General features: G+C 42.4%; 2 protein-coding genes across 4 annotated transcripts; one reads left to right on the forward strand and one right to left on the reverse strand.

The window, feature by feature from the left end:
• Positions 1-15,846: 15,846 nt before the first annotated feature.
• On the forward strand, positions 15,847-16,965 carry KCNJ1 (potassium inwardly rectifying channel subfamily J member 1; the record flags this gene model as incomplete). The annotated part of the gene is made up of 1 exon (XM_081333613.1): positions 15,847-16,965. The coding sequence occupies one exon, from the start codon at positions 15,847-15,849 to the stop codon at positions 16,963-16,965; it is 1,119 nt and encodes a 372-aa protein (XP_081189739.1).
• An 8,573-nt stretch (positions 16,966-25,538) lies between these two features.
• Positions 25,539-116,618, reverse strand: FLI1 (Fli-1 proto-oncogene, ETS transcription factor). Of its 3 annotated transcripts, none has more exons than XM_081333691.1 (9): positions 116,542-116,618; positions 59,420-59,631; positions 52,849-53,006; positions 48,117-48,320; positions 40,980-41,048; positions 29,937-30,002; positions 28,786-28,848; positions 28,208-28,255; positions 25,539-27,856 (listed from the first exon to the last, which is right to left on the reverse strand). In XM_081333691.1, exons 1-9 carry the CDS (start codon positions 116,578-116,580, stop codon positions 27,327-27,329), a joined length of 1,389 nt encoding a protein of 462 aa, XP_081189817.1. In that variant the 5' UTR covers positions 116,581-116,618; the 3' UTR covers positions 25,539-27,326. The 3 variants fall into 3 exon arrangements, with proteins under 3 accessions (XP_081189817.1, XP_081189816.1, XP_081189818.1); XM_081333690.1 differs by having other exon boundaries at positions 116,515-116,616; XM_081333692.1 differs by lacking the exon at positions 116,542-116,618 and adding an exon at positions 92,681-92,859.
• Positions 116,619-144,179: the final 27,561 nt, after the last annotated feature.

Below are 144,179 nucleotides of genomic sequence, written 5' to 3' on the forward strand. Positions count from 1 at the left end.
CTTTCTTCTGTGAGACTCTGCAGGGGAGAGACAGGTCTAGAATTAGAATAGAATAGAGCTGGAAGGGACCTTGGAGGCCTTCTAGTCCAGCCCCCTGGTCAAGCCGGGGAACCTATACCATCTCAGAGAAGCGACTGTCTAGCCTCTTCTTAAAAACCTCCAGTGATGGAGCGCCCACGATTTCTGGAGGCAAGCGGTTCCACTGGTTAATTGACCTCACTGTCAGGAAGTTTCTCCTTAATTCCAGGTTGCTTCTCTAGTATTTAGCCTAGTCGTCTAGTATTCGTGTGTTTGATGCTGAACCAAATGGCGTGAATTTCAGGTTACTCGAAGTCTACTCTAAACCCTTATGAGATCAGCAATTCCACCATGCTTATTCATGGCTCCAGAAGTCAGATTTTTGCCACCATCCTCTACTTGGATAAATTGTGCCAAAGCAGTTCCATTTGACTAGATGTCTTGGGAGGTACATACTGTATATCCGTATGTTTTGGTGCCAATTACCAGCTCATGTTCCTATCAAGATGGGCAGTATGATGGTGACGCCAGAAAGTTGACCTTTGCTGCTGCCATAACCAAAGCCACACCTTTCTCCTTCTAACAGCTGTCCATAGCACATGCAGTAAGCCATATTGTAGCAGCCTGAAGGTATGTTCATTGGACTGTTCCAAATATTTCAAATCAGTCATGCCTAACAAACGATTGAATTCTGGTGCACAGCTTGAGAAGCTGAGAATGCTTCCAGGATGTCCTTGGTCCGTCCTTTAGAAAGTGCTGTTCTATGCCTTGACTAAAGTTGTGTGCCTTGGTTTATAGAAGGCAGGAATGCTTTCCCTGCCTTTGCTATCAGTTCTCAATAAGACTTTAATCCCAGAGGCCGTGAGGTCTAGGTCTCCAAAAGAGCAAGAGGATATAGCAAGTGTACTTTTGATTTTGCTGACCACGGACCTTTTTGCCATAAGGGTGACTCAAGACATGTGGTATCTGTATCTTTCAATACTTGGGACAACATCCTTCACCAGGCAAAGCTGGTGAGGTGAGTTGGTGTGGAGAGGTTAGATACATTCCTAGTTTCTGTCAGAGAGCAATGGTTGGTTGCAGATTCAGGAGCAATGTGCTAGAATTACCATTTTTCTGACATTTGTTATTTGAGGCAGTTGACTCACTTGGCCTAATGGCAGAGTTGCCTGTGCTTCTTACTTACCCTTTCTAAAGGCCATATTAAGAGATCCATTGTTGGAATGGGTGAATTGTGATCCTCAGCTTACATTGCTTTTTCTTGAAAGGAGAAGCAAATGAGACATATTAGGGAGATGCATAAATCTGAACAGATGACAATGTTTCCTACTGTCTCAGCAATTAAGCCATCTAACCAGAATCTTTATCCATTTGAGGAAATTCTCCAAGGATTCTTTTTTTTCCTTCTGTTCAATTGGGTCTGATTTTTGGAACTGCCTGGACATGTCCCTATAGTTTTCTGGGCAGTTTTTCAGAAGTGGGTTACCATTGCCTCCTTTCCAGGGCTGAGAAAGAGTGGCTGGCCCAAAGTCACCCAACTTGCCTTTATGTCTAAGGAGGGGCTAGAACTCACAATCTCCTGGTTTCTAGCTTGATGCCTTAATTACCACACCAAACTGGCTCAGCAAAGCATTGTAAGTATTGCTAAAACTCAAGTCTCCTCTGAATGTATGGAACCCGGCAAGGAATTGACACTGTGATGTTTTAAGACACAAAGCATATGTGCTACCCCTGTTCTGAAGCCCTTCTTTAAATGCTGATTTATGGGAGCACAATAAACACACCTGCATGCATGTGCAGACTATTTTCAATGGTTATAATTTTAGAGATGTGCTTACAAGGTCAGGAACATGCTAGAATCTAGAACAGTGATGGTGAACCTTTTAGAGACCAACTGCCCAAACTGCAACCCCAAACCCACTTATGTATCATCGGGTGCCCGGTGGGCATGGCCCATTGGCTGTGTGGGGCCAATTGGGTGAGCCTGGCCCATTGGGTGGGCGTGGCCCATTGAGTGGGCATGGCCCATTGGGTGGGCGTGGCTGCGGTGGTAATGGCAAACTGGGTGGGACCAATTGGGTGAGCCTGGCCCATTGGGTGGGCGTGGCCCATTGAGTGGGCATGGCCCATTGGGTGGGCGTGGCTGCGGTGGTAATGGCAAACTGGGTGGGACTAAAAAATTCAATCAATCAATTCCAACTTTGCAAGATCTTTTTTTCCCGTGAGAAGTTGAAATTGATTGATTGAACCTTTTTTTTTTCCACATGGTGGCGGAGGCCTAAAGCGAAAAGGTTTAATAAAACCCAGCTGAAGACCTAGGATTGGGGCGACAACGCGTGTGCCCACAGAGAGGGCTCTGCATGCCACCTGTGGCAGGTGTGCCATAGGTTCACCACCACAGTGCTAGATCATCAAGAACAAAATGTGCGTGTTTCTTTACTAACCATTCCCCCCCCCCTTTGCTGCTCATTGAGCAACTGCAGAACACAGCCAGTGTGGGGTTGTCCAGGAGAAAGTAGGTCAGCAAAACCCACCTCCCACCAATGGAACGGTTATTTCTGATTTCTGGATGACATAGCTGGATCCAATCCATTAGGTTTTGATCCTCTAATGGAACATTTTAAATCAGCTGTCAATAATTACACATTCCCTCCATCAATATTTCCTTTTTAGAGATTAGGCTCGGAGTATTTCAGCATGGAAGAATATTCTCCACCTCCTAGATTAAACAAGGACAATCAGAACTAAGGTCAATGGATCTCCAGCAAGGCTGGGTTGTGGATAAGCCTGGGCCAATGCAATGAAATTAAAGTAACATGTATTGTTAGGGCATTGTATGGAAAAGTTACAAATATTGCTTCTTAAAAGCGCCATGCAAAGTAGATTTTTGCATCTCGTTTGCTCAGGTGCAGCCGAATATGTTGGTTCTATAACTCACTCAACATAGCTTGAAATCAATTTCAAGCAACCTTTTGCAAATCAATTATGCTGAAGGAAGAAATTATTGCTTTAACCATTCAGTCGTGTCTGACTCTTGAAGACTGTATAGGCATGGGCTCTCCATGTCACTCTGACAAGCTTCTTTCAATTGTTGGATGTTCATCTTTGTATCAGCTTTGATGGCATTCAGCCAGCGATTTCTTTTCTTGTTCCTTCTTCTTGATCCACTAACTGTTCCTAGCATCATTGCCTTCTCCAATGAATTTTGCATACATGACATGGCCAAAGTAAACCAAATATAGTCTTGTGACTTTTGGCTTCCAGTGATATGTCTGGTTTTGTATGATTCAGCACCTCTGTGTCAGTTGCTCTGGCTGTCTATGGTATACACAATCATTTAGGGCAGCACCACAGTTCAAAGGCATCAATTCTTCTTCCATCAGCTGTTCTCAGTGTCCAGAGGCACTAACTCAATAACTCAACAGGACTTAGAGAAGAAATCAGAAATACAAATTAGGTGTTTTTAAGTGGAGGTTATCAGTAAGGAAAGGAACAAGATGCACATGCTAAATATGATTTAAGTCATGCTGCGTTGTGAGAAGCTTTGTGCAGCCATTACAAAAAAGTAGCAAAATGATGTGCTGGAACATCTCCTTTGGTTCAGTAGCTCTGTGGCATCGTTTCCAAAGAGGCATCCCTTCACGTAGAAAGTTAAAAAGCTCTTTGCAAGTTCGCTGGTTTCTGTTGTGATTCAGGGTCAGCCTGTGGGTTCGGCAGTTGGGTTGGACGACTCAGAGGAGGAGGGGGGTGTTGAAGACCTTGCTGAGGGGGTTGAAGATCTTGCTGATGAGAGCCCTCAGCCAGGCCCCTCCCACTTGGTCACCACGGAGACCCAGCTGTGTGAGCCTGACAGTGTGGATGAAGATGACCCACAGCTGGCCCTGTTCAAGGACGCCCGACGCAGGAGGCAGTCAATTAGGAGTAAACAGAGGAAGGCAATGGGGCTCCTCGGAAGGAGGCAGAGAGAAGCCACGCCCTGAACTCTATATAAGGGGAATGTGTGGGAGGGCTGGTTTGCTGAAGGCAACCGCTTGGATAGTTCATGTTTCTTAAAGCTCCTGTTTCTTGGTTTGTATTGTTCCGTTTTTTTTGTGGTAATAAATTTGGCAGGCGTAATTCCAGCCTCTTGCCTTCTTGTAAAAGGGGTTGTCCCTGCCTTTTCTGCAGGGCCGGTAGCAGGCTGGTACAGAACAGTTTCTGCGTGATCACATATTTTGATATCTGCTTTACCACTCTATCTGCAACCCTCTAATTTCCCTGAAATTAAGTAAGGGCATTCTTTGTGCCTCTAGCATATAGCCATGTTGGCACATGACCATGGAAAATGTCTTCAGCCAAGAAACGTAGATGACCACCATTCCCTAGAGCAGGGGTCCCCAACCCCCGGTCCGTGGACTGGCACAGGGCTGTGGCATGCCAGAAACCAGTTTGTGCAACAAGCAAAGCCCCAGCCACGGGATACAGGCAGTACATGCCCCCTCCGGTCCACAGAAAAACAACTCTCCACGTAACCGGTCCCTGGTGCCCAAAAGGTTGGGGACCTCTGCCCTAGAGTCAGACACACATGGACATGGAAACCTTTACCTTTACCTTAATGACTGCTTAAAAATAACAACAACAACAACAACAACAACAAAGGTAATAACCCATGGCACGCTGGGGCACAAAATTAGATGAATAGCACCAGGGTAGGAACTGAGAGACAGTGAGTTCTAGTCCTGCCTTTGGCATGAAAGCTGGCAGGATGGCTTTGGGCCAATCATTTTCTCTCAGCCCAACCCACCTCACAGGGTTGTTGTTGTGGGGAAAATAGGAGAAGGAATGCATATTAGATATGTTTGCCACTTGGAGTTATTTATAAAAACAACAATAAAGGAGTGATAATAAATAATAATGCTAAATGCTGGTAATGACCTATAAAGCCGTAAATGGCTTGGGTCCGGACTATCTAAGGGAACACCTGCTGCCGGCATCATCTTCCCATCGTCCTGTGCGCCCCCACAGGGAGGGCCTTCTCAGGGTACCGCCGGTTAATGAATGCCGGCGGGTTATTCCCAGGGGAAGGGCCTTCTCTGTGGGTGCGCCTGCCCTATGGAACCAACTACCCACAGAACTTAGGACTGCCCCCGACCTTCGCTCATTTCGCCGGGACCTGAAAACTTGGCTCTTCGATCTGTTTGGTCCAGACTGTGGGGTTGTTAATTTAACTGGATTTTAGATTTACTCTTGGGGCTTGAATTTAATTTAATTGTTTTATTTGTTTTTAATTTTTTGTATTCATGGTTTTAACTGCCCTGTAAACCGCCCTGAGTCCTACGGGAATAGGGCGATATACAAATCCAATAAAATAAAATAAAATAAATAAATAAAATAAAATAAAATAAAATAAAAGAGTCATCCTTTAAGTATCCCCCCATAACTGCAATTTAACCCATAGCCTAACAATTCTCTTATGAAGCTCCAAATTCAACCGTTGGTGAAGCCTCCTATCAGCCAGAACAAGAACGTTCCTAAAAATCTTCCAGTGATCAGTTGAGTGTATTCTTCTTTTTAGGTCCCTGCTGTCCTCTTTTAAGCCACAACTGATTTCAGGAAACATTGTAATCACCAGAACACTGAATAACAGGTTAGTTCTGCCAAGAAAATGGTGCCTCAAGAAATTTGGTGATAAAACATTGGAGAGATCGTGGGGTTTTTTTTGTTTTCTATTCGCATAGTATAATACTGGCTCGTGAATTTATAAGATAGTGGAATGGAAAATTACAGACATGTAAAGAAGGAAAGAGGTTGTTCTTCATTCTTTCTCTGGGTCAGTAATCTGTATCTCTTTACAAGCCGTTGATTCATGGAAGAAGAATATATCGGAGGAGAATGTGGTTTCATTGTGGTACTGATGCATCTACTCTTAACAATGAAGGGAATTCAGAGTCTGGATCTGCCGTGAGGAGGAGTGATTCATGAAATTAATCCTGCATTTCCCCAAGAATTAACCAGAGAAAAAAAGGTGACTTACAGTAGTCTTGCAATTCATAGCTGGACTTGCAGAGATGTGTGCTGTGAACCTATCACACATTCAGAGGAGAAGAAGGAGGAGGAGGAGAAGGAGAAGGAAAAAAGCAGTGAGGAAGACAAGGCAGTCAACAATCTCTCACATGATTCTAAATTCATTGAGTCCTTTTTGGCTTTTTAATCATTAACCCCAAATGCTGGTAGTCCACTGCTAAGAATTCTGTCTTCTGCCTTTACGAGTGAGTCTTGAATGAGACATGGACATTATAATACGTGACCTGCTGAGTTTTTCGTTTCCATATTTCCGTTCTGTCTCATGCTTGGTTATAAATTATGACTGACGTGAACATTCCAAAATCAGATCTAAGCATATCTCCTTTATTATTTGGTTTTTGAAAAGATGGAAAGACTGAGGGAGGAAAAAAACAAACACCCCGGGATTCTGGTATTATTTGCCTCTTTCTGAGGCTGAAAGTCAGCACAATGAACCGGTGGCTTAATTGCTCAGAGTGTTTGAGCCCAGATCTGATTGTGAACTGGCCGTGGTTATCATCATGCCCTGAATTTTAACTTTTCTACATGCTTGGAAAATTCTGAGCCATGAAAAATTAATTAGAATATTTTAGTTTGCCACCTCAGCATGCTTTCAAGAGGAAACTCTCTGGAACCTCCTCCACGATTGTGCAGCCAAACGTTTCTGGCAAAGCAGCAAATTTGGATGGCTTTTTCTTTTGGCCTAACTTCTAAAATAAGTATTATTATTTTTTTACCCAACAGACATAGCTGAGTTATTTCAATAAAATGCAGCTTCCCAGAAAAAAAAGTCTGAAAAATCTCTCGTCTTCAAAGTTTTCACTGTGTTATTATTGTGCCCTATAAAACCTGACAGCTAAAACAGTGATGAAAACAACAGTCTCCAAAACTGTAGAATGTTTCTGATCTAAGCAGCTTTAATATTTTTTTTTATCTTTAGCATGGCTTTGAAAATGTGATTGGAACCAAGCTAAATGAAGAAATAAACCCAGTTTGGCCTAGTGGTGAAAGTGTTGGCCTAGGAACCAGGAGACTGTGAGTTCTAGTTCCACCTTAGGCATGAAAGCCAGCTGGGTGAGTCAGGGTCAATCACCAGGAGACTGTGAGTTCTACTTCCACCTTATTCATGAAAGCTAGCGGGGTGATAGAGCCACGTTTATTTAAAGCAGCTGCGTTTCTTTCAGAATTGTGCAGCTGCTTTAATGAGTCACTGACAGGTGCTCCATCTTTTTGGAAGTTAATCTGAAGCATTCAAGAGCACTAAATGAATAACAGTAGGCTGGTTCTTCTCTAAGGGGAAATCTCTTCTACTGAGATACCTCCATACTTCAAAGATACTTCGCTTGTTAATGAAAGCCATTTAGTTAGTCATTACATCCTTGCTAGTTTCCTTGAACAAACATTTACTTTTTTTTATCTAAGCAAAAGCAAATCTTTAGTTATGTGTTAGGTGTGTTAACAGCTCCCTTACTTCCTTAAGAATTGTCCTACAAGAGACAAGATAGAACGCGCCAATGTCGACAGAACAGCATCAGTGAGTATCATTGTACCACGGATCCTCCACTTTAATTAAAATAGATATTAATTAAAATAAATAGGCAACTGCTGTTGGAAGTCCAGTTTTGGTGGAATTCTCATGGATTCTTTCTGCCTTTCTCAATAGTTGCAAAGTGATCTTTGGGGTATTGATTGATCAGCAGAGTCACCCTATGAGGCCATGATATAGAGATAAAAGGTAAAGGTGCTAGTCGTTTCCGACTCTAGGGGCCGGTGCTCATCTCCGTTTCAAAGCCGAAGAGCCAGCGCTTGTCCGAGGACGTCTCCGTGGTCATGTGGCCGGCATGACTAGACGCCAAAGGCGCACGGAACACCGTAGTGGTCCCTATTTTTCTACTTGCATTTTTATGTGCTTTCAAACTGCTAGGTTGGCAGAAGCTGGGATGAGTAACAGGTGCTCACTCTGTTACGCGGCACTCGGGATTCGACCCGCCAAACTGCCGACCTTCAGATCGACAAGCTCCAATTCACCACCAGCATCATCATCCTCGCCATTGTCTATCCACTGCAGGAGGAAGGCCTCTTCTGCATGTCTCCAACCAATACAATCCTGAGATTTCTTTTGCCAGTTGGGCCTGCAATACTTGGTGATGTCATCGCTCCATCTTGTTTGAAGTCTCTTTTGTGGAGGATCAAGGGGGATCCATTCTATGACTGCCTCGATCCATCTGCCATCGGTCCTTCTTGCTATGTGACCAGCCCATTTCCATTTCCATTCTTTTACTCTTTGGATGGCATCATATATTTTTGTTTGTTCTATAATCCAGGGGTCCCCAGCCCCCGGTCCCTGGACCAGTACCAGGCCGCGGCAGGCCAGCAACCGGTCTGCACAAACAAGCAAAGCCCCATCGGCGGGATGCAGGCAGCACACGAAACCACGCCTCCTCCGGTCCATGGAAAAATCTTTCTCCACGGAACTGGTCCCTGGTGCCCCAAAGGTTGGGGAACTCTGCTCTAATCCATGCGCAGGTCTTTCTATCTTGTCTTGTGTTGCTGAGGCCGCCTCTTTCTTCATGGCTCTTTGTGCCACTCGTAGCTTTGGTATCGATTGTGAGGTTAGCGGCTGGAGGATTAAACTCACGCATATGTGCAAATGGATCAACGCATTCTGCCTTTGGCAGAAATTAGGAAAGGGTGAACTGTGCCTGAAGGTGATCGGTAGATACATCGCTACCACGGAGGTATACAGATAGTCCTTGACTTGCTGCCAGACACTTAGTGACCATTTGAAGTTATGACAGATCTACTTGGGATGTTCTTACAACCCAGATTCGAAGTTCCAATCCCCCCGCCCCTCCCCCCCGATCACGTGACTGCACTTCAGGTATTCGGCAACCGGGCTGCATTTACAGCATCCTAAAGTCACACGACCGTGACGTTTTTGCAGAAAGCCAGCATTTATTTCACACCCTACACCCAAATGGTGTAGCTTCTCCCTGCTTGAGCGGGGGTGGTGGTGGACTAGATGACCTCGAGGGTCCCTTCCAGCTGTAGTCTAGTTTATTCTATTCATAATGAACCCATAATAACGATTGTGGATTCACCTTAACGAGGGTAGTGATTTGCTTAAGGACCGTTGCAAAAAAAAAAAAAAGCCACTGCAGCCACGCCAAGTTGCAACCGTGATGGGCAGCCTCCTTTACCGCCATAACTTGACGACTACCTGAAGGTTGTGGACTGGATCCCCGTGGCATGGGTTGGTATTGAATAAACATCTGAGAAGGCTGATGTTCTCCAACTCTGAAGAAGCGACCGCGGAGAAATTGCATCTGGATTTAAAGTCTGAAAGTGCCATTTCATTTCATAGCTCTCTCCCAGTGGCGTCCTTTGCCCAGCTGTTTTCACCAATCCGGGCCCTGCAGTTTTACTGGGCTTCTCATTACCTCTTCCCAGCATGCCATAGCTTGCTTTGTGACACTGCCAAATTAAACAGCTGCCTCATTATGCTTTGCAGTGGTGCCAGCTCTGAGCCTTATTTGCAGAACAGCATTTTCACAGGAATCTTTAAGCCGAGAATATTTGACAGTTGCTTTGAGTTCAGAGGGTCCTGGACTCAAAACACAGACCCGAAAAGAAATTCTGGAAAGCTCCTGACACTATAAAGCAGGAATCAACAATCTAGCTCTGAAGCGTGCCACTTTTTCACTCCCAAGAAACAGACTTGCCACTCCCCGAAGTAATGAGTGGGGAGGGATAAACAAATGATTTTTTTTCTTAAAAAAAATAATCCGCTTTTAAATCCACAGTTTAAATATACATAGCATGGTTTCTCTCCGACTGTGCATTTAGTAGGCCTATGCAAAGCTTCAAAAGTTTGCACACAAGCTTGAAAATGTTTCTGACAAAAGTGTTGAAGCCTTCCACCTCATGCCCCAGAAAATCAACTGTTTCATTAGAAGCCTCTTCTGGTTACTTGATGCCCTGAATGAGTCATGAGAATGATTTTAGGAGGACGATAAAAGCGTTCCTACAGTGTACAAGACTTTGCTGAGCCAACAGTGGCTCCTTGCTAAGTACTGTATTTAATAATATCCTTTTATCACATTAAATAGGACAATCTGATTGCAACGTCTAGAGGTCTTTGGGAAATTGCATCCAATCCTTCAAGGGTCCCTAGGCAGTAAATCTTTGGTAGGTAGATAACTAAGCTGAATGCTGGTCTTATAACAGAATAACAGATTTGGAAGGGACCTTAGAGGTCTTCTAGCCCAACCCCCTATTCAAGCAGGAGACCCTATACCATTTCAGGCAAATGTTCACTACTGTAATCTGTATTTAAAAACCTCCAGTGTTGGAGCATCCATAATTTCTGGAAGCCAGTCTTTCTACTGGTTAATTATTCTCACTGTCGGGGAAATTTCTCCTTAGTTCTAGGTTGCTTTTTTCCTTGATTAGTTTCCATCCGTTGCTTCTTGTCCTGCCTTCAGGCGCTTTGGAGAATAGGTTGACCCCCCTCTTCTTAGATATTGGGGCTTGGACAGATAAAGGGACGTCCTGTATTCCTACGGTAATTGTTTTATGTGAAGTCCTTTTTAGTTCTCACCACTTCTCTCTCATGCTGCAGGACAAGTGCAGCGCAAACAATTTTATCTCTAAAGTGGTAATGAATGGCATTTGGGTTTTGCATTCCTCCAAAGAATTAAGTTGAGACATTTCCGCAGTTTAAAATTAGACATCTGCAGTGTTTGTTACTTCTGCTCAACCAATCAATATCTACTCTGGTAAATTAGATGGGGATGACAGGAGGGGCTGGTTTTTTGCTGATTTAATTCTCTCACTGTGAGAATTCTTTGTTATACAACAATAGGCTATATATCTTTTTCTTCAAAGGGGGATTAAGAGCTATGTCCTTCCTGAACCAGACCAGATTGGTTCAGATTCCTACGGATTTAAGCCAGACGTCTTTTATAACCGCTTATTGTTATACAACACACATTGTTTTTCTAAAAAGGTACCTTTTATTCTTTTAAAGGAAGACTAAGAACAATGCTCAGGTCTTGATTAGATTGTAATGATTAACCCCAGACAGGGACCTGCATTGACATTCTATTGCACGAAATATTTTTTTAATGAAAAGATGAGATCCAAATTTAGTCACTTAATTTGTACTCTATGCCATTTGCATGGTACTTCTTCAAAGTGCTTCAAACTTCTTGCATTGTTTTAAATGTAGAACTCCTTGCAAGTAGCAACTAAGGAAGTAGATTGGCTTGGACACATCTCTTTCTTTCTCTGTGCTCATTTTGGTTGTTGTTGTTGTTGTTTTCACACCAGAAGAAGATTCGAAATTGTGGTTCTCAGTCATGGTCCACGTTGTATTTTACCACGTGGTCCCAAAGGTGCTTTTTCAAAAGACAGTTGGAGTTTGGTTTTCCTTGAAGACGTTTCGCTTCTCACCCAAGAAGCTTCTTCAGTTCTGACTGAGCTGGGGAGGATGGAAGGATTTATATTCCTGCAAATATCCTCCACCACTCAGTCAGAACTGAAGAAGCTTCTTGGATGACAAGTGAAATGTTTTCAAAGGAAAAAAAAACCCAAGGAAGTCTAATTGCCTTTTGAAAAAGGATCTTGGGGACAGCTATGACTTGGATGACTGAGAATCTCCATAGACATTCTACCCACATTGTTACATGACCCCACGCACATTGTGGCTTAGAAAGACCCTTCCTTCTTCCTTACATTTGAAAGCATTGAATTTCGTGGTCAGTTATTTGGAGGAAAAAAAGGGAGAGAAACACAATCGCGAAAGTTTGTTTTCCTTGCCCTCTGCTTTAACATTTCTGCTCCCTTGAGGGTTGCAAAGAGGGGATGGATGTCCATGCAATAAAAGCCATAAAACAGGACTTGTGATGGTGCAGCAGAAGTGATGCAAAGGAGAATGTGAAAGGTTTCACCTCTGAGTCTTGAACAACCGGAAAGCAATAAGGAGAAATGAGAACTTCAACCCTGGAAAATTACTACAAACGGTGCATGAAATCCAGAGCTTTTCTTTGGGTCTCTGGTTGTGTGTGTATGTGTGTGTGTGTGTGTGTGTTTTCGAGGCAAACAGATTAAGAGAATGTAAGAAGGCAAAATTGAGGAGAAATGACCTCGTGTCCTTTCTTGGGAGCCTGCTTAAAGTTTAACTGGACTCTCGCCGTTGACCATCAGCAGCAGAATAAGTCAGGACATGAATGCCTATAGGGCCTTTTGCAGCTAACTGCAGACACGGAAATCTGCGCTGTTGTGTAGCTAGCGTGTATTTCCTGTGCGTTGCCCAATAATAAACGTTGGGTGCATTTTCTCTTGTGACTTTCAGGGTCATGTTCAAAGTTGTTGCTGAAAGATTAGAGGGAAAGACGGGATGGGATGGAATAGGGTACAGTAAAAAAAACACCACTTTCTGGTATCTGCTATCTTTTCATGTTCCTAACAGCGACTCCAACACATAAAGGCCAAAAAAAAAAAAAAACCCCAGAACAGTGAAAAATGAGGAAGGATTAGCAGAGGTTTGTTAGAAGTGCCCTCTACCACTAACCCTAACCCTAACCCTAACCCCCCCCCGCCCCTGGATTCTTTAGAAGTAAGCAAATTTGGAAGGCCACCTCACCTTCCTCCGGGGTTATAAGGACTGAGCCTGCTCAGTAGCGTCAGAATGGGGAATTTCTGTTGGGAAAGAAAGTAAGATGACAGCACTTTCTGGAGTAGAATCCCTGCTTTGAAGGGAAGCCACGCCTGGAGCTGATGTTAGGAAGAAGGAGATAAGCAACATGGCTGTGATGGGATCTCAGAAGGTCCAATCTTGTTCAAACGCCTTGGTGATAAGATGTCACACTGCATATTTCACTACCCCATTTCTGCAAGTTGTTAAGCGAAAGGGGAGGGAGGGCATCAAATCACTACCCACAATACATCTTCTAGAGATTATAAATGGAAGTCACTGTTTCTCTCCCCTCCCTTCTCCCTCCCTCCCTCCTTCCCTCCTTCCTTCCTTCCTTCCTTCCTTCCTTCCTTCCTTCCTTCCCTTTTACAAGGGTTCTGGCACAATACTTTAACCACTGTTTGTTGAATTTGCGGATGGTCTAAGATCATCTTAGTGTAGGATCATCTCTGCCATGGCCTTCCAACAGGAATCTCTGAAGTAGGAACGCTGAAGCCGTCCTCTCCTAAACACTGGGAGATGCCAGTCTCCTATCCTTCTCCCCGTTGCCTCCAGTCCAAAATTTGAGATAAAGTTAGCAGTTTAGAGTTATAAGGGAATAGCTGAGAGTGGGCTCTTGATGCAGTAGTAGAACCTGAATATCAGTGGTGGGATTCAGCCAGTTTGTACCACTTCGGCAGAACCAGTAGCCAATTTTTTTGTTGCCCAGGCCCAGAATGGACTTCCAGAAGGGGAATCCACACAGGGAACTGGTTGTTCACCTATTTGAATTCTACCACTGCTTAGTATGTATAACTGCCCAGAGTCTTTGAGAGTGTTTGATCATTGTAAATACGAATGAATGAATGAATGAATGAATGAATGAATGAATGAATGAGGTGACCAACAATTCCCAGGCTTGCCTCACATGCATATCATGTGGTCAAGATACTGAACTTGCCTCTGGGAATCCTGAGTTGTTCTTTCACCATGACCCCCACTCAACAGGCTTAAGCAAGCTACTCTTTCTCAATACCACCCCTGAAAAACTGGAAGGCAACCATCCTGATGGATGTGGTTTGCCTGAAGAAAAAAAAATTGTATCCTGATAATACAAGTGAGAGGGACGCGGTAGCTCAGTGGGTTGGGACGCTGAGCTTGTCGATCAGACGGTTGGCAGTTTGGCGGGTCGAACCCCGAGTGCCGCGTAACAGAGTGAGCGCCTGTTACTCGTCCCAGCTTCTGCCAACCTAGCAGTTCGAAAGCACGTCAAAATGCAAGTAGAAAAATAGGGACCACTCCGGTGGGAAGGTAACAGCATTCCGTGCGCCTTTGGCGTCTAGTCATGCCGGCCACATGACCACGGAGACGTCCTCAGACAAGCGCTGGCTCTTCGGCTTTGAAACGGAGATGAGCACCGGCCCCTAGAGTCGGAAATGAGTAGCACGCACGTGCAGAGGAACCTTTACCTTTACTAATACAAGTGAGAGCCAGTTTGGGATAGTGGAGAAGACACCAAGCTAGAAACCGGGAGATTAGGCCTGCCTTGGACATGAAGCCAGCTGAGTTGACCTTGGGCAAGTCCTTCTCTCTCAACCCTAGGAAGAAGAAAGCAAGGGCGAAGCACTTCTCACACCAAGAAAACTGCGGGGATTTGTCCTGGCAGTCACCAGGAGTCAACACTGACTGGTAGGCATCAAAAAGGGGAAAAAATAAAACAAGCAAGTGAAGAGTTTTGAACAAATTTCTTGTTTTTATTAGAAATGTTGCAGTAAATGTACCTGGATAGCTGCCCTGTTTTGCAATTGTATATTCTTTTCTTCTGCAAAAAACAAGTTCTGGTAGTTGGTGGTGTTTTTTTTTTACCCCTAATCCAATACCAACGAAAATTAAAACCCAGGCAAAATAGAAATATGTTCTGAATAAAAGCAACCTAATTTGTCCTTTGTGGTGAGTGGCAAATGGAAGAGATTCCTTTCCTGTATTGCCTAGGCAACAACACTATTCCCTCCTTGTGAATGGAAGCGCTCCAGGATCGTATGTCTTGGGCGCTGTGGTGTGTGTGTGTGTGTGTGTCTGAATGCTGCATGCCACTCTCATAATCAAGGTCTTCCAAACCGTAGGAAGACATAAGGCGGACCTCTGTCTCCCCAGCCCCTAAAAAGCAGTTTCTTGCTCTGCACCATGACTTATAGCATTGTGTGTGAGAAAAGAAATAGGTTTCATCTTCTACGTCCAGGTAGGACAACGTTCCAGAGGGCTTGCTGGAGGAATGTTCAGCCCCAAAGGAACCATGGGCTTGGGGTCACCTTCAAGAGTAACACATGTGGATGCTGCATTTCTTCAAATGGCAGGGGATACTTGGTGCCTTCAACTTGGAGAAGAGACCTCCAGTTCTGTTTTCATGCCCTCGTGACAATGTCATGTTTTGTGGTTTCAAAGTCCATGGTTGTTCCAAACATTCCAAACCTTCCCCATATGTCTCTAAAGCAGAACCCTGACAGGGTTTGGGCTTATCACTTGCTTGAGTCACAAAGCTCTAAGCAGAACATTTGCAGAAAGCTCCAGCATGATGGCAGCGTCACTGAGCCCTGATCTGTACATCTGCATTCCTCCCTTGGCCCTTGGCCCACCATCCCGTGACATTTTGCATCCCGAAATAGGTCATAATGCACCACAGGTTAAATTTCTCTGTCATTTCTCATGCCGCGAGCGGTTTTTTTTTTCTTTTCTGCAGAGTTAATTCATGCATTTACACACAGTCACTGCGGTCAAATCTACACTGAGCAATCACAAACGAAGTACTTATCAACTCGCTAGTGGTAACTGTGCTACTGTAAGAGCTTCTTGTAACTTTTATTGGTTCCGGCACGAAAGTGGAGAAAATACATGGCTAGCTGCTCTGAAGAACAGTCATGTGGTAAAATTTAAGCCATTAGTTTTACCTACCAGGGTTAAGTACCACTTTGGAATGCATCCTTAGGCTGTCCCCTAACTCAGAGTCGCCTGGAATCTTTTCCACACGGATAAATTCACTAAGAAAAAAAAATGCTTACCAGAAATTGCAATAATTCTCCTGTTTCTCCTTTAATCCAGAGTGACTGCTGGGAATGTTTGAATACTTCCAGAAACATTTCACACAACACTGGACTGAATGCAAGAGACGAAGGTCACGTCTGGTGTCCAAAGATGGAAGGTGTAACATAGAATTTGGGAATGTTGAAGAACAGTCAAGATTTATTTGCTTGATCGACATCTGGACCACCATCCTGGATCTCAGGTGGAGGTACAAAATGACCATCTTTATTTCAGCTTTCTTGGGCAGCTGGTTCCTTTTCGGTCTTCTTTGGTATATGGTGGCCTATATCCATAAAGATCTGCCAGAGTTCAGCCCTTCGACAAACCACACACCCTGTGTAGATAATATCAATGGCTTGACCTCAGCTTTCCTCTTCTCCCTGGAGACCCAGGTCACGATTGGCTATGGGTTCAGGTGTGTTACGGAACAGTGCGCCACGGCTATTTTTCTTCTCATCTTCCAATCTATCCTAGGAGTTATCATCAACTCCTTCATGTGTGGGGCCATTTTGGCCAAAATCTCCAGACCTAAAAAGAGAGCAAAAACGATCACCTTTAGCAAAAATGCTGTGATTAGTAAACGAGGTGGGAAACTGTGTCTTCTCATCCGGGTGGCCAACCTCAGGAAAAGCCTGCTGATTGGAAGTCATATCTATGGCAAACTCTTGAAAACCACCATCACCCCGGAAGGGGAGACGATCATCTTGGATCAAGTCAACATCAATTTCATGGTGGATGCTGGCAACGAGAACCTCTTCTTCATCTCCCCCTTGACAATTTACCACGTCATTGACAAGCACAGTCCCTTCTTCCACATGTCAGCGGACACTCTCCTTCAACATGACTTTGAGCTGGTGGTGTTTCTAGACGGGACCGTAGAATCCACCAGTGCAACTTGCCAAGTCCGGACGTCTTACATTGCCGAAGAGGTCCTGTGGGGCTATCGTTTTGCCCCCATTGTTTCTAAGACCAAAGAAGGGAAATACAGGGTGGACTTTCACAACTTCAGCAAAACGGTAGAAGTGGAAACACCACATTGTGCCTTTTGCTTCTACAATGAAAAGGATGCTAAAGCCAAGGCAAAGATGGGATATGACAATCCCGCCTTTGTGTCCCACGAAGTTAGTGAATCCAGTGAGACAAAAATGTGACTTTGTTGTCCTCTGGGACTCGCGTGTGCTTACTTTTTGATGTGCCTGGGAAGTGCCAAGAATACCTAGTTATTTTCTGTTTGGGGAAAAAAAATGAACTGGTTTGTTTGTTGATCATAGCAATCGTAATCCAATCAGAAAAGACTACGAAGTAGCAATTCCCCAAATATCATATAATGTGTCGATAGGACTTACGCTGTAATATTTATTACCGAGGAAAAGATTCTATGTCTTGAGTAATGGGGAGAAAGTGGAAAATTTATTGTTGGCTGCTGGATAAATAAGTGAATTCAGAATTAAATAATTATCATGACAGCACTACTGCGTAAACGTAAATGTTTCCTTATGTGGAAAACTATATTCAGGATGCAGTCACAGTGGATCTTAGCCAATTTTGACTAATTTTTAAAAAATGGAAAGCAGCTCTAGACTTGGTTAGTTCTTGGCTGTGAAATGACAAGAAATGTTCTGGGTTAGATTAAGAAGTTAAAAAAAAATCCGAAGAGGATGGCAATAGCAAATTAATAAAACTACACGGCTGTCTCCTTGAAATCACCAAGAGAAATTCAAGTAAGATTTTACTTTATGATACAAACATACAGAATTTCAAGTGCCCCATATTAAACAGGAGAAAGCAGAGGCTACAGGAAAGGGGAACCTAGGATTAAAATATGGTTTACTTGTATTTCTGGTAAAATGAGCTTAAAGGATTTGGGTCCTTGTCGGTGAGACAAGTGACTCAACAATGATAATTGTAAGACTGGCTCTGATCCTCCTCCTCCTCCTCCTCCTTTTCCTCCTCCTCCTCCTCCTCCTCCTCCTCCTCCTCCTCCTCCTCCTCCTCCTCCTCCTCCCTTCAAATCAGGGTCAATTCCTAGTATATGCCTGGATGCCTGGACAAGTTCTTATATTTTTCTTAGCAAGATTTCAGTAACCACTTTCCATTGCCCACTTCCTAGGGCAGGAAAGAGAGAGAAGAGAGAAAGAAGAGACTGTTATATATGGGGCTTTTAAGAGTTACATTAAGCCGCAGCATAGCTGATACCACCAGGTGGCGCTGTACCAAAACTGCTGAAGCTGCAGCATAGCCGATACCACCAGGTGGTGCTGTACCGAAACTGCTGTGGCCGGTTAGCTTTCAGCAGGAAACTAAGGTTTGAACTGATTGGCTGAGAGCGTACCTGGCCAGGTATATAAAGGTACAGGTAGTCCTATTTCCCCCAGTACAGTTTTCACCCACCATAAAGAGCTGCTCGCTGTACTCCTCGGTCTGGCGTCCTTCCTGCGTTCCTGAACTCACAACACAACAGAGACAGAAGAAAGAGAGAGAGGGGTGGGGTGGGGGTGGGGCTTGCCAAAGTCCAAGCCAGAATTCACAGCCTCCCAGTATCTGGGTGCTTTAACTACTACACCGGACTGTCTCTCTCTTCTTCTATATAATGTCCTGTAATCTGTTTTTCCCTTCCTCCCACGAGGTGACTGATAGATTTGGCCTTCTGAGATTTGGTCAGGATGTAGAAAACAGAGAGACAGGTGTATTCAAAGAAGTGTGGGAAGTGAACAGGATGCAAATGTTCAGAAGGAAGTCAGGAGCTCCCAGGCTGCAACCTGATCTCTGCTACTGACTTTAGTTTTGCGTATTTAATCCACATGTTGCAAAACAACTGGAAAGGCAGCATTCGTTTTGTCTCCTGTGGGTGTTTGCTGCAGCCTTACCGATTAGACTCGTAAATGCCAGTTAAACCCTTTAAAAGAGGATTGAACAAGAAGAAATTTTAACTGACTTTTCTCTATCTATCTATCTATCTATCTATCTATCTATCTATCTATCTATCTATCTATCTATCTATCATCTATTATCTCTATCCATCTCTCTCTCTCTCTCTCTCTCTCTCTCATCTACACACACACACAGAAATGCACAGGTTTTGCAAGTAATCTGCAAATAAAAATAACACAATTTCTCCACTCCCAGACCAAGACAGGAAGAGTGATGGGTATACAGCAATTTAATAAACTCCATCAAAAGAGAGGTTAGTGGTTAATATTTCATACTTGTTTATAATACCACCTTGCAAGATTGAATTGTAGGTTTAATATGTATAGCAACTAGATAGGGGGCACGTGTTCCTCCATTTTTCATGCCTCATGGAAAATATTCCAGGTATCCAAATACACAGTTTCCACCTACAATTTAAGGGCAGTTCAAGTGAATCTACAAACCAAATAGGATTTCTAAAAGAAATCAGCCCATCAAACTAAAGTGCAGAATCAAGTGGGATGCACAATTTAAACAATTTCTCTCTGTGAACATGAACGTCTCTTTCCAAATGGAGTCAGTTGGGATTGTGAAATTGTCCAGGCTTTGTCTGATCTCCACACTCTTGGCTAATATCTCTAAAAGAGTTGTTCTGTGCCATTTATCAATGGTTATTGCTAGTTTCAATATTTAACTGCTAGCACCACCTGGAGGAACATTGTCCATAGGGTCGCGATGGGTCGGACACGACTTCGCAACTAACAACAACAACAAACCACTGAACAAGAAAAGCAGCTTGAAAATATTGCAAAGAATATTTGCAGGCTGACAAAATTAGTCTCTTCTTGCAAGGATCAACTAGAGAGTTTCCTGGCAGAGACTGCCCTCTTCAGGCCCAAACCATAATTTATTCTAACCCCAACTCTAATTTATCTAAATTATGGTAATTTCCTCACTAAACTGTAATAATTTCCTGGACAAAGTATATTAATTTGGGAATAAAATTATAATACATTACAATTTGGGTAATTTTAATAAAATATGATTCCCTGTGATAATTTTGGCAATTATAACAAATGGCGATTATTTCCTGGATAAATTATAATGGATTATGAGGATTTATTGCAAACATTTAGAGGTTAAGTGATAAGAATTTCTTGCACAGATTATTTTATTTATTTTATTTTTATTTTAATCCCATTTATATCCCGCCCTTCTCCGAAGACTCAGGGCGGCTTACAATTTAAGCACAAACCAATGTGCTTAGCAATAGCCTTCATTCTATGTATATGCCTGCTTATTAGGGCTTTCGCCCCCCCCCCCAGCGGCATTATTACAAAGTCAGCTTAATTGCCCCCCACAATCTGGGTCCTCATTTTATCTACCTCGGAAGGATGGAAGGCTGAGTCAACCTTGAGCCTGGTGGGATGCGAACCTGCACTAATTGCAGGCAGCTGGTGTTACTTAAGATTATAGTAGATTGTGAGTCTTTAGCCACTGAAATATCTTTTCCTGTCTTGTCTATGGAGATTCTCAGTCATCCAGATTGTGATTGTCCCAAAGGTGCTTTTTTCAGGAGGCAACTGGACTTTTTTGTTTTTCTCTGAAGACATTTCGCTTCTTATCCAAGAAGCTTCTTCAGCTCTGACTGGATGGTGGGGAATGGAAGGATTTATACTCCTTGCAGACAGCTGGTCATTTGCCTTCTTTTAAAGCAGGGTTCTTCAAACATGGCCCTTTTATGACTTGTGGAATTCAACTCCCAGAATTCCTCAGCCAGGCACTCTGGCTGAGGAATTCTGGGAGTTGAAGTCCACAAGTCATAAAAGGGCCAAGTTTGAAGACTGCTGTTTTAGAGAGTCCTTGAAGCCATTTGGAGGTTTACCCATGTCCTCGGGGACACGTTTGAGACGTGCAAATGTGTATGGGGCCTTCTTGGCTTCAGGATGTTTTCTGCCTTGGGTTCATTCGCTGTGAAGACAGGTGCAGGCTGTTGGCTTTCCCAGTCTTCTTCTGGTATTTCAACTTTCAGAAACTACACTCAACTTTTTCCTTAATTGGTGAGATTTAGATACTTTCCTCCCCTGTCCACCCAGTTAAGGCACCATGGCTGGAAATACACTTCTTCATATGCCAAGCTGTGAACTTTGGCTGTCCACTTCATGCCTGTCTTATTTTAGTCACTTGACTCGTAACGATGCAGTACTGCTTTGAGCTGATTAGAAACCCCAAGAGCTAACTTGAGATCTAAGAATAAACCCAGGATATTTCCATGGAGTTTCTACTGATTGCCATAGCAGGAAGTGCCTGTCAATCCAAAGATGATCTTGGTGGACCAGGATGGGGGAAGATAAGCCTTTACCGAGAAATTCAACATCTCAAGAACTATGAATGGAGCTTCTTTTTTGTAGAGTGGAGGCTGTTTCTGAGCAGAAAGATACCAGTCCCCACTCAGGGCAGAAAAGCTATCAAGGAAATGCAGGATCCATTTAGAAAAGGTCCTGTAGAAAATCTATTTCTGGGCTTGACACCCAAAGCCACGAAGCAAAAGTTCAGTTAGGAGGACAGGAATAAATGTAATCTTCTGAAACAGGCAACCATGCAGTTGCAAGCAACTGCTTCATCCTTCCTTTTGGCTAGAGTATTGCTTTGGGAAGGAGGGGGCAGTAATACTGCCCCCCCTACACAGAGGGGATTAATCTCAAATAAAGTTTAGTATTTAAAAGAATTCAGGGAAAAATCGATATTTTATTTTAAGGAAGTAAAGAGAAAGGTCCTCCTCCTCCTCTCCTCCTCCTCCTCCTCCTCCTCCTCCTCCCCCTGCTCCTCCTCCACCCCACTCCCTCTAGCTGCTGCTTCTTCTTCTTCTTCTTCTTCTTCTTCTTCTTCTTCTTCTTCTTCTTCTTCTTCTTCTTCTTCTTCTTCTTCTTCTTCTTCTTCTTCTTCTTCTTCTTCTTCTTCTTCTTCTCCTCCTCCTCCTCCTCCTCCTCCTCCTCCTCCTCCCAATCCTACTGGGAAGGGAGGAGTGTGGATTTCCCATACCAATCTTGAAATTTAATGGAAGTGTCAAAAGTCAAGAGGCTGTTGAACCAATGTGGTCGCTCTAAGCCAACCTTCAAAAGAAGCAACCAAATAGTATACCCATTTGACTGAAGTTAAGAAATCAATAATTTACCTCAGGTCAGCATGTCACAATTGTTCTTACTTTTCCTTTCGCTACAGGTTACTACAAAACCTTTACTGATTTATTCTGAGACAAGCTTGTATATTCTGATTTATCTTGCTGGCTTCCCAACTTTCAAGGTTTCAGATGAAGTTCTCTCCAAACCAAACCTCCACAAGACTTTGAACTGCAGATCTTAAAGACTTGATGCATGCAAAGCACAGAAAGATATGGGGATCTTGCAAGTGAAAGAAAGAGATGGCTTAATTTTTTTTTACTTGTGATTATTACATTTACTTCTATAGGAACTCTTCAGCTCCACAACCTCACCTATTGTTGAACTGTTTCCCTCAAGATTTAGTGAAGGGAGAGACAATACAAAGGTAAATGAAAGAGACCACAATGGAGTTGAATAGAGGGGAACTCAAGAAATAACGTTTAAAGATATAGAAATCATTTGTTTTCAAATGACCACATGGGGGCGCTCTTGGGTAAAAGAAAGAATGTTAATAGGTTTGTTTCCATGATGAATTGGCCACCAGAGGGAGTTTTACTTTCTTTTAGGAGACAAACTAATAGCATTCCGTGTGTCTGCAAGAGGAATACTAGACCATTCCTGTTTTCAAGAAAGCTTCTCTTTGTTTCAAAAAAGTGGACTATCTCAAATGTAGAACGGCTGCAAACTAGAAAGAACCAATCAGGCACTCTTCTCCCTCTGTCTGCTAAAGAAACAAGGACATAAGCTACTATTTTGATAATACAAATAAACATCCCCGAAGCTGGGGAAAAATGATAGCCCATTCATTCTATTCTGAGAGAGTGGTTGAGAGCATTTCCACACCACCGGTTCTCTCTCTCTCTCTCTCTCTCTCTCTCTCTCTCTCTCTCTCTCTCTCTCTCTCTCTCTCTCTCTCTCTCCTTTCTCTCTCTCTCTCTCTCTCTCTCTCTCTCCTTTCTCTCTCTCTCTCTCTCTCTCTCTCTCTCTCCTTTCTCTCTCTCTCTCTCTCTCTCTCTCTCTTCTTTCTCACTCTTTCTCTCTTCTCTCTCCTCTCTCTCTCTCACTTTCTTCTCACTCTTATCTCCCTCTCTCACTCTTTCTCTTCTTTCTATTTTTCTCTCACTCAATCTTTCTCTTCTCTCTCTTCTTTCTCACTCTTTCTCTCCTCTCCTCTCTCTCTTTCTTCTCACTCTTCTCTCTCTCTCTTCTCTCTCCTCTCTCTCTTTCTCTCTCACTCTCTCCTTTCTATTTGTCATTCACTCACTCTTTCTCTCTTCTTTCTCTTTCTCACTCTTCTCTCTCTCTCTCTCTCTCTCTCTCTCTCTCTCTCTCTCTCTCTCTCTCTCTCTCTCTCTCTCTCTCTCTCTCTCTCTCTCTCTCTCTCTCTCTCTCTCTCTCTCTCTCTCTCTCTCTCTCGCTATCATTCCACTTCAAGGATCAGCAGTTCAGGAAAGAGGAGAAAGATGAAGAAGAGGCCAGATAGTACAACCCCTAAAAAAAAAATCCCACCTTTCTAACTTGAGAAAACTTTCCTCTACAGTCAGAAATCAATTACACCAATTTTCCAACTTTGCTAGTAACAGCACAAGTTTATAATGTCTGTCTGGTTGTCATCTGTCCTAGGCCCGTTGGATGCAGGGTAAACTTTTCTATTGCTACTACAGGTGGAAGAATTGCAGACAAAAGGAAGATCTGCTCAAAGCTATGCAGTGGTTCTATAGCAAGAAGAAGGCATAGAATTGAGTCTAAGATGGAATAAATAGGAAGAAGAAATCAAGAGCTGGGGACCATAGAGAGGCATCCATGAACTGAGTATGCGTGGAAGGTATTTGTTATTGTTTGAGTTTCTTCAACCACATTGACCTAGAACAGTGTTTATGCAACCCTGGCTACTTTCAGCTGGCTGGGGAATTCTGGGAATTGAAGTCCACACATCTCAAAGTTGCTAAGGTTGAGAAACACTGATCTAGACCAAGGGTCTTCAAACTTGGCCTTTTTATGACTTGTGGACTTCAACTCCCAGAATTCCTCAGCCAGAGTGCCTGGCTGAGGAATTCTGGGAGTTGAAGTCTAAAGTCATAAAAGGGCCAAGTTTGAAGACCCCTGGTCTAGGCGATCCTTCTGGTTGGAGAATTAACTTGGGATATTCTGCAGAGGATGGCCCATTTTTTTTTTAAAAAAATACCCTACTAAGTTACAATTAATTAAGAAAGCCTTAATTTTTATACAATATGCTGAGCCATCCTTTCCAAACCATGCCATGATTTTCAAACAAAATGGTGTCAATCAAGTGCATTGTGTGAACTCAGCCGATAGGAAGAAATAAGTGCAATTTATACACTGCACTGTTCCATAATGAAATCTTTTGACTTGGTATGATGTACGAAACCAACCACTGTGTTTCCCATCTCTAGTCACAAATACTTCTGTATCTTTTCGAGTAGCATCACGAATGCAATTAAGTAGCATCCAGGAAGGAGGAAAAAAAAAGCTTGCAAAAAGAAGAAGCCCAACCTGGATGTTTTCCCCATCCGGTTGGCATTCCTGCCAGAATTGTTCAAAGCAGTTAAAGAGGACAAGATAGATCTAATATTTCCTTTCCTGTTCTCTCCTATCTTCATGGGAAGAAGCGTTAAGAACAGCCTTTACATTTCAAAATCCCACAACGGTTAGGATGTTCCTAGCCAGAACTGAGACAGCAGTGGAAAACAATTCCACAGCCCATAAAGATTAGACTACAAACACCACAGGGTCTTGCTGTGGTGTTTGGAAGGGTGAGTGGAAGCCCCCCCCCAAAAAAAGTGCATTGCTTCAAGCATATTCCTTTGATCGGCTGCTGTACTGTAGCTATGGGTTGCGGGAACTTTCTGCCCTGTGTTAAGGAGTAGAGTGGAATTTGCAGCTTTGCTATTGTGAATTGCTCTCCTCCCTTTGTTCTTAGTAATTTTCAATCTTCTAACTTCCCTCCAAGGACAGGGGTGTTAAAGACTTACAGACTGTACATACCTTTATGCATTTACACATGGGAAAAAACCCAGTGAAGTTTATCCGTATGCATAAAATAAAATCCCTGTATGAATTCTTCACTTTAATCAAGGAAAAAACCATTTAGTTCATTATTTTTCACATTATAATTCAGCATAGACTTCAGCTGAACAGGACACTTTAAGGGAAGCAGCTCTTGAAATTTATTCTATCAACTATCTCCTTCCTTCCTTCCTTCCTTCCTTCCTTCCTTCCTTCCTTCCTTCCTCCCTCCCTCCCTCCCTCCCTCCCTCTATTATCTATCTATCTATCTATCTATCTATCTATCTATCTATCTATCTATCTATCTATCTATCTATCTATCTATCTATCTATCTATCATCTATCTATCTATCCGTCCATCTTCTCTCTTTCTATCTCCATCTCTGTCATCTGTGATCTATTATCTCCATCCATCCATTGTATAAATATGAAAGCCATGGAAAAATACCGATAGGAAACTTTTTTTTTAAACAGCTTTATAAATGCCTTGCTTATTTTTCATCAACAGCTATACATTGCAGGAAGTGTTTGAGACAATGTATTTAGCATTATGAAACTTTTATTGCTATTGTGTTAGTTCTTCTTTTTAAAATTACACAGCCAGATTATAAGGTACCACTTGATAACCCTTTGGGAAAGATTTAGCATACTGTGATTACATGTGGAATCAGCATATTGAAGATTTTAATTATGACTGCTGTAAAGACTAATTTTCTTCCCCATCTCAGTTGGGGATCCCCAAACACTCTTATTTCCCCCCCCCCTTGTCAGGTGTATTTATTTATGGACCATAACAGATCATGGCAGATCTTCAAAGAAATTTCCTGCAATTTAAGATTCTGAGAGCATTTTAGAGTCCACAAAGCATCTAATGCTAAGAGCCTCTCTTAGGCTTCGTCCTACTCAACATTTTTTTTCCTTCTTTTGCATATTTTTGGGTTTATTCTCAAATTTAGGTGATAAATATCAATTAAATTAATTGAAAAGGAAACCAAGGTGATATTTTGATTACCTGGAGTAACATGACTATACTGTAGACTTAAGTGGTTCAATTAAGCATTTATTTTCTTCCAGAGAAGTTTGAAAACAGAACTTGGATAGGGTTCAAAATACAAATTTGACCCCTCTTCTCAACGATCATAACCAGATTTCTTTGAGGGTACCTGTGTCAGTTAATCAGTATAGAACCAATAGAGGTTTGTAGTAGATCTTTATTCCAAATTTCTGGATGTAACCATTAGTTCGTTTCCAAATGGTGTCATTAGTTTTCCAACATACACATTGCATGTGTTTCTTTGTTTTTAAGTTTATTTTTTTAGCAAAACAAAAAAACATAATAACAAAACAAAGCTGCAACCCAAATGTACAGATTAAAAAGATGTACAAAGAATTTTTTTTTAAAAAAATGGATTCGATAGTAAAAGAAACAACAACCACAAAACAGCTTTTGTGACCGAGGTCAACTCGTTTTCATTAATACTGTGAGATATTAGGTTAAAAACATAACTTTGCATAATTTATACAGTAAGTTGCCCTCTGACTTTGTTGACCTCTTTGGTAGTGGACTGACAAACGCACAGCGTTTGTGAATCGGTAATGTTTATTTGCAATTCCCCAAACTTTGTTGAAGCTGGTGGAGTTGCTGTCATTTTATATTAGTTCCATTTTGCATTCTTAAGAATATCTGTCCTCAATGCATTATAACTTCCTGTTTTTTTTTCCTGGTGCCTTATGCTTCCAGAGTTAAAGACAAAACCATGTAACTTAATGTACAGTCCTTTCAATGCCCTTAGTTGCTTTAAAATATACATATTTATTTATATTTCATTCTCTTTTTTTTCCAGTTGAGTGAAAAAAGCAAACAACCCAAGCCTTCATTGGCCTTAAAGCAAAAATTCCAGTTGATATCTGCAAAGCAGGTCCTCAAATTTGTGAATTTTCTTCAGCACATCTCAAAACTGGAAAAAAAACACACACGCCGCCCCCACCATGATTTCCCATTAGTTTGGAACAAACATTTCTGTTCTAAGATTCAGAGGTTCTGATCTTTCTTTCTTTTTTCCAAAAAGCTTTTGACTTGACAATGCTTTGTCTACAGTCTTGAGTGATAACCACTGCACAAATGTAATGTAAAGCTGGTCCTATAAATGAGAAAAGCCTTTGAACTAAAATGAAAGGCAGTATACTGGCCCACTGGAGAACTCATTTGCCCTTCTGAGGCAGAAGAAGCAGAGTTAGAAAAATAAAAGGTTTATTCCGATAAAAATTACAATAAAAATAACAATATTAATATCCAGGTGTTTTTTTAAAAAAAGCTTTCTGCCCAACAGTATCAAAAAAAAAGTCCAGAGATTTTCAGGAATGGAAGAAAACAACCAATCAAAACAAGAAAGTTCATCGAAGATAGAAAGCATTTAGTAGTAGCTGCCTAGATGGGAGGGCATGTGAGAATTAGCGTGGCGTGGTACGTTGGGATTTGGATAAATACTTCCAGCAGGAGAAGTCCAGTAGGGTGATGCCGCGCCAAAGAAACTAGAGGAAGTGACAGGCATTGAGGAGGGATGGGGAGGGACGAAGTTCATTTTCTGCTGGTGTGCATGGTACGAAGGCATGTAAGAGAGATCCGAAGGATATTTATACATTGACGATTCAGTAGGGTGAGGCTGAAGTGCTTGAGCGATGCCGTGAAAATCAAATTTGTAAGCATATCGCTTGCCGTGCACTTTGGTCATAATGTTCTTGTCATAGTAATATCGGAGGGCTCGACTCAACTTGTCGTAATTCATGTTGGGTTTGCTTTTGCGTTCTCCCCAGCGCCTGGCCACTTCATCAGGGTCGGTCATCTTGAATTCCCCATTGGTGCCTTCCCACGTGATACAGCTCGCGTTGGAACTGTCTGACAGCAGTTCAAGGAGGAATTGCCATAGTTGAATCTGTCCACTCCCTATGAGAAGAGAGAGAGAGAGAGAGAGAGGGAATCAACTATACCCTTCTCTTCTTGCTGTTACGTCAAAAAGTTATGTCTAACTGGTTAGAGACTGGTTATGTTAGAGACATAGCCTTCACAGTGGTGGCTCCAGAGCTCAATAAAAAGAAGTAAATGCTAAAAAAAAAATTTTAGTTTCTGTTTCACTTATGATGTTGCTATAGCTTATAACCGCCTTCTTTTTTGAATAAATGATAATGCATTTCATTATTGAAAAAAAAAAAATTACACATTTAGTGACCTTATACCGACAGTGAGATAAATGAATTATCTCATGGGGTGGGCTAGGTTTGATTCAGGCGGACTTACCTGGATTGGCTAAACGGCTGCTGGTGGGCCCTAAGATCTGATATGGATCTAAATTGAGAAAGGGACAGAGGTTAGATGTTGGTGAATGTACAGCACAGAGACAGACTAGCCATAAATGCATTTCTAGCTTGAATATTGGGTTACTCCCATTTTCTATATCAGAATTTGTGCTATTATTCCTCAAGCAGAATGGAGAGGGTCAAGGATGAACCTCAACTTTTCTGTACTAGGAACGTGGGAATCTGCTACCCAGACCTTGGGATCTAAAGGGTGGTACTTATAACAGTAGAGTGGTTAGTTTATACTTTAAAATATTCTCAAACCTAGCGAACGAGATAACCCGTATAGATCTATGAAGGAGCATGAAGTCAATTTCTGAGAATGACCAATCTCAAGAATTGTTTGGTTATAGTTTTTTGCAGCTAAAGCTAGTTTTACCAGGTAGTCCTTGAACTGAACTAAAGTGAAATTCTAATAGAAAGAATTGGTAACTGCTCTATTCAGATAACGGTCACAAAGCAATGTGCTCTTCCCCCCCCCTAAAAACAGTAAAATTGTGTACATTCCAGCACTATTACCTGGCTGTGGTCTCTGTTGTTCTCCATTTTTGCTTACATTTTGTGTCCCACCTAGAGGAGGACCTAGCAAAGCAAAGAAGAAAGATTAGGTTAGGAAAAAGAAGGAGCAAGGTACAATAGACACCAAAATAATACGTATGTCCTTTAAATTCAACAATATATATTCCTTCATTCTAAAATGATGTGAAGTTCACTTGAACTCTTACTGCTTTTTCACAATCTCTGTTTTCCAACACATACACACATTATCCTTCAATTGGCATAGAATATGAAACTGGAATCTTTCCAATGTCCAAACTGCAGCAGCAAAAAGTGTCTGTGTGTCTGTGTCTATCTATGTGAATGTGTATATGTGAATAGCAATAGCACTAGCAGTAGCACTTAGATTTATATACCGCTTCATAGTGCTTTACAACACTCTCTGAGTGGTTTACAGAGTCAGCCTATTTCCCCCAACAATCTGGGTCCTCATTTTACCGACCTCGGAAGGATGGAAGGATTGAGTCAACCTTGAACCAATCAGGATTGAACTCCTGGAAGTGGGCAGAGTCAGCCTGCAATACTGCATTCTAACCACTGCGCCACCACAGCTCCATGTTGGAGAGTGGAAGGTAAACCATCAAAGCTTCATGTCATACTGTTAGCAAAGTCTATAATTCTCAAGGTCACTTAGATGATCCCGACCCCTGATGTTGAGAAAAAGTGACAGAAATACTGCAACAACTATGGCAAGTGAGATCGCAGGACTCTCTTTATAGATCTCTAGTGAACTTTTCCATTCTTGAGACAAGTCACAAAACATCCAGAAAAAGAATGAAGTGTCAGTGGAAAGATCTCTATTGCCATTTGATTTTTCCATCAAGACTCGTGTAGACCAGTGTTTTTCTGCCTTGGCAGAAAATGTGTGAACTTCAGATGTGTGAACTTCAACTTCCAGCATTCCATGCTGGCTGAGGAATTCTGGGAATTGAAGTCCATAAAATTGTTGTGGTTGAGAAACCCTGGTGTAGAAGATTAAATTAGCGTGGGGCAATAGAATGAGAACACAATCATTGATACCAACTTCATAACGTTTTCAATTTCAGAACATAACTTCTCCTGAAAACCATCTATTAACCTATCAAGGCAACAAATGTACCACAGTGACTCACTTTTATTGTGGCTGGAATTCAGATTATTACCCCATCCTGATCTTCGAACAGCATCATAGGAGTTATCTAATCATAACCAAAAACAACAAAAGAGAATAATGGTTAATTGGAAATCATGACATTTGATGCTTAACAATAACTGAGAACAACCTATAGGCCAAATGCTATACTTTTGTTAGAAAATCTATAGCAATCTATTTCATACGCCGTTGTTGCCTAGAATTCTGGTAGTTGGTATTGGAGGCATCAAATTGAGGAAAACTGTCATACAGAATGAGGTAACTTAAATATTCATGATGGATTTGGGAATCTTGTACAAATGTGACACAAACTAGAAGATAAAGAGCCTTGGTGGAGCAGTGGGCTGATGCCTCCTTAAGTAACACCAGCTGCCTGCAATTAGTGCAGGTTCGCATCCCACCAGGCTCAAGGTTGACTCAGCCTTCCATCCTTCCAAGGTAGGTAAAATGAGGACCCAGATTGTTGGGGGCAATTAAGCTGACTTTGTAATAATGTCGCTTGGGGGAGTGTGTGAAAGCCCTAACAAGCAGGCATATACATAGAATGAAGGCTACTGCTAAGCTTGTAAGCCGCCCTGAGTCTTCCGAGAAGGGCGGGATATAAATGGAATAAAAATAAATAAATAAATAAATAAACTAGACGACAAGAAGCAGTGGGTGGAAACTGATCAAGGAGAGATCCAACTTAGAACTAAAGAGGAATTTCCTGGCACTTAGAACAATTAATCAGTGGAACAACTTGCCTCCAGCAATTGTGGGTGCTCCAACAATGGAGGTTTTTGAGAAGAGACTGGACAACCGTTTGTCTGAAATGGTAGAGGGCTTCCTGCCTATGAAGTGGGGTGGGCTAGAAGACCTCCAAGGTCCCTTCCAACTCTGTTATGCTGTTTTATTCTGTTAACTCTTGGCAGTAGATGATAGTGAATAGGCTGATGGAGCATATTATTCCAACTTTTCAAAATCATGGAGACAGTGCCAAGTATGATGGTAAGATGACAGATCTTTCAAAAAAAAAAAATAACGTGTCCCAGCAGTTGTTGCTAGCAACAGAAGTACAAGACAGCCATTGTCCTTATGGCTTGCCTGGAGGGTTTTCATTCTTATTTATTTATATTATACACAGCTACCCAATTCAAACATTATGACTTTTGGCAACATGCAAGAAAGACCATGCCTAACAAACGCAACCTAAAAAGTACAACAGAGCTTTAAAAATCAACTACAAGAAATATCAACCAGATTCAACTATACTGCAAGTCATTTGATTGGGAGTTCTTTCAACCTGACTTAAAGGATTAGGGAAAGAATCAATTTTTGATTGCTTTTCTAAAGGCCCTTCTTAGGAGTGCATAATTGGTGTTTTTTTTGAGAATGTTCTAGATTGACATGTGGTTTGATCCATGAAGATTCTCCTCCTGATGTTTTTACCTACATGCGGACCCAATGGTTTTTGAGTACCTCCAAACTAACGATTGAATACATAATTGAATCCAAACAAGAACTCTCTCTCTTTCTCTCTCTCACACACAATTTGTCCATTAAAATCATCATTTTTATCCCCAGATCAGCATTTCTCAACCTTAGCAACCTTAAGAATATGTGGACTTCATTTCCCAGAATTCTGGAAATTGAAGTTGTCACGGTGGAGAAACGCTGCTCTAGACAGCAGATCCAAAGCGTCTTCCTCTAAAATCAATAGCTATTCTGGAATTTATTTTTTATATTACAGAAGATAAGTCCCAAAGAAAATAGGTGAACTAACAGTTTGCTCAGTAGGAAACTTTTTTTTTTTAAAAAGTCAACATTTTCCATAAGCAGACAGCTTAAAGATAGCATTGTATGTGCTGTTTAAGATTAAGCCTCCTCCAGATACATTTGGAGGTTTGGAAGAAAGTCATTTCAATCTCACAAATGGATTGAAGCCAAAAGATTCTATTGTCTTCCCTTTGGGAAAATGACAGAAAATCTTCAGGAAATCCCATGTGTATTTGTGAATTCCATTTGGCCCTGGGGAAAAAAAAATCCCATGTTGTTTTTCTGCTATTAAAGGTTAAACAAAATACAGAGTAAAATCTTCGATGAAATGCCCAGATTAAAAAAAAGGAGAATAGGAGTTCATTTTCTCAATGTACATGCTGAGCTTTTTTTAATTTTTATTTGTTAAAAGTTTCATTTCCTTGGAACTTGAAGAAAAAACATAAAATCTCTACTACAATGAGTTGAGAATTGATGGCATTATTGTAAATATGTAAATAATACATTTGTAAAATCTGGGAAGCTATGTAATATTTGAAGTATAAAGTTGAAGAAAAGAAACCAAGGCACTGGCTGATGTTAGCAATAATGTAAGAATAGATGATAGAACTCCAGAATTTCCAAGCCAACATGATTAGCTGAGGAATTTTGAGAGTTGAAATCCAGGCATCTTAAAATTGCCACAGTTGCGAAATCCTGGAATGGAGAGAGAGAGAGAGAGAGAGAGAGAGAGAGAGAGAGAGAGAGAGAGAGAGAGAGAGGGGGAGGGGTGGGTGTATGGATGGATGATAGATAGATAGATAGATAGATAGATAGATAGATAGATAGATAGATAGATAGATAGATAGATAGATAGATAGATAATGACAGATAGACAGAGGTTTTGCAAGGACACATCTAATCCAGCCTTAGTGAGACACAGTGGTCAAACATATGCACTTAGGATATTGAGAAGCATGGATAGATAGATTATTGCTTGCTCCCTCATGTATGATATTTAAGATCTGCTGCCTATAATTCCAAAAATAACAATTAGCCATGAAGCTTAGTAGCCATTGACAGCTTGAAGCTCCTTTGAAAAACCATCTAGACTGCTGCCATATCTGTGAGAGAATCCCCTGGAATTCACAACAGGTGTGAATTCTATCATTTCTCCAATGGAAACTATGGAATGGAATATGATTATTCACATTGCTCCGTGAGTGAACAAGAAATAACACCTAAAATGTATATCCAAATGAAATTAAAGAGGATTCCGTAAATAGAAATGGTACAATACTCTGCCTAAAATACAGTTCAGATTGATGATGGTGGCCTGCTGTAAGGAGTTGTGCTTTGGATTAGGACTTTTTTTTTTAAAAAAAAGGACATCTGGAAAATGCACTTTGCTGGTGCATCTTTCCAAAAACATCAACAATAGCTGCTCAGATGAGCCAAGAACTTGCTTCCTTGCTATCTCTCCCCTCCACTGCAAATGAATGCAATGTGTACAGCGGTACTACCGAAAACCTCCCATCCTCACTCTTGCACAATTGCACTTGAAACACAATGAGAAAATCTGAGCCAAGGAAACCCATCCATAGACTTGGCATTCATTTAAGTTGCTTGATTTGCAGGAAAAATAAATAAGAATAAGGCTGTGCTCATGACTTGGTCCTCAGCAGTTCCAAGAAGGCTTTCCATCTTCCTAGTCTACCCTAGGAAGCGAGACAAAGCTATCAGACACCTTAAATTTCAACCCGCCTTGCAAAATGTTGCTTTAAGCTATGAGATCTATGCTATGAGTCACAAGGAAAAAAAAGATTTGTTCTTGAATGGCAGTTACTATTATTCCGTCTGAACAGAATAACAGAGTTGGTAGGGACCTTAGAGGTCTTTTAGTCCTACCTCCTGCTCAGGCAGGAAACCCTATACCATTCCAGGCAAGGGGCTGTCCAATCTCTTCTTAAAAGCCCCCAGTGATGGTGCACTCACAACGTCTGCAAACAAGGAGCTCTGTTGGTTAATTGTTCTCATTGTTAGGAAATTTCTCCTTAGTTCTAGGTTGCTTCTCTCTTTGTTTAATTCCCATGCATCGTTTCTTGTCTTGCCTTCTGAAAAATAGGTTGACTCCCTCTCAAATATTGGAACCCTGCTGTCATGTCACCCCTGGTCCTTCTATTCATTATAGCAGACATACCCAATTCCTGCAACTGTTCTTCATATGTTCTAGCCTTCGGCCCCTTAATCATCTTTGTTGCTCTTCTCTGCACTCTTTCCAGGGTCTCAACATCTTTTTGATGTTTACTAAGGCTTCAGCAGAAATTGGAATCTTTGTGGCGGCTCCTGTGATAATTGTGTTTTTAGCTGTGACCTTCTAGGAGCAGGCTTTGTGGTATATGGAGCAGAATAACTAGATTCTGTACTAGTTTTGTACCAACCTTGTTAACTCTCAAGACTCTTTTTTCCGCTATGTATTAAAAATGGGCTGCGATTTTATAGAATATCTTTATTGTCATTGTGTAACTCGCAATGAAATTAAGTGTTAATGAAATGAAATATATATGTGTGTATGTATACAGTATATGTTATTGTGAATGTATATGCATGGATGTGTGCATATAAGATAAGATAGATAAGATAATCTTTATTGTAATTTTTTACTGTGGGCACAATGGCAGACATCAAAAATGAAATTTAGTTGCCCGCTCTCAAAGTGAAACACATACATGACACACACCTAAAACATACTATATACAATGCATGTATAGACCCACACCCCTACATATACATAACAATAAAATATTAAATACTGTGCATCTTGAATATACAACAGAAGGAGGAAGCCTGAGAATTCACAAGGTTAATGCTGTATGGAATGAAATTATATACATATACATATACATATACATATACATATACATATACATATACATATACATATACATATACATATACATATACATATACATATACATATACATTCAGTATATATTTTCTTTTGGGATTGGACATCGGAATTTCATTTTAATGGGTGCCAGTGCGTACGCAGAAAAGTGACAATAAAAGTTATCTATTTTATCCTAGTTCCCAAAAGATTGCTCACTAACTGCTGCTGGCCATCACCTTTTAGGCCTGCACATCAGTGGTGGGATTCAGCCGGTTCGCACCACTTTGGCAGAACCAGTAGCTACTTTTTGTTGCCCAGGCCCAGAATGGACTTCTGGAAGCGGCATCCACACAAAGAACCGGTCGTTCACCTATCTGAATCCCACCACTGCTGCAAATGTATGGTCTCGATAGACTCCTGCACAAGACCCTTGGCGTTGTAGGTAACGCAAGCAACCCGTAGCATCCAACTGCTATGGGGGAGAAAGAAACCAGCCATCTGGAAACACGTTTGCTGCATGGCTGTGTGGAAACTGCTCCGCTTGCTCTTGAGACCTTTTGGAAGGAGCAAACTTACAAGCGAGGCAGCTCATAACTCTGCACATGTGCCATAAGGCAGAGGTGGGAGGTGGGAGTAAGGGGGAAGCCCTCTTATTTTGCTAGGGAAAAAGGAAACATAATGGTGACTTAGAAAGTGGCCCAGACATGCTGTCAGGTTCAATTCGAAGGACTGGAGCCTGGTCCTAGGGCAACACTCGCTGGTTGTCATCCCCTTGTGAGTATGGGTTTCCTGCCTGCCGCAGCTCAGAGACAAGGAATCTTTGTTATAACAGAGCCTTTTTTTTTCTTTTCTTTTTTTTAAAAAAAAATTATCCTCTTTTGGGGGGGAAGGGGGGGTGAGAAAACATACGGCCACTTCTGAAGAGGATCAGCAGGAAACCAGACACAACATTAAGTCCGGAATTTCGAAGGAAAACATTTTTTAAAGAATCCATAAGAGCAAGCTACTGTCTTTCCTGGAATCACAAACTCCCATTTTGGACTGCAGAATCATAATAAAAACAAGCAGAAAGGGAAAAGGAAAAACAAAAACCCGCAGTCGGTGTGCGATTTTTCCCCCCCTTGCAAAAATATTATAAAATAGAGGCAGGCTATATTGTTATTAGAAGAAAGTTAAGATGCATATTAGCATACTGGAAATAGCTTACATGTAAGGACATGTATGTTCTTTAATCAGTAGACATTCTTCCTGATCAGAGGGCCTAAATTTTAAATACACAACATATCATTGGAATTATTGTTTTTTTTTCTTCTTCTTCAGATGAACAAATGCGTTTAGGAATGGTCCTTCCTAAATTAAATACAAAGGCATGTCATTTCCATTTTCTACATTTCAAGGAGCTGTGGTTGAAACTCATCAGCATGGTCTTAAGACAGCCATTATTTATAGCCAAAGTTCCTTCTATAAAATGGGAATATCCATTACACCTTTCATACGTTGGTCGGTGGAATAAGATAGAAATAAGAACCAAACCGTTATTCGTTAATCTCTAACAGTCAAGGCTTTATCTTCTTCCACATCTAATCAAGGGAAGATAGGCAGAAAACACTTTTATGGGACAGTTGAAAATGCAGAACACAAAGTCATCTATTTTCTCTTCAAAAGTCCCTTTCAGCAAAGATCTTAGCACAAAAGACACAACTTGGAACTTTAGAATGCAAAGGCTGGAAATGGTAATCAATGCGTCCCACCACCCAGCACCAGAATCACAAACCAGAATGCTAGATAACTTGCATTTCTGTAGGACACGATTTTGCAAAAGTACAAGATAAAGATTGGGCAACTTGAAGCAAGGTGGCATTTGGGGGGGTCCTCCCTGCAACTGCATCGCTGTGGCTGCAAAGGTTTCCTGCCGTGGTGGGATAGGAAATGCAAAAACTACAGGAAAAAAAAGCCCTGAATATGTTTATCATTTTAAAACAAAAACAGCAAAGATCCTACCCTGCAAAAAAAAAAAAACAACCTGAGAAAGAAATGGAGCGTTATTGTTTTGCCCCTCGGTGTGATGCAAAAGCTTTCTCATAGCTTGAATGCTCACGAGGGCATTCAAACCTTAAGAAAAGTAGATCGATAAAGGAGAATATTCGTAGCGCGGGGTTGAAGTGAGAATTCTCTGAGCTTTGTTGGTTTCTTGCAGACATTTCATTACTCAAACTAGGCTAACGTTGTCAGTAAGAAGTGGAATTTGCTCTCCATTTATATTCTAGCGCAGGGGTGGGGAACCTTGGCTCTTTTATGACTTGTGGACTTTTAACTCCCAGAATTCCTGAGCCAGCATAAAAGAGCCAAGGTTCCCCACCCCTGTTCTAGTAGCTTGTCCTATCAGTGTTGTTGGGAGTGGTCTTGGGGATTTTTTTTGTATTATTGTTAACTGCCAAACAAGCTAATAGTAAACAGTCCAACTAAAGAATCTCCAAGACCAACATTGACAGGGCAAGCCACTAGAATATAAATCAGCCTATTCACTATCATCTACTGCCAATAGTTTACAGAATAAAACAGAATATAGAGTTGGAAGGGACCTTGGAGGTCTTCTAGTCCAGCTCCCCCCAACTCAGGCAGGAAACTCTATACCATTTCAGACAAGTGGTTGCCCAATCTCTTCTTTAAAATGTCCAGTGTTGAAGCATCCACAACTTCTAGAGGCAAGTTGTTCCCTTGATGAATTGTTCTAACTGTCAGGAAATTCCTTCTTAGTTCTAGGTTGCTTCTCTCTTGATTAGTTCCCATCCGTTGCTTCTGGTCCTGCCATCAGGTGTGTTGGAGAATAGCTTGACTCCCTCTTCTTTAGGGCAGCCCCTGAGATCTTGGAAGACTGCTATCATGTCACCCCTAGTCAATCTAAATTGAGAACAAACCCCGCTCCTTAGCGCTGATGATGTTACCTAGTTGGGTAATGGAACATCTGCAAGAAAACAACCAAGCTCAGAGAACACCAAGAAACCCTCAAAAAGTATCCCATGGACTCATCCCTACACTAAATCATAGTCCTACCTGCAATAGCCATGTACTATGGGACGCCTCACCTCCTGAATCTCGATATGCTTCCCAGATCTGCAATACTATCACTGAACTGCCAAATTCTGTAGACTGAAGCAGACTTATTCCCGTTAAAACAAACTCAGCAGATAGCTCCAGCCATTCTACTCAGAGCCTGAGCAGTCTCCTCTCATTTACGAGAAAATTGTTTCTCGGCCAAAGAAAACTGGATGATCCTCATTAGAACAATCCAGGTCTCCAAAACAGATGAAGCAAATTTGGACCAAGGTGCCCTGCACTGGAAAACTATAAGGGTATTTATTTGTTGGCGTGGAATCTTGGCCAATCTCCAAGGAGGTTGGGCTTGAGTCCAAAGGAACCTGTTGCAGGAACTTTGACTCAGATTAATGTGAGGGAAGGCAGAGACTTCCTAAGCATGTCCCTGAGTAAAACCACAACTGTTAGGACTAAGGCCAGGTTCTGGCCTGTTTAGTGAATAGAATGCTAACTAATGGGACGTGGTGGCTCAGTGGGTTAGGACACTGAGCTTGTCGATCAGAAGGTCGGCAGTTTGGCGGGTCGAATCCCAAGTGCTGCGTAACAGAGTGAGTGCCTGTTACCTGTCCCAGCTTCTGCCAACCTAGCAGTTCGAAAGCACGTAAAAATGCAAGTAGAAAAATAGGGACCACTACGGTGGGAAGGTAACAGCGTTCCGTGTGCCTTTGGCGTCTAGTTATGCCGGCCACATGACCACGGAGACGTCCTCGGACAAGCGCTGGCTCTTCGGCTTTGAAACGGAGATGAGCACCGGCCCCTAGAGTCGGAAACGACTAGCACGCATGTGCGGGGGAACCTTTACCTTATTTATATTATGGTAGTCTTAATTTGGGGCAAAGTTGCTCTAAAGTGATAGCCGAGGCCTGTTTTCCGTGCCTCTTGCATGGAGCCTAGGCTTCCACAGTCCCTGCTGTTTGTCATCTCAGAATTTTTCTTTATTTTATTACATTTTGAGGTTGTCCAAGAACCACAGCTCCCTGGCCTCTCTGCAAACTCATTAAAATGTACAATGCAAAACAATAATGAAGTGGGATAGAAAAATTACTATATTGGGGAAAATTGGGGAACTTGGCAGTTTGAGCAAATATAAGGTCCTAATTTGCTAAGCTGTGGAAGTCTTGGTTGTAGAGCTGAATACCAAGTTATTCTTATTTTAAGTACAAAAGTATTCTGCTTTTGATTTAATACAGGTGCTGACGTGTGTATGGAAGAAAGAAGATACCAATGCCTAATTCGTTCAAGTATTGGAAACTTATATGAGTATAAGAGAGAGAAAGCAAATTGGAAAGCTTTTTTTTTTTAAAAAACAAACCTACGATTAAACTTTCTGTAGGAAGCTCGTTTTCCCATCACTTTTTATTAGAGGTGTGGAAATCTGGAATATTTTACTGTTTGACAGCAATGCGTAATCTACTGCATTTAATAATGGGAAGGGAAGGGAAGGGACGAAGGGAGGAAGGAAGGAAGGAAGGAAGGAAGGAAGGAAGGAAGGAAGGAAGGAAGGAAGGAAAAGAAGAGGAAAAAGGGGGAGCGGGGGGGGAAGAGGGAGGGAGGAGACGGGACAAGGAGAAGAAAAAGGAGAAGGCTTAGCACTCTGTTGCAAGCCAGGCCGTGTGGCACACTTTTTTCTTATCATCTTTTTCATTGTTTTAACCGAACATTTCAAAATGGGAAGGAGAAGGAGAAGCTAAGCTATATTCACTTTTGTCCTGGAGAGCACTACATGAAAAACAATGCAAAGCCAGAAGTATTATCTTTATCCCATGAGTTTCCCCCCCCTCTTGGCTTGCCTACTTCTATTTAGAAGGGTAACACCTGCCCAGCTCCAGGAGGCACTCAGGCGAGCTTTATCCCTTGCAGACCGAAGCGCTGTGCTTTTCACTTTGTTCAAACAACCCTTGATGATGAACAGGAGAGGCAGTTGCACAGGGGTAGACTCCAAACAGCTTCACGGCTACCTTGCTTTCCCCCCCCCCCTTGCTCCTGAAATCTGGGCCTGCTCTAAGTGGCAAGAGGGAGCCGGCTGCTCAAGTGGGCACTTGCTTTTGCAAACAAAAGCAACACCTGCAACGAGCAACAGTGATCCCGGGCGGCTTTGCGCACATACGAGTTTCTCTCTGTCTCTGAAGCAGATGGCTCGAGGGGCAGGGTGGAATCTGACGGCACCCTCAACTGAGGCTGAGCTGACTGCCTTCTAGGAAGCATGAAGATGCGGCTGTTTCCCCACCCCCACCCCCACCAGCATCATGTTACGTTGGGTCCTCGCTTCACTCACTTCCCCACCCCATTGACTGACCTGCCAAGGGGCATCATTGCACGCAGTGCCTTCTTATCTCTACCCTCAACTCCACTGGCAGCAGTCAAATAAACTCACCTCATGTCATCTGGTCCAAAGGGAGATCTCTTTCATTGGCTGAGATTTGATGCTCCTTTTAACCAAAAATGGTCAGCCTATACAAAAGTGGCCCCCGAGCTTCTTTCTTTGGGATGCATGGAGCTTGCTTTCACAACATCATTGAATGTCCTGTCCTGTCCTGTCCTGTCTGTCTGTCTGTCTAATCAGCCAGCCGGCAGCCAGCCAGCCAGCTGTCCATCTGTTTGTCCGTCCGTCCATCCATCCATCCATCCATCCATCCATCCATCCATCCATCCATCCATCCAATCATCTATCTATCTATCTATCTATCTATCTATCTATCTATCTATCTATCTATCTATCTATCTATCTATCTATCTATCTATCTATCATTAACCAGAAGGAAAGAACAATGCCCATTCTGATAAAGTAATAGAGTCATAATCTTCAAACCCACATATTATCTGCCATGCTGAATAAGAATACATAGATTCACTTAATGGCTACTGTGTTCACTTAACGACTGCCATAAAAAAATTAGTAAAATCAGGTCTGGTCCCTGGATGCCTGTACCTGTGACCATCATGACATAGGATGGAAATGTTGGTCTCAATTACAGTTGTAAGGTGAGGGCCACCTGTATGTAGCTGTCACATTAGCATATATTTTTGTCCACATTTTCATCATGGAAAGACATATTTGCATGCAATTTTCTCTTTTATACTCCTTTATATTAAAGCAGTCCAATATTCTTCAATATTTACAGATCACCTCTGCTGAATTATGCATCCATCCTCTTCCATGATGGATTCCTTATTTCCTTCTTTTTGGCCATGGATTTTACACACAGCTACTTTGAACCACTTTCTTTGGGATTGTTTCCCAAATCAGATCACTTTTCATGAAAGACAAACCATGATTACTATGAACAAATGTCAAGAACTCACCTTCTTTGGTACTGACGCGAGGTGATGGATCTGTGTGAGTTGGTGTGTTGTAAGACAGCAAGGAACTACCTGTAAAGAACAAACAGAGTGAATTTTGCCTGCACAGATTACATCCTTCTCTGGACCAAGAGTCTTTCCTCATGATCACTCATGCTTTGGTTTCCTCACATGTGAATTACTGCCATGTGTTCCATAGACCACTCAGATGACACAGCCGGTACAGAAGACACTAATAGAAGCAATTATGGTTGCATTTTGATACGCTCATATAAAACCGCTCTTAAGACAACTGGACAGGTTACCAGTGACCTCCCAGATGCAATCCAAGGAGCTGTTTATAGCCATAAAGTTTTCCATGGCACAGCACCTTGAAAAACTGCCTCTATCCAGGGGTGGGATTCAAATACATGAACAACTGGTTCTCTGTGTGGATGCCGCTTCCAGAAGTCCGTTCTAGGCCTGGGCAACAAAAAATTAGCTAACGGTTCTGCTAAAGTGGTGCGAACAGGCTGAATCCCACCACTGCCTCTATCCCATTATTTCTGCCCACCCTTTAAGATCTATGAAGCAATATCGTCTGATAGTGGCAGCAGTTGTAACTTCTAGGATAGATTGTAAGTAGCTTTTTTGAAAGTCCTTTGTAAGTCCAAAAGTTCATTAAACATGGCCATCAGCTGAGGACTATTTTGTGTATTTTATAGAACTGAAGACATCACACAGGTCCTTTGTGTTCCAGATGAAACTCATTAGGACCAATTCTGGAAGACAAGGTAGTTAGGGACCCTTGGTGTCAATGTGTACATGAGCATAGTTCTTCTGGGGCTGTAGCACTGCAAATTGTAAGCTCACTAAGATGAATGCCACTATACAAAAGGAAAATGCCTTGATTATGTAAAGCCACCATTGAAGAAGAAGGCTTGGCATCCTCCTCAAATTCCCCGTCCAAAATCCTAGGGCGATATGGCAACATGGTGCTTCAATCACGGGACTTTACAGAACATGCAAATAGGCTCTGAATCCACCAACTGAAACATCTCAAATGGAATTCAGGCCACCTTAAAACATTAATACCTTCATTATTTGGATTATGTATATTATCCAGAGCTTGGAAAATGTACCATAGACCAGAGGTCCCCAATCGCCTGTCCATGGACTGGTACCGGGCCACGGCATGCCAGAAACCGGACTGCACAAACAAGCAAAGCCCCATCCACAGGATGCAGGCAGCACACAAAACCACACATTCTCCAGTCCACGGAAAAACCTCTCTCCATGGAACCAGTCCCTGGTGCCCAAAAGGTTGGGGGCCTCTGTCATAGACTTTTTTGGTTCAAGGGGTAAAAGAAACAACAATACGATGCCCAGTGCAGTATACAGCCACGGTTGATAGCAAGGATAGGCAATTTTGAAAGCCCATCACAAACATAAAACACTTCCTGGGAGGCTTGGCCAGATTGTTCCACCGATTAATTGTTCCAATTGTCACAAAATTTCTCCTTAGTTCTAGGTTGCTTCTCTCTTTGGTTAGTTTCCATCCGTTGCTTCTTGTCCTGCCTTAAGGTGCTTTGGAGAATAGCTTGACTCCCTCTTCTTTGTGGCAGCCCCTGAGACATTGGAACACGGCTATCATGTCCCCCCTCGTCCTTCTCTTCATTAGACTAGACACACCCAATTCCAGTAACCGTTCTGTATAACTATAAGATTTTTTTAAAAAAAATGATGCCAGGTGGTGCGGGAATCTGGGCAAGAAGCCTTAATAGGCATCACAAATGGTCTATGAAACTGGGCAAAATATAAGGGTAATGTCTACAGAGACTTTCTGAACCTGTATCCCTGGAGTTTTGTACATTATTTTTTTTTTTGTTCTCAAATAACAGTGAGAAAGCAACTTTATGGATGACACATTTTCTAGCAAATTTGAGACAGATCCTCATTCCTGGTGCTTAGCATGACGAATGCCAGTTATCCGGCAAAGTCCAAAAGTTTTCCAGAGATTAAACAAGCTGTCTTTGCAGCTGAAATGTGGACCGACACATTGGATGGGGACAGGAAGAGGAAGGTAGGCCCGACAGAAAGGGGGAAAAGGGGGGGGAATTAACCACATCAAGGAGCAATCAAACAAAGCAAGGTCTACTTTAGCTGAAAAGCTGCTGAGAGAGGTAAAGTTGCTCTGAGTTTATTGGTTCAAGTTCTCACCTTTGCCCAACGGTCTGACATTTCTGGTGGGAACACCAGAACCGGGAAGGAAAAATGTGTTTCCTATTAAGAGGTTGAAAAGAAAGAGGCAGGAGAAGACAAATTGGGGTGGGGGCGGGGAACGAGACACAGCAAAATTTGCCAAGCACATAGTCGAGGGAAAACCCAGATCTGGAATCTTTTCTGAGCAAACTTTCAAATCTAAGCAGAGCAATGCCACAATCGATCAATCATGGTAGGCCTGGGAGTCACACCCCATATGGGGACATGTTGGTTACTAATTCCAGATAGGTGGAAATTCACGAAAGAGACTCAGGGATTGGGTGTGGTATAAGGCACATTCTCAGTTGTGCTTTAGTATTTCGGTATCTAAGTCCTGGTGGAAGGAAGGAAGGAAGGAAGGAAGGAAGGAAGGAAACAGAGGGAGGAAGGAAGAAAGGAAGGAAGGAAGGAAGAAAACAGAGGGAGGAAGGAAACAGAGGGAGGAAGGAAGGAAGGAAGGAAGGAAGGAAGGAAGGAAGGAAGAAAACAGAGGGAGGAAGGAAACGGGGAGGAAGGAAGGAAGGAAGGAAGGAAGGAAGGAAGGATGGAAGGAAGGAAGGAAGGAAGGAAGGAAGGAAGGAAGGAAGGAAGAAAGAAAACAGAGGGAGGAAGGAAACAGACGGAGGAAGGAAGGAAGGAAGGAAGGAAGGAAGGAAGGAAGGAAGGAAGGAAGAAAACAGAGGGAGGAAGGAAACAGAGGGAGGAAGGAAGGAAGGAAGGAAGGAAGGAAGGAAAGAAGGAAGGGAGGGAGGGAGGAAGGAAGGAAGGAAGGAAGGAAGGAAGGAAGGAAGGAAGGAAGGAAGGAATGATCTTCTATCTTATTCTTGCTCAGACTATAACCAAGGAGCCACCCAACTGCAGGGAAAGTAATTTTTATTTTTGAACCCACGGATTGCCTTTGAAACGTCCACTTCATTTATTTCTACAGTATGCCTTCTGCCAACTTAAACAAGCTTTTTATACAGGAGGGAGAAAGAGGACACCTTAGAAAGGTTCGTGCAAATAACTTTATACATTTTCTTTTTTCTTTTTCCACTGAAAATTTTCAACTGTCTTCTGAGTCACATCAAAGCTCTCATTGCCGACCCTCTTCAAACAAAACATGAATTAAGGAGTATATTAATGTATATTAACATGGTTTAATTTGGGCAGAGGAAACCTCTCCCTACAGTTGGGAAGAAATACAGTTGGGAGGCCACAACAGAGTTCTTCAGTTGCTACACAGGTTGCCTAGAAGATTCATAGTCTATTTTAAAGGTCTGGCCATTAAAGTTCTAGACAGCGTTTCTCAAATTTGACAACTTTAAGACGTGTGGATTTCAGCTTCCAGAATTCCTCAGTCTGGGTACCCTTGGCCAAAGATTGATCCACTCCTATCTGAAATGGTCATCCTCTTCAGGTGAGGGTGCAGATTCAGATAGGACATACATGAAATAATGAGATAAGAAGGGGACACCCACCTAGCCAGACAGATCAGCCAAATCAGCCCTATCAGTGGGGTGACATGTGCTGCAGCTAGACCACCCACATATTTATATGTAGCTTTGGGTATTATCCCATTTTAGGTTCCGCAGCTATTGTCACTTTTATAACCTGGATATAGATTGTTTCTTCTGGATTTCACTCACAGGTCCCAGTGAGTCTGTTTGATAGATGTATTTTAATGTCGTCTCACATTTTTATTTACTGATTTCTGAAGCTAGACTGTTTTATAGGTGCTTACAGACAGTGCTGGGATTCAGCCGGTTCACACCACTTTGGCAGAACTGCTAGCTAATTTTTTTTGTTGCCCAGGCCCAGAATAGACTTCCAGAAGTGACATCCACACATAGAACCAGTTGTTCACATATTTGAATCCCGCCACTGCTTACAGATCACTTGGGAACCTATTCCTTGTACTGGTCTGAGATTACAATAAAATGACTGACTGACTGAAGCCCCCACACAGAATCAGAGACACTCTTAGAAGATAAAATGGTGAGTGGATGCAGACAGAGTCTTCTTTTTAAAACTGCATATCTTGGCTATGCCTTCCATTATCTATGTCGCGCTTGCAAAATTTCAAATTGGTCTACCAGTCAGTAGTATGTAAACAGAGTGTAAACCCCACTGCCTTCTAGCACTCATGATGTTAGCTAGTTTGGTAATGAAACATCTGCAAGAAAACCACCAAGCTCGGAGAGCACCAAGGACCACACAGTCCTCCTCTTCCTCTTCCTCCTCCTCCCACCACTCCCTTCTAGCACTGATGATGTTACCTACTTTGGGTAATGAGATGTCTGCAAGAAAACCACCAAGCTCAGAGAGCACCAAGGACCCCACAGTTGTCATCCTCTTCCTCCTTCTCCCTGCAAACCCCACTCCCTTCTAGCACTGATGATGTTTCCAAATTTGGTAATGAAACGTCTACAAGAGAACAACCAAGCTCAGAGAGCACCAAGGACCCCACAGTCATCCTCCTCCTCCTCTTCATCTTCCTCCTCCTCTTCCTCCTCCAACCCCTCTCCTTTCTAGCACTGATGATGTTACCTAGTTGGGTCATGAAACGTCTGCAAGAAAACCACCCAGCTCAGAGAGCACCAAGGACCCCACAGTCATTATCCTTCTCCTCTTCATCTTCCTCCTCCTCCTCTTCCTCCTCCAACCCCTCTCCTTTCTAGCAGTGATGATGTTACCTAGTTGGGTCATGAAATGTCTGCAAGAAAACCACCCAGCTCAGAGAGCACCAAGGACCCCGCAGTTCGACCCTGAGCTACAAATACTCTCTTCTATCAAGATTGAAGTATCCCTAGCATTCCCTCTGACAAGACAAATAAGAAACGAAGCTCTTGAGCACCTTCTGCATTCAACTCAGCATTCAACCGCCATAGGAAGTTAGGCCTGGAAAAACAACAAATACCTTTCTAAGGCATTGCACCACAAGGGAATTAACCAGAAATCCAGAAACCAGACCGTCATTAGGCAGATGCAAGAAGAGCTGCTGGTAAAGAAGTCATTTTTGGTAGCCTGTAAGCAGGCTTCAATGAAGAGAAGGCTTCATATATGTCAAGAGTATCCCAACGACAGCCAAAGAGGACAATGGGACGTATGGCCATCGCGACTCTTGCAAAGGAAAAAGAGTCTCGAGAGAAGGCATTCTTCACAAGCTTGCAAGCTGTTGCATTGGGGTGGGGAGAAGAAAAACACCAATGAAGTGATGCTGGGGAAATGATGCTGGTGTGAAATCAGCCATCCATGAAATAAGGACAGGGTGGAGATACAGTATTCAAGCAAAATATGTTCGAGAGACGGGCTGAAGAAAACGTTGCAGACTGACAATTGATTTTGAGTTGAACTGAAATGACCTGTTTGCATTTCTCCTTTCTCGGTATTTTTGTTCCTCTTTTACCAAACAAAACAGACTTCCTCCCTGACCCATCTGGGTATATTTCTTTTTCTCTTGCTTTGCGGCTGGGCACAAGGGAAATACATCTGCTCTGCATCCAGAAAGGCTAGTAGTCGATTAATTGTATCAGTTATAGCTGTTGAATCAGTTATATCTATCTATGTGCATGTGTGCTGTGTGTGTGTGTGTGTAAACCTTACTTTCTCTATTCTTAGATAAAGCTTTTAGACAGCTATTTTTTTCGAGCCAAACTACATGGGATGCTGTGGCATTTACTTAAAAAAAAGGGAGCAAATTTGTGCATGAGAATAAATTACAACTAATCCTTGATTTATGACTGTGATTGAGCCAGGAATTAGAGTTGTAAGTCATGGTGTCATTAAGCGGGCCACCACGTGATCATGACCACGTGATGTGTGCAAATAATTTGTCTTCTACTATATAATCACTTCTCCAGGTTCTGCAACTTTTTTTGCCCTTCATTTAATCTCAAAGCATAAAGACTTTTCCAGATTGGGGAAAATGGACAGTCAAGGAATTAGGGAAGAAAGAATGGAAAGAGCACAAGAGATAACGCCAATATCACCACTAATCGTCCTTTGTCATTTCCCAATAAGGAAGGAGACTAAAATAAGGCCACCAAAAGAAAAGGCAAAGAACTTCTCAATCACACTTAGAAAAAGGTGGAAGGAAGGTAGCTTCTTTGGGGATGCTACATGCTCAGCACACAATCTTATCAACTAGGCTTCATTTGGTGTTGCAATCTTCCTGGTAGCATCTCAAAACAGAGCCGGCACAGTTTGTTGATATTTCCTTTTGGTGTCACCCATCCCCTTTTGTTTAAATCTCCTTTCTTTCCACAGCTCTCCACTTCAGTTGCCAACCTATGACTTCCCCTCCCATATCTGATATCCATCAGGTCCTTGGTGACTCCACAACAATTCCTGATCACGCTGGCTTTCACTTTAGCACCAGATGGCCCCACGCTGGAGAAGGCTGCGATACACAAAATTGGATATGGAAAGAGGTTTTCACATCACCACAAGCAACCAGCCTGACACTAGATCAGTCAATTACACACACACACACACACACACACACACACACACACAGAGAGAGAGAGAGAGAGAGAGAGAGAGAGAGAGAGAGAGAGAGAGAGAGAGAGAGAGAGAGAGAGAGAGAGAGAGAGAGAGAGAGAGATATGAAAATTGTTTTCTTACTCAAAGGAATGGCTCTTAGCTCCTTACATTGCATGAGTAGTCAAAAATAAAGCTTGAAAATATGAGTTTCACCGATGGCATCATAAACTGGGTTTTCATTTGATACCCAGCAATTAGATTTTTTTTTTTAGATTTTCATTTTCATTTTGGAATGATTTCTTTATTACAATGAAGCTTGGAAGGCTGTTCTCGGAGTTAGTTCCACAGCCAATGGAGACAAATACAAGGCAAGCATGTCAGCTGTTGAACATGTTGGACATAAGTTTAGCAAGGGTGAATAAAGTGGTCACTTACTTTCCCTGAGGTAACTGAGATGAGACAGCAGGACTTCTGTGTTGTAGAGGGAAGTGATCCGGAGGAAATCCTCCTTGTTCATCTTGCACAGTTCTTTGCCGTCCATGTTCTGGAAGAGGTTGGTATCAATCTCGATTAAGCCATATTCTTTGATAGCCCAGTCTAGCCACTGACGCACGTGATCCTGACTCCATAATGTGGGATCTATCAGAAGAAATCAGAGAGGTGGAAGGATGAAAGAAGTTACATGACTGATGGCCAATACTCTGTCAAGAAAGAGCCATGGTGGCGCAGTATGGCAGGCTAATTTTGCCAACTGCCAGCAGTTCGAGTCTCACCAGCTCAAGGTTGACTCAGCCTTCCATCCTTCCGAGGTTGGTCAAATGAGGACGCAGATTGTTGGGAGGCAATATACTGACTCTGTAAACTGCTTAGAGAGGGCGGTAAAGCACTCTGAAGCGGTATATAAGTCTAGGTGCTGTTGCTATTTTCTTGTATCTCTTTTTCCAGTTTCATTCTTACTGGAGAGGAACAGTTAAGTGAAATATAGCAAGCTAGAGGCATGTAACTTAACTGGGCCATGGACAGGGTTAATGAGCGATTTGTGGTCTCCAACTGCTTTTCTGTCCTTGTGGTTGCTGTTGCAATCTTGAGAGTCCCCTTCAACTGTGCCAACTTTTGAGACATTTGTGGAAACTGTGGCAATACATTTTTCTAACATATCTCCCAAAACCCGTCTCCCTATTTTCCCTCCCACAAATCTCCAGAAAGTCCCAAATCTGGCCTATTTCAACAAAATCCCATCCAACCTGGCGTACACCTTCCCCCAGAAAAAACACGTACTATCAAATGGAATAATGCAGAACTGGCATCTCTACCCTTGACTACCCATCTCTACAATTGGGACCAGAAATTCTATTGTTAACCAAGGTGGTGGTTAATGAGTCCCATCCAATTTTACCACCTCTTTTCCCCACAGTGGTTAAGTGAATCACTGCAGTTGTTAAATGAATCATGCAGCTGTTGTGTGAATCCAGCTTTCCCTATTGATTTTGCTTGTCGGAAGCCAACTGGGAAGTTGGCAAATAGCAATCACGTGACTTTGGGATTCTGCAACTGTCATAAATACATCCTGGTTGGCAAGCGTCCAGATTTTGATCACATGACACATTGGGATGCTGCAACAGTTATTAGCAACAAATACCACTTGTAAGTCACATTTTTCAGTGCTGTTGTAACTTCATATGGTTGCTTAATGAATAGCTGTTAAGTCGAGGACTCTCTGTAAGTATTAAATACCAAAAACATCGTCCTATTAGTAAGCCTTTTTGGCTTACTTCATTACTTAACGCTGGCCCATTCACAAAAAAAAAAACTTTTGTTTTTTCAATCCCCATTCTCCAAAGACTATAGCTTATGCTTTGCTTTGTTTTCCTCCTGATAACTGATCTTTCAGGTCTTTGGAAACTAGGCATTTCCAAGCTGTGCTGTCCAAAGTGTTTGAACCTTTGCTCAGCCCCTTTCAAATATTGCACAGATGGTTATTGCAAATTTTTTTTGGAGCGCTGTTTATTAGCATGTTCCAGAAAGTAGTAAATTCTCTGCAGAATGACCTCCCTGCTCAGACAAGTTTGCTTTATAAGTCTGAGTCATATTTCCAGACTCAACTGCCTGACAAAAAAACAGACTTTTATTCCCACCCACTCACCCTTTCGTTTTGCAACTCTTGAGGCCTGCAAAGTCAATACAGATGGACTAAGGATGAATATACAGAATTGGGTTCATTACTGCATATTAGACCCCAGGGGAGAATTGCTATAAATGGTGGTGATTTAAGAATGGGACAATTATATGGATTAGGGTTGTATAAAAAAAAACGGGAGGTAACGGAGAAAGGTTGCTGTTGGATCATGCCAAAAGTTTTTCTAGGTCATAATTCTGTGGCTGACTCAGCCTTTGGGGACCAAGTACATTATGCTATTATTAGGTCGTCATTACTGGCAAGGTCATACAACTGGAAGACATAAAACTGTCTTAGTGCTCTCCCCCAAACTCCAATATGTGAGAATTCAGCCAATAGCCAACTTCCAAATCATTCTAGCTGTGAATGATGGGAGTTGAAATCCAACATATTGGAAGAACATGGGACTGGAAAAAATCTGGTTGACTCATTGTCCCTGAAGTCCATTATTGTCCACCCCAGCAGTTGCCCTTCAGGATTCTGGTAATCTTTTTTAAATGAGCATACACCAAGTTATTTAGCCATTAAGTAGAAGCCATAGGATCATCCCATACATCATGGTGTCCTCCAGCAAACAACAAAAAATAAATTGTGTCCTTGGTGTCATCCTAATGATATTGTTAATGATAAGAATTCATTAAACGTGTATGCTACCCAACTCTCAGTGATCTGGGAGGTTCACGACAATAAAATAAATTACATTAATATGAACAAAACGTAAAAATTAAAGATGAAAGATGGCCAGCATGATGAAACAAGGGGGTCTCACTCTCTTTCGCTGAAGGGCTGGGAGAAGAATCAAGTCTTCATGGCTTCTCTGAACAATAGCAGAATGAGGGCCATCTGGATCTTGAGGAAACCCCATTCCAGAGGGACACTGCTATAGAGAAGTCACAGAAGTGCCTGAAAGAGGACACTGTTTAATCAAAGTAACCTGAAGAAGGCCAACAGTGCAGGACAAGCAGATACTACAGAAAACAATGGTCCCTCAAGTAACCAGGTTCTGTGCCATGATGATGTCATAGCATGACTTTGTCAACTGTTTCATATCAGAATGCTTCAAGCATCAAACATTTCTTCTTTGAAGCTGTTACCTCATTCCTGAGAGAGAATTCTAGTTTTGAGTGTTTCAAGCTTAAAACAGAAGGCCTTAAAGTTGAAACAAGATGTTTTGTTTTAATCTCAGAATGACTGCAAAAGATCCTTTTGAACACAAGGCAGCCATGAACCTGAAATGGACAGTGTTGACTTTGAGATAGTTCAAATTCAAAATTTTTGCAAACCTTTCAAAGCAACAGTGAATTTCATTCCTGCTAAAAAGCAAATCGCAAAGTCATATGCTTTTCATTACAATGGGATACTTTGTCAAAGCTGAACTATTTCAGAAGATCCTCTTATGAGCATATAAATAAATGTTTATAAACATTTATGTGGATATTATTTGCCGAGGTCTAGAAAAAAGGTTCCTTAAATAACCTTTTGCCATTATTTTTGCTTACTGGAAAATATTAGACAATATTTGCTCTCCCACACACATTGCGGATTTTTATATATTCAAAATAGAATATGTGGAGTTTTGTTAAAAAATATTATTTAATATAACTCCTCTCTTAGGGAGGTTTCTACCAGGCTTCATATATTACACTTTTTTTTTACTGAGCTACTTATCATTAATGTCTGTATTTTTATATGCATCCTGTGCTATTTTTCTCATGGTTTTTATCAAAAATCCACAGCTCTGCTAAAAAAAGAAAGAGAGAGAGCCAGAACTAAACACAATATATTTTGCACCACAAATCACTTGTCTAGTTTCTTCTCCCTATTAACGATGTATATTAATTCTTGAAGTTTCACATACAGCTCAAAACTCCTGGAATAATTGTTTTCTATGTCCAGTAGTAATGTTTATTCATTGATCACATTTATACAGCAGTCTATCCCACACAAGGTGACTCTAGGTGGCACACAACTTCACACAAATGGTGCGCAATTGCTGCAATATGGGACCTCGTGGACTGTGCACAACATGGGACCCTCAGTTGCTATTTGTTATACATTTACTTGATGGGTAAGTCCTATTTGTCCCTACTGTGTTTTATTTCTGGCCATGCATGCATAAGATCGCACTATTAATCATTTGTAGCAATGTCTATGGAGATTCTCAGTCATCCTGGTCATAGTTGTCCCAAAGTTGCTTTTTCACGAGGCAACTGGACTTTCTTGTTTTTTTTCCTTTGAAGACATTTCACTTCTCATCCAAGAAGCTTCTTCAACTCTGACTGGATGACAGGGAAATGGAAGGATTTATACTTCTTGCAGACAGCCGGTCATTTGCATTCTCCTGTTGGTTTGTATGCTTGATTTTTTTGGGGGGGAAGAATTCATACTGATGATGATGATGATGATGATGATGATGATGATGATGATGATGATGATGATGATGATAATAATAATAATAATAATAATAATAATAATAATAATAATAATAATAAGAAGAAGAAGAAGAAGAAGAAGAAGAAGTTGGAAGGGACCTTGGAGGTCATCTAGTCCAACCCCCTGCTCAGGCAAGAAACCCTATACCATTTCAGACAAATGGCTGTCCAGTCTCTTCTTAAAAACTTCCAGTGTTGGAGCATTCACCGCTTCTGGAGGCAGGTTGTTCCACTGGTTAATTGTTCTAACTGTCAGGAAGTTTTTCCTTAGTTCTAGGTTGCTTCTCTCCTTGACTAGTTTCCATCCGTTGCTTCTTGTCCTGCCTTCAGGTGCTTTGGAGAATAGCTTGGCTCCCTCTTCTTTGTGGCGGCCCCTGAGATATTGGAACACTGCTATCATGTCACCCCTCACCCTTCTCTTCGTTAAACTACACATACCCAATTCCAGCAACCGTTCCCTATATGTTTTAGCCTCCAGTCCCCCAATCATCTTTGTTTGATTTCAAGACCAAATTTCAGTAAGGGTGAAAATATTCAAAAGGAGGTGGTGACCTCTTACCTGCTGGAACAATGACTCTTCTTTCATTGGTGGTCATGTTGGGAGGGGGAGGTCCATTCTTCTCATCTATGTAAGTACCATAATTCAAAGGGTTGGATTCTGGACCAGCACCAACCAGTTTGTTGCATTTGTTAACACTGCAATCCACTGGAGATTCCCTGAAATATAAACAGTACAATATTAACCCAGAGGAATGTATTTATTCATGGCAGAAATACAGTTAGTCCCTGACGTACCACCATTTCTTTAGTGACTGTTCAACAGGACCAAAAAAAGTGTCTTGTGACCTTTTTTCACACTTATGACCATTGCAGTATCCTCAAGGTCACATGATCAAAATTCAGCTGCTTGGCAAAATATTTATGATGGTTGGGGTTGTCCTGAAATCAAGTAATCACCTTTTGCCACCTTCTGACAAGCAAAGTCATTAATGGATGATTACTCAAGTACATAAATATCTTCCCCTACATTACTCAACTCACATGCTAAAGTTAGTAAGAGAAGCCCTGCTTATGGTGTCACCTCTGGATCTGAAGATTAACCTGATCCAAACTTCAGTTCCCTCCATGGATTCACAAGGGCTCAAAAGTGAGTTTCCCAAGACCCAGAAACTCATCATCTGGAGCCCACCTCTTCCTGCGATCTAACAACTGGTGATCTAGACAGACCTGTGTCTGATCCAGCACAGGCATTATTATAGTCATATACTTTATCCACCAGCACTAGTCAAGGTGGCCTTTCATCTTATTATTTGGGAGATTCAGGCCATCACTATTCAGAAATCTAGGAGAGGGGATTGCAAGACCCCATGGGTCAGCAACATCTCTCTATTTAGTCACATGACTACCTCCATCCTAATGTCCATCTGCCAGGTCAGTAAAAGACCAGTAGGGGAAAAATATCCCAACCAGGTACAGAAGAACCTTAAACTCACAAACAAAGTGCTTTATATATCAGCTGGATCAAGTGATGAGTTCCATACCTATCGGTACTGGTGGACAGATCAAGGTCTTCTTGCTATGCTTCATCTATGACATTTTCTCTGAATTCACGAAGCATGTCACCTGACACAACCAACAGCCACAAGAAAAACAAGCTTTGAAAGAATCCAGTCCATTCAGTAAACAGAGAAGAAGAACATGCCTGCATGCTTAAATTCCCATCTGCTGAACAAGCCTGGAAGGATTTTTCCTACAGAGAACTTTAAATTTGTTTGCTAAGGCACAGAGTCGGAATTATTCTAGCATAGTTATCATGGCTGGGAGATAAACGTTCTGCTGAGATATTCAGAGGCAGACGGTAATTTTTTCCTCATGTCTTTTCGGGGCAAAGGACTGCTTGGAAATGGAAATAAGATGTATAACTTACACATGTTAGAACTTAAGGTTGTACTATTTCGCCTACTGTTTTTCCAGGCAAGGAACCAAACGCAGTCTTTAGAGAGGCAAATTGCTGATCATTTTAAGGTTCCTGTGACAGGCAGAAAAAGGTTTAAACAAAAGCAGGAGAGAAAAGAGAGAGAGAGAGAGAATGAGAAAGAGAAAGAAAGAGGAAGGAAGGAAGGAAGGAAGGAAGGAAGGAAGGAAGGAAGGAAGGAAGGAAGGAAGGAGAACTAATTTTTCACTGGTGACAGACATTCTTTGTGTTAGGTGTTAAAAACTATAAAGATTTTTGGAGTATAAAATGCTTGGCATCAAGGGGACTATAGTCTTCTTCAAAGCACAATTTGATTGCCAGCGGACCAATGTTGAGAGACAAGACAAAACGACATTAACTGCTACCAGGTGGTAGATATATGTGTTTAACTCTACCTGGATCTAAGTCAAGCTTTTCCAACTGGGTGCTGTCCAGAGATATGGGCTTTGGAATAGTTTTGTGCATTTCTACATTAAGCAAGAGGTTGGATCAGATAGATAGATAGATAGATAGATAGATAGATAGATAGATAGATAGATAGATAGATAGATAGATAGATAGATAGATAGATAGATAGATAGACAGACAGACAGACAGACAGACAGATAGATAGATAGCATTTGTTATTTTTTACTGCGGCCACAATGGCACACATTAAAAATGAAATTTAGTTGCTTGCTCTCAAAGTGTACACATACATAACACACAGGTAAACACACTATATAAAACATATGTATAGACCTACACCCTTACATATAAGTAACATATAAATACTAATCACAGATGACCTATGAAGTCCCTTCTTGCATGTATCTTACACGAATCCAAGAATTCCTAGCCAGCTTAATTAACCTTGGAAATATTGTCTGAGAATTCTGGAAGTTACAATCAACAGTACGTCTGGAGACTACCAAGTAGGTAAAATCTACTTTGCCATAGTTAATAACCACTGCAGTTCATTGGACTGCTTATTGGAGTATAGAGGTTGAACTACTGACCTTGGATTGGTGACACCCAAATTCATGTCCCAACAACCATGAACCTTATTGGTGATTTGAAGGAAGTCACTCTTTCAGCCCAATTTACTTCATAAGGTTGTTATTACAAGGGTAAAATAAAGTTTCAATCTGAACAGCCAGCAAGTTTCAATCTAGTACAGCTAGGATGTACTATATTAGGAAGTCTGACAGAAATCGGACCTAGATTTGAAAATTATCCTCACCGATAAAGGCAGTTCAGACTAAGTCTAATTGAAGATAAAGGTTTACCATAGATCTGAGACCTGCATGGACCAAGAAGCTGTCCATTCATAAAATGTACCCACATGATCCACAACTCTGATGCATTTCTATTTCAAATGCAATCATTTTTCCTAAAGGTCCATCTACACTGTGTAAATCCCAACCTTCCTTTTGACTTCTTTTTCTTTGGGGATAAGAAAGCAGAAGCAGCCATTTTAGCTGCACAGTGTGGGGAACGTGCCAGTGAGGCCCACTGCTTGGTGAGCAGACATGAAATATTTTGGAGAAAAGATCTCATGTCAGCCAGGATTAAAGATGGGAATGTCTTTCCAGGTAACATTTGGAAACCACGTTTAACATGTAGAACAGGGGTCTACAAACTTGGCATAGACTCGTGGACTTCTAGGAGTTGAAATCCTTAAGTCTTAAAGTTGCTAAGTTTGGAGACCCCTGATATAGACAATCAAGACATAAGCAGATATTTTATCCCAGTAACCCCCCTGCCCACCTGCAAAGGAAAGCAAGATAAAGGGAAGGAATTCCACAGATGATAACTAGTTAAGGCCATTTGATATATTACTTGTAAAAAATGCCTCTGATATCAGTATATTGTGTGCACTGTTGCACACTCACACTATGTTTTTTGGGATATTCTTAAAATGTCTGCACCATTAAATGCAACATATAAAAGATCCTGGTTTTTGAAATAAAGAGTATTCTTCCCACCAGAATTAAAACTCAGTGTATCTCAAGAAAGCTTAAAGAATATTTGAGAGCTCATTAACAAATGAAAAACTGGGGCAATAAAAACAATACCATGAGTTACCACTGAATTAACCATGTTAATTCTAACTCTCAGCATTTCTGTATTTTGTATTTTGAAATGGAATTAATTGGCATGCAGAGAGAAGGGAAGAGGATATCGTTATCCTTATTGTTCTTATTCTTATTATCTAAGTGATCTGCTTTGTGTCTCCTTTCTAGCTGATTTTAAACACGGGCTTTTCCCCAGAATCCTGGATGAAGCAAGTTTGGGGGAAGAAAGAAGCAGCACTTGAGGTTAATGGAAAAATAGAAAAAGAGGGTGAGTGTTTTCTGGAGCCTTCCCCAGCTGGCTTGCATATGTAAGGGGGGGGGAGAAGGGGCCACCATCACCCCCATATGTGCACATATGCATCCTGTTTTATTTTTTTTTGTTTCTAAATCAGGTTCACTGCTCTTTGAAAACAAGAGCCTGCCTAGCACAGACTTCTGCTTTGGAAAGTGTTGGTCAGAAATCAAGTGTCCAGTCTTTCCTGCAGCCCAGGCTAAAATGACCAAGGAAATCTGTGCAGCACAAAGTAGCCAACAGGAGCTGGCCAGATCCTAGCCTCTGCCCATATTTACAGCAACACCAGCACTGTGATGTTGTACACCATTCACATGGCAAGATTTGTGTTGGGCGAAGAGGGAAAACTGTGTTTTGAGGGGTCCTTGGTGCTCTCCGAGTTTGTTTGTTTTCTTGCAGATGTTTCATTACCCAAACTAGGTATATATCATCAGAGTAGCATTGATGATGTTACCTAGTTTGAGGAATGAAACAGCCATAGGAAAACAACCAAGCTCAAAGAGCACCAAGGACCGTACAGTCCTCCTCTGTTGTGATTCAGGGTCAGCCTGTGGGTTCGGCAGTTGGGTCGGACGACTCAGAGGAGGAGGGGGGTGTTGAAGACCTTGCTGAGGGGGTTGAAGATCTTGCTGATGAGAACCCTCAGCCAGGCTCCTCCCACTTGGTCACCACGGAGACCCAGCTGTGTGAGCCTGACAGCGTGGATGAAGATGACCCACAGCTGGCCCTGTTCAAGGACGCCCGACGCAGGAGGCAGTCAATTAGGAGTAAACAGAGGAAGGCAATGGGGCTCCTCGGAAGGAGGCAGAGAGAAGCCACGCCCTGAACTCTATATAAGGGGAATGTGTGGGAGGGCTGGTTTGCTGAAGGCAACCGCTCGGATAGTTCCTGTTTCTTAAAGCTCCTGTTTCTTGGTTCATGTCTTGTTTGTTTTTGTAGTTATAAATTTGGCAGGCGTAATTCCAGCCTACTTGCCGGTTGTAAAGGGGTTGTCCCTGCCTTTTCTGCAGGGCCGGTAGCAGGCTGGTACAGAACATCCTCCTCCTCCTCCTCCTCCTCCTCCTCCTCCTCCTCCTCCCTACTCCCTCTAGCACTGATGATGTTACCTAGTTTGGGTAATGAAACATTTGCAAACAAACAGCCAAGCTTAGAGAACACCAAGAAACTCTCATTTCAACCCTGACATACAAATATTCTCCTTTATTGGAAACACTATTTAAAAATTAGAACAGGTGAAAGCAAATATTGGTTCTCTCCATCAAGGAACCGGGGATGGGACAAAGGCAGCATAATGAGGCTACATCCTTTAAAAATAGTTCATGAAACCTCTTCATGCTATAGCAGATAGGAACTATAGCTGAGCCTGTAGAATCAACAACTATTGTTCTACCAGAATAATAGTAGTGAGGACAGGAATTACATCACTGCATGCTGATGAAAGGGTGATGCTACCAAGATGCTATGTGATCACTCCTGGGGAAAAGACACAAGCCAGACAAAAGGTCAAGATGAAGTAAACCATACACATGATGTGGGAAAAACCATGAGATAATCTCCTGGTTTTTAGAAAAGCTTGTAACAACTATATCTACCATCCCAATATGAACCCAAATCTTAAAACTTTTTTTTCTTTTAACCCCTTTCCCTTTTTGCTTTCTTTTACCTCCAAACTGGTCCTTTAGAAGAAAACTTGGGAGATGGTTCATGCACTTACATTGGCAATAGAGAAATGCCACATCAACTATCCAACTTTCTACACTATTTAAAATTTTGAAAACAATGAGGGGGGTTCTATGCAAACCTTCATCTCACATCACAGCTACTTTGCACCTTACTCATGCGTCATAAAAAGAGTTTATTTCCTCTCGCCTCTCCTGAAATTATGTTGTTTTAAATTAATTTACTCTCGCTAATTTCTACATTGGGATCATCACTGCAAAGCCTTTGATCTCAATGTCAGTCCTTCCATCCTTGTGACCTGTTCAATCTCCAAAATCCAACCATTTAACTAATCAATTAAGCATTTGTCCCAGCTTTCTTGACGACATCTTTGTGCCAGCAGTAATCATCCAGTCCAGACCTACATTCAAAAATATTTATCTGCCCCCTAGGTGGGTAATAATTTTAAAATGGTTTGGCTTGCCCAGAATTACATATTGTCCCCATTATGTGCCAGCTATTGTCGTCTGATCTGCCTATGGCTACTGCTTCTTAATTTTCTCATATCAAGCAGAGATACAGCTTCATTGGGAATAGGGATGTCACAGAAGGTTGAAGACCAAGGAAGAAATGTGTGCATGGTTGCAAAGGGAGAAGTCAAGATTCTGATACAATTTTTGGGCCATGGGCTAAAAGTGTCATAAAAGAGTAAATCCATGCTTTGATTCAAATCTGGTTTAAGAAAATCTACGCAATGCATACTGATATGATAAGAAATTGCTTTCCCGTCATTTCTCTTGATAGTAGTTTTATGAATGGATTTGTTTGTGCATTTGTGTGCATGTATAAGAGAAAGACAGAGTGTCTCTATGTGAAATGTTAATGAATGGAAGACAGCCCAGTCACATAATATGTAACTTGCCCCCAATCTCATCCTTTTTCCAAGCTTCCCTGTGTCATCAAGCTTTATAAACCCACTTAGCTACCATAGAAAGTCTAGTCCATCTGAGATACAAAATTTTTACGCCCTCTAGATGGCAGCAAAGTTGCAACTATCTGTATATCTTTGCTGCCATCTGGTGGGTGACTGGATATTTATAGCCCTGATAAGATATCATGCTGCAGATAGGCACTTGTCCATCCTTACCTGGATCCATTCACATGATCATATTCCCTCTTAACATTGACACGGACCGGCTGATTGATCCACTCTTGCTGGGGAGGTAAAGGGTTGATCTTGTGTGGTTGACCATAATCCGGGTTCCCTGAGGCTGTCATGTCTGCTTTGGAAAGGTGAGCACCAGCTCCGTAGGTAGAATCAAAGAGTGATTGATCTTCACTCACCACTGAGAGAGCCTCCTAGATATCAACAGGAGAAAGAGCAATTAAAGCAGGTGTTATCCCTAGGCTAGAGGTTCACTTATATCTCCTTCTCACGACTGGCAAAGAGATATCCAGAAAGGCTCGATCTGAAACTGGCATTCACCCCAGAGTTGCAAATTGAATCAGCATCTTTTGTGCTTCCATCTAACCATTGAGCCTAACTTGTGGGTTTTTGCATCTTAATCTGAGCAAGCTGGAAGAACCTAGAGCAGAAGACCTGTGGAGGAGCACCTTCCTTTGTTTTGGTAACCTGCCAGCCAGATTAAGAAGAGCTAAGCCACCCTTCTCCAGCCGGTTGCTTTGTGGATACATGGTGAAGGTAACTCCCTGAATTTGGAGCTGACAAGATTTTCATGATGGATGAGGGAAAGTAACGGCTGAGCTAAACGTTCTGCTACATGGAAAAAGTAACCATGTGGACGCCACTTTCCCCATCAGTCATCTGGAGTGCTATTTTATTCAGCACCACCCGTCTGCTGGCGCTTATGGCCAAGACAACCTGGAAACATATCATGTGAAAGTCAGCTCCAATGTGCTGTGTTACAATATTTCAATATCGGCATCTGCGCGTTAAAAAATGCCACCTATGGACAAATGTTGAGAATGTCTGAAATCCTGGAAAGCTAGCCAGGAAGGAGAAGGAATCTTGGGTCAATCAAAGCCAATGTCAGCCAATTTGAAGCTTAAGACCCACAAACAGAGCCTCATTTAAAGGAGAATATTTGTAGCATAGGGTTGAAATGAGGGATCCTTGGCTGTAGTCTTACAGATGTTTCATTACCCAAACTAGGCAACACCCTTACACTAGCACTGATGATGTTATCTGGATCCCTCAAAATCTCATTTATATGCCCCAGTCCTCCAAAACGTGCATCATTGGAGTTCAGGTGCAAAATGGATGACTTTTTTTTTTTAAAAAAATGTGATTTTGACTTCTCTTGCCCTTCAAGTAAAGGTAGAAATGGGGGCAATTTGACTCCCAGAAATCTTCTACTAATACTTCTATTCTTAACACCTCAACTCTGGCCTCAAATGTCTGAAAACATGGTGCTAGAATCTAGCTATTTTGCCGAGTTTGGGTGTCATGGTTGTGAGTAGCATGGTTTTCTGAAGCTTTTCACATCTTGTGGACTTTAACCATAGGGCTGACCACATTCAACAAAGATGTATCATATATGGAAGAAATGATCATGTTGATCCCTTTTGATAGTATCTCTACAGACATAGAACTACTATAATATAGTTCCTAAGGTAGTGTGGTATGATATGGAATGGTATTATGGAATGTTATGGCATGATATAGTATATGGTATGTTATCATATGGTGTGGTGTGGACTGGAGTGGTGCGGTGCGTGGTGTGGAGTAGTGTGGTGTGGTATAGAATGGAAGGAAAGGGAAGGGAATGGAGTGGAGTGGAATAGAGTGGTGTGGTGTGTGGAGTAGAATGGTATGGTAGGGAATGGTACAGTATGGTACGGTATGGTATGGTGTGGCATGGCGTGGCATGGCGTGGAATGGAAGGGAAGGGAATGGAATGGTAATGGAGTGGTGTGGTGTGGAGTAGAATGATATGGTATACTATGGTATGGTGTGTTATGGTATTGTATGGTATGGTGTGGTGTGGTATGGAAGGGAAGGGAAGGGAATGTTATGGAAGGGAAGGGAAGGGAATGTTATGGAAGGGAATGGAGTGGTGTGGTGTGGAGTAGAATGGTATGATATACTATGGTATGGTGTGTTATGGTATGGTGTGTTATGGTATTGTATGGTATGGTGTGGTGTGGTGTGGTATGGTATGGAAGGGAAGGGAAGGGAATGTTATGGAAGGGAATGGAGTGGTGTGGTGTGGAGTAGAATGGTATGGTACGGTGGTACTATTATCTAGTTCCTAAGCATAATCAAAGCATGACTACCACGCAACAGAGCAATGGGACCCTTACTTCTATACTACACAGTTGTTGGTCTCTGTCTTTGCCCAACAGTCTCGACTAGACCTGAGACAGATGCCTTGTTTTTTTAATATCTTACATGATGTTGTCCTTGGTAGTAGGCCAGTTTTAGCTTTCCTCATTTTTATGCTACATTCCTGGCATATCGCTCTGGGCTCTGTCTGTGGCTGAGCCAAGACCCAACCAAGTTTCTGTGCCGGCCGACACAGCTCAGTCCTGTGTCTCTTGAGGCCAATTCACGAAACAGAGCCTTGACTTTTATATGGGGGTGACTGGTGGAAGGAAGGCAGGACATAGGGAAGAAAAACACCTTCAGAAGTAACAGAGGTATGGAAAGAATTCCTACAGAAAACAATTTATAAACCTGTTGTGGGCCAAAACATGGAGCAAGGCTTTAGTGGCAAGAGTCCAAAGGGCGAGAGCTTTGCCAGATAATTGAAGGTTTAGACCTGAAGCATTGCAAGGAAAATTCATAATATAGGCATTCTGCTGCCTAACAACCTTCCTCAAACTAATCTTCAGTTGGAAGGTCAGGATGCATCCATAGGGCAGAGGAGGAGATGTTTTGTGATGCTTTTTTTAAAGTAATATTATGCCTCTGTTCTCATTTTTAGGGTGCCTTAGAGTTTTTCCAAATCTCTTTGGATGTGCTTTTTAATCTCACTTTGGACTGTAAGACAGCTAAAGATGCTATTATGACTGTTTTATTCATGCCTCTGCATTACTCTTGTAGCTTCTTTAGCTGTCTAAAACGCCATCATGGGAGGTATTTGCTCAGGAGCTGTTCTTTGGGATTTAAATGAGGGGTGGAAAAATCATGATGACTGTCCTTATTAAGAGATAATTGTACAACAAAATAGGACAGGCATATACCAGTCAGACACCTCAAATGTACTAAATGTACACTAATAAACCATATAAAAGGTAAAGGTAAAGGTTCCCCTGCACGTGCGTGCTAGTCGTTTCCGACTCTAGGGGCCAGTGCTCATCTCCGTTTCAAAGCCGAAGAGCCAGCGCTTGTCCGAGGATGTCTCCGTGGTCATGTGGCCGGCATGACTAGATGCCAAAGGCACACGGAACGCTGTTACCTTCCCACCGTAGTGGTTCCTATTTTTCTACTTGCATTTTTTACGTGCTTTCGAACTGCTAGGTTGGCAGAAGCTGGGATGAGTAACAGGCACTCACTCTGCTACGCAGCACTCGAGATTCGACCCTCCAAACTGCCGACCTTCTGATCGACAAGCTCAGCGTCCTAACCCACCGAGCCACCACGTCCCCAGTAAATCATATACTGGGGATCTATGTAGGTCAGGATTCAGTTGTTGGGTTCTTGATATTCTCTGAGCTTGTTTCTTTTCCTTCAGATAACTTCACCAGTGCACTGACGATGTTGCCTAATCTGTTGGTGAGATGTCTGCAGGAAGCTAAGCAAACTCAGAAAACACCAAGAACTCAACTGACAAAGCCATATTAGGGATTGATGCAATGTGCAAGTTATTTCAACTTTAGTTCATGATGGTGGAAGACACAGTCTGCAGACTTTCACTTGTGATCTTCAAGATTTGATCTATATTTAGAGGAAGAAGAGAAGACAGGACAACACAAGCCATTGTGGTTTATTCTTAGAACATGAAATTGCAGCATAATGTTGTAGTTCATCCCAATGATTTTTATCACAGCCATGATACATATTCCAGTAAATTCATCACGTTATTTTGTGAGAGGCAAGAAAGAAATGGAAAAATCACTCATAAGAAAGCAATGAAATCAGGGAATGAATATCAGGAGTTCTTAATTAACTTCCTTTTTCCTCTATCCCAACAGTCATGCAAAAGATAACAAAGTTATCTGTTAAAGCCAGAGATGGGTGGTGTGGGGGGATTTCTCTAGAGATATAAAGAGAGCAGCTCAAGACAAGGATATAACTGCCACTTTGTTTTGTGGTGGACGTGTTCATTTATTTTATTTGCACACTCTAGTAATAAACATCCATCTCAATTCATAAGCTTTTCCATTGCAGCACTTAAAAACAATAACTACATATTTAAAATATGGAAATAGGCAACCATGCAATTTACAGCATTTCCCCATTAATACAGCATTTGGCTGGCCTCAGCATATAGTCATGTTGGCCACATGACCACAGAAGCATCTTTGGACAATGCTGGCTCCCTCCACTAAGAAACAGAGATGAGCACTGCTCCCTAGAGTCAGACACAAGTGGACAGGGGTTGGTTAGTTGATGTCTTACTATGGTATCTTTCTAGCAGTGTCTCATCTCAAAAGGAGAAAACCAAGTCATATCCTGTAGGCTCTGCTCTATTTCAGAAAAAACTTCACTTGTTACACCCTTGCCAATTGGCAAGAGTGGTTTAAGAAGAGATAAGAAAATTATTTACCAGTCACCAATTCAGTCAGTCAGTCATTACAGCCCTTGTCTTTCTTCCACCTGCTTTTGTGCAGGGCCCACAGGTAGAGCAAGCTGATGAAGAAAGAACTCCTCTACAGAAGAGGAACTCCCAATTCCCACCATCTGACCTGGAGCAATTATAGAAAAGTGTTCTTTCTCCAGTAGTGGCAATATGTCCAATTATCATTCCAATAACAAATTAGCTAGATACTTTATGGACATCATTCAGATGTATTTGGTCCATCTCACTATTCATTGGTCTGCTACCTGAAGTGACTGCTTCATTATCCCTAATGAAAAGGTTGGCTAATGACCCAGAAATAGGTCTGGTGAAAAATCCTACTCCTCACATCCAGAGGAGTATGGTCCATCAAACCAAACAGAGTAACAACTAGAGTACATCAGCCACATATGGTGGCTTATTAGAAGCTTGATAAACTCTTGGTGTACCATGACTGCAAAAACAGTAGCTGGACCAACCATCTGGTAAGCCACTATCCATGGCTGATGGGCTGTAGTCGAGAGGTATGCAGACCTGGTCTACAATGTTCATGCAGACCTTACTACATTAAACAAGACTCGCGCTCAGCTCTTCCTTAATTTCTGAACCCCATTCCAGAAGCACTTTTTATCTCTATAATAATGTCATTTTTCTTCTGCCTAACAATTTTATGAGAGCCAGCTTGGTGTAGTGGTTGAGACATCAGGTTAGAAACTGGGAGACTGCGCAAAGCCAGCTGGGAGACACTCTCAGTCACAGAAGGAGACAATGGATAAATCTCTTTTGAAAAACCTTGCCAAGAGATCCACAGGGACTTGTCCAGGCCATCTCTGAGACTCAGACACAATTAAATGAGAATTCTTCTCCCCCCCCCCCCACTATTTCTTTCCTTGAGAAAGAAGAAAGAGCTGAACGAGCAATGAGCAATCTTGCGTGGTTCAAAGAAGTAACAACAACAGACACAATAAGGACTCTTCCAGGCTCTGCTCCTAGTCTGAAGCAAAGCTGTGTCCCGGCCAAAGTACTGCAGCTGATTTGGCAGCCAGGCTAAACTTATAATGCTAATCACAACAAGAACCATCTGGATCTGGTAGATTGATCTGAGCTGGCAAATCGGTTCAAGATTTTGAACTTGCCTCTTTTATGAAATATGCCCCACTTTCCCCTTAATGCTCACATCTGGCTTGTACATAATAATTTACAGCACCCTCAATTGCCCACAGACCATGCCTGGAGAAACTTGTTCCTTCTCTCTGTATCGACTCAGTTCCTCCACCCACCAATCTTTATCTCCAGTTGTTTCCTTCATTTTCTTGGGAAATAATTAGGCATCTCTATTTGTCAGCATTGACCCCCGGGCTATAAATACACAGTTGCCTATTGCAGACCCAGTTGTAAATATTGTTTTAGCAGGTTTTATGGTCAATTCAGCTGGAGATGCTTGGGGCCAGGAATAAGATGGTTTCAGAAACTGGCTAGTTTGCAAACCCCAACCCCAACCACTTCTTAGATGAATAAATTTAAAAAGGCAAAGTCACATTAGAGGAGTTTATGTTTCAGCTTTTCGCAGGCTGATTTTAAATTATGTTTCTGCTACAAGGAAATTGTGGACCAGGATTATTTCAGCAGTGGGATCTTTTAGCACTTGTTGGATGTCGGTGATAATAACAGGCAAAAGGTGAGGTCTCTTCCTATGGAACCACAGATTCTGATCTGGAGGGAGAACTCAATATTTCTCAGCCTCAACAACTTTAAGATGTGTGGACTTCAACTCCCAGAATTTCCCAGTTTATCTTTTTAAGTATTGTGCCATTGAGAAATGTGACGAATATGAAAAGCTGCCTTACACCAAATCAAAGAACTCTTGTTAGTCAATGTATTTGTTTTGATTACAAAAGCTTTTGGTAAAGATCTTAGAGATATTAGAAGTCACTTTTTTCGAATGCAAAATGTACACTCACTTATGAAAACTGTTTTTTTTCCATCTTCCTCGTAGACTGAAAAATATGCCTTGAAGCTAATCCAATGCTCTCTTAGGCTTGCCATGGTGGAAAGAGGCCTTTTCTTGACCGCTGTGAATTGTCTTCTACTGTCAGCCATGATTTACCATTCCACCATTCCTCTGGACCACAATTTGAAAACATCAAGCTGATCAATTCATTCAGAGAACTGAAACGACTTTTTGATGCTCTTTCCCACTGGAATGCTGACCCATTTGCAACCATCAGGACCCATTCATTATTATTTTTAACCCACCCATGACACTATTATTCCAGCTACATTCATAAGCATTGTTTAGCTACATCCTGTTTTGTTATTCCAATAGATTCTGAAACAATGGGCGGAAGCCCAATAGGAAACATTCACAGGGAGCTGATAGAGTACAAAGACTATAACATTCATTTCTGGTTTGAGATGTCTTACTGAAGAGAGAGAGGGTAGGCAGAGGAAATGGACCATATTCTGGCAAAAGAGAGAGAGGGTAGGCAGAGGAAATGGACCATATTCTGGCAAAGCTACCAGTAAAAATGGGAAAGAATGCAAGGTACATTTTCCTTTGTAACAAATTGGGCTAACATCTAAAAACAAAATAATGGACAAGTTTGTATGAATGAATTTACGGTACTGTGGAATGTGGAACGTTTAGCTTATATCAAGATCGGAGAGAGAGGGGGGAGAGGGAGAGGGAGAGGGAGAGGGAGAGGGAGAGGGAGAGGGAGAGGGAGAGGGGGAGAGGGAGAGGGAGAGGGAGAGGGAGAGGGAGAGAGAGAGAGAGAGAGAGAGAGAGAGAGAGAGAGAGAGAGAGAGAGAGAGAGAGAGAGAGAGAGAGAGAGAGATACTGCCCCATCAGTTCTCCCTATTGGTGTGGGGATTCAGTCAATCTTTCTCAATCTTAAGATGGTTCAAGAGCTGTGACACATTAAGCCAGTGTGTCTCAACTCTGGCAACTTGAAGATGTGCAACTTCAACTCCCAGAATTCCCCAGCCAAGGTGAAGTTGAAGATCAAAAATCTTCACATTGCCAAGGCTGTGAAACACTGCAATGGTGTTCCCCTATATCAAATCTTACTATTGTTCCTTCTACTTTTAATTGTCTACACAGGTCTTCAGAAAGTGTCCTTCCCAGCACCATTACTGCTGTTCCTCCTCCTCCTCTAGCAGATATATCCTCATTCTTTAAAGATTCTTAGTTCAGTGAACTGAATTCTGCTATTCTATTCTGTGGCATTGCTAATGAAGTTATGATATTAAGACAATGCTCCAAATTTTCCATTGGCTTCCAGTTGGCTGCTGCATACAATTCATTGTGTTGTTGTTGTTGTTGTTGCTAGCTCATAACCTGCTGGAAAGTCTTCAATTCAACTTCTTTTTATCACAAATAACTTCTATTTATTTATTTTTATTTGCTCTTTTACAGACTAAGATCCCTAACATGTGCTCTATTAAACCCACCTAGTAGAAACAAGGTTGTAATGAGCATTCTGCAGCTCTGACTAAAACTCAAGAATCCAGGCAGTGCTACCTTGACCAGCCTGTCCTTCTCTTGAACTCTTATAATGTCTTGTCACTAACTGGTCTTCACATTTTGCAGTAGAATCCAAAAGTGTTGCCCCCACTGGGCTGGCATGCATCTCTATTTTCTTTCTACACCCACCCCAGTCTCTGGCTCCATTCTGACCGCTTGCCTCTGCACACGCCTATAGGAAAAAAGTAATGTGTTTTTTTTCTTGTTGCAAGCAAGTCCTCTTGTGGCATTCCAACAAAAACATCTCAACAAGATTACATCAAGATATTTTCTTTTTTTCCCCCAGTCACAATCACACTGGGGGGGGGAATAGAAAATCCAGCTCTTAACCCACTGAAAGTTCTCTGGGGTGGTTTAACTGATCTCATTTTCTGCAAAGATTCATTAATGTTTTTGTCTTGCAAGGAGTGAGAGGATGCACCCCTGGGTTTTGGTGGATTGCAAGCTTGGAAAGAATGTGGGCCAATTTGCAAGCTGCGTTTGGATCTGAGTTTTAACATAGCTATATATCACTCATTTCTCAACTGCGTGCACACTGGCACAAGAGATACATTGGCTGCCTGTCTCGTGAATTTTAGTAGCGATCCTTTAAGGATTCTTGGCATATAGAATAATCAGGATGATCTAGTAGTGAGTTTTTTCAACAACAACAATGGTGGAAATTTGCTGTCAGGCTCCAAAACCCAGGAAAGACACACAGAGCTACTTCTAAGTTATTGTTCCTCACCTATAGACAGAAATCTTGTCAAACTAAAGCAACCATTTGCAAAATTAAAGATATACTCTGAGAAACTAGGGAGAAACTGTCTTCACCCTCTCCCTCCCAACCAAACTTTGCTGTCTCCTGATTCTCTGGAAGGAAGCCCCTCCCTCTTGGGAATCCAGACTACATTCCATCACATTAGCATATATGTAATTTACAACCGTTGCTAGATCACCAGGCAATTATACCTCTACAGTTTTCTGCCAAACAGAAACATCTGGGCGGCATGACAGCCACTGTCTAGGTTTGTAGGCTGGAGGCTTGCATGGAATGTATGGACTATAACTGGAACTAGCAAGCTAGCAAGATTACTGAGTTATGAACTGTAGATAGCAGAGATCCAGGTGAATTATGAGCCTATTTGATATTTGACAACTGAATACTGGTATACTGGTTTTGGACTAGGGAAATTTGAGTTCCTGTTATGAAGTTCAGCAGGGCTGCTCCAGATGAGCCCTTATTGTAAGAATATTTTTTTTTTCAGAATTTCACTGGGGATCCAGAAATCACCATATTTTATTTCTGAAGTTGCCTGCATTTTCTAACCATTTCTTTCAACACAATTCTTCCTACCCCAAACCAACCATCAAAACGCCACATTGCAGAAGGCAATAACGAACAGCTATATTATTTCTTTCGACTGGAAAGTTCCCAAGGCCATCCATTTGGCAGCATCTTCAGTGATTTTGCTCATTTTCTCAACATCAAAAAAAAAAAAAGACCCTTTCAGTGTATTTGTGCACATCACGCCCCAAACTGCTGCAACTTATTTAGGATAAAGAGAAGTAGCTGTGTTTCCTGTTCCACATTTTTGAAGGTGACAAATGCAACCTATCAGAACACCTTCATGTTCATCGTTCTCTAAGAGCATGTTCAAAAGGAAACCAGATGCAAATCTTCACGCTTCAGGGCTCTTTGTGTTTAAGCACTACTGTTGTGCCTACATTTGCAGGAGACAATTGTTAAGGGTACAGGTAGTAGTCCTCGACTTACGAATATTCATTTAGGGACCATTTGAAGTTATAGTGACAGGAAAAAGTGACCGGTCCTCAGACTTATGACTGTCACAGAATCTCTACAGTCGCAGAATCACAACTGAGAAGCTTGGTAACCAGCAATAAAAGGTTGCAGCATGTAATCACCATTTACAACCTTTCCAGGAGGACCTTCCAACTAAGCAAAGTCAAGATTCGCTTAACAACTTCACAATTGACTTCACAATTAACAACTTCACAATTCACAACCACAGTGATTTGCTTAACAAACCTGAGCAAAAAAAAAAAGTTGTGTAGGAAGTCACTTAACAACCACAATGAAAATTCTGGTCCAAACTGTGGTTGTAAGCCCAGTACTAGCTATATAGTGTGGCGTGAAAGCTACTTCTCATGTGGTGGAAAATATTGATGCTAGATCTGTCCATTACTAAAACAAGAGATTAGATAAAATTTAGGGCTCTTGTCCCAAAGAAAAGGCTATTTATCCATTGCATCATAGAAATGGAAGAAAGAGACTTTTCTTCCTCGGTATAATACCAGAAAAATCTGATAAGCAAAGTGTATATTTAACATTGCATGTATTAACAGCAGCGAGGATAGTTATTTGCTCAGCGCTGGAAGAATGAAGAAATGCCACTAGACAAAGAGATAATCAATAAGATATTGGGCTGTGCTGAAGTACATAGACTTACACTGAGGACCAAAGAGAAAGAAGATACAGAATATTTTCAAACATGGAATATAGGTTACATTCTTAGTCTCTACCCCATTTTTCCAACCATTGATAAAATAATCAATGGTTGGAAAAATGGGGTAGAGACTAAGAATGTAACCTGTATTGTTAAGCAAATAAATTAACCCAGACAACGTGAAGTTTATTAAGCACTAATCAAATGTAGAAATAGAAAATTAATAATTTTTTTTGAGAATTCTTTGAATTCTTTCCTTATGGTTTTGATTTTCTACAATCAACCTATTTAGAGAGGCTTTTCAAACCTTGAAAATTATTCTTGAATTTTTAGCTATGTCAGTGGAGGGGGAAAAATTCCCTAATTTCATCAGTCTTCCAAAGAAATCTAGAGACTTGGTCTCTGGGTCTGACTCTGAGTGCAAGGATGCTAGAACTCAGTTTCAGACAAGGCAAATGCTTGTCTGGATTCTAAAGTCAGACAAAAGGGGGTATTGCTATTGTAAACCCACAAAGGCACCTGGTTCATCATCTGCAAGACTGGGCCTCAATGGCCCTTGAACAGTAGACATTTCTACTGTACAGCATGAAGTGCATATTAGTGGGCTAAACATTTTAAGAATGATCAGGCCATAGTATTTTTTTTTAAATTTTGCATTTATGTTTAAGTAGTCTGCCTATCCCATATCAAGCAGACTCACTTTAGTGCTGCAGCAAAATAATTTAATTCTTTTTTAACTTTTGTACTTTTGTAGTTTTAAGATATGCCCTGTTCACCGCCCTGAGTCCTTCGGGAGAAGGGCGGTATAAAAATTTAATTAATTAAATAAATAAATAAATAAATAAATAAAATGTTGCCTGATATTTTTTTCCCGCCTGATCTTGATTCAGTGAAGAAGAATCCATTTTCAAAATTTATTTCTAACGAGAAGAAAATATGAATGAAAGATTCATGTACAATAGCATGTTTATATGTGGGTTATGTACTGTATGTGTACACTTTTGAGAGCAGGCAACCAAATTTCATTTTTGATGTGTGCCAGTGTGCCCACAGTAAAAAGAAAAAATGACAGTAAAGGTTATCTCTTAACACAAAATGCACTTATTTTATTATAAAATGGCCAAGGGATATATGCAAATGTCCCATCTTGATTCTGTAATAAATTCTACAATAATCCACAACTTTCTTGGTTTGTTACACTTCTATTAAGTCTCAAGGGAGGACTTCCCAAAGGAATATTTTCTATGAACTTTTTTAAGACTGAGCAGCCAGGTAAATTTCACATGCTCAGCTCAGAAAGGTCGCCAAGATAATCCCAAAGGCACTTTTCAATAGGCAACTCAATTTTCTTGCATTTTGTTTCCCTTGAAAACATTTCGCTTCTCAACCAAGAAGCTTCTTGAGTTCTGACTGAACAGTGAGGAATGGAAGGATTGATAAGTCAGAACTGAAAAAGCTTTTTGGATGAGAAGTGAAATGTTTTCAAGGAAAAAACAAACCAACCCAAGAATGTCCAGTTGCTTCTTGAAAAGCACCTTTGGGACAACTATGACCTGGATGATTGATAACCTCCATAGATCTCAGCAAGATAAATTCAGAAGAAATTGTCCGGCATCTTGAGAATAAGGTGGGAAAAATGAGACTTTTATCTTAATCTTCAATCATTTGGATCAGCCCAAGGGGGGAAAAAGGCAGGACAAAAGTCTAATAATAATAATATTGTCATCATGGACTGGAAGCAATAAACTAGGATTTCAGACAAGAGTTTGCTTCCAAGAGATGCATCCAAAACTCAGATTCTGCCACTAAAAATAATTAAATTTCTAAGTAAACAGGATTTTTATTTAATTACAGATTCTCTTCTTTTAAGATGCAAATTGAAATAAAGGTTTGTTTGGATTGGGCAGTTTCTAGGAAATATTTGAAGATGATTAATTTTTCCAGAAGGTTGGATTACGAATAGCTGGCAGACTGTTTTATTTGTATCTGATTCCTTCATTCTTAATCTGTTTTATTTATTTAAGAATTAATTGTGTATCCAGATGTTGATTAGTGGTAACTTGCACCATCTTTTATCATTGGCAGGGATTCCTACGGATATTGGGAGCTGAAGTTCAGCCAATATTTTAAGAGCCAGCAGTTACCTACCCGAAACTTGGTTTTTCTTTAACAAACAATAATTGGGATGCTTGCAGCTTCTTCTTTCTGTAAAACTGGCACATTGTCTGCAGGACTCAGCCAAGGAAGGTAGCTGAGATAGCAAGCAGAGAAGGAAAGTGAGAGGTCCATATTTATTGTAACAATTGTTGTGTATCCACAAGGCAAACTAAGCTCAGGCAAAAAAAGAACTAGTGCCCCAGCTTTCCTGGAATGGAGTTAAGCTTTTACTCCAGAAGGAACACCCTGTCAAAATGAGCTTAGCGATCAGGCTAACCTTTCCACACAATTAAAGGACACATCTGTCTCACAGGCCTGCTTCTTTTCCTTTGCTGAAGCACAGACATGAACTAAACAGCTTGTCTTGTTGATTTGGCCGGGGAACAAAGGAGCCCATTCATGGACTGCTCACTTGGTCCACACGTGGGTGTGCAAAACTAACTTTGCTCTGAAAGGTGGGTGGACAGCCTCTGCCTGAAACTCAATCCCGTCCTTCCCACCCACCAGCCATGATATAAATCCATCAGTTGCAGTGGCCCAGTGAGGTAAGGCTTCTTTTTAAATTTTGACCTGGACTTCACGTTGAGGAAAAACAGAGAGACAGACAGACAGAGAGAGAAAGACAGAGAAAGACAGACAGAAAGACACAGAGAGAGAGAGAGAGACGAAGAGAGAGAGAAAGACACAGAGACAGAGACATAGAAAGAGAGATAGAGAGAGACACAGAGAGACAGACAGAGAGGAGGGGATGAAGGGATGAAGGGGGAGAAAGAAAGAGCAAGAAAGGGAAAGTAAATATTGGCTATGTTGGATTAAATTAAGTTAGTAGGAAACAGAAAGTCCACTTGGTCTAAGATCCACATTTGCATTTTCATCTATCTTAATAACTTATTTAGGTTTGCATTTTTTGAGACTGACCATGAAATGTCCCCTGGGTAAGCTATATATAATTAGGAAATAAGTGTGGTAACTGAAAGAAGTAATCGTCATAACTCATGAAGACAAAAGCCAACATCCAAACTTGGTCATGCTTTACCAAAGAGATCCAGGAGGGTGTGTGAAAGCTCTCCTGTCTTCCTAAACCCTTCATTAGGTGGGATATCACAAATAGTAAGATATACAGAATAAGGAAGAAGGTACAACAATGAGGCCATTCATTCCCAATCTAAATCATGTTATGGACAAATCTCACAGATTTCTTTCCTGGAAGAAGCAGAATTCAAGAAACATCACACTCTTTATAGTAGCAAGCTTGGAGAGTAGTTTTGGATGGCACCTAATGGACACACATCAGTGAAGACAAATTGTGTGATGTCTCAGTCACCGGCATTGATCTGATGTTTTCTAGATTCACTCTTCAATGCTTTATTGACTAATCAAACATCTTGAATGGCTAATTCTGTCCAAGATTCACTTTGATCCAAGCAGTGGTGGGATTCAAATATGTGAACAATGGGGTGTCTGTGTGGATGCCACTTCCAGAAGTCCATTCTGGGCCTGGGCAACAAAAAATTAGCTACCAGCTCTGCCAAAGTGATGTGAACTGGCCGAATCCTACCACTGGATCTAAGCTTCTGCCCAAACCAATAGGGTCTATCTATCTCATAGCTTATTCAAAATCAGGTCACTGCTCACTGGGCCAATTCTGTAATCAATTCAAACCTAACACCCTTTTAGAAATCACAAAAGCCATATCCTGTTTGCTTCTAACATCTGGTAAGCTGAGATTTCTGTACAGTGATATAATGCACAAGGAGCTCTTGGGTGTAATTGAACTATAGAATGAAATACCAGGTATGATGTCATGAAAAATAAGCAAATGCTTGAAACACCCTTCCCATAATCCCAAATATCATCATCATTATCACGTCAAGTCTTCCTCATAGGACGGTCTTCCTCCCTTCCACCTTGCCTGCCAAGATTCAAATGCAAAACTTCAAATGGATAGTGCTAAAATGTTTAGGCCACTTCCCCCCACAATAGTCTTATTGCAAATCTTAAGAAAGTAATATTCATATTAAATGGGTGATTGATTTCCTTTATGTATTTTATTAACTGCAAATAGTAGGAGTCATGCTGCTAATCTTTTAAAATCAAGACATCTTCCTTACAATGATACTTTGGCACTCAGCTGCTTTAAAACTTACTGAATGTAGTATTTAATGCATTTTGACAAGAGAATTTTGTCTTGGTACTCATCATTTGTTTGGTATTCGATGCAGAAGCTAGAACTTATCAGTCGGCTGCCTTGTGACTCACTACATTATTTGTTATGGCAAAATTTGGTATTTATTGTTTGATACTCATTGTTTTGGTACTCATCACACTTCACCAATTAATGGTGAGTACCAATGTACCAGTGTATTTTGCTCCCCCTTCTCCAGTCTTACCAACTTCTAGCTATGTGACCTCAAGTCCTAAATCTGCTGGTCAACATAGCTATTGCTGAGAATGTTAAAAATCAAAATTCATATATCTGGGCAAATATTAGTTTTCTTCATCTGCCCAAAGCATGGAACTGTTTTGAAGATCAGAAAATGGATGCTCTGGGAGATGGTGTTTAAACCTTTCCTAAAACTATCCTTAACTGGTGAAAGAGGAGGCAGGAATAGCTTCAAAAGACTGGTGACCCACTTATATTGCATTCTTTCGGAAATTCAACTCACGGGGACTTAAAACGGGTGTCTGGTGTGGTTCTATCCTGCCTTCCTAACGTCTGTGGATCTGAGCCACATCTTTGAAGTTAGAGCATGGAAAAGAGACTGAAATATGCTGCTGCATCTATTTTCTGATTATATATTCGATTTTTCTCAGGCTGGCCTTCTGCCCAAATGGGAAGAAAAGACTTAGGGGGAAGCACACACACTCACACGCACCGCTTCACAAAATAGTCCAGACCACATGGCATAGGACACAAGAAGCTAAGTAGATGGTTGGTGTATGTGTCATTGCACAGACTGAAGTCACACCCTCACCCAGACTTGAAGCTTTCACAAGCTACAGAAAGAACAACAGGAAGTGGCCGTAAGTATTTATAGCATCATTCTGTTTATCCCAAAATGACGTCCTGTCAGAGATGGTGATGCACACTAAACAAAAACAAAAACAAAACAAAAACAAAACGAAAGAGAGCAGAGGATGGGCTGACAATCTTGACATGAGGACCAGACCCTGAAAGTTTTATAACTTGCAAATCATCTCCCTAACAACAGATTTCCAGAACCTAGTTTTTTTCCAGATATATTAAATTTGTCATGGGTTATAGGTTATCAGCTATATTTATCAGGTTATAGATTATAAGAAATAAAACAAGAAGAATAAAATTGACGACAGCCATTATTATTTATTTATTTATATCCCACTGACAGCTACTATACATCAGGGACCATTTCTGTGGAGAGAGGTTATTCTGCGGACCGGGTTGTGTGTGTGGTATTATGTGCTGCCTGTATCTCACGGATGGGGCTTTGTTTGTTTGTGAGGACCGGTTGCTAGCATGTCGCAGCCCGGTATTGGTCCACAGACTGGGGTTGGGGACACAACTCAAGGCAGTGAACATACCTAATACTTCTTCCCTCTCCTATTTGCCTTACAACAACAACAACCCTGTGAGGGGGTTGGGATCAGAGAGAGGGACTGGCCCAAAGTCATCCAGTTGGCTGTCATGCCTAAAATGGAACTAGAACTTCCAGTCTCCTGGTGATTGGCTCAGCCAATTTTCATGTCTAACGCAGAACTCAGAACTCACGGTCTCCCGGTTTCTAGCAGGGTGCCTTAGCCACTAGACCAGGGGTCCCCAACTCCCGGTCTGTGAACCAGTACTGGGCCGCGGCATGCCAGCAACTGGTCCGCACAATCAAGCAAAGCCCCATCTGTGGGATGCAGGCAGCACACAAAACCATGTACCCTCCGGTCTGCAGAAAAACCTCCCTCCACATAACCAGTCCCTGGTGCCCACAAGGTTGGGAACCTCTGCACTAGACCAAACTAGCTAAATTATTACTGATACCACTGCCAATGCTATTGGTAATATGCGCATATTCTAACTGTATACCAGTTGTCCATACTCTGCAATTCATGGGATTTAACTCCCCAGATTAGTCATTTTGTCTTTGTTCTCCTTTGCTTTTTCCGCACCTGAATAAACCAACACTACTATTTTTTGTACATAGGTATTATTATTATTAATTCCCCATCATGCAGCTAAGCAATGTGGTGGAGGAAAAGCCACATTTCCTTTCTTCCAAGCATCCAGTTTATTTGCACCATGGTATTAGGCGTGTCTCTATGTATGCAAATCCACAAACTCCTGAACTTTTGACTTCGTCCCAGTTCTACACATTGTTGATATTTTTGTATGATAGATTGTGCTCTTCAGCTGGACAAGGGGTGCAGCGTGGAGTAATGGATATGAAAAATTCCATCTGCAACCACTAGAAATTCTGTTCAGCTTGTAAGATACCAAAACACAAGGCGTTGTCCAGAACCGAAAGCATATTTTGGACATGTTTATTGCACACTCTCTAAGATTCTCAGAAGTCTGAATATTTTATGCTTTGCTCTGCATTCAAGCAGTACAGATAGTCTCCTTTGTCACCATCTTCTAACTGCAAGGGTAATGCTAAATTTGCTATCTATTTCTGAATCCTATCCTATCACAATGACATTTCACATAACAGTGTGTGCCAAGGTTTATTTAACCATAGCTAGATAAATTAATCACAACAGCTGAATTCATTCAATATCATAGGATATGTTATGCATAAATAAGTCCAATAACATTTCATGTACAATAGGGATCAGAACAGTATTGTCATGTATGTAAATATCTTGGTGATAAAATCTGTAGAGCATTGGTGTGTCATTACAGAGCACGGTTCACTAACCAACAGGATCTCCTATTTCAAGGGTTGGGAAGCCCACATCTTAATTAAATAAGAAGGGGGGAAATTAGTTGCCAGATTACATTTGGCAACCTCTGGATTGCAGCAATGGATTTTACTCTGGTGAGATGTATTTCTATGTTACACTAATTATTGCAATGATTGCACAATGCCACCAGAATAATAGAATAACACAGTTGGAAGGGACCTTGGAGGTCTTCTAGTCCAGGGGTCCCCAATCCCTCATCCATGGATCAGCACCGGGACGTGGCATGCCAGAAACGTGGCCACACAAACAAGCAAAGCCCCATCCATGGGATGCAGGCAGAACATGAAACCATGCCTCCTCCCGTCCCCGAGAAACCTCTCTCCATGGAACTGGTCCCTGGTGCCTAAAAGGTTGGGGCCACTGTAAATCTAGTCCAACCCCCTACTCAGGCAGGAAACCCTATTACCATTTCAGATCAATGGTTGTCCAATTTCTTCTTTAAAAACTCCAGTGTTAGAGCACCCACAACTTCTGGAGGCATTGTTCCACTAATTGATTGTTCTAACTGTCGGGGAAATTTCTCATTAGTTCTTAGTTGAATTATCAATCAATTTAAACTCAAACTCAAAATGCAGTCAAAATGCAAAATCAAGATGTAAAATAGGGATACTAACCCCCACGGATGGTAGTCATCTCAACTTGCAGATGAGGAAGAATCCCAAAGTTAAAATCATCAGTGTAAGCAAACAAACAAATCATCTCGCACATGGAAAGCTGTAGCATCAGGGAGAAACATTTGCTCACTTAAGCCTGCTAAGAATGATTTCTCCCACCAGCCAAGATAAGCTAAAACATGCGACTACAGGAAATGCATAAACTGAAGCTTACATTTATAAACAGCAATCAGCAATGCTAATATACATGTTCTTAAGAAATCTAGAAGGGGGCTGAAGTTAGGAGAGGACCAACAAAATAGGGACAGAGATGGAGGAAAAGATCCAATGTTTCATCAATATAAAATTTTAAGTATTAATTTTATTAATAGAACTGATGACGTTATCTTGTTGGGTAATGAAATATCTGCAAGAAGACAACCAAGTTCAGAGAGCCCCAAGGACTCCACAATTAAGATATCCCCTGCACATATAATTGGATATAATGACATCAGGTTTATAATGTACAGAAGTATCTACGTTCTCTGCATTAGTACATCAACTTACATTTATTAACTTTAGTAACATCTCAGGTTTTTTTTTAGGAAAAAGTCATTTTTGTGATGCCTTTTGGTCATGGAATGACCCACATCATTTCCCATCAATGCTGGTGATCATAACACAGAAATATTCAGCTTTATTTCTAGAGAAATTGGGGGGGGAGGGGGCAGTTTCGATTTTGCAACCAGTTTTTAGACATTTCAGCCTTCAGTCCTGCGGGTTTGCATTCCCGTCCATCCATAAAACGTGTCAGGACTCCTTCCCGTATTTGCAGAGATAATAAGATCTCCCTCTTTTATACATTGATTGGGTAAAGAAAGCCGAAACAGCTACAATGACAACATCCACAAAAGCATCGTCTTTTCTTTCCCCTTTTTTTCCCCTCTCGCAGGGACTGCAACATGGCCCTTTCCCTTTTGATACATTCATTAGGCAATTGAATCAATATCAGAGCCTAGCCTGGTTGAAGGGAGAGCTATTCAGTCACATTATCATGACTATTAGCCTTCATTATGGCGGGGCTGATGAAGCCTGGATTTCCAGGGCTTATTTGCATGGGCCTTGGCAGGTGTTAAGCCCAGGTGCCCTAGTGACATTCAGAGGAGATGCATACAGAAGACAATCCCAACTCCAGCATAATTTGCATGAAAAGAAAAATATGGAGTCAGATAAAAAGGAAGGATAATGAGGCCCATCTGGGCCTGAGTCACATGGCCTTTAGGCTTGGGGCTGGCTGTTTGTTTTTGGTCCACAAATATATTTTCTGTTGCTTGGTTGCTGAGGAGTCCACAGGAAGACTACCTATCACCTCTATCGTGTCACCAACCTAGCCACTGTGGGTTGGACAATATTGGTCTTTTGTCAAATCTTACTTACTCTGAATAAATCTATTTGCATAATCTTCTTCTGTTGTTCTATTTCAGGACTTGGGTTGGCTTTATAAATCTAGGTTCACACATTGCCCAAACCGTGGTTGGCTTCAACCTTGTTTTTCCTGTTCGTTATGAACTTGGCTCAAAGATCATAGTAAGTCATGAAACAATGCAAATGAACTCTACTGGCTAAATTCAGACATGGTACTAAGCTAAAATCAAGTTGACTTACTGCTTAATGGAAGGTGTGAAAGGCGCTGTAAGTGCTTCAGATATTAGGACTACCTGAGCACAGTGGGACTGCAAGGAGAAGAAAGGCGAAAATGAAGGGTCAAAGTCGGTGAAATTTCAAGCGAACAGAAGTCACGGATATAATTCTAAATTTGAACCTTTGACAAAAATAATAATAATCAAAGACATAATTTCTCCAGCGTGGGGAATCCAACATTTGTCTCACATGGAAACCTTGCTCCTTAAGGTAAAGTCTTCTCCTAAATGCCCCTCTTGGTCCCACAGTCTGAATGTCCAACCGTCTACTCATCCTTCCTCAGTTGCACACACATCCCAAGTGAAGCACTTTCTGTTTTCTTTTAAACCCGGCAAAAAACAAAAAAAAACAAAAACCAGATTGAAACAGTGCTAATAATGAAAAAGAAAGACACTAACCAGAACTCACACAACTCTCGTTTTATCAGAGAGAGAGAGAGAGAGAGAGAGAGAGAGAGAGAGAGAGAGAGAGAGAGAGAGAGAGAGAGAGAGGGAGAGAGACCAGGAGCTATCACTGAATGTGAACATTATGTGAAGTTACCCAGGAGAGTTGGAACAGGAGCAGCCCAGGAGTTATAACTTCCTTTGCTCTGTTAAAAGGGAAAAAGGAAACACGCTAGGAAGCCAAGGCTGTGGAGCACAGGAAGTCTCTTTTGGCCTGATAAAAAAGAACAGAGGCAAGGTGGGTTCCCATGCAGTTATAAGTCAATCAAACAAAAGCAGAGAAGAAAAAACTTGTACTCAGGAACAGCCAGGGGAGGGGGAAGAAATACAAGTCTACATACAGCTGGAAACTTATTTTATATCTACAAAAGTCTTTCTTTTATTACAGGTAGCCCTCAACATACAAGCCGCTCATTTAGTGACTGTCCAAAAGGTGACTTATGACCGTTTTTTCACACTTACGGCCGTTGCAGCATCCCCAGAGTCAGGTGATCAAAATTCAGATGCTGGCCAACTGGTTCATATTTATGATGTGACAGTTTGCAGTGTCCCCAGGGTCACGTGATCCCCTTTTGCGACCTTCTGACAAGGAAAGTCCACCGGGGAGGGTCAGATTCACTTAACAACTTTGCAACTGCAGTGATTCATTTGACGACCGTAGCAAGAAAAATCGTAAAATGGAGCAAACCTCCCTTAACAACCGTCCCGCTTAGCCACAGAAATTTTGAGCTTACTTGTCGTTATCAGTCAAGGATTACCTCTGTGTGTGTGTGTGTGTGTGTGTGTGTGTGTGTGTGTGTGCGCATATGTTTGGTGGCACCACCTGCTTCCACTAGCAAGCCCAGACCAAGCCTGTCCTTTATGGTTCATTCTAATATATCTGGTTATTCTCTTATAATCCGGCAGCCGATCAGTGATAAATATCAACATTTTTGTTGAAGGATGAGATCAGGTTGATAAGATTGGCCCAAACTCTTACCTATGATGCTGAATCTTATAGGAGGATCCATGAATTGTACACATGCCCTCTGTTTGCAATAAATTTAAACATGTGTAACATATATTCTGAAGTGCTTTTCAAGAAATTAAGGGGGAAAGTCTGCAAACCTCCTAGTTTAAATCTATGAAAGTCAATAAATCAACCCTTCTTTTTATTTTTTCCTTTACAAGCAAAACGTGATTTATACTGCGCTTGGAAACAGGCAATAGCAAAGTCATCCTGGCAGAAATGGGTGTTTTCTAGCAATGACAAGAGAAGTTTGTGGTTATTACATCAGAAGAGATGTTTCATCTTTTGACAGGTATTTTCAGTTCTGTCATTTAATCACAGCAGGCTTCCAAAAATGATCAGAATGTAAAAAAAAACACCTGTATGTTGGTTTATCTCCATCAAGATAGAATGGCTGGGTACATCATGGTAATCTATAGCCTAAGTCAGAGGTCCCCAACTTTGGCCACTTTAAGACTTGTGGACTTCCTGGCTGAGGAATTCTGAGAGTTGAAGTCCACAAGTCTTAAAGTCACCAAGGTTGGAGAGCCCTGGCCTAAGTTGCTTTATCTTTGCTTAGGATATGGTGTGGACTGGTGTTTATTGAAGAAAACATGGTTATACAATGACTTTTTCTTTGAGATGCTTCCTTTAAAAGTTCAGCCTTCAGGTTGACTTCTACTTCAGCCTTCTAGTGGCTTCTTGGTCACTCCAATTCATCTTGGTCAAGAATGGAAATGGGTTTGAGACTAGCTTTTCAACTGTCCAGCCTAATCTACCACTTTCCAAGTATGAATCAGGCCAAACCTTGCTTAGTTTCCAAATGCAATGAGATATTCCTAATTGTCTACTTCTTGGAGCCCTGCAAAGTCACAAGGAAAACTGCTTCTGCCATTGTCTACATTGGTATCAAACCCATTATTTGCTTATTATTGCTTCTGCTGACATAAACAGTACCATCCCCTATTTCAGAAGATCATATCGCCAGACTTGAAGGAATTAGACAATTAACAAAAGTAAACAGCAGCAACAAAATGGGGGAAGAACCCAAAGCAGAAGACATTGGTCACCACAATGTAAAAAAAGATGTTGAGACTCTAGAAAGAATGCAGAGAAGAGCAACAAAGATGATTAGGGGACTGGAGGCTAAAACATATAAGCAACGGTTGCTGGAATTGGGTATGTCTAGTTTAATAAAGAGGGACACAGTGGCTCAGTGGGTTAGGACACTGAGCTTGTCGATCAGAAGGTCGGCAGTTTGGTGGGTCGAATCCCGAGTGCCGCGTAACAGAGTGAGCATCTGTTACTCATCCCAGCTTCTGCCAACCTAGCAGTTTGAAAGCACGTAAAAATGCAAGTAGAAAAATAGGGACCACTACGGTGGGAAGGTAACAGCGTTCCGTGTGCCTTTGGCGTCTAGTCATGCCAGCCACATGACCACGGAGATGTCCTTGGACAAGCGCTGGCTCTTCGGCTTTGAAATGGAGATGAGCACCGGCCCCTAGAGTTGGAAATGACTAGCATGCATGTGCAGGGGAACCTTTACCTTTTTTAGTTTAATAAAGAGAAGGATGAGGGGGGACATGATAGCAGTCTTCCAATATCTCAGGGGCTGCCGCAAATAAGAGGGAGTCAAGCTACTCCCAAAGCGCCTGAAGGCAGGACAAGAAGCAACGGATGGAAACTAATCAAGGAGAGAAGCAACCTAGAACTAAGGAAAAAGTTCCTGACAGTTGGAACAATTAATCAGTGGAACAACCTGCATCTAGAAGTTGTGAATGCTCCAACACTGGAAGTTTTTAAGAAGAGAATGGACAACCATTTGTCTGAAATGATATAGGGTTTCCTGCTTGAGCAGAGGATTGGACTAGAAGACGTCAAAGGTCTATTATTCTGTTATTGTTAAATTTGAAGTGGAGCCCAAGTGTCTGTTGAAGTTACAAAGAAGGAGGGGATGGAAAAGGTCTGGCACCCACCTAGCAAAGTACAATGCTAAAAGCATAATAAACGGAATATAATGTGCAGTTCCTTACAATACAAAAAGACTCCTCGAGGACAGAGAGTTTGGTAACCACCATGTTCAATTACTAATTCTCCTTATCAACTGGCAAACAGCCATCTTGCTTCCTCTCTAAGTTAAAGGCAAATGTGTCCCAATATGATTTATGCTTTTATTAAAATTATACATAGAAGGTAACCATCTAGCAGGGTCCACAGCAAACCACAGCGATATCAAAATGGATATATACAGGGAATTCCTCACACAAATGCCATTATACAAGTTGCTGTTCTGGCGTGGTGATGTTCTTGCTTATTTTGGGTCATCTGTTCCGTCCATGGACACCTATGTTACCATCCACATAACATTGAAGGGGATCAGCATTGTTCATATAATGGTTAAGAGGTTAGATTAAGACAAGGGAGATTCAGAATTCAAGTCAGAATAGCTGTGTGTTTTGGGGGCCCCAGACCTAAATGATATTTCATTTTTGACTCTGGAAGGGGTGGTACTTCTCCAGACTGAGCTGGTGTGCAGGGGCCTCCGTGGCTAGGGTGAGGGGTTTCGAACAGGTTTGTCCAGTACACCAGAGGTCCCCAACCTTTTGGGCACCAGGGACCAGTTACATGGAGAGAAGTTTTCCCGCGGACTGGAGAGTGCGTGATTTTGTCTGCTGCTTGCATCCTGCAGATGGGGCTTTGCTTGTTTGTGTGGATCAGTTGCTGGCATGCCGCGGCCCGGTACTGGTCCATGGACCGAGGGTTGGGGACCCCTGCAGTACACCAGTCATGACCCTTCCTAGACTGAGAGGTCATGTTCACATGTCACTTGTGCCTTGGTCACCTCCTGTTTGGATGACTGCAATTCGCTGCATGTGGGGCTGCCCTTGAAGACCACACAGAAGCTTCAACTGGTTCAGAATGTATAGTAATGGGGTCCTATGTATTTACTCATGTAAAGCCTTTGTTAGGTAAGTTGCACTGGTTTTCCAGTTTCTTTCCAGGCACAATACAAGGTGCTGGTCATCACCTTTAAAGCCATAGATGGCACAGGGCCAGGTTATCTTGTGACTACCTTTCCCAAAGGACAGCTACCTGTCTTGTCAGGTCAGAGAGGGTGGACATGCTTGTAGTGCCTTCCCTTAAATATTGTCATCTGATGGGAACCAGGAATGGTGTCTTTTCTGTGACAGGCCTGCCCTATGAAATACTCTGTCCTCTGAATTTCAGCAGGCCTCTCTTAGCCTTTTGTAAAGTACAGAGAACCTGACTTTTCCCCTCAAATGCTGGGAGAACAGACTACATGACTTGGCTGCCAGGTTGTTGCTTTTAATGTGTTCAGTTTTTATAGTTTTAATATAGTTCTTATGTCCTTTTAATTTTTAATTGGGATTTGTTATAAGGTGGGTGGCTTTATAATTTTTTTCTTTTTTTAAAAAAAAGAATAAAATAAGCTTCTCTGTTCTCCAAATGGGCCTCTAGCAAATTTAGTTCCTCAGCAGCAGCAAAGTTTCACGTTCTGTTTTTATAATAAAACTCAAGTCAGTCAGTTTATTGCAGTCTTAAACCAGTACAGTAATACAATTCAGGATTACTTTCTTATCTTGTAATTTCCTCAAACCTTTTTTCCTTTTTCTCAAATGTCCTATTTCACATAAAAGGAAACACTAATGAATTGGTGGCGATGGCCATAGGAAACAAAATTAAAGTTTCTGTATTCTGCTAAGCCACAGTTTCTTTAACTATGATTTATTGAAAGCTATTCAAGCCTCAACTGGCAGAGTTCATATGATTTGCTAAGCCATAAAACATGGTTTTGGCTCGTAATGGGTGAGTTCATGAATTAGTGGGACATGTGAATCCAGATAATTTTTCTTTCTTAATTTCTACAACGGTTGTAGCGTTCCAATGCTCACCATCGGTGATATTCCCAACTGGCTTCCAACAAGCAAAGTCAAATAGGATAAGCCAGATTTGCTTAACAACCATATGATTGATTCACTTTACAACTGCAGTGATCCCTTTAACAACTGTGGCAAAAAAAGATCATAAAAGTGGATAACATTGAGTTAACAATAATTTTGCACAGCAACAGAAATTCCATTCCCAGGTGTGGTTATAAGTCAAGGACTTTCTGTATATTATTCTGCATAGGAAAGTAACAATGCAAAACACTGTCAACTGGATTATGTTCCATTGGTTTACCATGTTGATCATGTACAATTAATTTAAAATATTAATATATACAAAATACCGTAAATTCCAAGCACATACTAGAAGCTCTATTTCATCATTCGTTCATAGATAACTAGGCAGATCAAAACACTTAACAAATTCGATCTATCCAGATGTGGTTTCAGATTGTTTGGAACATAATTACCCATGATTTCAACATCATCTCTTCATTAGACCCAGAAACCTGTACCTTAGAGATTTCAGTTAAATAACTGCTACAATCCGAGATCTACATAAGAATGCATATAAAGTTTGCATATTCACTTGGAAATAGCTCTATTAAAACCAGTGAGTTTACTATCAAAAAATCTAGTTTATTAGCATCTGGTTGGAATTTTGCAATGAACCAGCTGCTCCTTCACTGCAGATCCCTTCTTTAAAATGCATTTTCCTTAGTGAAGGTCCTCTGAGAAAGCAATTCTTTCAAAACTCATCAACTCGCGAACAACTTCAAAATAGATAGCTTGCTTAAATCCTTAGCTTAGCCCCTGAATTTGAAATAAGCAGCAGCCCTGTGAAGGACTTTTAATCACAGTGAATATAAAGAGAATTACCTTTTGGATAGGATGTTCAGAACGTTTGTTCAGAACAACAGGACCAATATATAAAAATGCGAAGTTTGGGTTTTAGGGTCTTAACACAGTCTGGAAACAAAGCTGTTCTGCTTTATGAGACTAACTCTGTGTGGAAGCTATAGCGCAGCAGGCAACACTTTGACCCCAGAGAGATGGCAACCTACGGAATCAAAGTCCAGTCGACGCACTTTCTCCAAGAGCCGTATACCTCTAGTGGTAGATTTCATGAGCAAAGTTTAATCAACTTAGAGCAAAATGCTGGTGTTTAGAAACAGGGGACACACTAAAGGGAGATGAGGACACAGCTACAGTCATCACTGCAAGAATTTCATTCAGGTGGCTTTTGCACCATGCATGGTGAATTCTTGTCACGGACAGGCTTTCACCACTTAATGAAAGGCATGTGTCGAAATGCAGAGAGAAGCTCTTACAGTTGCGGTTGAGCTCCATGGCTTGCATTCCTCCTTGCAAGCAGTTGTTTTAAAGCCAACTCCTCTGCTTCCCCATGACCATGAGTCTATGCCCTGAGGGACTGGTACAGTGAGAGAGAAGTAGCTGTTTTTCAGTTACATTGCTAATTGCAGAGATATAATAAAAACATATTGCTGTAGGGCTGCAACCAGCCAAGTTGCAGTGCTCATAGTGGTTTTTATTTTTTTGTTGCAATGGATCCCTAGCTACTGTAGTCGCTCAGGACCATCTAATTCTGTAGGCTGATAGTTGTAGTAGTAATATGAATTCTAAAATATGCATACTTCGACTCTTGTTCTCCTTTCATCTTCTGGAGAAGGACAGCTATCACAATCATAATTAACCCTTTAAATTTCTTGACTCACATAGAACATCTAAGCCACCACACTAAATAGAAGGTGAAGAATGGAGGAGGAATAAGAATAAGAAACCAGCTACTTTTTTATAATTGTTACTAGATTGGACTAAATTCCTTCTCTGATAGAAAGCAGCTCCAGGCCTTAGGCACAAAGAGTGCCTATCCTCTGCCTTCTAACTTAGAGATAGATCTTTATATTATCTCCTACTTCTGCTGTGAATGGCTGTGAAAGTTGGACCGTAAGAAAGGCTGAGCGCCAAAGAAATGAGGCCTTTTGAACTATGGTGCTGGAGAAGACTCCTGCAAGTCCCTTGGACTGCAAGGCGATCTAACCAGTCGGTCCTAAAGGAGATCAACCCTGACTGCTCTTTAGAAGGCCAGATCCTGAAGTTGAAACTCAAATATTTTGGCCACCTAATGAGAAGGAAGGACTCACTGGAGAAGCGCCTCATGCTGGGAAAGGTTGAGAGCAAGAGAAGAAGGGGACGACAGAGAATGAGGTGGCTGGATGGAGTCACTGAAGCAATAAGCGTGAGCCTAAATGGACTCCAGAAGATGGTAGAGGATAAGAAGGCCTGGAGGAACATTGTCCATGGGGTTGCAATGGGTTGGACAGGACTTCGCAACTAATAACAAATCTGCCAGTGAATTCCTAGCTACTGTATCTTCCAAGGCCCACATAGTTCACCTGGAACTCCTCCCAGGAACTGTTACTCAGAGAACAATTCTCCAGTGACAGGTAGATTAAAAAGTCCTGCAACTTTCAAACAGTGTGTAGCTAGTTGCAGAGAACAGCAATAAGGATAAGAGGTCATAAGGGAACTAGGTAGGTTTAGCCTAACAAAGAGGAGGATTAGGGGAAATCTGATAGCAGTCTTTCAATACTTGAAGGGTTGTGGCAGGGAAGAGGGTGTTGATTAATCTCCAAAGCACCAAAGGGCAGGACAAGAAGCAATGTGTGGAAGTTCATCAGAGTCAAATCCAACCTGGATTTCTTGACAGTGAGAACAATTAATCAGTGGAACACCTTCCCACCCCAAGTTGTGGGTGCTCCATTGCTGGCGGTTTTCAAGAAAAGGTTGGACAATCTTTTGGGATGGTATAAGGACTCTACCTTGGGTGGGGGGTTGGGCTAGCAGACCTTCAAGATCCCTTCCAGCCCTGTCATATTAAGATGCTACATCATTTAAAATTCTGGACTTAGTAAACTTTCTGGGATGATAAGTAGGTACGTTATTTCACTCGTGAACCCCACATGTCTCTTCTCTTGGCAACACTTCTTATTGTCTTGATAGAGCAGATGTTTCTGATCTGGTACTATCCAGATATTTTATATAATCCCTTTTAGAGAATACACTAGGACTAGGCAATGAGAACTATTTGCCAATCCTGCTAAAACAGAGAGAAAGAGAGAATATGAAGCCAATTATTCAGTGGCCCATGGACTGAAAACAGAGAGGGGGTCTTAAAAAAAAGGTCTATGCCACTGAGTTACAATGCATACAAGAGTATTTAAGACCCCAAGAGTTGTTACTTATTTTACTTAAATTGTGTTAATGTTGGGTCCTTGGTCTTCTCTGAGATTGGTGGTTTTCTTGCAGACGTTTCATTACCCAACTAGGCAACATCACCAGTGATAGGAGTAGGGTTTGTTCTCTATTTATATACAAGTGACTTGCCCTGTTAGTGTTCTCGATGGTTTCTTGATTAAACTGTTGTTTACTGTTTGATTGTTTGTCTGAATTGTCTAAAATGGTAACTCCTTGATTAGGGTATTGTGTACAGCTTGACTGCTGGTCTAGTATTAATTTTTCTGTTAATCTCTGCTTATCTGGGTGTTATTGGCAAAGTGGTGTTCTGGTGTCCAGTTCAACCCCAAGCTATTGTTCATTTGGGTTTACACTTAAAACCCAAATATTGTGTCCACACACCACATGAAAGTAGGCTTTGGTTAGCCATGGTCTGTTAAAATAAGCCATAAGTGAATAAAATCATAGCACTGGCTACGCCATCAACAATGCTGGCTGGGTAACACAACATGCTCTGCCGTGAAGGAGTGCACCATGTTTTGTTTTAGTGACGTTTGTGAAGCTGGCTACTCAGCGGATCACATTCTAGAATAACAACAATAAAACATCCTAAATGAGCTGCAAAAGAGAGACACTTGGGGAGGCTATGTGCATTATTTGTGTGCTTTAAACTCCAGCAACACAGATGCATTCCTGCAGCACGGAGAGTCAAAACTGCAATGGGACAAATAGTCAAACAGAAAAAAAAATACTTTTCAGTCATCCCAGGCCTGTCCTTACAGTAATCTCCCATCCGTTACATTGCGGCAAACCAAATTTGCAAACGAGGCGGAGCTGCAGCTGCAGAAAATGCCAGTTGCCGTTATTTAGGACTTTTACCAGGTGTCCCCCGCCTGCCAGAGACCAGGACCTTAAATCATATTTGTCTTGCCCATTTCCTGAGACCTTTTTCATCCGCCAGCTCGGAAGCTTTGAAGCCTTAAGGATCAAAGCCCTGTCTCGTCTCCACCAAGGGTTGCTTGGTGTTTCGGGGATAATGCAACTGGATTAGGACAGTTAGTCCTCGGCTTTGCGACCACACTGGAGCCCAAATTTTCTGTTGTTAAGGGAGGCATTCGTTACGTGAGTTTTGTCCCATTTTGAGACCTTGTCTCAGTTGTTAAAGGAATCACTGCAGTTGTTAAGTGAATAATACGGTTGTTAAGTGAATCTGGCTTCCACCCATTGACTTTGCTTGTCAGAAGATCGCAAAAGGGGATCACGGGACCCCGAGGACGCTGCAACCGTCCTAAATACGAACCAGTTGCCAAGCTTCCGAATTTTGATCACGTGACCAGGGGGATGCTGAAAGGTCGTAACTGGGAAAAAAACGGTCAGAAGTCACTTTTTTTCAGCGCCATTGTAACTCTGAACAGTCACTAAATGAACTGTGGTAAATTGAGGACTACCTGTATTTAGAAATTAGTGGGTGGGTGGATCGCTCTTAGCAATACTATGGACCCTCTTTCTCCAAGATCTCTTGCTTGCTGCCATTTTAAGGATGCTGCAGGCAAGCGGAATGGGGCTCTGGGCATCATTTAGCATAATATTCAACACACCAGAAGGCATGGAGAAAAATTAGTAAAGTATTTATTTATTTATACCCATCCTTTTGTTTTGATAAATAACTCCAGATGGCAAACATATCTAATGCTCCTTTCTCCCATCTTCCTCACAAAAACAACCCCTGTGAGGTGGGTTAGGCTGACAGGGCAACTGGCCTAAAAGTCACCCAATCAGCTTTAATGTCTAAGGTGGGACTAGAATTCACGTCTCCTGGTGATTGGCCCAAAGTCACCTAGTCAACTTTCATGCCTGAGGCGGGACTAGAATTCACATCTCCTGGTGATTGGCCCAAAGCCACCTAGTCGACTTACATGCCTAAGGTGGGACTAGAATTCACGTCTCCTGGTGATGGACCCAAAATCACCTAGTCGACTTACATGCCTAAGGCGGGACTAGAACTCATGGTCTCCTGGTGATTGGCCCAAATTCTATTTTAGATTTTAAGACATTTGTTTATCTCTTTCAAGACCTACCCATAACTGAATACAAGGAGAGGAGAATCACTTTACAAACCCATCTCTCCACTTATCTTTTTGGGTATTTGCTTTTGCTTCTCAACTTAATTCCCTTTAATGCAGCTTCTGACTCTCCCACCTTCTTCTCCCACAAGCCCGGCCCTGGATTGGGGCGTTTTCCATTGGGTGGAAAGGAAAACTAAGGCCTTCTCAATGCTCCCAGCCCTTCTGCCACTGGCAAAGCTGACTGCTAGAGCAGTATTTCCCCAACTTGACCATTTCTAGGCAAGTGGACTTCAACTCCCAGAATTCCACTGCCAGCATGGCAATTGATAAGGATTCTGGTAGTTGAAGTCCATACCTTGGAAATGACCCAGGTTAGGAAACCCTGCCCCAGAGGAAAAACCAACACCCACCATTTCGAATGGAATTTCCAGGGTAAGTGAAAATGGCCCCTCATTTTTACTATGGTGGAAGGCAGCCATGCCACCCTTTAATCCGGAGGGCAGCTTCATTGTGGCGGGGGTGGGTGTGGGGGGGGAAGCAAGCTGGAAGGCAGATGGCTGAGCCTGGAGTCCAGGAGGCTGAAGAGGGAACTGGGCTCATCTCCAGGAGATGTGGTTAGGAGACAAAATAGCTCCCGTCTTTGCTGCCGCTCCAGGACTGCCAGATCATCAGATCCTTGCTGTTCCCCACCACTCACTTCCTCTTCCTGTCCTTCCCTTTGGGGCTGCAAGGTTGCACTTGTTACTCACAGAGGGCAAACTGGCCCACCCCCCCCTGTCTGTAAGCTGTTGTGGGCTGGTGGAGGGCAAAAGAAAAGGAGGAAGGCCAAGCCATAAAGCTGCTGCCCACCTCCTCCTCCTCCTCCTCCCATTCTCCTCTTCCTCCTCTCCTCCTCCTCCTCTTTCTCCCTTCCTCCCTCCTCCTCTTCTCCTCCTCCTCTTCTCCTCCTCCTTCTCCCTCCCTCCATTCTCCTCCTCCTTCTCGTTCTCCTTCCCTCCATCCCCCTCCTCCTCCTCCTCCTCCCATTCTCCTCTTCCTCCTCTCCTCCTCCTTCTCCCTTCCTCCCTCCTCCTCTTCTCCTTCTCCTCCTTCTCCTTCCCTCCATCCTCCTCCTCCTCCTCCTCCTCCTCTCATCCCAGGCTAAAGCACATCTGGTGTAACACCTCAGAGGCATTTTGACAAGGTGGCTGAAAACTTTTTTCTTTTTGGGGGGGGGGAGAGGCAGGAAGAAAGAACCAAGTTCCTTTGCAACTTTTTATTCCTTAACAGCATTGCAGAGGTTGTGTTTTCAAGAGAGGGTTTTTTTTTTTTGCGCAAAGAAGCAAAGCCACAGTTTTGGCCTACCGTTGCACGAATCCTCCTGCGAAGCCAAGCCCGCCGGAGCACTGAGAAAACCCGGCTTCCTTGTCAAACCAGAAAGCAAGCCGGGCCGTGCAAATACGATCCGTGGCGCTACAGGATTTCCAGTAGCGGAGGATCGCAGTCTAAGCATTGGAAACGCGCCGCCAAGGATTAAAAAAAAAAGTCTATAAACACCTTTCGGCTGATGGGGTCTTTCGTGGCACAAGTAAGCAATTGCTGGACCTGGTTTTACAACTTCCCTTCAACGTTGGCTCCCTTTTTCTGGCCAATTTCCCCAGAAATACGCATTGCCATTTTTTAAAAAAATAAAATAAATTAAAATTAAAATTAAAAATAGACCCGAAACAAAAGCTGCATTCTCACCGGCATACATGTGGCAGGGAAGAACAAAAACCGCTTATTGGCGGCCCTCCGAAGAAAACGTCCTTATAAACATCTCCCTGAAAGCCGACCAGAGGGCTGTTTACTCCCATCCAACCTCATTTAACTCACCCACCCACCCACCCACCCAGGTACACCGTGCCGAAGAATTTCCTACGCGCCCCTTCCCGCCACCCTTGGCCCGTCTCGGAGTCCTGTCGCCGCAGCGGACTCCGAGCTCCGGCCAGACTTCGGCGCCTCTGTCTCGAAGCGGGCCCCCCCCGCCCCCCCCCCGGAGCGCGCCCTCGGCTCTCCGAACCAGCCTTGTCCGCTCCGCTGACAGCTCCGTCCGGTTCTCTTTCCCCCTCGATGGAACCGTCCGGATCTGCCCCTTCCAGAGATCGGGGAAAGGGCGGAGGAGCGGGGAACGGCAAGCGCAGGGCGAGCCGCAGAAAAGCGGCGGAGGCCAAACTGCGGAGCCGGCGGCGGCAAGGCCGGATTAGCCACGGCGGGGCTGGCCGGAGGCGAGTCAGAGTCGAGGGGGAAGCTCGCATCTGGGCGAGAAGCGTTTGCGCTGCGCTCACAACTGCGCTTTTCCTCTCCCTCTCCACAGCCCGGCCCGCTTTTTTCCTTCTTTTCCAGCCTTCCTTCTTGTGGCAAACTTGGCAAACTTTGCAACTTTGCGTTTCCCGCAGCTTTAGCGAAACTTTAGCAGGCAGAGAATTGGAGGGAAGTGGGGAGCCCGGGGGCGGGAGGATTAAAAGGAATACCCGATCCACCACGACTTGAGTTAACGGAAGCCAGGAGCCACCTCGCCGAAAGAGCCACCCCTCGCCCTTCCCGCCCCGCTTCTCCGGCGAGCGGAACGCCTCTTCTCCCCTCCGTCCCCGTGGCTTGCCGCCCCCGCCGCCTCCTCCTCTTACCTTGATAGTCCCGTCCATCGAGCTCGATCTCCAGCCGGGGGTCGCCAAGGTCTCCACATTGACCCGGTTTCCGCGCGCCTCCCCCCCCCCTCCAAAAGACGCCCCTTTTCTCCGAGAGTCCCAAACTCGGATCCTCGCTCCCGCGGCTCCTCTTGCCCGGCCTAGCTCGCGGCGCGCTCCCGACGTCCGCTCTCCCCCCACCCCACCCCTCCCCGCTGCTGCCGCCGCCGCCGCCGAGCGCGCGTCCCCGTCCTTCTCCGAGCCTCTTTCGGGGATTCCGCTGCGCGCTACTCCAAGGCGCGTCCGACTCTCCGACTCCCCTCGCGCTTGGCGTAAAGCGAAAGGGCGACAGTCACCGGATGAAAACTCTTTTTTTCCCCCACCCCCTGCTAATTTTGGGAAGTGAAGTCACTTGATGGGGAGGAAAACTCGGCCCGGCCGCTGCGCCCGCCTGCCTTCGCGATCCAGAGAAGGCTGGATGCGCTCAAAAGCCCGAGCCTGGCGGGGGGGGGGGTCTTTCCTCTCCCGCGGGAGAGAGAAGCCGAATTAAGAGAATCGCTCGCTCTGGAGGAGACGGACCGTTTCGACTTTTGCGGGCCGGTTGGGGAGGCGGAAGAAGAGCTATTTGCGTTCTCCATCGGTTGGCATTATATATATATAATATTACATCTGATGGGGAGAGGAGGGGAGAGGAGAGCTGATCAACCCAGAACTGGGGACTCTTGGCATCGGCGTCCCGCATGCCCACTTTTAATCGCCTTGTCTCGGAAACAGCGTCCCATCCGCTTGTTAGGACCTGCTCGCTGGCCACGATTCTTAGAAGGCCGGCTGGGGTCGTTACATTTCCGCTTTGCTTCCCGCACGTTTGGGTGTGGGGGTGCTAAGGCTTATTCATCCTTTTTTTTTGACTGCGGTTTTTTTTTTTGGCCCGGAGTTACAGTAAATTTCGAAGACGGGGAGGCTTAAGATATCTGTAATTCAGTCCAGATTGCCGCGTTTCGGATGGAAATGGTCGGCGTGTAAACTCTTAGAATCACCCCACTTTAAAATAAATCCATGGCCAAAGAATAGCCTGAAGTTGTAACAGGAGGATCGGGGTTAACTATGTTAGATTGGTTCCCCCCCCACTTCGCCCTCCCGCAGCCCCCCAAGGGGATTTATACGTGCTATGATCACAGGCTGCCTCTAAGAGACACGTGAATGTATTTAAGTAATCCTTCCTTCCTTCCTTCCTTCCTTCCTTCCTTCCTTCCTTCCTTCCTTCCTTCCTTCCTTCCTTCCTTCCTTCCTTCCTGAGTCTGCCTGGACTGATCTCTGCTTTTTCTTGGGTTGCCCCTTGCTTCCTTCTTCCTAGGGCTGAGAGACCCCAAGAACACTATTTGGCTTCGAGGCTTAAGGCAGAACTAGAATTCACGGTCTCCTGGCTCCTACTCCGGTGCTTTAAGTACTATACCAGCTGCCTCTCTCTATTTAAAGCAACGGCTTGTTTTGTTTTGTTTTTTTTAAAAGAGTTTGATTTTTACAAACTTCCCTGTGGATTGTCCTAATGGTACCGGCTTTGGTCACGTGCCCTGTGTGTGTGTGTGTGTGTGTGTGTGTGTGTGTGCGCGCGCGCGCCTCTCTTACAGCAATTTTATATGCAGTAGATCTGGAAGCAAGTCTTATTCAATTCAGTCAGACCTACCCAAGCATCTTTCTTTCCAATAATGCACATTTATTCTAGGGCAGATTATTTTTTTTTTAAAGTCCTTGGAGTTGTTGGCAGGACTGAAACATTTCCTTTATTTCTGCAATCGATTTTTATAGCTTTACCTCTAGATGGGACGACTTCAAGCAAGTCTCGTTGGTTTCAACGGGTCTTACTTTAGTGTAAACCGCTCTGTGATCGAGCTGGGAGGCCCTGATGCTTGGGAGTCAATCAACGGATTGTACAGTGCCACCCAGAAGCCTGCTTCCTCGGAAGTAAATGGATTTTTGCTCTGTGGATCTTACTCTGGTGTTTACACGGGTTTATCCGTCCGGTTCCCTGACTCTGGCACCTGAGGTCGTTTTAAAGCAAAGTCCTAAGTCATATAAAGATTTTTTATATATATATATATAAACTACTTTGGTTCTTGTGATTCCCGCCAATGTCATTTTCCTGGAATTCGGAAGGGTGGTGAAGACGAAGCAAATACCAGATCGCTGACTGTTTTAGGGCTAGGATTTCTTGAATTCACCATCCCCACCAAGCCGGGAGACTGGACGTGGGGAGGGGAGCTAAAAGATAGGGCCGAAGGAAAACGAGATTTAACACCCGCGAAGCGTTCTTCCACTGCCCGGACCGTTTACTCGAAAGTAAGGGCAGAGCAGCCCGCATTGGGGCCGCGGTCTGCTTCGGCCGCCGGCGGCACCGTCCCCAGCCATAAAAAAAAGAGGCGACATACCCACCCACCCTTAATTCACGCCTCGCCCCCTCCCCTCCCGAAGATACCGCGGTGACAAAGACCTGTGGCTTTTTCTCCGCGGTTCGCACGACCCCCCCCCCCCAAGCTCAGAACCATCCGAGTCTGCAGAATCAACCACCCCACCTCCCAAAAGCAGCTACTCCACGAAGCGAAGAGAGAGAGGCGCTTATGATTCTCATTATTATTAAGGCTGGTGGGATCGCCTTTCTCCTCCGCCTTAGAGAGAGAGGGGTGGGGTGGGGTGCGGGTGGGGGGTGGAATCTGCACGAATCTCCCAAACTTATTTCAACGCGTCTGTTTCATTTCACCCGGTCCGCGACCTGAAACGAGTCGGCCGCTCTCGTGCTTTGAAGGAGGCCGGGAGGGGCGTCCCAAAAACGTGGGTTAGAAAATGATAATAATAATTAAAAAAAATACGAAGGACCTCCTCACGGTTGTTGCTTTTTTAAAAAACATTTTGGGAGGATGTTAGGCTTTCTTTACCTCTATCCCTACCTCTTTCCCCCACCCACCACCACCACCACCCCCCCCCGTTACCTTCTGTCACGTCCAGCCTTTTTTTTTTTCTTCCCCTTTTTTCTTGCTCAGGATTTTTAATCCGACCAGGCAGCGAGAGACGGGGGCTGCCTGCGGGGACCCCCAGAGGCCCCCCAAGTTCCCTTTCGCTCCCCGCCTTCAAAATAGATGCGCGGCGGCATCCGCTGCGCCGACGGGGCGGGCGGGGGGGCGGGGGGTGGAAAGATGTCGGCTTAGGTCGGCGTTCGCTTCCCTCCAGAGAAGGTTTGGGATGGAGGAGCCTCCCCCAGCCCATCTACTCACCCCCCCTCTCTCTCTCTCCTCGGCCCCCTCCTCTTCCCAATTAGCCCTCCACCATCTATTCAACTCCACTCCCCCTTTTCTCAGTTCAGACGTAGCACAACCTGGACGTGACCGGGGCCGGGATTCCTGCTTGTCAGCCATTCGGCCCACCTCCGCCGCGGGGAGGAGAGGGAATTCAAAACCCCCACCGCCGACTCCCTTTTCTTCGGCTTTCCCTCCCCCCTCCCTTCCCTCCCCCCCTTCCACAGTCCTGTCTACTTTTACAATCCAAGCGTGGGTCTGCAGAAGAGTCCCCAGAGATCCGCGCACATCTGGATGCTGTAGCGGGGTCAGGTCCCTTCTGCCTGGGGCCACTGTCATTGGCATTCAATTAAAAAAGTCGGGCTTAACTCTTCGCTTGCCTGGCTGGTTTTGAGGGTCTCCCCGTCCATGCCCCCCACCCGGACGCCTTTGCTTTACCCCTCTGCGGGCGGCGGCGGCGGGGAAAAAAACCAGCCAGTTCTAGCCCCTTTCCTTGAACCCCATCCCCAAAGTGAATAATCCTCGGATTGACGACCACAGTCCAGGTCCCAAAAAATGTAGGCTGCTAAGCGAAACTCATCGGTTCAGTGAGTTCTGCCCCATTTTACGACTTTTCTTGCCGCCGGTTTGTTAAGCCAATCGTCGCGGTTGTGAAGTGAGCGACACCCTCGTTCAGGGAACCTGGCTTTCCCCCGTTGAATTTGCTTGTCGGAAGGTCGCAAAAAGGGGATCACCTGACAATCCCCTCCCTCCCTCCCCCTCCCCCACTGCGGGCCGCTAGTCGTAAATATGAACGGGTTGCCAAGCTGCTGGATTTTGATCCCCTGACCATGAGGATGCTGCAACGGTCATAAGTGTGAACAACGGTCATAAGTCCCTGTTTTCGCTGCTGTTGCAACCTTCCGCAGTCACTAAGTGAATTGTTGTCAGTGGAGGACTACCTGTGTAGTACCGGTGCTTGGAGGAGAGGGGAGAGAAGAAACAGCAAAGTAGAAACAAGATTTTTCTACACTCCCCTGTCCTCTGTGGACCGACCAGTACTTGCAGCCAGAGCCTATAGGTTTGAGTGTGAATTTTGGGAGGGGGGGGGGCGTTATTTGCAAGCCCCGGGTTGCCCAGGACAGCAGTTCCGGCAGTCGTTTCCCCAAAGATCTCGATTCTTCCCAATGAAGAATTGCAACGCTCCTGGCTGCCTCCGAAGAAGAGCAGGGCGTCAAATTTGACCTCCGGGCGACCCACGGGTGGGAATGGGGGGGGGGGGGCAATAAAACTCAACGCCGAAGTCCAAAATCCTGAAATTGACGAAAGTGGCTTTAAAGGGAAAGTGGGGGAAGCGATCCTGAGAAGAGGGAAAAAAAGGAAGGAAGGAAGGAAGGAAGGAAGGAAGGAAGGAAGGAAGGAAGGAAGGAAGGAAGGAAGGAAGGAAGGAAGGACTAATAACGATCCCCCTCGCTCTCCTCTTCCAAGATTTTGGCTCGGGATTGCCTCTGTCTGAACTGGTTTCCCCCCCCCCCCCCCGGAATTCTTTTCTGTTCAAAGACGAGTCCAAGATCCAGGAAAACCGAAGCCTCTCCCTCTCCCCATCACCACGAAAAATCTGGATTTCGGATGCAGCAGGAATTTTGGAACGCAGCCCCCCCCCCCCAAAAATAAATAATAATTAAAAAAATACCCCCTATCCGTTCCCTTGTCTGGAAAGACCCCTTGATTTCTTTCCTGCAAGTGGGAGAGATCCCTCCGCAAGAGCGCCCAACGAGGGTCTCTGCCTGGCATTCTGACTGGCGCCCAGCGCTTCCTTCTTCGACCGCCCCTGCCTGCTCCCTGCCTTGGAGCTGAAACCAGGAGCGCCCGCTCCCCGTTCTGAAGGGGGGGGGGGGAGAGGAGCCTGAGTTGTTACAACCCGGCGCAGAGCCGAACAAGATGCCCGAGCAGTTATTTGGCCAACCTCCTAATAACAAACCCGACAGGATCAATGCAAACAAGGCGATCCAATAGCTGTAGAAAAGACCAAATCGCCTGTCCTGGGACCCGGGGCGAGGGAAGGGCCTGGTTGGCCAACCAGGCAGCTGTCCCAAAGGTGCTTTTTTCATGAGGCAACTGGACTTGTCTTTTTTTTTCCTCCTTGAAGACGTTTCGCTTCTCATCCAAGAAGCTTAGCCCAAAGCCACTGAGTCTAGGAAGTAAAAGCTTTCGTGAGACGGCGGGGAAAGGGCGCATGTGAGGATGCTTCTTTTAGGACTCCCCCCCTGCCTTCCCCCCACCCCAGCCTCCTCTTGCTGCTCCTAACTTTGCACCCATCTCTACCCCGCAGAGACGGCGGGTCGTTCCCCGCTGCCTCCCCTGCAGAAAGAGGAGACGCGTTTCCATAGGATGGCGGGTGCGCAGGACCCGGGCAGACAAGAGGCGCCTGTTTGGCGAAAGCTGCTGCGAAGAAGAGGGGAGCGCTAAAGGGCTTATCAATTGAACTCTGATCCTGAATTTGCTCGTGTTTATGGTGTGTGTGTGTGTGTGTGTGTGTGTGTGTGAGAGAGAGAGAGAGAGAGAGAGAGAGAGAGAGAGAGAGAGAGAGAGAGAGAGAGAGAGAGAGAGAGAGAGATTTTGAACCGACAGAAAGGGGCGAGGCGTTTGGCTACTCTCTTTTACCCTACCCGCTTCAAACGCAACTCAGTTGTGTGTGAAGTGGGGCGTTTTATGCAAGGAACCTCAAGCAGAAAGGAGGTTTTGTAGTTCTTGAAGCTTTTATACCTTCAAGAGACCCCTTGCGAGAGTAAGCATTGACGAATTCTCCCCTGGAACCAGTTTGGTGTAGTGGTTAAGGCTGACCAGGCTTGACAAATAGGAGACCGGGTTTCTAGTCCCACCTGAGGCTCGGCATCCCTCTCTAGCATCTCTTTCTAGGTGTCTTGGAAGAGCAGCAGATGGGGTGATCTTGCAGCAGTCAAAGGAGGGGAGGGGGTACATTCACCCCTTATTATGTTTCACAGAGATAGTTGGTTCTACTAAATTTAAACAAGCGTTTCCCAACTGGATGCTCTCCAGATGTGCAAAGAACTCTAAGAATTCCTGTCCAGCGTGCCCTCCACATCTGGAGGGTGCCAGGAGATGGAGAAGGCTGGCTTAAACCTGCAATACACAGAGAGGATTAAAAAATGGGGCATCAGCTTCCTTGTGAGCCTTCCCTGAAGTTGGACTAAGAAGTACGGACTGGACCTTGCCGTGTTATTGGGGAATTTCCATCATGGCCCAGAGAGTGAATGGCATGCAGCAGTTCTTTGCTTAAATCAGAACAGACAGAAAAATTCCTTGCAAGAATTTCAAAAGATTTCCTTGCAAATCTTTTCTCTCCCTTCCACACACACTTTCCAATGGGAAGAGGAATGTCAAGGTTAGAGACCTTGGTCTTTGTATGGATCTGCAGACAATGGCGGTGCATGTTTCGGGTAAGTGTTGATGCTAGCCAAAACGTAGGTCTTGGAGACTTGGTCACACTTTTCTCCTAAACCATAATGTACTTGGCTTATTTGTGGCTTAGCATGCTGTTGCCATCGAAATGTTTCAATTGAGCATTTGGAAGTTGTAGACTGTTGAGGTTGAGGGTGAGGGGAAGGAGGAGGAAGAGGAGAAGGAGAAGGAAAAGGAAAAGAAGGAGGAGGAGGAAGAGAAGAGGAGGAGGAGGAGGAGAAGCTGAAGGAGGAGGAGGAGAAGGAGCAGAAGAAGAGGAGGAAGAGGAGGAGGAGGAGAAGAGGAGGAGAAGCTGAAGGAGGAGAAGGAGAAGGAGGAGAAGAAGAGGAGGAAGAGGAGGAGGAGGAGTAGAAGGAGGAGGAGGAGTAGGAAAAGGAGAAGGAGGAGAAGGAGGAGGAGGAGGAGGAAGAGAAGGAAAAGGAAAAGAAGAAGAAGAGGAGGAAGAGGAGGAGGAGAAGAGGAGGAGAAGCTGAAGGAGAAGAAGGAGAAGGAGGAGAAGAAGAGGAGGAAGAGGAGGAGTAGGAAAAGGAGAAGGAGGAGAAGGAGGAGGAGGAGGAAGAGAAGGAAAAGGAAAAGAAGAAGAAGAGGAGGAAGAGGAGGAGAAGGAGAAGAGGAGGAGAAGCTGAAGAAAGAGAAGAAGGAGAAGGAGAAGGAGTAGGAAGAGTAAGAGTAGGAGAGGAGGAGGAGGAGGAGAAGGAGGAGAAGGAGAAGAAGGAGAAGGAGGAGAAGGAGAAGGAGAAGGAAAACAAGAAGGAAGAAGAAGAAGAAGAAGAAGAAGAAGAAGAAGAAGAAGAAGAAGAAGAAGAAGAAGAAGAAGAAGAAGAAGAAGAAGAAGAAGAAGAAGAAGAAGAAGAAGAAGAAGAAGAAACAACACACACCAGCTCCAAACGTCTGGCCCCTCGCTTGAGGCCATAATTAATTTGAGATTTATTTTTATTGGAGGACCTCGTCTAGTCTGACCTTAGCTAAACAAGACTCCAGCTAGACCCTTGATGTGCCTGAATGAAACGGAATATTTCTCTCTAACCTTTCTTCAGGCATCCAGGCCTGCTTTGAATTTATTCCTCAGACTTCATATATTGGAGATTTGAAGGAAACATTTAAAGCTTTTCTCTGTTCTCCCCCCTCCCCCCCCCACACCCAGCTCCCCCATTCCAGAGTGTGTTGGAGAAGCGGGAGGGCAAAATCGAGGTGCTGCCCAGCTAAAAATAGAGATGAGCTGGGTGTGTTTTCTTAAAGGTATATTTACCTATATATCCCCCCCCCCCAAACAGGACTTTTAGAAGGTCAGCAGAATTACTGAATTAACTGAAAGGATTTGATTACTTAGAGTCTGGAGTCTGGAAAAACAAGAGCCTTGTAATGTAAAAGTCTGTTCCGTAGGCTCTCTCTCTCTCTCTCTCTCTCTCTCTCTCTCTCTCTCTCTCTCTCTCTCTCTCTCTCTCTCTGCCTCTCATTTTCTTTCTAACAACTTCAGCATGGTGAATTTTCCAGGAGAAATAAAAACCCCTTCCCCTATTATCTTTAAACCAGATCGGAAAACAATGTGCGGTAGTTATCGCCACCATAATGAAGAACAAGATAAAATTTGTTCTAGGAAAAGATAACCTATTACTGTATTTTAAAGCCATCTTGCAGATTCTTTTAGATGGTGGTAAAAACTAAATACTGGGAGATTGGAATGCACATGGGGAGATGAAGTAATTTCCCCACCTACCTACATGCCTACATGTAGATAGTGTAAATGCCATTGAAGTCCAGAGGTATTCCAAACAGAGAAGGAAGGAAGGAAGGAAGGAAGGAAGAAAGGAAGAAAGGAAGGAAGGAAGGAAGGAAGGAAGGAAGGAAGGAAGGAAGGAAGGAAGGAAGGAAGGAAGGAAGGAAGGAAAAACTGTTTAGAAACAGCTCAGGAATAAAGAGAATAAGAATGTTTAGCTTACCCTGCCAAATAGCTTAAGTCTTTCCAATAGCAGAACCAGCTGTGTTGATAAGACATCACAGTTTGTGCAGGACTCTCATTGAAGAAGCTTGCAAAATTTAAAGAGGAAAAAAACCCTTCTTTTTGTCAGGATCAGAATTCGGAGGGGAGAGGGTGGTGGTCTCAAGCCAAGAGGAATCAAAGCAGAGGCAGAATAAAAACCGAATTCCCCTTTTCTCCTTCCTTCCTTCCTTCCTTCCTTCCTTCCTTCCTTCCTTCCTTCCTTCCTTCCTTCCTTCCTTCCCCAATCTCTCCCTTCCTTCCTTCCTTCCTTCCTTCCTTCCTTCCTTCCTTCCTTCCTTCCTTCCTTCCTTCCTTCCTTCCTTCCTTCCTTCCTTCCTTCCTTTTTCCAATCTTCCTTCCTTCCTTCCTCCCTTCCTTCCTTCCTTCCTTCCTTCCTTCCTTCCTTCCTTCCTTCCTTCCTTCCTTCCTTCCTTCCTTCCTTCCTTCCATTTTTCTTTCCCCCCCCCCCCAGAATGTTTGCAGTGTGTTTTCATCCCATCTCTTCTTTTAAATGAAGTTTGAAGCCACAGGATAGCAACCCAAGATTTATCAATACTGAATCTTGGAGCAATATTTTTTCCCCTCTCTAGTATAATTAGCACATATTTGACTCATGTATTTTCTAAAGAGCCAGAGATCACTTCCCAGGGGCGTAGTAGTTCGTGTGTCAGGCTGATGAACGTTGTTTCAGCCTATCTTTCTTGTGTTCTAAATCCACCATTCTTTTCCCTACCATGTTGGTTTTCACCATTATCACTTTTTAGGCTTCAAATGGGTCATTCCATCCACAAGGAGGTGCTTTCAATAGTACCTTGCAGGGGAAAAAAAATCCCCCTTTCCCCCAAAGGTGATTTTTTTAGGAGGCAACTGGACTTCCTTGTTTTTCTTTTTGAAGATGTTTAGCTTTGGTTGGATGTTGGGGAATGGAAGGATTTATACTCCTTGCAGACAGCTGGTCATTTGCATTCTTTTTAGAGAGTTGTTGAGGCCACCTGGAGGTTTATTTGTGTCCTCAGGATGAGAAGCAAAACGTCCTCAGAGAAAAAACAAGGAAGTCCAGTTGCCTTCTGGAAAAGTACTTTTGGGATAACTATGACCTGGACGACTGAGAATCTCCATAGACATTTAGCTATGCATTTTGGGATGAACACCTTTCAGAGCTGAAGACATTCCTTGGATGAGAAGTGAAACGTCTTCAAAGAAAAACAAGGAAGTCCATTTGACGCCTGAAAAAGCACCTGTGGGACAACCCTGACCTGATTGGCTGAGAATGTCCACAGACATCCCCCTTTCTCTTTCTCCTATCAAGTTGCAACCAAAAGAACGGGGCTTCAACATTCGTGGTTGTTCGTTTGCACTTACTAACTTGAAATAAAGCCAGGGTTTCTTTGTTAGCGTCCTTCTTTCACCTCTGATGGACTGAAGCCCTTCAGGTTTCCCACATTTCCAAATGAAACCTCCATGGAAGAATTCACAAGGCGTTTTTCCACACTGGGAATGGTGAGCAGCCAAGGAGGGAAAAAAAAAGCAAGACCGGCAACAGAAAATACCACCACCAGCAAGAGATCTCTTGGACACTTTAAATGGTGGTGTCAGCCCAAATACAATCCTTCACCTCAGAGAAAAGTGACATAAATCCTGAAGCTCCATGAAACAATTGAAAAAAAGAACCACCTGTTCATAGAGAGAAGAAAGCTTCTCAAAAACATGTAAGGCAAGACCAATGTTGCCTGGGAGTGGATGATTAGACCTCAATGTTGCTGTACATTGATGTCTGATTGGCAGCTCTCACGAGACACGTAGAGTGATGGGAAATATCCATGGAGATTCTCAGCCATCCAGGTCATAATTGTCTGAAAGGTGCTTTTTTCAAAAGGCAACTGGACTGTCTTTTATTCCTTGAGGAAAAAGAAGAAGAAGAAGAAGAAGAATTTTTGCTTCTCATCCAAGAAACTTCATTGGGAGATGGGAACGTTTATGGTCAAACAGTCAGGAGATGTTGGGGCGTAGCCTGATGCATTCTGAGTTAACTTTCCTCACTGGCCTTGCTTTTGACTCAGTATTCAGATGAATTCACATTAAAATATCTTAGACCCAAGGTTTTTCTTTTGGCTGGAATTGCTTGCACTTATGGGTCTCAAGTACCTCGAGCAGGGATGCCCAGTTGCAACACTTCAAACCTATGGAACCTTGGAGGTCTTCTACTCCAATACCCTGAGATGCTTCAACTTGGAGGCAAGTGGCTTCTTTAGATGCACTCAGGAGAAGCAGAAGACCATGGAAGCTCCAGAGAACATTCCATTACCCTGATCTAATGCTCCTTGCTTTGTGGCTCTGCTTCTGTGGGTGATTTCACCAAATAGCTTTTGAATCCAACCTTCCCTGTGAAGATTTGCACAATACAAATAGGCTCTAGATTTTAGATTACCAATGTAGATTTTAAGACATTTGGCTACTTGTTCCAAGACTTACGTGCAACTGAATACAAGGGGATGAGATTCCCCTTATAAATTCACCTTACTCATGTTTGATGTCTTTTGTTTTTGCTAGAGATGGGATTTTTGCTTTTATGGAACCAACCTCACTGTATTAGTGAGATGGGCAGCACAGAAATCAATCAATCAATCAATCAATCAATCAATCAATCAATCAATCAAATCCAGCTTTTGAAAACGGGTTGTCTTTAGAACATGTTTTCCATTTGGGCATCCAAACTTAAATACTTCACGATTTCAGTGGGGTCAAAACAGCAGCCTTAATGATGCAGTGGTGCATAAAAACAGGCAGTGCTTCAGTTGTATTGTGCTAATGGTTCTTTTGATATTTTGCACCTCGGTTTGCAGATTTCTTGTTTTGCTCAGAAAAATGGAAGATTCCAAAGCAACAGTGGCTTGTAGTGATGGGAGAACTGTGACTTGACAGGTGCTGCTGAGCTACAAATCCCGGCCTCCCTCTTCATTGTTTATGCTTCTTAGAATTGTGGAGCGCTTAAAAAAAAAAGATCAATTCCTAAAATACTGTATAAGTTGCCCAACCTGGTTTGAAATCTGAGCAAATCAAGGAATGTAGGGGAAGTAGGAAAGGGGTTTGCTTTAAGAGCCTCCAGGAATGGAAAAGAAAAATACAAAAAAATGTTTTTCTCCAAATTGTTGACCAACTGACAATAAAATAATTGCACTGAAAGCTCTTCCTTTTAAGGCATTCATGAAACAAGACCGTCATTGGCAAAGTGATGTAGAATTAGACATTTTTCTCTGTCAGCCATTGATCATTTGTGACACTGTAGAATAAAAGTCAGAAAAATTTGACTCTTCATTTGTCAAGAATATTAATATTTTCCTGCCTGGTGAAAATGTTACTCATTTTTGCCACCAACAATTCGCATTTTTATTTTAAGCATGTTAAAACTTTTTTTCTTCTCCAGCCTCCTAGTCAGGGCAATGCAAAGAACAAACTAAATATTGTTTTCATTCACCACAGTTCCGTTTTCTTTATGAATATGCTTCTTTGTATAACAGCAAAAACTTTATGCCTCTATGAAAGTCTATTTTTTAAAAAAAAAAAAGAAAACCCAAGACATTATTCTATGAAGTACAACTTCTTTCTCAGCTTATTAAGGTGGGGCAGAAATCCTTTCCCTCCCTTGGTGAAACCACACAGAGAAACCTAACATAGATATTTCCCCCCCTAAAAGATGAACGTGCCATCAAATAGGATAGTGTGTTTAAGTGGTAGTGTCTATATGTGAATTAGCGAGGATATTATTTATCATTTCCCACCCCACCCCTTCTATTTATAGTCTGACATTGGCAGGGCTTTATTTCATCCATTGTCACAACTCTTTCCCCATTATTTGCTTGTTTATTTATCTATCAAATGTATATGGGCACCCATTCTACACAAGTGATTCTGGATGACATACAACTGTCATCTGTCTGTCTGTCTGTCTGTCTGTCTGTCTGTCTGTCTTCCAAGCTCAGAGATCCCCAAGGACCCTTCATTTCAATTCTGAGCTATAAATATTCTCCATTATCAATATACAGTAGACAGTACATAAGCTAAGATCCTATGGGACCACCAGATCCAGGCAGCTATGGTGGCCATTCAATCAGGCATCATGATAGTAGACAAGGACCAGAAGACAGTGGTAGTGATAGATTTAGTGGTGCCAAGTGACAGCAATATGAAGAAAGACTATGAGAAGCTTGAGAAATACCAGGCCCTGACGGAGGAACTGGAGAGGATGTGGAAAGTTAAGGCTGAAGTGATGCTAGTGATGGTAAGAACATTTGGGGCTGTGTGTTCTTAGCTGGGAGAATGGCTCCCACAGATCCTAGGAGAAACATCCGAGCTGTCTGTCAAGAAGATGCAATGCTGAGAACAGCTAAGATCCTGCGCAGAAGCTTCAGAGGATCTGAGATTGAGGAAGATGCATTCCACTTAAAAGGGTGACAAGGGAATTATTTTTTATAGCACAAGGCACAAGACAGACTGAATGTTAATCACAGTTACAGCAATAGAAATAGCATAGACTTATATACCACTTCATAGTGCTTTACAGCAGGGGTCCCCAACCTTGGCCATTTTATGACTGGCTGGCTGAGGAATTCTGGGAGTTGAAGCCCACAAGTGCAAAAGTGGCCAAGGTTGGGGACCTCTGCTTTACAGCACTCTCTGAGAGGTTTACAATGTCACCATATTGCCCCCAACAATCTGGGTCCTCATTTTACCAACCTTGGAAGGATGGAAGGCTGAGTCAACCTTGAGCCAGCCAGGGATCGAACTCCCAGCAGTGGGCAGGGTTTGCCTGCAATACATTCTAACCACTGCACCATCACGTCTCTGTCTAAAATGGACAGAAAATGATGACCCCCCCCTCCCCGCTATTGTAGGCAATCCTCAAATCAAAATGTATGCCTCGGTTTGAATTTAGAGTAGAAGCCTTGCCTTTTCTCACCAGTACTAAAGAAGCCACAATGCTTGCGTTTCCAAATATTGAGAGAGCAAGGAGCACTTTTCCATCCCAAAATCAGGAATGTTGACAAAGCTGTGCTCAAACACGGTGGCCACCACAGCACAATCTGAGCGCCACCTGTTTTCCATGAACGTTGCCACAAAAATGCCTCGAAAGCTTCCATCAGATTTTTCCAAATATTATGGTAAGAAATTTACCCGCCTACTCGAGCAGGAGAACAAGCCATGTGATTCCTTGGATCCTTGCCCATAAGCAGTTGTATTTTATCTCTGTTCATGAAGAGGTGACAACAAGCTGACCAGTTTGAATTTCGCCTATTAATTCCCAAAGACTTCCTAAACCCTCATCCTCTTGAAGTATTTACTTTGCACTTCGACAGTATTCATATCCCATGGACCACCAGCCCGGTTTTCTTTAGAAAGATAGCAAATCACCAACAGAGATACCGCCAAATGAAACCTTGAAAGAATAATTGTAGGCACCTAGTTTGTGGAGGTTAAGGAAAAATAGGCCAGCTTTCTCGAAGCTTGGGGGGGGGGGGAGGGAGGAACCTGTAATTCAATATTAGGCCCTGTAATAATTAACACATGCTGGCTGCTTCTTTTCAGGGCAGTTACAGGAAAATGAGGTGTTTTTTTCCCTGAACTGGCAGAAGATATTCCCCAGTTGTCTTCACTTTGCGTGAAGAAATAAATACGGAGATTTTTAGCGTGAATCTACTGTAAACCATCATTGATCCAAAGGTGTTTTGAAGAGCCCAGGACTTTACTGATTGGGACAATGAGGGCCAGAATGATTTCTATAGACTTCAACAGTGCTGAAACTGTTGGTGTTGTTTTCTCTTTGTTCAAATGGCCTGGATAATTTTTCCTTTTCATTAAAATATGTTAAGCTGCTTTTTTTTTGTTTTACTCACGCCAAAGCTTTTTCACATCTCCATCCTCCCAAGAAAAATGATCTGGGGTGGGGGGAGGGGGTTAGAGGACACATACAGCACTTGGGGTGCAGATTGTACCCTTGATTGCAGAACAGAACTATATGATTTTTGTATTGCTAATTTCATAAAATCACCAGCCCTGTTGCCCCAAAGGTGCTTTTTCAAGAGGCAACTGGACTTCCTTGTTTTTCTTTGAAGACGTTTCGCTTCTCATCCAAGAAGCTTCTTCAGTTCTGACTGAAGCTTCTTGGGTGAGAAGCGAAACGTCTTCAAAGAAAAACAAGAAAGTCCAGGTGCCTCTTGAAAAAGCACCTTTGGGACAACCATGACCTGGATGATGGAGGATCTCCATAGACACCACCTCTGTTGAGGCAAATGATCATAGAATTATGTTGCCATATCTAAAGAGACTGGTATGCATGACATATTTATCCTAAACACTGCATATATTCCGAAAAACGTTCCTTTTCACACCATGAACATGATTGTCCTGTTTTTTTTGTATTGTCCTATCCTGATTCAAATTCTGGGGTGTCTGCTGCTTTTTGGGGTTCCATGAAGAACCAAGTAGGATGATCTCAAAGTGTTGTCCAGAGACAGCTGCAGAGTGACGCAAGGAACTAAGACCAAATAATGACAGTGCTTCCCAATTTCAGCTTGAATGTTTTAATATCTTCCTTCCATATTGTTGACATGCTGTAGGTTGATAGGATTTAAAGAGCAAAATATTTGGAGCCAACCATTCCTTGCCTATCTTGGCTTACCAGCTAGAATCAGCTCTTAACAGCTTCAAACAGAAGCCATTTCCTCTCCTATCTGGAGATGCCCAAGGCTAAAAGTGAGAAGTTGTGCAAGCAAAGTGTGTCTGCCATTAACTCAGCTTTAGTTATTCCCAAGTTTACTTTATTTATACTTGAATTCAGGGTTTGTGCGTGCGTTCAACATTATATGAGTCATTTAGCTTCCTTTCCACTCAAATAGTGAAAACAGGCTTGGTCTGAAACAATATGTCCTTGAAACAAACAAACAAACCAACCTCTGTTGCTTATGTCTACGGATCGTGATAATATCAGGGAAATTTTCAGTCTTCATATTTTGGAATGTAGCCCATCTTATGCAACTCGCGATCCCGTTAAAAATGCTGCAGATACTAAGGACTCATTCATTCTTTAATTGGGTTCAGTAGGAATCGGTGTTTTGCTGTTTTGTTTTATTTTATTTATTATTGGGACTTATATGCCGCCCTATCTCCCGAAGGACTCAGGGCGGCTAACAACAATAACATACAATAAATACAGAAGTTAAGATAAAATTAAAATTAAAAGCCCCTGTACAATAAATTAAAATTAAAATTAAAATAAATTAAAAAAATTAGAGTTAAAAAATTAAAAACATAATTAAAATCCCTGTCAGTCCAGGTCAGCCAGGTGGAAAAGGAGTGTTTTGAGGCCGCGGCGAAAGGGCTGGAGATCTGGGGCCATCCGAAGCTCAGGGGGGAGCTGGTTCCATAGGGCTGGCCCTCCCACAGAGAAGGCTCTCCCCCTGGGGGTCGCCAGCCGACATTGTCTAGCCGACGGTATCCTGAGGAGGCCTTCTCTGTGTGAGCATACTGGGCGATGGGAATTCGTTCCCGGCAGCAGATGGTCCTGCAAGTATCCTGGGCCTAAGCCATGTAGGGTTTTAAAGGTAAGTACCAGCACCTTAAATCTCACCCGGAGGGCAACCGGTAACCAATGCAGCTCATGCAGGAGGGGTGTAATATGGGAGTATCGGGGTGCTCCCATCACTACCCGTGCAGCCGCACTCTGCACCAGCTGAAGCCTCCGGGTGGTCTTCAAGGGCAGCCCCATGTAGAGAGCATTGCAGTAATCTATACGGGAGGTAACGAGTGCGTGGGTGACTGTACGTAGGGCATCTCGGTCCAGAAAGGGGCGCAACTGGTGTACCAGGCGAATCTGGGCAAATGCCCCCCTAGCCACGACTCCAATATGATCTTCAAAACTGAGTCGTGAATCCAGGAGGACACCTAGATTGCGTGCTCTATCAATGGGAGGTAAGATCTCTCCTCCTATAACCAAAGATGGAACCTCTTGGACTAAACGAGATGCCGGTACGTAAAGCCACTCAGTTTTGCCATATAACTTTAGATCAACAGAAATGAAAAGCAACCTTGGAACGGTTCACAGCAGAATTCCCCAGATCTCAACACGAGTTAAGGTAACCCTCTAGTTAGTCTTGAATAAAGGCCCAGAGTTGGCATAACTTTGCCTGAAAAGATGAACTGAATTGTTTGGTTGAATAAGGCATATAGTAGGATGAGATCATGTGCCCTTAAGAAATGTAGCAAACAGCATTTGTGATTGTCATTGCTGGTATTTAAGAATAAGTGTAAAGTTTAGCAGCATTTTATTATTAGTTTCCATCTAGGATGATCAATATTTTGACATAGGTTTCTTCTACACTTATTTCTGTAGACCTGACATTAGTAGATAAGAAGATTGGGCTTGAATAAAACTGAAGAACATACAAGCTATTGTTCATCCTCTGCAAATATTTATTTCTGAGCTTGTTTTCGGGGGCAGTTGAGAACTTTTCATCTCCCCATTGCTGTCATTGGGTGTATAATACAATCTTGATGTCTTCCAGCTCCCAGTCAAGAGGTCTCCAAGCCATGATTGAAGATCAATAAGGCTTTCTCATTGAGCTTTTATTTCTCAGGTTTCAAGACCTTCCAGCATTGTCCAAAGACATTTCTGCAGTCATGTGGCCAGCATGACTACAGATAGTCCTTGACTGAGAGTATTAATTGGGGTTTTAATTGGATTTTAATTGGGGTTTTATATTTATTCAAGGTCTAAATGTAATCATTTTAACTGTTCTTAATTTTTGTAACTGTTGTATTGTTATTTTAAAAACCTTGTGGACCGCCCTGAGTCCTACGGGAGAAGGGCGGTATATAAGTCTAATAAAGATAAAGATAAAGACTTACAACAGCTCATTTAGTGACCATTCAAAGTTGCAACAGCACTGGAAAAAGAGACGTGGCTGCTTTTCACACTTACAATTATTGCAGCATCTCCATGGTCATGTGATCAAAATTCAGACACTAGGCAACTGACTCATCTTTATGACATTTGCAGTGTCCTGGGGTCACGTGGTCACCTTTTCTGACCTTCTGATAAGCAAAGTCAAGGGGAATCCAGATTTACTTAACAACCATGTAGCTAAGGAGGACCCAGATTGTTGGGGGCAATTAAGCTGACTTTGTAATAATGCCGCTTGGGGTGTGTGTGAAAGCCCTAATAAGCAGGCATATACATAGAATGAAGGCTACTGCTGAGCTTGTAAGCCGCCCTGAGTCTTCGGAGAAGGGCGGAATATAAATGGAATTAAAATAAAAAAATAAAAATAAATAATTTAGCAACTGCAGTGATTCACTTAACAACTGTGGCAAGAAAGTTTGTCAAATGGGGCAAAATTCACTTATCAACCGTCTCACTTAACAACATAAATTTTTGGCTCAATTGTGGTCATACGTTGAGGACTGCCTGTATATGCCAAGGCACGCAGAATGCTGTTAGCTTCCCACTGAAGTGGTACCTATTTATCTACTTGCATTTGCATGTTTTCGAACTGCTTGGTTGGCAGGAGCTGGGGCAAGTAACGGAAGCTCACACAGCACTCAGGACTTGAACCTGTGATGTCAGAAGCTGATAATATTTGGCTTCTGTTGCAGCAGATATTCTGGGTCCTTCAAGTCAGTGGCGTAGCGTGGGTTGTCAGCACCCGGGGCAAGCACCCGGCCGCTGCACTGTCCCTCCCCCAGATAGTCCCTCGCTTTCTCTCCGCACCGCACCGCACGCCTGGCACCCCTCCCTCCACAGTGGGCGGCGACCCGGCGGCTCAGATCGGATTCGCATAGCCAGCACTGCAGTGAGAGAGAGTGAGTGAGCCAGGCAGGGGCAGAGAGCTGCGAGTGCAAGCGCGCCCCCCCAGATGTTGCGCCTGGTGCGGCCGGCCCCCCCTGCACCCCCCACGCTATGCCACTGCTTCAAGTTACAGATTTCCAAGCTAGGAAACATCAATTTTTACCACTTCACTAGTTTTAATCGGATGTGCAAGATATGGAATCTTTTCATACACAGATGTGGGATTCTTTCTGACTTGTAAGTAAACATCCATAGGACTGTGTTGCACTAATGGCTAAATGGTCCAGCTCAGATGGTGTGTGTGTGTGTGTCTGTCTTTGGATGTTACTGTCATTTCTGTTTATAAAGAATCCCATTGCGAAGTTCACAGACCAGCCTGACAAAGAGGAAAGAAGCAATTTTCACACAACGCATGGGTTTTATCACACCCTTCTTTAGACAAGGAAAGCAGCAGCTGCCTGCATTTAGAATTCTGATACATACTGGAGTTGATTTAAAATGTGTAATCCAGATGTTTCAGGCCTGGTTTGTTTACATTCTTGAGAAATGTTGTAGGGAAAAGGGAAAAAAATGTCTCTGCGTGCATGTGTACACGGGCATGCGTGCGCTAGTAAAACATAATCCTGGGTCCAAGTGTGTTTTGAAAGAACCCACATTGGTGACCAAGTTTCAATCATCTGTTTCAAATGTCTCTGTTTGTGAAAACAAATGGAAAACTCTTATGAGCCAAACAAATTCTCCTCTCCGTATTTTTCCCTCTCCAATTTAGCTGAGCATACCTCTGTTCAATTTAAGGCAGGCACACCAGGACATTTGGGTTTTTATCCCATCTATTCAGCTCTCTCTCTCTCTCTCTCTCTCTCTCTCTCTCTCTCTCTCTCTCTCTCTCTCTCTCTCTCTCTCTCTCTCTCTCTCTCTCTCTCTTAATATTCTGCAAACTCCCTAGAATGTGTCCAGTCTGAAGTGAAGGTCCATTGCATGCCTACTCTTCTACTTTCAAAGGCTGGCCTCAAAATCCGTATCTTCTATGACAGACATGTCAAACACAAGGCCCGGGGGCCAGATCCGGCCCGCGAAGTGGTTTTGTGTGGCCCACGAAGCCATCCTGGAAACAGTGAGGGAACGGCCCACACGGCCTTGGCCCTGGCCCAGAGACCCTCCTTCCACCAGAGACCCTCAGATCTGTCCCACTACTGCCCAGGCCCCCATAGGTACCCTTGATGCGAACGATGTAGAGCTGGCCACGCCCACCCAGTAGGCCATACACACTCTAGCCATGCCCACCCAGTAGGCCACGCCCACCCTGGCCATACCCACCCAGCCCCCTGAGGGCAACTGCAATGCTGATGCGGCCCTCAATGAAATTGAGTTTGACACCTCTGTTCTATGAAATCCTTAGCTTCGCCACCAATCTTTGACACCTACTCAAAGTCAAGTTTCAGTTGTAAGCAGGCTATGCCCTGGTCAGTTTGGGGAAAATGATAATGTTAAACCTGTGCAAGAGAAACGCAGCCCAGGTTATGAAAGAATTCATGTGTTGAATAGCAGATGATTTTATGCGGGGGAAAGAATGCATGGGATGAGAAACACCAAAGCTACTTTTTGTAAGAAAGTGCTCTGGGGGAAAGAGGCTTATAGGAAGGGCAAGTTAAGAGTCTGTATGCAGCAAAATTCAAATACTTTGGCCACCTAATGAGAAGGAAGGACTCACTGGAGAAGAGCCTAATGCTGGGAAAGGTTGAGGGCAAGAGAAGAAGGGGACGACAGAGAATGAGGTGGCTGGATGGAGTCACTGAAGTAGTAGGCGTGAGCTTAAATGGGCTCCAGAAGATGGTAGAGGACAGGAAGGCCTGGAGGAACATTGTCCATGGGGTCGCGATGGGTCGGACATGACTTTGCAACTAACAACAACAACAACATACAGCAAAATGCCTGTGCTTATTATGGAAGGAGGGAGAGAAAGACTCAGGAAGAATCTGAACTACCCAGGATAAAATCAGGGGAGCAAATGAACTGGGATGAAGGGATGGAAGTCTTGAGAATATTACTCTAGCCAGCAGGAGGCATATTACGTAGAGATATGCAAAGTAATACTTTCAAACAAGGAAGGCAGGCAAAGATTCTCTGCTAACTACTGTATATCTGCATTTACTGACCCCATATTTATTTCTTATTTCAATGTATACATCCTTCCATCGCACATTCATCAATAACAGTAAAACGACACACACACAAAAAAGAACTAAGACTAAAAGCCATTTCAGTATTCACAAATCAGCAGAACCAATGCATGAGCTCAGCCTGGGAGGAAACAAAGTTCTGGGCAAATTATTTTCCAAAGTTGGGCATGACAAGACAATTGGCTGTCTTCCTTGGCCCTGCCAGCTTGCCTTTGTGTTGGACCTCATGAGCCATGTAGACATAATTGGTGAGAGGTGGTCCCTCAGGTAACCAGGTTCCATGCCATGTATTCAATAGGTTTCTTGGGAAGACCAGCTTTGCCCAGCTTTGATCTATCAGGCCAGCAATAGGCAATCCTGAGTAGGATATGTACCTCACACAACATCTGCCGTAACTCATCATTGACATGGTATCCTCCCCTCAGTGTGACCGTGGGGTCCCATGTCAAACTGTAGATCACATTGCGAGCATTTGTAAGATGAAGGTATATACTGGTCCAGTTTCTGATTTTTTATATATATATATATAAATGCTGCTGTGCTTCAATGGTTAGATGACCTAGCCCAGGGGTAGGCAACCTTGTCTCTTTTATGACTCATGGACTTCAACTCCCAGAGTTCCTGAGCCAGCATGGAATTCTGGGAGCTGAAGTCCACAAGTCATAAAGGAGCCAAGGTTGCCTAACCCTGACCTAGCCATTGGTATCTGGATATAGATACTTTTAACATTTGTATTTTATTGTGTTTTTTAAAATCTAGGTGAAATATTAAGATACATTGCAAGTCCATGTATGACGTACCGTAGATTAAATAGATAGATAGGTTTCTAAGTGCATGAAAAGTTGAGTTCAAGGGGCATATATAAAAGAAACTACAAGAAATAAGGACTTGAGGGAGAAGGTTTGTTCTCCGAGCTTGTGGGTTGGTTTCTGACCAGCTTATGAACCCCTCAGAATCCAAATCCACCACACAGCCAACCAGAGATGCCCCCCCAGACCCTCAACCAACACATGCAAGCCCCCCTCTCCCACAAGCAATTCACCTCCCAAGGACACTGACCGGATGTAACCTTCCCATCCCAAGACCCATCGCAAGCCTCTCACTGATGACTCACCCCTGACCAATCACAAGACCCACCACAAGACCCTCACTCGACACACCCACACCTGAAGCCCTTATAAACAGAAGAACACTGATATCCCCTAAATTCCACTGAAGATGTGACCTAGCCTGGTAACGAAATCAACCCACCAGCTTGGAGAACGTACCTCCACCTTCATCCTACACCCGAGCTACAGATATTCGCCACTATGGCAAATAAGGACTTGCTGCAGTTTGCAACCCTAACCCGCCCCAAAAGTCCCCCACTTACTGAGCAGTGGAAGAGATTACAATGTTATTACTAATCCTGTTCCCTGATTGAAAATTCAGCTTGTAGGTGCCTCCTAACATCTAAAACTTCCCTCGTTCTCCCAAGGACATTGTTCTACTATTTTAGCAGGGCCAAGAAATATAAGAAAAGGATTTGGAGAAAGGAATTTTGATTCTTAAAGTCTAGTTATACAAGCAGCAGGAAAAAAAAACTACCAGTTTTAATTCTTCAGATTTCCCCCAGGGTGAGATCCATTCCTTTAGGAAGGGCTGTATATGTAGATGGTTCTCAACTTACAGCCATTGATTTAGTGACTGTTTAAAGTTACAACAACACTGGAACAGGTGACCTATGACCCGTTTTCACACGTACAACCATTACAGCATCCTCATGGTCATGTGATCAAAATTCAGCTCTTTGGCAACCAGCCTGGGATCACCATTTATAACCTTCCTAGCCAGCCTCCGACAAGCAAAGTCAATGGGGGAAGCTAGAGTCACTTAATGACCGTGTGATCCACCTAACAACGATGGCAAAATGCATAAAATGGGGCAAGACCCAATAATCTGCCTTGCTTAGCAGCAGACATGTTAGGCTCAATTGTGATCGCAAGTTGAGGACTATCTGTACTAAGAGGTCTTGTTGTAAGGAGGGAGACCTCTGCTTCTTTCTCTGCTAGCAGAACCAAACCCTTCTTGATGTATAATAATAATAATAATAATAATAATAATAATAATAATAATAATAATAATAATAATAACAACAACAACAACAACAACAACAACAACAACAATAATAATAATAATAATAATAATAATAACATCTTGTAGCATCTACTTTCTTTTAACCCATTCCTGTTCAATTTGTCAGAAGAGAATGGACTTGTAAAACAGGCCCTACAAAGAGAATTTCCAGGGCTAAAGGCGTCAGTGTGGAATCCCTGGTTTTCATTGCACAATAATCTGAGATCCATAGCCTTCCTGGCTTTCACTCAGTCCCCAGAGTAGGCAATCACTCCTTTTGTGAGATTTGTTCTGATTGGAAAGTGTAGACAGCCAGGAGGCCTCAAGGACATGCAACCAATTCCAGCAGTAGAACTTACATCACCTTCGAGAATCTTTTATCCATTCTAAAACAACACCAAGAGACATTAGACGGGAATTCTCAAGGAAGCCGAGAATAAACAGGCTGAAGGGAACCTAGAAATAATTGCAAGGCAGATTCTGGTGTGACCCGCCTTCTTACGCTTTTCTTATGCACATCCTCTAACATAAGTAAGAACATTTTGTCCTTGAATTCCATGGGAAAACACACACACAGAGGGATGAGAAACAACACTTCCTTTGCATTGGATCAGTTAGATTAGCTCAGAATGCAGAATGCATGCAATACAGAAGGGAGGAGAACAGGATTTGGGGCAGGTCACAATTAAGATGGTTACAGGGAGCTCCTAAATATCTGATTCAAAGTAGATACCCCTGTTTAACACTTCACAAAAGAGACCCAAATAGGCTAAAATTGCCAATATTGAACAAGCTGTATTATAGATACAAGATTCAAGGCCCAGACCAGTAGGATGGAAGGGGTTGATAACTAACAGATCCTATAGATAGTCGTTCTCCATTCACCTATTGCCACAAAAGCCACACTTTTGAACAGACACAACAAACAGTTGATTGAATATATGAATATTGTAAATATTGGACATTACCTGCTTCAAGATGGTGTCATGTCTTACCTTGACGTAAGACGAAGTGTCTGGAACTGTCTGGAACATCCTGGTTTGCAACTGGATGTCTGAAAGAGCCTTCAAACCAACCTAGAATGAGTAATTAGAGATATGAACTAAAGGGATCCCCAAGTTTGTAGGTGTCCTTTTTGTAATAAGGACAAATAGATTCCAAACAATGTCATTATGTGTAAATCCAGTCATGACACCTCAAGCAGAAGGACTCTCTTGTGGATGAATCCCCACCATGTGGCTTGTTTTCATTCTTTGTGGGGGTTTTTTAATTGTCTGTCTGGATTTTCTTGAAAGGACAAAAAGAATAAGCAGGAAGAAAAGGAGGGAGAGATTTTCGCTGTGAATATTTGATTCTCCAAAACTGCCAATTAATTTGATTAAAGGCATTTACAATTAACATTGTGCAGAAATAGTCATGTATGAAGAAGGAAGCTAATGCACCTTTAATATTGTCCCTACTGAGAAGGGGATGGTGACATTGTTCTAAAAAAACATAACGAATTGTATTGAACATTTTCTTTCTTGTTCAGACACATTTAGGTTTTTATTTGATTTTTTTGCATCCCCTAATTTATTTATTATTTATTTATTTAATTAAATTTTTATACCGCCCTTCTCCCGAAGGACTCAGGGCGGTGAACAGGGCATATCTTAAAACTACAAAAGTACAAAAGTTAAAAAAGAATTTAATTATTGCCCACAATAAAAACAATAAAATATATATATAAATATTAAAACCCTAAGTAATTCCCCATCAGGCCAGGCCAGCTTGTTCAAATAAATGGGTCTTTAACCCACGCCGGAAGGAGCGGAGATCCGGTGCCATCCGGAGCTCCACCGGCAGCTGATTCCACAAAGCCGGAGCACCCACAGAGAAGGCCCTCCCCCTGGGGGCCACCAGCCGACATTCTCTGACTGGAGGCACCCTGAGGAGGCCCTCTCTGTGGGAACGCACGGGGCGGAGGGGGGTCGACGCCGGCAGCAGGTGGTCCCCGAGGTATTCCGGACCCATGCCATGTAAGGACTTAAAAACCATCACTAAGACCTTGAACCTCACCCGGAAGACAACTGGTAACCAATGCAGCTCGCGGAGCAAAGGTGTAACATGGGAGTACCGGGAAACTCCCGAGACAACTCTCGCGGCCGCATTCTGTACCAGTTGGAGCCTCCGAGTGGTCTTCAAGGGAAGCCCCATGTAGAGAGCATTGCAATAGTCAAGACGAGAGGTCACGAGCGCATGAGTGACCGTACACAGGGCATCCCGGTCTAGATAGGGCCGCAACTGCCGCACCAGGCGAACCTGTGCGAAAGCCCCCCTGGTCACGGCTACTACATGATCTTCTAAGGTAAGCCGTGCATCCAGGAGGACTCCCAAGTTGCAAGCCCTATCTACGGGGGGTAAAAACTCACCCCCCATAGAAAGTGATGGAACGTTTTGAATGTCCCGGGATGCCGGAATGTACAGCCACTCAGTGTGTTGCGGATGAAATTAGAAAAAGGAAAAAAAATGGACAATTTGCCTAAACAACCCCATTCCTACAAAATAACAATAACAACAACACATAACAAAGTACAGACACCGTACTTTTAAAAAAAGGGATGAAATGTTTAAATTTCAGCTTTGTTGTAGCACATATGTTTGTGTGTATGTGTTTGCGTGTGTGTTATATAGCCATTGGTCTAATTATGCAAAACCTTGGCCACTGGCCAGTTGAAACAAACTACTTGAATTCCCATTGTCATTAATAAGCAGAGACTGCTTAATTATCTGCCATTTAAATCACTGGCATTAAACTGTTGTTGTGTCTATATGCTCACATTCCATAATTATCAACAAGCATTAAGCAATGACGAAGCTCTCATTACCCATTATTTTTGTTTCTGGGATTATTATCCTATTATTCCTTTCTCCAATAACCATTGCTAGCAACACCAAAGGCAGCCAGAGACATTGGTGAGAGGTAATATTAATAACTTGCATTAACTATTTGAGTAAATTAAGACTGTTCCTTTGCCACTGTTCTTTGGGCCACTGAATCCCTATACAGTAGTTACAACTACTGCTGTGTTTGGTCATGTAAACACGTCTGGACGGGAGTTATCAACACTGGAAGTAACATGGCCAGTGTTATATCTGCTGTCAAAATAAATGGCTGTTTTTACAGAGTCACTTTCTCCAAAACCTAAACGTAGACGCATTAAAACTATCCAAGATCTAATCTCTAAGTGAGGGTTGTATAGTTCAGACTGCCCAAGGTTGCATGTTTTTTCTTAGAAGCAAATCCAACTTCACTGACTTATAATGAAGAGTAATGTGGTAAGAAATGGAAATCTTGATAGGAAGAAAGCAGTGAGTCGCCCCCTCTTCTTAGTTAAAATATGTTACAATAAATAAAGAAGGGTTTATTAGAGTTAATATTCCTTGAAAGGGAGCCAGACTGATTCCAATAGAAATTTTATGCAAAAAAAATGGTGAAGAGGGATTGTTTAAAAAGCTAATAATTGGACTGGAACGCCATCCATGATTATTATTGAGAAATTCCTCTCACAAATATGCAAAAACCACCTAAATGAAAAGAGCTGAAGTTTAAGTGCTTCAAAAACTATAGGGGAATTCAATGTCTTTCTTTCTTTTCTAAGGCATGACCTTTGCCTTCTGCTTAAACTGTGACCTGTGTGTTCTTCCTATGTTTACTTAGAAGTCAGTTCCACAAAACCCAGGAAAACGTGCTTCATAGTATATAAAACATAGGACTGGGATACAATGCTTCAAACACAGACCTTTGCAAATGTAAACCAGATTAAATTCTTGTCACAGATGCAGCTTGTCTGCCCCAAATGTGCATTTCCTGTTCAGTGTAGTTAAATGAAATAAAGTTGGTTTGAAAGCCAGCCATTGGTGAGTATTTCAACTCCATCTCAGAAGTTGCCTTGGCTAGATTTGGGGCACAAAACAAATATTCCTGAAGCTCAACACAAGTGTTACTAGATGTTGCCTTGAGCTAAGTTGGAGCAAGCATCTTAATTCATTACAGTGGAGCTTGTTCAGGAATATAGAAACATGAGGCCTCTGTTTTGGCTAACATGGGGATTTGCAGTCATCTCCGAACGGTAATGTTTAAAAATGCAGTTTTATAATTTTGCTCATCCTATTTTCTTTAATGAAAACTTTGATTTTTCCTAATGCAGCTACCACTAACCACAGTAAACACAATCTCTGAGGTCAATTACCTTGTGCATATTTCTTTAAATGATTAGCCAACCAGTTGGAACAAAAGGGCAATTATTCTCAGTTGTAGCTCTGATAAACTTCAGAGTTTCCTAGCTTGGCATCCTATAATTGTGCACAACTTCACTTTCCTTCATCTGCAGCCATCATAGTCCTCAATCAGCACTAACCAGGAATTTTGGGAGCAATTCTGTAACGCTTCTTAAAGAGGAAATCAAATTAGGGAAAAAAGTTTTAGGATGTTCCAATTTTTATTTCTCCTGCAATTTTTGTTTTCTGAAAGAACAGAATGATACAAACTTCTTCCTTGACTTAAAGACTGTTATTCTCCACATTGATATCTCCTTTGTCTCTCTGCTAGCTAATCTTCATTCTCTCCTCACTGATCACATATATATATTTGCCAAGAACAATGTGCAACTTTGACCAAAACGAAACTATCTGTGTAAAACAATCAGAGTTGGATGGAAGTAGTAGGAACATTTCTACTCCTACCAAGCCTCACAACGTAAAATAAAAATAAAAAATCAACTCAAGCTTTTCTCTTTCTTTGCCTTGCTGAATGTGGAAAGAGCATAGAAAACTCTTACCTTTTGGAGTTTACTTCGTCTTCGGCCAGTTGGATGATTGAGTAATCCAGATCCACTGTGACAAAGGAGAAGCTGACTAAAAAATTCTTCCCCAGATCTAATAGTCCAGCAGCCACATCATCGCAAAAGATAGCCTTTCCCCCACGCTCTATCTTCAAGAACAAGATCAACTTGAAGCAGCAAGGAAGTTAGTTTCCTGTCTTAAGAAGCCTTGCAGACTGCAGCAGTTTTCACATATCCTCAGGGTTGAGGGTATGTGTTTTTTTTTTGGACAACTCAACACAGCATCCTTTCCCCCTTTCTCGTGCCCAGACCCTCTCCCTTCCTTTTCTCTCCCTGGATTACCTCCCTCCTTCCTTTATCAATATTTCAACTGCTCCTTTGATAAATCACCCTAATATGACAACTTTGCCTGCGCCACCTCTGCTCCCCAACTCGGTTCTCTAGCTGCAGCGGCTTTCATCTTCCAGAAACCCTATGAAATTACAAGAATACACAACTTTGAGACAGAAATCCCCCCTCCTCTTCCACACACACACACACACACACACACACAGCAGGCAATCCCAAAAGTGACGCTGAGTGGAGCTCAAGGACTGTTTCCAGCCCTGGGCTTCAGAAATAAAAATCTCTCCGTTTTCTGCTTTTGAACCAGAACTCTGCAATTTGGGTTTTATTAACACTATTGTTACAATTTCAGGGGAAAATGTTTGGAAAGGAGGGGAACATGGAAGACAACCCAACACCCTCCCAGCGCCGCACGTTCTGTGATTTCAAACTCTTTCAGTTGTAGGAGGGATGGCTGGGTTTATTTTTTAAAAAATTCCAAACTTTGGACATCCTCAGAGATCGTTCCTTCTTTGTTTTGTTTAATCCCTCCTTTTTTTTTTAGCATGATGGTAGATTATTCAATGCAGTTGAATAATAATATGTATGAAACTGAACCAAAACAATCCACTGTGGAGATGAAAAGTGAAGCAGAGCACCACAGAGTAGTAATCTGCTATACATACAGTATAACCAGAGTGCTTACAATTAAGTTTGGTCCAGTGGATAAGGCATCAGGCTAGAAACCAGGAAATTATGAGTTCCAATCCTACCATAGGCATAAAAGTTGATTGGGTGACTTTGGGCCAGTCAACAGGTGATTATGAGTTCTAGTCCCACTTTAGGCATGAAAGACAACAAGGTGGCTTGAGCGCTCTCTCTCTCTCTCTCTCTCTCTCTCTCTCTCTCTCTCTCTCTCTCTCTCCAACAACATCACAGGGTTGTTGTTCTGGAAGAAATATGAGGAGGAAGGAATATTAGGTATGCTCACTGCCTTGAGTTATTTTTAAAAAATAATGAAGGCAGAAGAAGAAAAAATTATTTGCTCTTACATTCTTAATGTAGATACTCAACAAGCATCTCTAGAAAGAGGTTCCTCAGCTCTTTTGTCACCCACTGCTCCACAGAGAGGACCAATATATATGGTCTGCCATCTGTTTTCACTTCTCTAAAATCCATGTTATCAGTTGATCATGACAGGTGGCACAATTTTAGATGAAGAGCACTCAGGATGATCAGGAAAGACTTTGAACAAATCAGTTGTACCTCCAATAATGCTAAGCACATTGATTTGTGCTTTAAATTGTAAGCCACCCTGAGTCTTCGAAGAAGGGCGGGATATAAATGGGATAATAATAATAATAATAATAATAATAATAATAATAATAATAATAATAATAATAATAATAATAATAATAATAATAATAATCCTGAAAAGAACAGTCTGCCACAAATTCACTGGTACGGTATATTTTATTACCCCTGTCTCTCCTATTCTTCTCAGGATTTCTTATAAGAAGAAGATGCGACATGAGCAAGTGAAATTTTGTCTGTGGTGTCTTCAGACCATCTAGCTCCAGACGTTTGGACTAGTTGCAGTGATCCTAACAGTGATACTTTTGTAGTAAGAGGGCTGGAAGATAAGGAAAGTTCACAAAAGGAAAGCAGTATTCTCTGATTCATATCCCAAATCAAATTCTGTGGGTGATACAATAGAACTCTCTGAAAGTATCACGTTCTCCCTTGGATGAGTTAGGTTTTTGTTCCTTTGCCCAGTGAAATGCACTTGATTTTTAAAACTCACTTTAATGTGATTGATTGTTGACTATTCTGAACCCCAGTTGTGAGGACTATTTCAGGTTGTTGTTTTTTTTGAGGTCAATATATTTAGAGGTACTCTTTGGTTGTTTCAGAAATGCATGGTCTTCACTTGATTTTGTAGTCATCAAATGATGGATGCATAAAACAAAACTGCTCCCAGATCTGTCTCTTAATTGGTCAATTCCAAGTAATAATTTAAATAAAAGACATAACCTAGGGTCATCTCAAAGCTCCTTCTCCCTAGCTTGGTTTTTTTTTTTAAAAAGAATTTGTTGCTTGATAGTTGACACTGAAAGACCATAACTGAAACATCAAAACAATCAACTTGCAGGTCAGAGACAAACTAACCAGGAGAGAAGCAACCGAGTCATATCATTTCACCTCAGACCATCCCCTTGAGGTGCCCTCAAGTGGCACCTAAGATTGTGAAAAATGCTACTGGTAGAATTAATAATTGATCATAGTGCAAGTGTTAAGATGATTAGCTTGCAGGTCAGAGGAAAATAACCAGTATAGAAACAATATAATCAACCGGAGTCTCATTATCTGCCTAATCAAGTGGTACATGAGTATGTGCAAAATGCTAAAAGCCAAACCATAGAACCCATAAACTTCTTCTGAGTAAGGCATAGTTGCCGTTTCATCTTCCCTGCCACACTTGTTGCAAAACTGGTAACCCTACTATTGAGATAATTGTCGATATCAACATATACTGCTGATTATTTAAACTGTAAAGAATTAATCAAGATAAACCTAGTTGGGTGTTTTTTTTGAGTGCTAAAATAACAATGAAACAAAAGCAGAAGAACGAAAGTGCTAGGATATTATAGTCTTTTTGCTTATTTAAATTCTGAGTAAATTCTAAAATATCATCTATCTATCATCTATCTACCTACCTATCTATCTATCTATCTATCTATCTATCTATCTATCTATCTATCTATCTATCTATCTATCTATCTATCATTTCTATAGAAAAGACATACAGAAAATAGAATAGAATAGAATAGAATAGAATAGAATAGAATAGAATAGAATAGAATAGAATAGAATAGAATAGAATAGAATAGAATAGAATTCTTTATTGGCCAAGTGTGGTTGGACACACAAGGAATTTGTCTCCAGTGCATAAGCTCTCAGTGTACATACAAGGAATAGTGATAATCATAATCATAAACAACATGAAAATACATTCACCATAAATCATAAAATACAACACTTCATAAATCATAAGATGCAACACTAGGTGATAGTCATGGAATACTAGCTAAGCAAACTCCATAAAAGTTTGATATAAAGTAACAGTCTCTTTCACCATGGTTCTTTCCCTGGCCATTTCACTCTCAAGCCTAACATATTGAAACATTTTCCTCCTTAATATATATGTATAACGAGGCAGGGGTGAAAGGTCAGTTTAGGAGTCGTGTCTATATGCAATTTAGTCTCCAGCAGACAAAATTCCTGACCACTCTTAAAGAAAACAAGGCACAGCTGAGACATATATCTGGACTAAGTAAAGACATTGTGAATGTTGGCATCTTTGAGATTTCATTTGATTCTGGGCCGATTGTCATGAAAACCAATTTTTCAGGCAAAGTAAATGTTGCAGGTTTGCAAGAGGGGGGGAAAAAAAAAAGAAGAAACAAGGTTTTGCGGAGCTGTAACGTGTAACTTGCAATCTGGGATCAACCTCCCTCTCCGCTCTACCAGCCCCACCATTTTTCTCAATTGCCTCATAAGTCACTGTGGGTTTTGTGTTTGTTTTTCATTTTTTTTTTCATAAGTCATTGTGGGTTTTGTGTTTGTTTTTCTTTCTTCTTCTCCTTCTTCTGTTTTTTTTTTAGGGTTAGGCCACAAGTAATAAAATGAAATTGCTCTTTAGAAGGTCTTTGCAACAGTTCTTATTATGAAAATGACAACACAAAGTGAACCTAAATAATCCCACCCTAAAATGTTAGACTGACAAACTGCAATTATGGTATTAGGGAGTTATTCGATTCAGTTTTGCCTCTGTTGCTCTTGAAATCCATATTAACAAGCCACTGCTGCATAAATATGAACGGGTCTAGATACAGAGGAGACATTTCCAAGCAAATTAGTATTTTTGTTGCTCACCCACTAAACATGACATGGCTAGTTGAAATCTAAATATGTCTATTCTGCTTAGTTGAGATAACAATATTTTAATTAAGGTGGGTTTTGTTTAGATCACATTGCCAGGAAAAAAAAGAAAGAAGGAAGGAAGGAAGAAATACAGTATATAAATGCAACCTTGCCCTTATGATTAAAACATCCACTTTTTCCTTTTTGGACAAGGTCATTTAAATTGGCAGACTGTTGAGAAAAGTTTCAAGCTGTTTTAAATAAAAAAAAATAAAATAAAAAGCAAGGAAAAAGAATCAGTTAATCTCTTTGGTGAGGGATTTTCATTTGCACGTCAGCAAACTTGTATTTGAGATAGAGCTAAAACTGACATTCCAAATCCTATTACCTAAAATCTAGAAAATGTTTTTTTTTTTAAAAAAAATTGTGTTTGTGTGAGGGGGACAGTATTTTTTTTTTTAAAAAAATATCTTTATTTTTGGGGGTACTGTTTTTCTGTCTTTGTAATAATATCACGGTTGGATCCAGATATCCCATGTGTCCAGTTTAAGTCACCTCCAGAGCTTTACTAGCCAGAAGAAAATTGCAGGCAAATTGAAACCAGCTGCAGACCCAGAAACAAAACAAAGAGAAAAGGAGAGAAAGGAGAGGAAAAAAAATCAAATCACTCCAGAAAGGCAGAAAAAGTTAACAGGAGCTTTGTTTACAGAAGAAGAAAAAAAAAATCCAAATTCAGCCTGCCATCTCAATAGCTAGTTAGTAAACTCTGAGTGACTTGTAGGTAAGCAACCTTTCAACATCCCGTCAAGGGGCATCTTTGGAAAATGCCCTTGGCATCTAGAAATGAATGCCCCAACATGCTTCTTTGGAAGTAAATTTCTTAACAAATAACAGAACACATTTGTGATAGGTAGAGGAGCTACCTATGATTGTCACGAGTGGACCTCCTCACAAATTAATGTGTCACCCCGATCTATCATCTTACACTACATGTAGTCCTCAGAAGGCAACAAGTATCCCCATTTTTTTATTAATACAACTTATTTTTGTGTCCAGAGGTGACATGCAAGGTCACTTGGTCAAGGTCTACATCCATTGTAAGGACAGTGTAACACTGTAAGAATACTGTAAAATCCGATTAATAAGTAGACAAATAACCCACATTTTGTGATTCCCCCACCTGTCCATCTGAGCATTAGGTCTGTGACTTTATGGGTTTAATTGAACTGAATTTCCATTTCCAATTTAATTTGTCCAAAATCATTGGGCTTTAATCTCACAGTCTTCTGAATATACCTAAGCATCTACGTGGTTTTTGAGTGCCCTCAATTATTTTCTGAAATGGTTGGCACTGGACCACTTTCCTTTTAGTAAAAAATTATAATCACTCACTCACACATACATCCATGCCTACTTACAAACATTTTGGGAACCGATGAGGAGCTTTGAACAGTTAACACGTCTCTGGAAATTCATATCTACCATATGATTATGAGGGCTTTCCATATGTCTAACATATGGCAGAAGTACATTGAACCCAAAGCTTTCAATTGAACTCTGGATAACCTTTTCTCCATGTACACCAACTTCTCCAGAGGTAAGGATGAAAGGGCCCAGGTACGTTACCTGAAGCATAAGATTTCCTTAAGATTAGAGACATACTCGGGCTAACATTCCCTGGATTGTTAAGGATTACCTTACAGTAGTATTATATCCAAGAATTATTGAAACTGATGGATCAGCTGAATTCTAGGGGGAAAAGGGCTTTGCGGGGAGGGGGGGCTCTTATATAAGTACCTTCCTCTGTCTGTCTATGAGATTTTTTTGAAAGAAAATAAAGTGAAGGAAACGTGAATTTTAAGAAACATTTAAAAAAAGAAGTGGAGGTATGTTTTAGTAGCAGCATCTGTATTTGATTAAAGAACATCACAGGGCCTGCAAGGCTGAGAGGGGGAGGGCGGGTAGAGATTCTTGGGGTTGTTTTAGCAAGAATTATAAGCACAAATAGGTCAATTTAAAATTCAATTTAAAGAATGAGCTATAAAAGTAACATTAAGCCTTGTTTTGCTTTCCGTATCCAAGAAATCACATTTACTACGGTCCCTGCATAAATCCTACCGGTGAGGCCGGAGGAAGCCTAAATATTCCCTTGCAACATTACATGTGTAACAGCACTCAAAATCTCTTTTAGTTAACAACACGGATCGGACAGAAGACTAAACCATTATAGGGTCACCAATCTGCCCCAAATTTAAATATTTATCAGGGGAGATGCCAACATTTCACTTTGCATTTAAATTCCTTGGTCCAAGTTGCTATCTCTGTTGCTTACGTAATGGCCATTGAAGCATTATAGACCATCAAGTGGTTTTGATTCCTAGCGGCCACATAGAGCGATCTTCTCCATGATAATCTATCCTAATCTGTTTCAGGTCTTTTAGTAGTGCATTCTTCACCACTATAACTGAGTCCATTCACCTTGTAGCTGGTGGTTCTCTTCCCTCTCTCTCCTTCTACCTTTCCCAGCATTAGGGCCTTCTCTAGAGAGCTGGATCTCCACTTCATGTATCCCAAGTAGGATAGTTTGAGCCTGGTCATTGTACCTCAAGTGAGAACTCTGGTTTGATTTATTCTTTTCCTTCTCCTTCTTCTCCTCTCCCTCCCTCCCTTCTGCCTTTCTTCTTCCTCTCCTCTCTCTCCCTTCCTCCTTCTCCTTCTCCTTTGCCTTCTCCTATCCCTCCCTCCCTCCCTCTTTCTTCTTCTCCTATCCCTCCCTTCCCCCTTCCCCTTCTTCTTCTCCTTCCCCTTCTCCTTCTCCTCTCCATCCCTTCTGCCTTTCTTCTTCCTCTCCTATCTCTCCCTTCCTCCTTCTCCTCCTTCTCCTTTGCCTTCTCCTATCCCTCCCTCCCTCCCTCCCTCTTTCTTCTTCTCCTATCCCTCCCTTCCCCCTTCCCCTTCCCCTTCTCCTTCCTCTTCTATCTCTCCATCTCTGACTCCTTCTCATTTTCCTTCCCCTTCCTCTTCCCCTTCTCCTTCTCCTCTCCCTCCCTCCCTTCTGCCTTTCTTCTTCTCCTCCTATCTCTCCCTTTCTCCTTCTCCTTCACCTGATTTAATTTTCTGTCTTTTTCTGTGTTGTTGTTGTGGATTTTTTTAAAAAAACAACACATTAGCCTTCACAAACTAATCAATCAATTAACCTCTACCCCAGCTCCAGCTTTACAGTTCTGCTTTACAGAAGAATGAGCGTCGTGCTCTGAGTCAGACATTCCTAGTGGACTTGTTGCCCTTCCAGTGCAGGAGCTCGAATTCCCGCTCTTATCTCCACCCAACAGATTTCCCTTTCTGGGGACTACTCTCTCTCTCCACCCCCCCCCCCCCCGACTAATGCACCTTTAAAATTCATTTGTAAAACTGATCTAAGCTCACAGCTTATTGTGAAAGTAAGTAGCAGAAGATAGGAGATAAAAAGCTGCCTGTTTTCCCAACTTCTCCTAACTTGAGAGAATCTTTTTCCAATCTGAACAGCACAGTTGAAGGAAAAGGAAGTGTCTCTTCTTACAGGCAGTGATGGAAGGTGGCAGATCCTAAAGATGAGATCAATTGGGCAGCATCAGTGGGAGAGAAGGAGGAGGAGGAGGAGGAGGAGGAGGAGGAGGAGGAGGAGGAGGAGGAGGAGGAGGAGGAGGAAGGCCAGTACAGTACATAGCCTGATATTTTTTTCTTCAATCTATGTCATCCTTGTGAGAAACTATTCAGAGTCTGAGAATGATCTTCTATGCTAGTCTAATCTACCTAGATGCAGCAATTTAGGATTTCAAGGACTTCAGGATTGTTTGTATTTAAATGGGATGAACACACACACACACACACACACACACAGAGAGAGAGAGAGAGAGAGAGAGAGAGAGAGAGAGAGAGAGAGAGAGAGAGAGAGAGAGAGAGAGAGAGAGAGAGAGAGAGAGAGAGATCCCACATCTCATGGACAGCTCAAACTTTTAGTGATGCTGAAACTATGAACTTCATTGCCATCCCTACATATTTAGAGTTATATGTTGCTGGTTCCTGTGGGAATCCCCACATCTGACTTGAGGCATACTTCAGCTGGAGGCTCGGAAAATTCGATCCCGACAACACATATGTAAAATGGAAAGCACGCTGAAACTATTATCTCTCCTACCCCTACTAAGAACTCCTTAATTGTCAAGGATATTAATCCTCTGCTATTGCAGATAAGATCCTGCCTTTTAAAAATGAAGACTGGCCGTGTACATTTATTAAAGAATGAGCTAAGCTCATTGACACCATTACCTTGCCTCAAACCTAGAGCACATGGGAAGCCAATTATGGGATTGCCTCCTTTCCTGTTAATTCACAATTTTGACAAGAGGCCAGGGAATTAGTGCTCCTTGCAAATAGAAGTGTCCATAACCCAGCTCTCCTTGGTTAGAGCAAAAATTCCCTTGGTCTCATGCCATATAAACAAATGGGGGATGAATGGGTGGTTTCTTTCTTCCTAAAAGCCAGCTGGGTGACTTTGGGCCAAGCATCAGGAGACGGTGAGTTCTAGTACTAACTTAAACATGAAAGTTGGCTGGGTGACTCTGAGCCAAACACCAGGAGACGGTGAGTTCTAATCCTGCCTTAGGCACAAAAGCTTGGCTGGGTGACTTTGGGGCAGTCACTCTTTCTCATTCCAACCCACCTCCTAGACTCGTCATCATTATGGGGAGAATAGGAGGAGAAAAGACTATTTAGGTATGTTTGCTGCCTTGAGATGCTTACAAAAGTAATAAAGGTGGGATTAACAAATCTGATAAATAAATGGTATACTGCATGTTTTTCTCTCCATTTTGCAAAAACATGTGATCGGTCAGTACAACGGGGAAACTATCTGGCTATTGAGATATCTTTTTTGTATAAATTCTCACTGAATATACCTGACACCCCCATCTTAAAAGCCAAGTGCTATTTCCAATTACAACCTTGGTTTCGTAAGCTGCTGTGTAGAACGAAGGTGGAATGGCTTGCTTAACTCTAGGAGAGTTTGGTCTTCTCTCCTCTCCTCTCTTACAAGCAGAGAAAAATCAAGCCAGACAGATTTCTTTTTTAACAGGGATTATGAAACTGATTCGAAGGATTAAGAACTGCTGATAATATTGCCTGGGAAAGATGCTAAGAAACCCTGAGCTGAAACTGGGGAGGATGAGCTAAGACAAGAATTCCAGCAAATGGGAAAACGGCTTAAAGCCAAACCCTGCAGAGCATTCAAATCACAAATCGCACAATGGAAGCTTTTCCATTTGAGTTGCAGTTGAGCTATAACGAAATGAAATCAGCTGGGCTGCCCAAGGGAGATAAGCTCATAGGTACTAGGCAAAATAGTGCCAGTGCTGGATTGGCAGAAATATAGTAGGTGGGGGGAATAGTCAGACAATGTCTGAAGATGGTTATAGCCAGTGCTTTTTTTTGTAAAAGAAAAAGGTGCCAGAACTCACACGTCATACAACCCGCCTTGTCAACCCTACAAGGTTCCATCCAAAAAAGGTGCCGGAACTCCGTTCTGAGCGTTCTATGACAAAAAAAGCCCTGGTTATATCATTGAAAAGATGTAGCCATGGAGGAGAATTCCGGAAGTTCTCTAATTCTATCCTTGGGTTTTCCATCTTTTGAAAGATCTCATCTGGAGGGACAATGCTCTCCGACTGAGGTCTCAAAAAGCTCTTGTAGGTCAAATGGGAACACCACTCGGGCAAGAGAGATCCACAGACTCTCAACTGAAGCCCCAAAGGTGCTTTTTCAAGAGGCAACTGGACTTCCTTTGTTTTTCCTTGAAGACGTTTCGCTTCTCATCCAAGTGGCTTCTTCAGTTCTGAGTGAGTGGTGAAGGATGGAAAGATTTATACTGGGTTAAGAATATGCAAGGAATATAGATCCTTCCCACCATTCACTCAGAGCTGAAGAAGCTTCTTAGATGAGAAGCGAAATGTCTTTAAGGAAAAACAAAGAATAGAATAGAATAGAATAGAATAGAATAGAATAGAATAGAATAGAATAGAATAGAATAGAATAGAATAGAATAGAATAGAATAGAATAGAATAGAATAGAATAGAATAGAATAGAATATGGAATGGAATGGAATGGAATGGAATGGAATGGAATGGAATAGAATAGAAAATGGAATGGAATGGAATGGAATAGAATAGAATAGAATAGAATAGAATAGAATAGAATAGAATAGAATAGAATAGAATAGAATAGAATAGAATAGAATAGAATAGAATAGAATAGAATAGAAAAGAAAAGAAAATGGAATAGAACAGAACAGAACAGAACAGAACAGAACAGAATAGAGCTGGAAGGGACCTTGGAGGTCTTCTAGTCCAGCCCCCTGCTCAAGCAGGAGAACCCATACCAGCTCAGACAAGTGACTGTCTAGACTCTAGTCTCTTCTTAAAAACCTTCTTTAAGAAAAAACAAAGTCCAGTTGCCTCTTGAAAAAGCATCTTTCGAACAACCATCACCTTAATGACTGAGAATCTCCATAGGCTCTGAACTGAAGCTTGGTAAGAGTCAATACAGAAATAAATTGGGCTGACCATTTAAAAAAAAAATCAGGATTACAAACGGAATGGGGACCTGGCAAAACAATGCACTTTGGCTCAGAATGCAAGTAGGTTGGAATCCAGGAACAATAGAAGCTAAACATTATATCCACAAGCAACGGTTGCAGTAAACAAATGCCAACTTGCATTGTTTTGTCATGGCCCCATCTAATTTGTAATCCTCCAGCTTGTGGTCCTGACCTCCCTTGCCGGACTCTATTTCCTGTCCCTGACTGCTATAGCTTCATTTATCTGGATTGGCCACCCATGACCTCCTGGGGAAATAGAGGCAACCTCATTCCCTCCGGCAGGAGGGCAGGAGAACAAAGTGGACTGGAGATAAAATCATTCTTTTAATCCCAGAACCATTTCCCCCAACCCAGCCCACCCCTTCCCACTGCAGTTTATCCCCCCAGATCACAAACATTTGGGTAATGATCTGATGCCTCCTCACAGTCACTGAGGTTGGCATTTTTAGGATCCTTTCCCATTAGGCATCCTTCTTTCCTCGTGTGTGGAATGAATGCCAGATTTGGGAGATTTAATCTATCCAATCAAGCTGGGAAAAATGTCCCAAAGTTGCTTTCCCCCCCCCCCAAAAAAAAAGACAACTAGACTTTGTTTTTCCTTGAAGATGTTTCACTTCTCATCCAAGAAGCTTCTTCAGTTGTGATTGAACGGTGGAGGCTGGAAGGACTTATATTCCTTGAAGTCATCTGGTCCCAATAAAGGAGAATATTTGTAGCTCAGGTTTGAAATGACGGATCCTGGGTGCTCTCTGAGCTGGCTTGTTTTCTTGCAGAGGTTTCACTACCCAAACTAGGTAACATCATCAGTGCTAGTCTGAAGGCTGTTTTGTCATCTGTTGTGAGTTGATTCTGTTCTTGTCTTCTTCTGATCTGTGGAATGATGCTTTGTTTTCTTGGACCACTGTGGGTAGTTTAGTGGTTTTAAATGCCCCTTCTAGGGCTGCAAAAAAGACTAGCTCTGATGAAGTTACCTAGTTTGGGTAATGAAACGTCTGCAAGAAAACAAGCAAGTTCAGAGAGCACCAAGGATCTCTCAGTCATCTAGTGGTCCAGTTGCTTTTTGAAAAAAAACACCTTTGGGACAACCATGACTTAGATCAGGGGTCCCCAACCCCTGGTCCGTGGACCAGTACCGAGCCGCAGCATGTCAGCAACTGGTCCACACAAATAAGCAAAGCCCCATCCATGGGATGCAGGCAGCACGCAAAACCACGCACTCTCTGGGTCTGTGGAAGAAACCTCTCTCCAAGGAACCGGTCCCTGGTGCTCAAAAGGTTGGGGACGTCTGACTTAGATGACTGAGAATCTCCATAGACAATGGGAAAATGTATTTGTATCTGCACAACAGACAAAACAAGAGAGAGCAAAAGCAGATCTACACTCTCTGGGTATAGATAGGTACTTGGGTTCCATGCTGCAAGCTCTAAACATGTTTTCAGATCAGCTTTAGGGAATTCAGGTGTCATTTGCCTCAATATTTGAGAAAAGAAAATACAATAAGAATGCTTTGGAATCATCATGCTTCATCTCTCTCTCTCTCTCTCTCTCTCTCTCTCTCTCTCTCTCTCTCTCTCTCTCTCTCTCACACACACACACACACACACACACACACACACACACACACACACACTGCTTGTGCCATCATTGGTCAGCTACCGTAGTCACACAACATGCTTTGCTATTAGAAAATTAATGGCCCAGTGTTCCATAGTAAGAGTCTCACCACCATTCAAATGTCCCACTATGCCTGGAGGGATATAATTGAAATATTGTACAGTAATAAATTAGAAGCTGCCTTGTACATGGCCAGACTATGTAATCGTCTACACTGGGGATACCACTGTTGATCTATAGATTTACGTCATGATTGGGCAAGCTTTCAACGGCCAGATATCATACATAACATTTACAGTAGAGATTCCAGTATGTGGATCTAAGAACTTCCAGTTCCCCAAATTTATAGTTTTCTTTTCTTTTGATTCCTTTTAAAATGTGTTAGCCTATTTTATGCCAAAGTTTCTTACTTCACTGTAGCAAGACATGAGAACACCATTTTTTATTCTATATAACCCTGTCTAGAGAATAAACTGTACAATTTGCCAATCCTGATAAAACAGAGAAAGAGATTAGAGAATTACTTAATGACCCATAGACCTTCGTAAGGAGAAAAATGTTCTCTGCCATTGCGTTACAACACATACAAGGGTATTCAAGACCCCAAGAGTTTTTACTTTTTCTTTTTTTTAATCTTAAAAGGTAAAGGTAAAGGTTCCCCCGCACATGCGTGCTAGTCATTTCTGACTCTAGGGGCCGGTGCTCTTCTCCGTTTCAAAGCCAAAGAGACAGCGCTTGTCCGAGGACGTCTCTGTGGTCATGTGGCCGGCATGACTAGACGCCAAAGGCGCACGGAACGCTGTTACCTTCCCACTGTAGTGGTCCCTATTTTTCTACTTGCATTTTTATGTGCTTTCGAACTGCTAGGTTGGCAGAAGCTGGGACGAGTAACAGGCGCTCACTCTGTTACACGGCACTCGGGATTCGACCCGCCAAACTGCCGACCTTCTGATCGACAAGCTCAGCGTCCTAACCCACTGAGCCACCGCGTCCCCTTTTTAAATCTTAGTTGTGTTAATTTCCATCCTTGGTGCTCTCTGAGCTTGGTTATTTTCTTGTTCTGATTTTTTTCTCTCTGTTTACATACAAGTGGCTTGCCCTGTCAATGTTGGTGTGAGTGGTTCTTTGTTGTTCCTTGAACAGAGATCAAACCCCACTCCCCTCCAGCACTAATGATGTTACCTAGCTGGGTAACGAAGCGTCTGCAAGAAAAGAAGCAAGCTCAGAGAGCACCAAGAACTCCACACTTCACTCCCTGAACTACAAATGTTCTCTTCTATTGGCCATCACATTGTTAAGATTCACATATTCAGACAAAAAAAGAGCTTAGAAAACTGCATGCAAAGCGCCCACTGCTGACCTGTGTAAGGAACCAAGGCAATCAAAATGTCTCCCAGATACTGCTTGCACCCCATCTGCATCTTCTCAAAAGGACAACCTAGAAACCCATTCTCATTCTCCTCTGCAAAAGTACTTGCCCTTGGCAGGATGACAGAAGCTTGACACAATATAACTCTGGATCAAAAAAGTAAGCAGCGGTCCGTGCTAACCAAGTGAATGCTGATTTTTATTTAAGTTGAACTTCATTTTTCATGGATTCTTCCTGGGGCGCTCCCTAAAAAAATAACGCCCAAGGAGATCTGATGTGCTGACAGATGTCTTGGACCACTGGGAGAATTACCTGAGATCAATGATATCCCTCACTGCAATATGTTTATTTAATATCTGCTCCTTCTTCCTTCTACAATGCCTCCTTCTGTTTTTCTTTTCCATCGTTGGGTTTGGGTCTCAACTATCCGCAAAGATTTATTTTCCAAATCTGACATCCAATATCATCCCCGAGCCTCATTTTGAGCCCAAATAAATAATTCCTTCCAGATTAATGCTGAAGGGCTGAACAATTAGAAATAACTAATGTCCAGGGCTGCTGCAGATCCACAAATCTATGGCCCTGTGGGCTTAGGAGTTTTGACTCTTCCCAGAGCAGATACTGGGGAACCGACGGCTCTGTGAGTTAACCCAGATAAGAGAGTTTTTGAAAGGTTGGACTTTTTTTCTTTTTTAAAAAGAAAAGATAGCAAAGGACAAGTGGGGCATTCATTAATCCTCTTAAATGCAGCCAAATCAGACATGTACATGTATTAATTCATGAGTGACTTGAGTGATTATTTCCCCTCTTGTTTATTTTGCTAGATTAACTGGTGAGAATATGATTCCCTTATCTGTCAGATATATACTTTTAGATGTATTGATGTTTATTTGGATCAGTTGTTTTAAAAATTGTCATATTTTAGACCAGTTTTGGCTCTCTGGTAAGTAGAAAATAGATAATAGATAAGATAGATAGATAGATAGATAGATAGATAGATAGATAGATAGATGAATAACAGAATTGAAAAGGACCTTGGAGGTCATCTAGTACAACCTCCTGCTAAGGCAAGAAACCCTATACCATTTCAGGCCAATGGTTATACAATTGCTTCTTAAAAGCCTCCAGTGTTGGAGCATCCATAACCTCTGGAGGCAAGCCGTTCCAATGGTTAATTGCTTTGTCAGGAACTTTCTCCTATAGCAAACAGATGGACAAGGAAGGGGAATCCCCTAATCAAAGACTGGGATAAATGTGGTACAGACAGAACCTCATCAAGGCCCAAGTGGAGCAAGGCATTGAAAGGAATTACTTATGTCAGTTTCATATCCAACAGGTTTGCCCATGAGAGGGAAACAGCAGAAGGTTTTCAATGCAAAGAATCCCTTAGCTAGTACATTGTTTTCCTCAACTGCACCATTATGAGATATTATGGAGAACAATACCCTTGACCAGTGGTGGGATGCAGCCAGTTCACACCAGTTCGGCAGAACCGTTAGCTAATTTTTTTTTGTTGCCCAGGCCCAGAATGGACTTCCGGAAGCAGCATCCACGCAGAGAACTGGTTGTTCACCTCTTTGAATCCCACCCCTGCCCTTGACCCATAAGCATCTGGAAATGGTGACGCTGTAGCAAAGCCATCAAGAGGATACCCAGACAAGAGAAAGCAGACTGAGTTCACCCCTCCGGTCAAATGAATGATGCAGTTTGCTAGTTTCTGACCCAGCAAAAGATGGGAATCTACCAATTGCTGTTGGTACATTAGCTGAAGATGAAACAACATCTTCAACAAGCTGTGATTAAAATAAACTTTAACTTGAATTAGTGCAATATGTAAATAAAGTCATTGCAAGGGCTTTCACTATGTCCTAGGATCATAATTTTTCAGATCTTTAAGAGGTCTGTGCGAGCCAGGGACCTAAAGCTTCTTGAAAGTTATGGCTGTGTCCTTGATAAATTGTTCCAAGGCTTTCCTAGCAATTCAGAATTGATTTTAATTGGCCTGACTGAATATTGTGAACATCTGGAAGCGAGTCCATGCTTCATATCGTTCTGTAGCACCAGAGCAATGGAGATGAGGGAGGGGGAAAGGAACTCTTTTTATAGCACTTTTTATCCAAAGAATCCAGATGTAGCAGAATCCTTCCTGCTGAACAGCTGCGGTCTGATATGTCTTGTGGCCAACAGCTTGGATAGCTGAGCTGTGTGGCTTTGCTTCATCTGTCTGGGAAACATCAAAGCTAACCCAAGAGAGCAAATCATGGTTACATATGAAGCAGTAGCATCTTGAAAGGGGTTAGAAGGACTCAAGACTATAATGGATTCTTGCTGTAGCTAGTTGTTACTGATAAGTCCAGGTTGTAAAGGAGAACCATAGATAAGTGGTAGAGAGCTCGGTTTGGGGAAAGAATGCTGTAGATTGAAGCCTTAACACTGAATATATAAAAAAAGTGAATATCTGAAAACTCGCAGAGCTATTAGCACTCCCTTAGATGAACCAGATTGTCCTAAACAGATAATGTTCGGCCAGATGGTAAGTCAGCTCCTTAAAATGCTTTGGAAACATTGCTTCTTTAGAAAGCTGACCTGAATCAAAGGACCCATAGCTTGCTTCACACCCTCACCAAAAAGATTACCTGTATTCAGGACACAGACTGGATGGAAAAAAAAATTCAGACTTTCAATAATACCAGACCTATATTAAACTGCAGGAAAGGAAATGTAGCTAGGAGTTAAGAAGATGGACTATGATTGTATAGTCATGAATCAGACACCTTCACCCCAATGTCCCAGAAGACTGGGAGTTCTAGTCCCCCCCCCCTTAGGCACGAAAGCCCTACTCAGCATCTGCTGATGCTTGGCCCAAATTCATCCAGTCAAATTTCATGTTTGAGGTGAGGCTAGAACTCACAGTCTCCTGGTGATTGGCCCAAAGTCACTCAGCCGGCTTTCATGCCTAAGGTGGAACTAGAACTCTCAGTCTCCTGGTGATTGACCTGAAGTTACTCAATGGGCTTTCATGCCTATGGCAGGACTATGGCAAATTTCCTAGTGACTGGCCCAAAGTCATTCAGCCATCTTTCATGATTAAGGCAGGACTAGAACTCACACTCTCCCAGTTTCTAGACTTGTGTCTTAACCAGTAGACCAAACTGACTCTCTAGTTGGAAAAACATGCATAACATCATACAATTAGATATAATTTTTAAAACGTATCTCTATATTTACACTGAAAAGATCAACACTGTGCAATAAGCTCACATGGGGCAATAAGATTGTGTGTTTGTTAGTAGGATTCACTGGGTTAGGGATTTTTTTCTTTTTCTTTTGTCTTCATTGTGAGTCGTGTTGGAGGGGGTTGCATGAAGGGAGGCTCAGCCAATCTCATTGTACACATGTTGTACTTTGACAACAAAGGTTGATTGGATTGGATTGGATTTGAATATGCAAAGATTTGTTTTAATGTGGTGAGTTGACTCAGATTTGTGATCCACTATGAGGGATTGCTTTGTAGTTATGTTACACCTAGGTAAAACAGCCCCCCCAAACCTCTGAATCAATATGAAGGCACTCCATTTAAGTTGATGCCTCAAACTGATTGAATGATTCAGTTCAAAAGGAAGATTTGATCAAATAAAGTTCACTTCGCTGGGTTAACTCAACATGTCAAAAGAAAACAAATCACACAGTGACTTGGTGCAATGTGTAAATTGCTTAATCCTTCTAATAGAAAAGTAACACTTGTTTGCTGTTTTAGATCTTGCTCAGCTATGTCTCATGAGGCAGCTTCCTATACCAAGGCGAGCCCTAATATGTTTGTTTTTGGCTTAGCATACTTTAAGAACCCGGTTCATTGTGGTTTATTCAGAAAAGTATGGCTTAAACATGCGCAATATATCGACAATCATAAGGAAGAATGATAGACTATCTCTAAATTTCAGGCAGCTTGTTAAACTCATCTGGCTTTGTCAAGTGAATGAAATACTAATGAGACTTTCTTATTTTGTATTCTGGTTTTCTACCTTTATGGTTAGAAAGGTGGTAAAAATATACTGAATTATCTTTTTTCCTACAGGCATTTTTTATCATTAAAAAACCCCCACACACTAGAATCTATGTTCTACTTTTAAAATGGCACAAGATTCGTCACTCTGAGGGATCCTTGGTGCTTTCTGAGCTTGGTTATTTTCTTGCAGATGTTTCCTTACCCAAACTAGGCAACATCACCAGTGCTAGAACCCCACTCCCTGCTAGAACATCTGCAAGAAAACAACCAAGCTCAGAGAGCACCAAAGACCCCTCATTTCAAGCCTGAGCTACAAATATTCTCCTTTATTGTATTCCTCACTGTTTATGCATAAAACTACAGTGACTAATAAAATGTGCATTGCGCTTGTATATAAAGAAAATTACTACTAGGGGAAGACACATTTTCCATTGCCCCAAATTACATATCCTGGTTCCCTTTATCCCATAAAGAAATCATTTTAATCTGTAAATCCCCAAAGCACCAATTCATTTTTGCCATTTTCATCATCAACAACACAAAAATACATAAAGGGGCACATGCCAAATGTCTTCTTATTTGTATTATCAGTAGCTCAAATCCTCCAGTCAAAGGCAGGTACTGTATATAAAATATGCTGAGGCTACCTTACCACAGAAACAACATAATACTAAAGTGTGCTGTTTTGATTTGGTTAATTGGCTGTGTGAAGTCAGCCATACTTATCTAAACCATGGCTGGGTAAAACCCAAGAGTTTTGCATCACATAAAGCAATGATTTAATTAATCATGGTTTATTGAACGGAGCACAGTGGGTTGTTGACCCAATATCCTAACTGATAAACCATGGTCGTAAAGCACAGTGGTTAGATTCACATATCGCTAAATCCAGATTCAAATACACCTCATCATGGCTGAGAAAGCTATGTGAACCTGGAATGGTAACAAAAAAACAAGGCTGAGAATTCCTGTTTTTCATTATTGGAACTCAGCTCTTAAACCATTCACCCAAGTCACTAGGTCACACAACACACTAAATCCTGGTTTGTTTTGAATCATGTACTATTAAACAAATGATAGGAGCTCAGTATACACAACAGACTAAAGTATAAAATGTGATGCACAGCCACAATCGCTAGATATGCAGAAGTCAAAGCAAGTAGTTATGATTTAACCACGTGCAAAGCCAATAACCCTGTTTTTCCTAACGTCAGGAGTGGAAATTAGAGATTGTGTGGATTTACTGCAAATAATCCAGAAAGCTAGTGATCAATCTTAGTTTACATCTTTCCTCTATGGAGAAGCTCCGTCTCCCCAATCATTAAGCCTAGTCATCTAAACGCATTTACTTTATTTCATTCAGTTCAATGGGATGTTTTTTTTAAAAAAAGAATAAAGATAAACAAAACTTCAAATTGCTGGCTTGGCTTTTGGACAGCCCTGCAAAGTCTGAAATCTTTTAACTGAAATTACTTTGACAAAACCCTGCAATTCAGACCTGGATTTAGGCTCCCAATATCTTTTTCCTCACTGTCAACAAAGGCAACCAACTATTATGAAAAAATGCTGAAGCTTGCATTTGGCTTTTTCATTTGCCACAAGGGTGAAAAATGAGCTACTTAGAGAAATAGGCATTTGCAAAGCTATCACTTTCTCACCCAATTTTCAATTCAGCAAACTTTCCCCCCCCCCCAAGAAAGATTTTCAGGAACACTGCCACCTCGTGGCACTTGAGGAACGCCGTGTCAAGGCATGAGAAGAATGGCAGCCTTAATCTTTTGATCTTGGGAAAATGTAAAATTGTAATTTTGTGGTGACAACGTGAAAAGCTCTGGCAATGAACTATCAAAAAGCAATATGTGGATAAATTGAAGAAAAGCCAACTGATAGACAGGTGGGATCTTTGATGCAATCCTATTGTTTGGAGTGCTTCTATTCAGGATTCCAGCAATCCTGGGTCCAAAATGTGAGCAAGTTGGATTGGGTTAGATTGTGGATGTCAAACTTGGCACTTTTATGACTTTTGGACTTCAACTCCCAGAATTCCTCAGCCAGAGTGGGAGTTGAAGTCCACAAGTCATAAAAGGGCCAAGTTTGAAGACCCCTGGGTTAGATGTAGAGAACAAGACTTTGGAAATCCTATGATCCAGATTACCTATTGCTCTCTTTTCTAATTATTTTAATGACTCTCCCACATTCTGACTTGATGCCTTACGCTCTACCCCCAACTGGTTCTTCCTCTTTTCAATTAAAGCATAATATTCATTCATTCATTCATTCAGAATAGAGTTGGAAGGGACCTTGGAGGTCTTCTAGTCCAACCCCCCCACATAATTAAAAAAATAATTAAAATTTAATTAAATAGCATAATTAAAAAAACATTGACTCTTGAAAGCACCTGCGGGTACATTTTCTCCCCTACCCATCAAATCCCGGATTACTTACGGGAGCACCTGCTGCCGGCATCAACTTCCCTTTGTCCTGTGCGCTCCCACAGAGAGGGCCTCCTCAGGGTGCCGCTGGTCAGAGAGTGCCGACTGGCGGCCCCCAGGGGGAGAGCATTGTCTGTGGGTGCGCCAGCCCTTTGGAATCAATTACTGGTTGAGCTCCGGATGGCTCCTGACTTTCGCTCTTTCCGCCATGATCTGAAAACTTACCTATTTGAACAAGCCGGCCTGGTCTAATGGGTTTGGGGTATTTTATTTAGTAATTTTTAATTATTTATTGTAATGGGCTAGTTCTATTTAATCTTATTTTTAACTTTGTATATTGTATTTTTATTGTATTTTTATTGCCCTGTACACCGCCCTGAGTCCTTCGGGAGAAGGGCGGTATATAAATTAAATTAATAATAATAATAATAAAAAAACACAAAATCAAGAGGGAATTACACAGTCAAGGATAAAGGCTCTGTTTTATGTGCCCGCAAACCTGGCTTCCCTCCTAATGAACTATATAATGACATTTGATGACAGCCATGAGTTGTAAGCAGGCACAGGTATCAGTAAGCCAATGGACTACATCATTGGTTTGACACTCCTGAAGACTCACACACTTTCAAGACAGCAATCTTCCCTCAGAGCCGTCCAACTGATCTAAGGATGGCTGATCCAGTCCCTGGGATTCATTTTCTTTCTCGGTTATGGGAGTTGCATGTGATAAATGGCATTTCATAATACAGAGAACAGCCTCCTGAGCACCAATGAGAAGAGGCTGGCCATTCATCAGAGACAGCCCTCTTTCTCCAAAAACACTGTCTGCCGTATTGCCTGTTTCTCGTCTGCCAGCTGGCGTTCATCCAAGATCCTATCTCCTTCAGACGCTAAGTAAGGAAAATGATTTAGATGGAAGGAAAATGTAAAGCAGAGTTGGGTGTCCACACTCTGCCTGCTGACAGTGACTTAGTCCATCTGCCCAGGTTCACAACTCCGCCGTCTGCTCTGGAGGGCTTTCCTGATGTTTGGAAATAAATAAGGTTGTCTTTGACCTGCGTGGCTGGGAAAGTTAATGGCGAGTAAGCATAGCAAACAACCTTAGGCAAACTACTGTGAACAGCTTGGGGATGGTTACTCTTCATGTGCCTAAAGATTTCCCTCCGATACCATTTCCTGCCACAGAATTTAGAAGTTATAACGACTCTTTACGTATATATGTGTGTGTGTACATACATACACACACACACACACGCAGACACACACACACACACCCATTATATTTATATAGCTACAGATCTCATAAAACATGACTCCAGGTAACTTCCAATAAAAACCTATAAAACATATACGTATAAGAACTGATGGCAGGTGGATCAAGGCAGCCATAAGATGGATCCCACTTGATAGAAAGCATCCACAAAAGAGACCTGAAACAAGATGGACACACCCGCACACCCACACCCACACCCAAAGCATTAATATATAATTTAAAGTCAAGGAGAGAGGTCTAGCAATTAAGGCACCAGGTTAAAAAAACAGGAGACAGTGAGTTCTAGTTCACCTTAGCTGGCTGGCTGACCCTGGGCCGGTCACTCTCTCATGCCTAAGGCAGGACTAGTCCTTGATTATTGACCCCAAATCACCCAGCCGTTTCTAAGGCCTAACATGGAACTACAACTCACCATCTCCTGGCTTCTAGCCTGGTGCTTTAACTATTTACTAGACCAAACAGGCTGTCTGTGGATTAATCTATACGGATTAACGTGGACTTTATTTGTAGGTAAAACTATCCAGGCAAGTTCCGTAGTTCTTCTCTAGTATTATTTAGTAAACAAATTGCCAACACAATGTTTATGAATTGTGGTTTAGTCCCACATGAGGGCACTTGGGATACGCGCGCTCGTCTACATGGCAAGGCTTTAATTAAACTGCAAGGGCAACTGTTGCCCAGACACGTTAAAAACACACCATCTCCGCGTAGACATTGAAAGTGCTTAAAAACCACAAGAGCTGTTCCACAGTATACCACAAGCACACAACTATACGGTGGGTTGGCATGTAGTAGGAAATGTTTGGCTGATCAAAAGATACAGCCAGACTGGATAAAGTGGTATCCTGTATTTGGGGTTATACTTTGGCATGGACAGATCAGAAAACTCTATGCCCTGTGAACAAATTTTGCTGTAGGTGTGCTGTTTGGGCCAGTAATCCTTCATCATCATCATCATCATCATCATCATCATCATCATCATCATCATCATCATCATCTTTATTGATTAACCCATGGGCCATATCGAGGTGAAGAGTTCCAAACACACATTGTACTAAAATGCAGTAAAAACAGTCTAGAATGGAATGGGTTAAAATATAATTTAGAATAAAATAGAAATAAAATACAACTTAAGATGGAATTGATATAAAATACATTTTTAAAAGGAAATTAGAATCAAATACGGCAATTTAAGATGTAGGTAGATAAAATATGATAAAATTATATTTCACCATCACCCCTACAATCTACCCCAATCAGTCTCACATATGCCGGCATCTCAGCCCAGTAATCCTTGTTAATTAAACTGTCTTTGTGGCAGCCTCATGTTTTTCCCCACAGCCCTTTCAAGATCCATTAAAAGAGGGTTGCAGGGGTGGACAATTTCCTGCAGGGGGCGCACTTGTGCTTCCTTAGATGCATGTGCTCCAAATAAACATTGGAAACCTCTAAAAACAGCCTCAGCATGTTCCTTTTGTCAGTAAAATGAAAAGTCTTTCAGAAACCAGCTTCTCTAAAGGAGAGAGATTTGATTCCTAGGACGTTCTTGCTCGCCACAGTTACAACTGCCCCCTCCCCCCCATCCATTCTTCAAAGCTGACCTACAAAATGGTTCGTCAAGTGTTAAGATGCCCAAACCACTTTACATACAGGCCATTTGGTGGCACAATAGGCAGCTGAATTAGAGATTACCATCTAGTAAGGAAGCCCGACAGATGGAATCCTGATTCACACGTGCGCACTCATCACTTGAGACTAAGATGATCGATATGAAGGCTGCAGAGGATTCATTTCTGAAAGTGTGTTTCAGAGCATGTGGGGTCATGAATGTAACACAGGGGTGCCCAACTCCCGGTCCATGGACCAGTACTGGTCCATGGCATGCCAGCAACCGGTCCGCACAAACAAGCAAAGCCCCATCCGTGGGATGCAGGCAGCTCACAAAACCACGCCCCCTGCGGTCCGTGGAAAGAACTCTCTCCACAGTCGGTCCCTGGGGCCGAAAAGGTTGGGGCAGTGGTGGGATTCAAATAGGTGAATGACCGGTTCTCTGTGTGGATGCCGGATGCCAGAAGTTCGTTCTGGGCTTGGGCAACAAAAAATTAGCTACCGGTTCTGCTGAACTGGTGCGATCCGGCTGAATCCCGCCACTGGGTTGGGGCCCTCTGATGTAACACATTTCTGCAGGTAAATCTTTTTCTGTAATCCTGCAGGACAACTGCGAGAGGATTGTCAT

Source organism: Vipera berus (genome assembly GCF_964194415.1).
Source record: "Vipera berus genome assembly, chromosome: 8".
Taxonomy (NCBI): Eukaryota; Metazoa; Chordata; class Lepidosauria; order Squamata; family Viperidae; genus Vipera; species Vipera berus.

Excerpts from the sequence above, each read along its gene's own strand:
- FLI1 (XM_081333690.1), bottom strand. The coding sequence starts at position 116,580 with ATGTTCCAGACAGTTCCAGACACTTCGTCTTACGTCAAGGTAAGACAT. Across the intron at positions 59,632-116,514 it reads ATGACACCATCTTGAAGCAG|GAGGCTCTCTCAGTGGTGAG; the intron begins GTAATGTCCAAT and ends GTTGATATCTAG. Across the intron at positions 27,857-28,207 it reads CAGCCGTTTAGCCAATCCAG|GGAGTGGACAGATTCAACTA; the intron begins GTAAGTCCGCCT and ends CTCTTCTCATAG.